Source organism: Ornithorhynchus anatinus, chromosome 6 (genome assembly GCF_004115215.2).
Source record: "Ornithorhynchus anatinus isolate Pmale09 chromosome 6, mOrnAna1.pri.v4, whole genome shotgun sequence".
In the NCBI taxonomy this organism is placed as follows: domain Eukaryota; kingdom Metazoa; phylum Chordata; class Mammalia; order Monotremata; family Ornithorhynchidae; genus Ornithorhynchus; species Ornithorhynchus anatinus.
In genome coordinates this window covers 1798801-1922846 of record NC_041733.1, presented here as the reverse complement: position 1 = coordinate 1922846, position 124046 = coordinate 1798801, and the positions used below count along the sequence as shown (strand labels likewise).

Below are 124046 nucleotides of genomic sequence, written 5' to 3'. Positions count from 1 at the left end.
GACCTCCCAGCCCCCAGCCTCCCGACCTCCCAGCGCCCAGCCTCCCGACCTCCCAGCCCCCCCAGCCCCCCAACTTCCCAGCCCCCCAGCCCCCCCAGCCCCCAGCCTCCCAGTGCCCCAGCCTCCCAGCCTCCCAGCCTCCCAGCCTCCCAGCCTCCCAGGCCCCCAGCCCCCCAATCCCCAACCTCCCAGTCCCCCAGCCCCCCAGCCTCCCAGCCTCTGGGAACCTGGCCCCACTGCAAACTGGACACTGTGAACTGGATTTAGGGATAGTTTCTGCTGGGGCCCTCGGGGTCTGCAGAGATGCTGGAGGGTGGGGAGGGCCTGGTGGAGGGGGGCTCGGAGGGCGGAGGGCTCCGAGGAGCCAGGAGAAGCCACTGGGCTGGAAAACACTCCCGGACCGTATACCTCGGACTCGGATTTACGTCACCTCCTCAGCAGCCGCCCAAAGTCCAGCGCGCAGAGGGAGACCCGGGAATATTGAAAGGGTTTGGGGGCGGGTGGGGGTGCTTCACGAATTAATAATCATAATAATGAATAATTATGGTATTTGTTAAGCATAGACTATATGCCGAGCACTGTTCTGAGTGCTGGGGTGGATGCAGGGTCTCACGTAGGGTTCACGGTCTTAATCCCCATTTTACAGATGAGGTAACTGAGGCTCAGAGAAGTCAAGTGGCTTGCCCAAGGTCACACAGCAGACGAGTGGCAGAACTGGGATTAGAACCCACATCCTCTGACTCCCAAGCCCGTGCTCTTTCCACTGATGATAATAATGTCGGTAGTTGTTACCCGCTTACTATGTGCAGAGCACTATTCTAAGTCCTGGGGTAGACACAGGGTCATCAGGTGGTCCCAGGTGAGGCTCACAGTCTTAATCCCCGTTTTACGGATGAGGTAACTGAGGCCCAGAGAAGTGAAGTGACTTGCCCACAGTCACACGGCTGGCAAGCGGCGGAGCCGGGATTCGAACCCATGACCTCCGACTCCCAAGCCCGGGCTCTTTCCACTGAGCCACGCTGCTTCTCATTTAAGCGTCTTGATTAGGCGCTTACTGTGTGCACAGCACTGTACTAAGGGCTTAGAACAAGGGGGAGACTCTGGGAATCCCCTCCCTTGGCTAGTGTTTTGCACCCCACTTTGAACTGGGGTTTGCCCCCAGGAATACTACAGCTATTTCTCTGTTCTTCCAATAATAAAAATAATCATACTTACTATGTGCCAAGCACTGTTTTAAGCACTGGGGTAGATAGATAGAGAAGCAGCGTGGTTTAATGGAAAGAACCCCGGCTTGGGACTCAGAGGCCGTGGGTTTTAATCCCGGCTCCGCCACTTGTCTGCTGTGTGACCTTGAGCAGGTCACTTAACTCATCCCCATTTTACAGATGAGGTGAATGAGGCCCAGAGAAGTGAAGTAATGTGCCCAAGGGCGCACAGCAGACGTGTGGTGGAGCTGGGATTAGAACCCAGATCCTTCTGACTTCCAGACCCGCACTCTCTCCACTAGGTCATGCTACAGCGTTCTGCACATAGTAAGTGCTCAGTAAATACCATCGATGATGATGATGAAGATGACTTTGGGGGTTGGGTGGGCAGGGGCGACACCCCCATAGATGCTTCCTCCGCTTGGGTGATGGCACTGGTTTGGAGGATATCGGGGGGCGCTCTCCAAGGCGCTCTGATCACCAAAGGTGAAAACCTATTCATTCATTCATTCGTTCGTTCGTTCATCCATCCATCCATCCATCCATCCATCCATTCATTCCCTTAGCTTAGAGAAGCAGCATGGCTCAGTGGAAAGAGCACGGGCTTTGGGGTCAGAGGTCATGGGTTCGAATCCCTGCTCCGCCACTTGTCAGCTGGGTGACCGTGGGCAAGTCACTTAACTTCTCTGGGCCTCAGTTACCTCATCTGTAAAATGGGGATTAAAACTGTGAGCCCCACGTGGGACAACCTGATTCCCTGGTGTCTACCCCAGCGCTTAGAACAGTGCTTTGCACATAGTAAGCGCTTAACAGATACCAACATTATTATTATTATTTCCGTGTGCAGAGCACTGTACTAAGGGCCTGGGAAATAATACAACACTAAACAGTGACATCCCCTGCCCATAGCGAGCTGACAGTCTATCCCTTCATTCATTCCGTCATATTTATTGAAGACTTACTGTGTGCAAAGCACTGTACTAAACACTTGGGAGTTTACTATGCAACAATAAGGACACATTCCCTGCCCATAACAAACAAAATCAATCGTATGTATACTGCTCCCCAAAGCTTAGTACAGTGCCATGTACGCAGTGACCAGTCGATCCATCAGTGGCCTTTACTATGTGCAGAGCACTGTACTAAGCGCTTGGGAGAGTACAGTACAACAGAATTAGCAGACATGTTTCCAGCCCATAATGAGCTTCCGGTCTAGGGGAGGAGGAGTAGAAATGCAGAGATAGGATCTGAGGGCTCACTACGGGCAGGGAAAGTGTTTATTGTTATATTGTACTCTCCCAAGGGCTTTGTACAGTGCTTTGCACACAGTAAACGCTCAATAAATATGATTGAAGGAGTGAAGGAATGAGGAGAGACGGTGATAGAGGTCTAATTCCTCCCTTCCTTCGGTGTGCTGTTTATTAAGATGAGCCTCAGACTGATCTTGGATACAATCGATATCGTGAAGTGGCAGAAGGTTCTTTAGTGAGTCCATTTGGGAAGGAAGTTCTAAGCAGCGGTAATGCTTAATAAAAACGATTGCTACTATTTATTGAGTACCTACTGATTGTCAAACGCAGTATTAGTGTGCTTAAAGTACCCTTGGGCTTGGGCGTGTACAACGAGAAGCAGTGTGGTGTAGTGGAGAGATCAAGGGCCCGGGAGTCAGAAGGTCATGGGTTCTAATCCCAGCTCCGCCACTTGCCTGCTGTGTGACCTTGGGCAGGTCACTTCACTTCTAAGTACCTCAGTTACCTCATCTGTAAAATGGGGATTGAGACTGTGAGCCCCATATGGGACAGGGGCTATGTCCAATCCAATTTGCTTGTATCCATCCCAGTGCTTAGTACAGTGCCTGGCACGTAGTGCTTAGGAAATACTATTATTATTATTACAATGGAAGCAAGACATATGGGAAAATTCCTGATGTAATCTCATAATCCCAAACTCATACATTCCCGAGAGCCTGGGGTTTGGGGAGGGGTGAGGGAAAGAAGAATATCTTCTCCCTCAAAAACTCTTCTGCTCTCAAGAGGAGAGTGTCTAGAGACTGTCCCTGCTAAGGATGGCGGTTGGACTGGCACAATGTTCTTGGAGTGTGGATGATGATGATGATTGTGGCATTTGTTAAACCTTACCCTGTGCCAGGCACTGTACTAAGCGCTGGGGTGGATGCAAGCAAATTGGGTTGGACACAGTCCCTGTCCCACGTGAGCCTCACGGTCTCAATCCCCATTTTCCAGATGAGGTAACCGAGGCCCAGAGAAGTGAAGTGACTCGCCCGAGGTCACACCGCAGACACGAGGTGGAGCTGGGATTAGAACCCATGACTTCTGACTCCCAAACCCCTGCTCTCTCCACTACATCATGCTGCTTCTCTAGATCTACACCTCCCTGAACCCTTGGGTACTTATCCCCCCATCCTCAGCTCTCCTGTACATGTCAAGCAATCGTATTTATTGAGCGCTGACTGTGCGCTGTGACTGCACTAAGCACTTGCAAAAGTACAATATAACGATAGAACAGACACATTCCCTGCCCACAGTGAGCTTACAGTTTAGACTGGGAGAAGGAGAACGTCTACCTACATCTACACAGTCAGTTGTTCAGTCAATTGTATTTACTGAGCCCTTACTCTGTGCAGAGCAATGTATTAACCTCTTGGGAGAATACAGTATACGATCCCTGCCCTCAAGGAGCTTAAAGACTAGAGAGGGAAGACAGACATTAAAATTAATTACGGGTGGATATGTACATAAATGTTGTGGGGATGGGAAGGGGGAATACCAAAATGTTGAAGGGATACCCTCCCAAGTAGCTAGGTGATACGGAAGGGAGGGCTAAGAGAGGAAAGTAAGGGTTTAGTCACAGTTCTATTTTCTGCTATTTCATCCTGACATTCATACTACCATCCGTAATACCCTTGTCCTACCTCCTGCCCTCGCTATTTGTAAATATTTGTGGATCTCCCCCGTTAGACTGTAAGCTCTTCAAGGACAAGGAATAAGTTCTCGCTTCTGGTATACTCTCCCAAGGGCTGCTTAGCACTCTGTAGATCCTCAGGAAATTCCACTGATCGATTGATCGATTGGTTACATATTTTGAGAGGTACTGACAGATCTGATTTGTTGACACTTTTGTTCTTCAGGTAGATTTCCATCTCCAATTTTTTTATGGTATTTGTTAAGCATTTACAACGTGCCAGGCACCGTACTAGACCCTGGGGAAGGTACAAGGTTGTCAGGTTACGCGGTCCCTGGTCCGCACGGGGCTCACGGTCTTAATCCCCGTTTTCCAGATGCGGTACCTGAGGCCCAGCGAAGTGAAGTGATTTGCCCAAGGCCACAGAGCAGACAAGTGGCAGAGCAGGGATTAGAACCCAGGTCCTTCTGACTCCCAGGCCCGAGCTCTATCGGTTAGGCCGCTGCTTCTCGTGTTTGCCCGCCGGCCCCCGCCTTGAGATTACGAACCCTTTCTGGGCCAGGGATCTGCCAGAGTTGATAGACACGTTTCCTGCCCATAAGGAGTTTACAGTCAAGATGGACGGACATTAAACTAAATGAAAAAAATTGTGGCTTGGTACAGTGCATTTTTCCAGAGGGAAATCAGCAAGTACTAATACTGTAAAAACAACTGGTGCCTACTACTCCTAATAATCATTTATACAGCTGACAATAAAGCCGGTGGGAAAAACACCAGTTTGGGGATTCTGCAAAAACTCTCCTCTCACCCAAACATTTATGCCGGAGGACAATCAACCTGGCTTATTCAAGACACGGGTTCAGCTGGGGAGCCCCCTCAGGAATTGGGGTTCAAATGTCTGCCGGGGAAACGGTGCAAAACAAACGATCCGATAACGGAGACCTGTGAAACCCTATACCCTGACCCGACTTGGATCGGAGTCTCGTGTGAGATAAGTAATCGCTGCCTACAAAGAGAACCGCCGGGTCTGACCCTGGAGAAGGCCCAGGGCTTGTCTAACATTACCCGGACGCCTTTCCAGAACTGGCCCGGTTGGGTAGGGAGTAAATACGGCTAATTAGCCACCAGATCGGTGGGCGTCACTAAAACCAGCTGAGGGACCACGTAGTTCTCTCTTTGATGGGGAGGAAGGGGCAGGGGTTCCCTGCTTAATTCACAACAACCCACACCCACTCTTGCCATTTATATGCTCCCTCTAATAATAATAATAATAATAATGTTGGTATCTGTTAAGCGCTTACTATGGGCAGAGCACTGTTCTAAGCGCTGGGAGAGATACGGGGTCATCAGGTTGTCCCACGTGAGGCTCACAGTTAATCCCCATTTGACGGATGAGGGAACTGAGAGAAGTGAAGTGACTTGCCCACAGTCACCCAGCTGACAAGTGGCAGAGCTGGGATTCGAACTCCTGACCTCTGACTCCCAAGCCCGGGTTCTTTCCACTGAGCCACGCTGCTTCTCTTTGGTGGTATTTGTTCAGCATTCACTATGTGCAAAGCACTGTTCTAAGCGCTGGGGGGATACAAGGTGATCAGGTTGTCGCACGTGGAGCTCCCAGTTTTAATCCCCATTTTACAGATGAGGGAACTGAGGCACAGAGAAGTGAAGTGACTTGCCCAAAGTCACACAGCTGACGAGTGGCGGAGCCGGGTTAGAACCCATGACCTTTGATTTCCAAGCCTGTGCTTTTTCCACTAAACCACGCTGCTTCTTGACATGTATGTCCATATGTACATATGGACATAAGTGCTATGGAGTTTGGGGGTGGGGCAAACACCCCAAATTTCCAAAGGTCACAGATCCAAGTGCATAGGTGGATGATGATAATAATAATAGTTTCTATTATTATTTTTATTATCTGGGCTGTTTCCTCCTGATCTGTTTGTCCTAGTCCTTCCTCTGGCCTTCACTCTCTGTGAACGATCTGGGGTCGCTGCTGCATTCTCCCAACCACCTAGCTCCCACACAAGGGGTGCCCAGTAAATGTCACTTTGTATGGTATTTATTAAGTGCCTACTATGTGTCAGCAGTCTTCAGAGTGCTGGGGTAGAGACAGGGTCATCAGGTTGGAAGCAGTCCCTGTCCCAGGTGGGGATCTCACAATCTAAATCCCCATTTCACAGATGAGATCACTGAGAGCCCGTCACTGGGCAGGGACTGTCTCTATCTGTTGCTGAATTGTACATTCCAAGTGCTTAGTACAGTGTCCTGCACATAGTAAGTGCTCAACAAATACTATTAAATGAATGAAGTGATGTGACCTGATAGGCTTGACCAAAAAGGCCAGGAGGGATTAGACCCGGAGGATGAACTGGTAAGAGAAAGCACGGCTTAGTGGAAAGAGCACGGGCTGCGGAGTCAGAGGTGGTGGGTTCTAATCCCAGTTCTGCCACTTTTCAGCTGTGTGACTTGGAGCAAGTCACTTCCCTTCTCGGTGCCTCAGTTACCTCATCTGTAAAATGGGGTCGAAGACTGTGAGCCCCACACGGGACAACCTCATAACCTTGTATCTCCCCCAGCGCTCAGAGTAGTGCTTGGCACAAAGTAAGCACGAAACTAATACCATCATTATTATTAGCAGCTGGGCTTCTGGAGCCAATATAATGATGTTAGTATTTCTTTGGTATTTGTTAAGCGCTTACTATGTGCCAAGCACTGTTCTAAGCGCTGGAGGAGATACAGGCTAATCGGGTTGTCCCACGTGAGGCTCACGGTCTTCATCCCCATTTTACAGCTGAGGTCACTGAGGTCCAGAGAAGTGAAGTGACTTGCCCAGAGTCACGCAGCTGCCAAGTGGCAGAGTCGGGATCCCATTCCGATCAATTCAGATGCGGGGGTGGGACTGAGATGGGGAAGTGTAAGGAGGGGAATATTTGCTCACAGCTACCCTGATCCACTCCGGAGTGGAGACTCGGGTTTTCTCCATCTCAGGTGAACGTCCTGAATTCACGGGCCAATCGGAGAGGTGGTCCTAGGAGGGATCGGTGGAGGAACTGGAGGGGAGGTTGAGGCCCGGGACAGAGTGGAGAGTCCTGGGATGGGAGCACTGAGATGTGGGGATGGAGCCCTGAGGCCCGGTGTGGAGTGTTGAGACCCGGGGGTCGGAGCACTGACATCTGAGCACGGAGTGTCGAGACCGCCCTAACCCAGTTCTCCTTCCCAACGCCCGCACCCGGCGAGGATCCTGGTGAGGCCGGGAATGACATCGGTGCGGCGCGCCCAAGATACGCCGGAGAAGGTACTATAACAGCCTGTGCGTTTCTGTGATCAGAGCTATTAATAGGGGACCGTGTGGCTGAAGGTGTCTAAGCAGCAACAGCATTCCAATTAAGAATTAAGCTGGAACACATTAGTTAATTAAGATGACATCTTCAGCATTCGTGTATGGTCCTTGTTTATTTCTCACATATTTCTCATGCTAACGATTCTTTAAAAAAAAAACAAAACAACAGATTCGGAAATGAGAGCTAAACTACTTGAGAATGAGAAGCAGCGTGGCTCAGTGGAAAGAGCCCGGGCTTGGGAGTCAGAGGTCGTGGCTTCGAATCCCGGCTCGGCCACTTGTCAGCTGGGTGACTGTGGGCAAGTCGCTTCACTTCTCGGTGCCTCAGTGACCTCATCTGTAAAATGGGGATTAAGACCGTGAGCCCCACGTGGGACAACCTGATTCCCCTCTGTCCACCCCAGCGCTTAGAACAGGGCTCGGCCCATAGTAAGCGCTTAACAAATACCAACATTATTACTATTATTACTCTTTTTGCAGGCAAATTGAATCGATCGACAGTATTTACTGAGCGCTTCTAGGTTGGAGAAGCAGCGTGGCGCAGTGGAAAGAGCACGGGCTTTGGAGTCAGGGCTCATGAGTTCGAATCCCAGCTCTGCCACTTGTCAGCTGTGTGACTGTGGGCGAGTCACTTAACTTCTCTGTGCCTCAGTTCCCTCATCTGTAAAATGGGGATTAAGACTGTAAGCCCCACGTGGGACAACCTGATTTCCCTGTGTTTACCCCAGCGCTTAGAACAGTGCTCGGCACATAGTAAGCGCTTAACAAATACCAACATTATTATTATTATTAGGTAGAGCGCTGTGCTAAGAGCTTAGGAGAGTACAGTAGGTTCCTACCCTCAAGGAGCTGACGATCGAGCCGGGGTTAAAATAATTTTCACGTCGGAGGAGGAAAGAGAGAGAGGATATGTACGGGAGTGAGTGCTGAGGTCTCTCTCTCTCTGTTACCGATTTGTCCATTCCAAGCGCTTAGTACAGTGCTCTGCACATAGTAAGCGCTCAATAAATACTATTGAATGAATAGGGTGGGGAGAAAAAGGGCTTGCCGGTGGTAGTTAATAATAACGTTGGTATTTGTTAAGCGCTTACTATGTGCCGAGCACTGTTCTAAGCGCGGGGGTAGACAAGGGGAATCAGGTCGTCCCACGTGGGGCTCCCAGTCTTCATCCCCATTTTACAGATGAGGGAACTGAGGCCCAGAGAAGTTAAGTGACCTGCCCACAGTCACCCAGCTGACAAGTGGCAGAGCAGGGTTTCGAACTCACGACCTCTGACTCCAAAGCCCAGGCTCTTTCCACGGAGCCACGCTGCTTCTCAGCGTGAATGCATATGTGGATAGTTGTGAATGCATATGTGGAGGGTGAGCTTATCATTCATTCATTTATTCAGTTGTATTTATTGAGCGCTTCTTAAGTGCAAAGCACTGTACTAAGCGCTGGGGAGAGTACAGTACAACATCGAACACATTCCCTGCCCACATCGAGCTCAGAAGGGCTGCCGGGTTGCTGTTGTGAATGATGGGCTTCGGGTGATAGTTGTGAGTGCTTAGTGGATGGTGAACGCAGGGGTTGTGAGTATGGTGTGCTCACGAGGGTTGCGGGTGGTCGGTTGGTGTGGGCAGGGATCGTCTCTCTTTTTATTGCTGTATTGTACGTCCCTAAGTGCTTAATACAGTGCTCTGCGCACAGAAAGCGCTCAATAAATATGATTGAACTGAGTGAATGAACAGGAGTAAGACTGGGGAGAGGAGAAATGAATCCAGGTTCCCACGGTCTTCGTGGACAGGATTAGGGCTGCTCAATCGTATTGAGCGCTGGCTGCGTGCAGAGCACTGTACTGAGCGTTTGGAACGTACCATTCGGTGACAGATAAAGACAGTCCCTGCCCAACGACGGGCTCGCAGTCTCTCCTCGCCCCAGAGAAGGACAAAGCTAGGCAGCCCGGGGCTTTGGGGGAGCCTAAGCACCGGTTGGTTGATTTTTACACTTCTGGAATAAGCACCTCAGAATCCCCTTTGGCTCGGCTGGGTGACTGTGGGCGAGTCACTTCACTTCTCCGTGCCTCAGTTGCTTCATCTGTAAAATGGGGGTGGAGACTGTGAGCCTTACGTGGGACAACCTGATGACCCTGTATCCACCCCAGCGCTTGGAACAGCGCTCTGCACATAGTAAGCATTTAGCAAATACAACATTATTATCAGGGTAACAACTGGAAGCAGTAGGGTTACTGGCAAGTGCCTGAGACCGAGAGTCAGAAGACCTGGGTTCTAATCCTGGTTCTGCCACTTGTCGGCTGGGTGACCTTGGGCAGGGCACTTCACTTCTCTGGACCTCAGTTACCTCATCTGTACAATGGGGATTAAGACTGTGAGCCCCAAGAGGGACAACCTGATGACCTGTATCTCCCCCAGCACTTAGAACAGTGCTTGGCACGTCGTAAGCGCGTGAGAAGCAGCGTGGCTCAGTGGAAAGAGCCCGGGCTTCGGAGTCAGAGGTCATGAGTTCGACTCCCAGCTCTGCCACTTGTCAGCTGTGGGACCGTGGGCAAGTCACTTCACTTCTCTGTGCCTCAGTTCCCTCATCTGTAAAATGGGGATTAAAAGTGTGTGAGCCCCACGTGGGACAACCTCATTACCCTGTATCTCCCCCAGCGCTTAGAACAGTGCTCGGCACCTAGTAAGCGCTTAACAAATACCAACATTATTATTAACAAATACCAACATTATTATTATTCTCTGGACTTCAGTTCTCTCACCTGTAAAGTGGGGATTAAGACTGTGAACGTTTTGTGGGACAGGGACCGTGTCCAACCTGGTCACCTTGTATCTAATCTAGTGCTTAGTACAGTACCTGCCACACAGTAAGCACTTAACTTCCTTTTTTTTTAAAAAAAAAGAAGGGGGGTAAGGGTGACATAGGAAGCAGGGGAAGAGGAAATGAGGGTTTAGGCAAGGATGGTCTCTTGGAGGAGATGGGAATTTTAAAAAGGTTTTGAAGGTGGGGAGGGTGACATGGGCAGTCAAGAGTTCAGAGCAGAGTGGCTGAGCCTGTGTAGTCATCCCGGCGGGAATCTGCACAATGAGAAAGATGGCGGCCATGGCCTACCAAGTGGTCTGAGCTTATAGGATGTACCCATTCATTCATTCAGTAGTATTTATTGAGCGCTTACTATGTGCAGAGCACTGTACTAAGCGCTTGGGATGAACAAGTCGGCAACAGATAGAGACGGTCCCGGCCGTTTGACGGGCTTACGGTCTAATCGACCCATTCGTGCTTCCTCTGAACTGTAAACTCGTTGTGGGCAGGGTCTATCTTCTCTCTTTTTGTTGCATTCTCCCCAGCGATTAGTACAGTGCTCTGCACACACGAATCGCTTTAATAAATACGATTGATGGGCTTCGTCCAATGAGTTCTCAGTCGGGCGAAGGCAGCGTGGCTCAGTGGAAAGAGCACGGGCTTAGGAGTCAGAGGTCATGGGTTCTAATCTCAACTCCGCTACCTGTCAGCTGGTGGCTCTGTGGAAAGAGCCTGGGCTTCGGAGTCGGAGGTCATGGGTTCGACTCCCGGCTCTGCCACTCGTCAGCTGTGTGACTGTGGGCGATTAACTGTGAGCCTCACGTGGGACGACCTGATGACCCTGTACCTACCCCAGCGCTTAGAACAGTGCTCTGCACATAGTAAGCGCTCAATAAATACCAACATTATTATTGTCACTTCACTTCTCGGTGCCTCATCGGGAAAATGGGGATGAAGACTGTGAGCCCTGTGTGGGGCAACCTGATTACCCTGTATCTACCCCAGCGCTCAGAACAGTGCTCGGCACATAGTAAGCGCTTAATAAACACCATTATTATTATTATATTGGAATGGATAAACAGCGCCCTCTACTGCAACGTCACTAGTACATTCCCAAAATGGAGGTGGGGAGGAGGACAGGGAGGATGGAATAAAGGACCACTGTATTCCTATGAAACTTCTGTTTTTATTCAAGATTTTTCTAGCAGACGAGTCATCCACTTCCTTAAAATAGGGCTTCTCAAACCTGTGATTTTGTTCCTGTGCACTCTAGCTGAAGACAGGAAAAAAAAAACCTAGAGGTGAAAAATAATTGGAAAATCACACTATTTGAATGGTCACCTTTCAGAGATGAAAGGACAAGGAATTGGTTAAATGCTAAGAAGGCAAGTCCTCAGATGGAGGTGAAAATTAGAGCAAACAGTAAAATCTGCTGCCTTAGGGGGACTGAACAGGGGATGGGCACTCTGTAGCGAAATGGCTCTTATTGGAATTCTCACTAGGGGGGCAAAACATAGCATTATAGGACCTCACGTTTGTCTGAGAGGGTGAACAAGAGACTTCAAAGCACCAACTCTTGTGATTCTCTCTCTTTTTCTATCTCATTCTTTCTTTCATTCCCTATCCCTCCTTTCTCCTTCTTTCCACCTCTCTCTCTCTCTCTCTCTCTCTCTCTCTGTATATGTATGTGTGTGTGTGTGTCTCTGTTTCTCCCCTAATCCGTAGAAGAGACTGGCAGAGACAAGCCATTTACAAATAGTGAGGGCAGGAGGAAGAACAAAGATGCAACAGACAAACCACTTCAAATGCAATCACCGTATAATCAATAAATGGTATTTATTGAGCACTTACCATGTGCAGAGCACTTTATTAAGAGCTTGGTAGAGTACAATTTAGCAGAGATAGTAGACTGCTCACTACCCATAAGAAAAAGAATTGCACTGTACAAAGAATCGAATCATTATTACGAAGCTACTGTAGACTCACCTGCCACAAAGTAGCGGCTGCCTGTTTTCAGAGATTAGACTAGAAGATTTTTCACCTTTCATTTTACGCATGTCAAATTCATAAGGCGACGAAAAAGAAAAGTGGTGATGTGTTTGGACTGTTTTAGCCACCCATGAAAAAACATCCTGCTGAATAAGACTTCTCGTACCAACTCTGTCATATTGTGCTCTCTCAAGTTTTAGTACAATGCTCTGCACACAGTAAGCACTCGGGAAATACTACGGATTGATTGAAGATTTGATGCATAAACTAGAATGTAAACCCCCTGTAGGCATGGAACGTTTCTACCAACTCAGTCGTACTCTCCCAAGTGTTCTGCACATATCGAGTGCCTAATAAATACCACTGATTGATATGTTTTAGTATAAAGACATCCAGGAAGCTTTCCCTGTTTCATTTCTCCCCTTCTAGACTGTAATTTCCTTGTGGGCAGGGAACGTGGCGACTAGCTCTCTTAAACTGTACTTTCCCAAGGGCTCAGAACAGTGTTCTGCACATGGTAAGTGCTCAAAAATGATTAATAATCCCGTGGATTTTCTAGGTCACCAGTGTGATACAGGAGCCGTGAAACAATTCTTGGAAAAGCTTCTTTCCCGCTGTACGTTTGCCTGCCTTTCTCCCCTGGATTGTTGTTTGCTCCTAGAAGGGGAGAGCCGTGCAAGGTCTTTAAAAAGTGTTCCTATTACCGGGGAACCAATAATAATAATAATAATAATGTTGGTATTTAAGTGCTTACTATGTGCAGAGCACTGTTCTAAGGGCTGAGGTAGATACAAGGTCATCAGGTTGTCCCACCTGAGGCTCACAGTCTTAATCTCCATTTTACAGATGAGGTAACTGAGGCAGAGAGCAGTTAAGTGACTTGCCCACAGTCACACAGCTGACAAGTGGCAGAGCGGGGATTTGAACCCATGACCTCTGACTTCCAAGCCCACTGCTTCCCATCGGTGCACCCCTGGCATTAAGTGAGCACTTGTCGAATGTGAGGACCTGCATCAAGTGTTTAGAACAGTGCCAGGCACATAGTAAGCACTCATGTGCTTGGGAGAGTACAGCAGCAGCGAGACGCACATTACCAGTTCCTCGATGTTTCCCATTTATAGACCGTTAAGGAGCTTTTATTTAATATCTTTCAACACAGACCTCTCTCCGTTTAGGGAGTCAGAGAATTCCTAGTTTGGGAAGTCTCACTGTGAGCCGGGCTTGGACTGAGAAGGTGGTGTGAAGTTGGGGTGGACATTGTGAAACTCCGGCTGCTGTAGTCAAGTCAGTCGGTGGTCTTGATTGAGAGCTTACTGTGTGCAGAGCACGGTACTAAGCGCTTGGGAGAGAACGTAGTGGATAAAGCACTGGCCTGGGAGTCAGAAGGTCATGGGTTCTAATCCTGGCTCCGCCACCTGTCTTAGGCAGGTTACTTCATTTCTCTCCGCCTCAGTTACCTCATCTGTAAAATGGGGATGAAGACTGTGAGCCCTATGCGGGACAGAGGCTCTGTGTTCAATACGATTTGCTAGTATCCACCCCAGCGCTTAATACAGTGCCCGGCACATAGTAAGTGCTTAATAAATACTGTAATTATAATTATAAACAATTTAACAATAAACAGACACATTCTCTGCCCACAGTGAGTTTACAGCCTAGCGGAGTGTGTGGGGGAGATCTGAATGAACTTCCTTTTTAATAATGATGATGATAATAGTGGTATTTGTTAAGCTCTTACTATATGCCAGGCACTGTACTAAGTACTCATCACCATAATATTAGTGATATCAGTTGGTATTTTTGTTAAGCGCTTCCTATGTGCCGAGCACCGTTCTAAGCGCTGGGGTAGACACAGGGGAATCAGGTTGTCCCACGAGGGGCTCACAGTCTTAATCCCCATTTTACAGATGAAGTAACTGAGGCACCGAGAAGTTAAGTGACTTGCCCAAAGTCACACAGCTGACAAGTGTTAGTGCTTCCTATGTGTCAAGCGCTGTACTAAGCGCTAGGGTAAATACAAGATAATCAGGAGGGAGAACGGGTATTAAATCTCCATTTCACAGATGAGGAAACTGACGCCTGGAGAAGTTAAGGGACTCGCCCAGGGTCGCACCTCAGGCAAGGGGCAGAGACTGGATCAGTCAATCAAGCAACTGTATTTTTGAGTGCTTACTATGTGCAGGGCACTGTAGTAAGGGCTTGGAAGAGTACAGCGTAACGGAGTTCCCTACCCACTATGACCTTACAGTCTAGAGGGAGCTGGGATTAGAACCCAGGCCCTCTCGGACTTCCAGGCCCGTGCTCTTTCCGTTAGGTCTCGCCGCTTCCTACGCTGCGTATTCAAACGTACGTACTGCTCAGTAAATACGATTGAATCACCTGGATCCTCCCCATTAGTTCTTTTTGACCCTGGCCACTTCCCGGCAAAACAGGGAAAACAGGAGCAGCGTGGGAGGACGGGGACAAGGAGCCAGAGAAACCTTACGCGGAACCCCCTCGGAGCACCGATGCACCCAGGCTCAGCACGTGTATAGCGATGTTTATTTGGCCGTACGTTCAGTCCTTATTTTGATTACCTTGGCTGTAAATAGTCCGTTAAGGTGTAAGCCCCTTGTGGGCAGTAGATAGGTCGCTTTGTCGCGTCGTACTCTCCAAGCGTCCAGTACAGTGCGGCGTAATAATAACGTTGGTATTTGTTAAGTGCTTACTCCGTGCAGAGCACTGTTCTAAGCACTGGGGTAGATACAGGGTAAACTGGTTGTCCCACGTTGAGGCTTACAGTTAATCCCCATTTTACGGATGAGGGAACTGAGGCACAGAGAAGTGAAGTGACTTGCCCACAGTCACAGTCGGTGCTCAGTATAGTCTCTCGCTGCCGCTACTAATTCTGAAACTGAATAAGGGACCCAACCTGAGGACCTTAACGGGCAGAGGGTTCGGAAAGTTCAGAAATGCCCATCAGACGCCTTGTTTTCCTGTTCTCTGTCCCTGCACTTGCCGGGCAGCGTGGCTCAGTGGAAAGAGCACGGGCTTGGGAGTCAGATGTCATGGGTTCGAATTCCGACTCTGCCACTTATCAGCTGGGTGACTGTGGGCAAGTCACTTCACTTCTCTGTGTCTCAGGCACTTCATCTGTAAAATGGGGATTAAGACTGTGAGCCTCATGTGGGACAACCTGTTTACCCTGTATCTATCCCAGCGCTTAGAACAGTGTTTTGCACGTAGTAAGCGCTTAACAAATACCGACATTATTATTGTTATTATTATTGTCATTATTACTCCCAGCTGGCCCAGGGGCACTTCCCGGCATCCCAGCTGAGTCTGGACCACTCCTGAAACTGCTTCGAGATTTCAATTTCCACAGCCCAATTCGTCACCCATTCTGACGCGCTGCCAGGTCTCCCTAATTAGGTTTTATATTACGTTCCTCTCTAATTAAGAAGGCAGGTTTTACGAACGCAGCTCAATTTTACTGATTCCTATTATCTCTTCCCTTCCAAATGCAGCAGTCTGGAGCTGAAAGCAAAATCTCTCCAGGCAAAGAGGCTTCTTTCCCCTTTTCTCAAACGCGCGCGCACCCTAACATCCTTCACCGTGGCTTTCTCTGACCTTTCGCCAAGCCCTGGGCCTCGCCTCTGCTCGTGTCTGTGGAAATTATGGGACGGGGGGGTTGCGCATTCCCAATTCCACAGTGTTTCCCTTAAATAAATCATCACAAAGACTTCAAGAGCCTTGCAGCTCTGACAGAGAGCGGATGAGTTTTGAAGACGTTAATTTGATCAAAAAATCAGACTTCAAATGGGATGATTTGCGGCACCTCTGCAGCAACATGTATATCTCACTAGACTTGGCAAGAAAGAGATGTTACTTCTACTCCAAAGAATGATAATCACGGGATGTGCTCGGGGCTTGCTAGAGCAGTGCTCTACTCACAGTAAGCCCTCAGTAAATACAATTGATTGATTTTTATTTTTTAAGGTATTCCTTATGCACTTACTACGTGCCGGGCACTGTACTAAACGCTAGGATAGATACAAGCCATTCAGTTTTGACATAACCCCTTGTGGCTCACAGTCTCAATCTCCATTTTACAGACGAGGTAACTGAGGCCCAGAGAATAATAATAATGGTACTTTTTAAACGCTTCCTGTGTGTCAAGCACTGATCTAAACACGGTCCCTGTCCCCCGAAGGGCTCACACACCCTTAATGCCCATTTAACGGATGAGGTGACAGAGGCCCAGAGAAGTAAAGTGATTTGCCCGAGGTCACACAGCAGACATGTGGCAGAGCTGGGATTGGAACCCATGACCTTCTGCCTCCCAGGCCCCTGCTCTACCCCCTAGGCTACACTCCTCCTCATGCTATGTGCCAGGGCCCATTCTAAGCTCTGGGTCAGATACAAGATAATCAGGCAGGACAGCAGTTCCACACGGGACTCAGAGTGTAAGAGGGAGGGAGAGCAGGGATCAGTCAATCGATCAATTTAAAATGAATATTCAATAAATAAAACTATTAATAAAATAGACACATTCCCTATCCACAACGAGCTTACGGTCTAGAGGGGGGAAATAAAAATATGACTAAAATAAAGAATTTATTTATTGAATTTATGGAATATTCATTTCTTTAGAGATCTGTTCTCCATTTTACAGGTGGGAGTGGTCCAGAGATTCCCAAGGGACTAAGTGATTTTTCCCATACACGCGCAGCAGCAGCAGGCCACTGGTGGAGCTGGCACTAGATTCTAGTTCCTCTCACTCCCCAAAAGGCTTTTCTTTCCATTAGGCCTTGCTGTGTCCCCACAGAAAATTGCAAACATACTAGGGATGGAGTGGGGAGAGTCGCGGGTGTTTGACAGTCCATGCTGGGTCACTGGGGAAGAGTCAAGGATGGAGAGGGGAGAGTCAGAGAGGGGAGAGATAGGGGGGTCGGATGGTCTGTGCTGGGTCACTGGAATGAGAGTCAGGGAGGGAGAAGATAATAATAATAATGTTGGTATGTGTGTCAAGCGCTTACTATGTGCCGAGCACCGTTCTAAGCGCTGGGGTCGATACAGGGTAATCAGGTTGTCCCACGTGAGGCTCACAGTCTTAATCCCCATTTTACAGACGAGGGAACTGAGAGAAGTGAAGTGACTTGCCCACAGTCACCCAGCTGACAAGGGGCAGAGCTGGGATTCGAACTCCTGACCTCTGACTCCCAAGCCTGGGCTCTTCCCACTGAGCCACGCTGCAATACTAAGGCCCAGAGAGGTTAAGTGGATTACCCAAAGCCACAGAGGAAGAGAAGGGTAAAGCCAAGACTAGGAAACAGTCCTCCTAGCTTCCGGTCCTGTGCTATTTCCACCAGACTAGGCTTCCTCCCCAATCAAACTTAACCAACAAAAAGTAAACCTTTGCTAACAGCTCCAGCTCCATGGGGGGGAAATCCATTTGATTCAATTATTCAATGACATATAAAAACCCTCTGGCCTCCCCTGAAACACTTTATATAAAATATTTGCTTTTAGCTTAATGTCACCGAAAGGAATTGTTAAGAAGCGAAAAGCTTAATTTCCAATCATCGAAATAAAAAATAGACATGCGTTGGTGAAACCGCCAGCCGTTAATTTGTCATTTTTAAGGCAGATTCTTTCCGGATATTCATTTAGTTGTGCGAGTCCCCAGCAGGTGCAGTGTTTGTGTGGAAAAGCTGAGGTGGAGAGGGGAGCCAACATCACTCCCAACAGACCACAGAGGAGCACAGAAACACGCAACTCATCATCCAGTTTAATTGCAGGGCTATTAATAAGCCAAAAAGACGCCAACCCAACAACTCATTCTTCCAAAACCCTGAGAGTCGCCACTGGCTCTCTTGAAGATATCAAGAAGCAGCGTGGCCTAGTGGCTAGTGCCCGGGCCTGGGAGTCAGAAGGACCCGGGTTCTAATGCCGGCTCCGCCACTTGTCTGCTGTGTGAACCTGGGCGAGTCACTTCACTTCTCTGGGCCTCCGTTCCCTCATCTGTAAAATGGGAATTCAGACTGTGAGCCCCATGTGAGACAGGGACTGTGCCCAACCTGATTAGTTTGTATCTCCCCCAGCACTCGGTACAGTGCCTGGCACATAATTTATACTGTTAAAAAAAAGAGCTCAAGACTCAGAGGAATTCACCCTTTGCTCACGGCCCAGGGGAAATCCAATAATGTTGGTATTTGTTAAGCGCTTACTATGTGCCGAGCACCGTTCTAAGCGCTGGGGGAGATACAGGGTGATCAGGTTGTCCCACGTGAGGCTCACAGTTAATCCCCATTTTACAGATGAGGGAACCGAGGCACAGAGAAGTGAAGTGACTTGCCCACAAGTGGCAGAGATGGGAGTCGAACCCACGACCTCTGACTCCGAAGCCCAGGCTCTTTCCACTGAGCCATGCTGCTTCCCGAGGAATCCGGTCCCGGCCTCTGTCGGTGATAACCGCAACAATATTCACAGTCCAGAACATTTCTCCCGGTTCCGGATCATTGGAAAGAGCCCGGGCCTGGGTGTCAGAGGACCTGGCTTCTAATGCAGGTTCTGTCACCTGCCTGCTGGGTCACCTTAGGCGAGTCACTTCACTTCTCCGTGCCTCAGTTATAAAATGGAGATTAAATACCTGTTCTCCCTCCTACTTGGAATGTGAGCCCCATGTAGGACAGGGATTGTGTCAATCTATCAATCAATGGTGTTTATTGAGCGTTTACTATGGCAGAGCGCTGTCCTAAGCCCTGGGGAGAGTACAGTACAACAGCCTCCGCCCCAGTCCATAGTACAGAGCTTGGCACATAGTAAGCATGGAACAAATAATAATAATAATAATGTTGGTATTTGTTAAGCGCTTACTATGTGCAGAGCACTGTTCTAAGCACTAGGGTAGATACAGGGTCATCAGGTTGGCCCCTATGAGGCTCACAGTCTTCATCCCCATTTTACAGATGAGGTAACTGAGCCACAGAGAAGTCAAGTGACTTGCCCACAGTCACAAAGCTGACAAGTGGCGGAGCCGGGATTCGAACCCATGACCTCCCACTCCCAAGCCCGGGCTCTTTTCACTGAGCCATGCTGCTTACCAATAGTATTATCAATAGTGACGGTATTGATTACGAATCTTAATACCGGTTATTATTACTAACTATGTTAATTGCTAATATTAATGTGATTAGTTATTGAGGATTGACATTATCGATTATATTATTAATATCGATGTCTATCTCCCCCTCTGGACTGTAAGCTCGTTGTGGGTAGGGAACGTGTCTATTATTATATCGTACCCTCCCAAACGCTTAGTACAGTGCTCTGCACACAGTAAGTGCAGCGTGGCTCAGTGGAAAGAGCACAGGCTTTGGAGTCAGAGGTCATGAGTTCGACTCCCGGCTCTGCCACTTGTCAGCTGTGTGACTGTGGGCAAGTCACTTCACTTCTCTGTGCCTCAGTGACCTCATCTGTAAAATGGGGATTAAGACGGTGAGCCCCACGTGGGACAACCTGATTCCCCTGTGTTTACCCCGGCGCTTAGAACGGTGCTCGGCACATAGTGAGCGCTTCACAAATACCAACGCTATTTTTAAGCGCTCAATAAATACGATTGAATGAGTCAAGAGCCCTCTGGCCCAGTCTTCTAGAATTTGGAAGCCCCTTTCTGAGTAACCCTAGGGTGGGGCTGAGGTACGGAATTTGCGCCTTTTGAGAGCGGAGGCCACACTTTCTAAGACCCTTTCCCTCTCCCAAGCGCTCAGCTGCAGCGGCGGTGTGTCCCTCAGCCTCCCGTTCAAAAAGCAGCGTGGCCTGGTGGAAAGAGCCCCGGCCTGGGAGTCAGAGGACCTGGGTTCTAATCCCAGCTCCGCCACTTGACACTTTTAGACTGGGAGCCCGTTGTTGGGCAGGGATTGTCTCTATCTGCTGCTGAATTGTAATAATAATAATAATGTTGGTATTTGTTAAGCGCTTACTATGTGCCGAGCACTGTTCTAAGAGCTGGGGTAGATACAAGGCAATCAGACTGTCCCACCTAGGGCTCACAGTCTTCATCCCCATTTTACAGATGAGGTGACGGGCACAGAGAAGTTAAGTGACTTGCCCAAGGTCACACAGCTGACAAGCGGCGGAGCCGGGATTAGAACCCACGACCTCTGACTCCCAAGCCCGGCCTCTTTCCACTAAGCCACGCTGCTTCTCAAGCGCTTAGTACAGTGCTCTGCATAGAGTAAACGCTCAATAAATACGATTGAGCGAATGAACTTGCCTGCGGTGTGACCTTGGGTAAGTCATTTCCCTTCCACTTCTATGGGCCTCAGTTACCTCCTCTTTAAAATAGGGAATAAATCCTACTCCCCCATATTTAGACTGTGAGCCCCATGTGGGACAGAGACTGTGTATCCCGCCAGATTAACCTGTATCCCTGCCAGCGCTTAGTACGGTCCTTGGCACATAATAAGTACCAGAATTATTCAACCAGACGTCTGAACAGAACCACCGAAAATGCCTTGCCGCCAACCCACCTGTCCTTCGCGTGTCTGCAGTGTCGTCGAGAGAACGCTTTCTCCACTGGCCTTTTAGTCAGTCAGTCGTATTTATTGAGCACTTACTGTGTGCGGAGCACTGTACTAAGCACTTGGGAGAGAAGAGTATAACAATAAACAGACACATTAGGACCCTCAGCACTGTGCTCATTTGTACATATTATTTATTGCCCTATTTATTTTGTTGATGAGCTGTACATCCCCTTGATTCTATTTATCGTGATAATGTTGTCTTGTTTTTGTTTTGTTCTGCTTTCTGTGTCCCCCGATTGATAATGTCGGTATTTGTTAAGCGCTTACTATGTGCCGAGCACTGTTCTAAGCGCTGGGGGAGATACAGGGTCATCAGGTCGTCCCACGTGCGGCTCACAGTCTTCATCCCCATTTTACAGATGAGGGAACTGAGGCTCAGAGAAGTAAAGTGACTCGCCCACAGCCACCCAGCTGGCAAGTGGCAGAGCCGGGATTCAAACCCATGACCTCTGACTCCCAAGCCCGGGCTCTTTCCACTGAGCCACGCTGCTTCTCAATAATGTTGGTATTTGTTAAGCGCTTACTATGTGCAGAGCACTGTTCTAAGCGTTGGGGTAGATACAGGTTGTCCTACATGAGGCTCACAGTCTTAATCCCCATTTTCCAGATGGGGGAACTGAGGCACAGAGAAGTGAAGTGACTCGCCCACAGTCACGCAGCTGCCAAGTGGCAGAGCTGGGATTTGAACCCATGACCTCTGACTCCCAAGCCCGGGCTCTTTCCTCTGAGCCACGCTGCTTAGACTGTGAGCCCGTCACTGGGCAGGGACGGTCTCCATCTGTGGCCGAATTGTCCATTCCAAGCGCTCAGTACGGTGCTCTGCACATAGTAAGCGCTCAATAAATAATAATAATAATGTCGGTATTTGTTAAGCGCTCACTATGTGCCGAGCACTGTTCTAAGCGCTGGGGGATACAAGGTGATCGGGTCGTCCCACGTGGGGCTCACGGTTTTCATCCCCATTTTACAGATGAGGTCACTGAGGCCCAAGAGAAGTGAAGTGACTTGCCCACAGTCGCACAGCCGACAAGCGGCGGAGCGGGGATTCGAACCCATGACCTCGGACTCCCAAGCCCGGGCTCTTTCCGCTGGGCCGCGCTGCCTCTCTTGAATAAATGAATTCCTTGCCCACAGTGGGTTTACAGTCTAGAGGGACACACAGTCTCGACGACATTGCTTGGAGTCTTCCCTAAGCGTAAACAACCAGTATACATTCATTCAATCGTATTTATTGAGCGCTTACTACGTGCAGAGCACTGGGCTAAGCGCTTGGAATGGACAATTGGGCAACAGTATATATAAAAGCAGCGTGGCCTAGTGGCAAGAGCCCGGGCTTGGGACTCGGTGTTCGTGGCTTGCCAGCTGTGTGACTTTGGGCAAGTCACTTCCCTTCTCTGGAGAAGCAGCGTGGCTCGGTGGAAAGAGCCCGGGCTTGGGAGTCAGAGGTCGTGGGTTCGAATCCCAGCTCTGCCACCTGTCAGCTGGGTGACTGTGGGCGAGTCACTTCACTTCTCCGTGCCTCATTTACCTCCTCTGTAAAATGGGGATTAAGACCGTGAGCCCCACGTGGGACAACCAGATTCCCCTGTGTCTACCCCGGCGCTTAGAACGGTGCTCTGCACATAGTAAGCGCTCAACAGATACCACCATTATTATTCTCTGGGCCTCAGTGACCTCAGCTGTAAAATGGGGATGAAGACTGTGAGCCCCACGTGGGACAACCTGATCACCTTGTATCCCCCCCGCCCCCCCAGAGCTTAGAACGGTGCTTTGCGCATAGTAAGCGCTTAACAACTACCACCGTTTATTTTTTATTTTTATAAACCTCTCTGGAGGTTTGCCAGGTGCGTATTTAAGTGGAGTTTTCATCTGGACAGGAGACGCTTCTTCATCCTAAGTATACGGCCGCCGTAACGCCGAAGGGCGTCCGGTGTGATTTTCCAAGGGCGGTAATGGGCTGGCTCTGTTCAAGGCTATTAAACGGGAAAACCTTTCAACGTGCTCAGGCAAAGCTGACTCCGCGAGTCTATTAAAATGGCGTTTGTTAGGCGGTTACTATGTAATAATAATAACGGCGGTATTTGTTAAGCGCTTACTATGTGCCGAGCACTGTTCTAAGCGCTGGGGGTGATACAGGGTCATCGGGTTGTCCCACGTGAGGCTCACAGTCAATCCCCCTTGTACGGATGAGGGAAATGAGGCACGGAGAAGTTAAATGACTCGCCCAAAGTCACAGAGCTGACAAGTGGCCGAGCGGGGATTCGAACTCATGACCTCGGACTCCCAAGCCCGGGCTCTTTCCGCTGAGCCACGCTGCTTAGGCGCCGTACTGAGAGCCGGGTAGATACAAGGTAATCAGGCTGGACCTCGTCCCTGTCCCACACGGGGCTCCCACTCTTAATCCCCATTTTACAGGCAAGATACCTGAGGCGCAGAGAAGTGACGTGACTTGCCCAAGGTCGAACAGCGGACAAGGGTCCGCTTGAAGCAGCATGGCTCAGTGGAAAGAGCCCGGGCTTGGGAGTCAGAGGTCATGGGTTCTAATCCCGGCTCCAGCGCCCGTCAGCTGCGTGACTTTGGGCCAGTCACTTCACTTCTCTGGGCCTCAGTGACCTCATCTGTAAAATGGGGATGGAGACTGTGAGCCTCACGTGGGACAATCTGATTACTCCGTATCTACCCCAGCGCTTAGAACGGTGCTCGGCACATAGTAAGCGCTTAACAAATACCAAAAAAAAAAAAAAGAGGCTCGGAGCTGGGATTAGAACTCGGGTCTTTCCGACTCCCAGGCCCGGGCTCTGTCCACTAGGCGACTGTTCGGCCTCAGAAGTCCTTGCTGGGCTTTACGATGGATTATACAGTCTCCTCGATGACTAGAGTGGCTATAATACCAGTTTTATCGTAATAATAACGCTGCCATTTGTTAAGCGCCTACTACGTGCCGAGCACTGTTCTATGCGCTGGTTTTCTGCTGGTTTATCTCCTGACAGTTACTGGAGAGAGGGAGCAGGAGAGGTGAGAAAAGATGTGCCCAAGGTTCTAGGGTGCCAACGGCAGCTACGGCAGCGTGGCTCAGCGAAAAGAGCCCGGGCTTGGGAGTCAGAGGTCGTGGGTTCGAATCCCGGCTCTGCCACTTGGCAGCTGTGTGACCTTGGGCAAGTCTCTTCACTTCTCTGGGCCTCAGCTACCGCATCTGTAAAATGTGAGCCTCACGTGGGACAACTTGATTACTCTGTCCACCCCAGCGCTTAGAACAGTGCTCTGCACATAGTAAGCGCTTAGCAAATACCCACATTATTATTATTACCCAATCAATCCAACAACAGTATTTATTGAGTGCTCATTGGGTGCAAAGTGCTGAACTAAGCGCAAGGGAAAGTACCATACGAGTGGGGAAACTGTGCGCCCGTCAAAGGGCGGGGACCGTCTCTGTTACCCATCTGTCCGTTCCAAGCGCTCAGTACAGTGCTCTGCACATAGTAAGCGCTCAATAAATACTATCGAATGGATGAAACACGATCTTTGCCCAAAAGGAGTTTGCAATCGAGTGGTTGTACACTCCACAAGGCCATCTTTGTTCATCTAGGACAGGAAATGACATCGTTCATTCGATCGTATTCATTGAGCGCTTACTCTGTGCAGAGCACCGTACTGAGCGCTTGGAAGGTACAGTTCGGCAACAGATAGAGACGATCCCTGCCCGATGACGGGCTCACGGTCTAAACATCTCCCTTCCGTCATCCGTTTGCCCAGGGTTCAGCTGACCTCTACCCCTTCCAGGGATTAGAACCCGGCTCCCTCTGACTCCCAGGCCCGTGCCAGTGCTCTATCCGCTAGGCCACGCTGCCTCTCATCAGCTGAAGGGTGCCTCTGTTCCAACTCCGCCGCCGATTCACAGGTTTGGGTTACTTTGGGCCTTTTTTAACGGTATTCGTTAAGCGCTTACTATGCGTCAAACACCGTCCTGAGTGCAAATTAATCGGGCCGGACACGTTCCGCTCCACGGAGGGGAAACACGGAGGTGCCCACAGTGGCGGAGAGTGAGCGGAGCCAGGTCTGGCCCTCCTGCACATCGATCGTCTTTGTTGCCTTCGGAGCCGGGACCCCGATCTGGCCATTGGTTCTAAAAGCCCCTTTCCGGAAGCGACGGGCGTCGGAAAGTCACACGTTGGGAGCCAGAGGGCCGAGACCCCTATTTAACTCTCAGATCTTTATTTATGAGATGTGCGAGAGGAGAAGCAGAGCTCGCTTAACCTGGCTCCGGGCTGGGCCGTGTAAATCACAGCGGGATCATCGACAGAAGAGCTGGAGCCGTGATCGATTCGCAGCCTAAGAAGGTCTGTCGCCTCAATCCGGAAACAGGCCGCTGGGGACGCGGACCTTGTAGCCAGAGATATCCGTTTGTTCAAGAAGGGTTTGGAGAAATTCCTAACTGGGGGTGGTCCACGGTGGGGTGCTGAGGAGGGACATCGAGGAAGAGGTGTGCAGTGGGAAGAGCAGGAGGCTGAGAGTAGGGAGACCCGGGTTCGAGAGCTACCATCCCACTGGAACTCCACACCTCCCCGTGGCTCCGATCTGTCTCTAGACCGTAAGCTCGCTGTGGGCAGAGAACGTGTGTGTTGACTGCTATATTGTAATCATAATAATAATGACGTTGGTATCTGTTAACGCTCACTATGTGCAGAGCACTGTTCTAAGCGTTGGGGTAGATACGGGGTGATCGGGTTGTCCCACGTGAGGCTCACAGTTAATCCCCACTTTACAGATAACTGAGGCACCCAGAAGTGAAGTGACCTGCCCACAGTCACCCAGCTGACAAGTGGCAGAGCTGGGATTCGAACCCATGACCTCTGCCTCCCAAGTCCGGGCTCTTTCCACTGAGCCACGCCGCTTCTCTCCCTATCGCTTAGCACAGTGCTTTGAATATGGTAAGCGCTCGATAAACACCCCTGAAGGAACGGTCGACCCCCTTCTAGGAGCCGCTCATTACAGTTCTACTGGGCAGTCCCTGAACCTCTCTGGGCCTCGGTCTCCTCCCCCGTCAAATAGGGATAATAATAATGATGATGATAACGACAGGGGTATTTTTAAAGCGCTTTGTATGTGCCAAGCACTGTAGTAAGCGCTGGAGTGGCTGCGACGTAATCAGGGCCCACATGGGACTCACAGCCTAAGTAGGAGGGAGAACAGATATTGAATGTGTCCGTTTACTGTTAGATTGTAGATACAAGGTAATCAGGTGGGGCTCCCGGTCTTCATCCCCATTTTACAGATGAGGGAACAGAGGCACGGAGAAGTGAAGTGACTCGCCCACGGTCACGCAGCGGACAAGTGGCAGAGCCGGGAGCCGAACCCACGACTTCTGACTCCGAAGCCCGGGCTCTTTCCACTGAGCCACGCCGCTTCCCCTAATAATAACAATGATAATGATAATGATGACAACAACAACACTGGTATTTTTAAAGTGCTTAGTATGTGCCAAGCACTGTAGGAAGCGCTGCAGTAGCTGCAAGGTGATCAGGGCCCACATGGGACTCACAGCCTAAGAAGGGGGGAGGACAGATGTTGAATGTGTCTGTTTATTGTTAGATTGTAGATACAAGGTAATCAGGTGGGGCTCCCGGTCTTCATCCCCATTTTACAGACGAGGTAACCGAGGCCCAGACAAGTTAAGCGACTGGCCCAAAGTCACACAGCCGATTAAGTGGCGGAGCCGGGATTAGAACCCACGACCTCTGACTCCCAAGCCCGCGCTCTTCCCACTAAGGCACGCCGCTTCTCTACTGGGATCAGAACTCCGGTTTCCTCTTCTGTGAAATGGGAAGAATATTATTCAGCTCCCCCAAGAGCCCAGGGATATAATAATGTTAATAATGTTAGTATTTGTTAAGCGCTTACTATGTGCAGAGCACCGTTCTAAGCGCTGGGGTAGACACAGGGGAATCAGGTCGTCCCACGTGGGGCTCACAGTCTCCAGCCCCATTTTACAGATGAGGGAACCGAGGCACCGAGAAGTGAAGTGAGCGGCCCAAAGTCACCCAGCTGCCTAGTGGCAGAGCCGGGATTCGAACCCATGATCTCTGACTCCAAAGCCCGTGCTCTTTCCACTGAGCCACGGGATATTGGGAGGGCAAAATGAAATTTGCAACGCGAAAGCACTTTGGAAAACTGACAGCGTCAGATTAATTCGAGAGAGCTTCCTCGTCATCATTATAATTGGATTTCGCATTCCACCTCGGAAAACGGAGGCGCTAAATATTCCTAATTGATATTACCGGGTGTCAGCTCGGAGCTGCGTTTACGCTGACGTCGTCCAAGGTCGCCGTCGCCTCGCTCGCTCGTCCTAAGTGAATTTAAACGAATAAAGCGATTCGCCTGGGGCCGCGGGAGGAGAGGGACACGCTGGGAGAAAGTCACTGGCTCACCACCATCTGCGTGGGTTTGGGAGATGGGAAACTGCCGAAATGCAAAATCCCTCGATTTAGCCCTGGATTTAGCATCGGTCGGTCGATCGACGGCGTTTACCGAACACTCACTGGGGTCAGAACACTGTACTAAACGCTTGGGAGAGGGCAACTCTAGATGGGCCTTTCCCCGCTTTTTTTTCTAACGGTATTTTTTTAAGCGCTCACCATGTGCCGAGCACCGCTGTAAGCCCCGGACTCTCACTGCTAATAATATCAATAATAAGGATAATAAGAGTAATCCTTAATATGGATTAATGCTATGGATCCTTAATAATAATAATAATGATAAGGATAATAAGGATGGCAGCCGCTTCACGCCCATTAGGCGCTGCGTACTCTGCCGAGCACTGGGGCGGCCCCACTGTGATCAGATCGGGTCCAGTCCCTGTCCCGGCCGGACTCCCAACCTAAGGAGGAGGGAGAACGGGTACAGAATCCCCGTTTTCCGGATGAGGAAACCGAAGCATCCAGAGATGAAAGTGACTTACCCGAGGTCACCCGCCGGGCAAGTGATGGAGCGGGATTAGAACCCGGATCTCCTGACTCCCCGCCGCGGGATCTTTCCTCGAGTCGGGCTGAGGGGCTCCTGCCATACCACCCTTCTCCCTGGTGGGATGGGCGTGAGGGTCCCGAGGCTGGGGCGGTAGTTAGGGGGTCTCTCTCTGCCTTCTCTCGTGTTTGGCAGAGATTTGGGGCCATTTGGCTGTGGGGAGGCAGGGTGGCCCGGTGGAAAGAGCGCGGGACTAAGCGTCAGGAAACCCAGGGACGGATCCCACCTCCGCCACTGCCCTGCCTGTCGGGGAACACAACACCCTTAGCCATAAATCCAGGCTGGCTGTGTGGCCTTGAACAGGACACTCAACCTCTCTGGGCCTCAGTATCCTGCGTTACTGGCAAGAGCCCGGGCTTGGGAGTCAGAGGTCGTGAGTTCCAATCCTGCATCCGCCCCTTGTCCGCTGTGTGGCCTTGAGCGAGTCACTCAAGCTCTCTGGGCCTCAGTGTCCTCTGCTAGTGGCAAGAACCCGGGCTTGGGAGTCAGAGGTCGTGGGTTCGAATCCCGGCTCCACCGATTGTCTGCTGTGTGACCGTGGGCAAGTCACTTCACTTCTCTGTGCCGCAGTGACCTCATCTGGAAAAATGGGGATGAAAAGAGGTGAGCCCCACGTGGGACGACATATCTGCCCCGGTGCTCAGAACGGTGCTCGGCACATAGTAAGGGCTTAACCGATGCCATAATAATTGTGATCTGTAAAAACGGGGATTAAAAAAATGTGAGCCCCGTGTGGGGTAATCTGATTACCCTGTGTCTATCCCAGCGCTTAGAACAGTGCTCCCCACATAGGAAGTGCTTAACAAATACCATACTTATTATTCTCATTAAAATTAACCTTGACCTTCCTCCTTTTTAGACTGTGATCTTTGTGTGTGTCTGATCTGATGACCTTGTTTTCATTCATTCATTCAATAGTATTTACTGAGCGCTTACTATGTGCGGAGCACTGGACTAGGCGCTTGGAATGAACGAGTCGGCAGCAGATAGAGACGGCCCCCGCCGTTCGACGGGCTCGCGGTCTAATCGGGGGAGACGGACGGACGGGAACGGTGGCGATGGATAGAGTCGAGGGGAAGGACGTCTCGTAAAAACGACGGCGACCGAATGGAATCGAGGCGATGGACATTCCACTGACAGAATAAATAGGGTGATGAAAATATATACAGTTATGGGCAGGGAACACGCTCTCCCAAGCACTTAAAACAGTGGTCTGTACATAGTAAGTGCTCAATAAATACCACTGATTGATTGATTATTACCTTTCCTGATTAAATCCTCTTTACCCCAGCTCCCTCTTTGTCCCACATCATCTACGTGTTTGATCTGTGACTTGGGGGCATTTGATTTTTGCCCCACTCTCCACCCCCCCCAGCACTTACGTATTTATCTTTAAATTACATATTACAAGTGATTTATTCATACTGATGGTTGTTTCGCCCTCTAGATCGTAAGCTCGTCGTGGACGGGGAATGTGTCTACCACCTCTGTTGTTCTGTATTCTCCCGAGTGCTTGCTATTTGTACCTCCTGCAGTGCTTAGTACAGTGCCTGGCACATAGTGAGCACCTAAGTGCCCAACGAAATATATCCAAGTAGCGAGGCTCTGTGGAAAGAGCCCGGGTTTGGGAGGCGGGCATCACAGGTTCTAACCCCGGCTCCGCCGCTTGCCAGCTGTGTGACCTTGGGCAAGTCACTTCACTTCTCTGGGCCTCACTGACCTCATCTGTAAAATGGGGATTAAAATCGTGAGCCCCGTGTGGGACGACCTGATCACCTTGTATCCCCCCGGCGCTTAGAACAGTGCTTTGCCCATAATAAGCCCTTAACGAAAATACCATTATTAAACAATCCTTTATTATGTGCCAAGCGCTGTTCTAAGCACTAGCGTGATAGATATCAATCAGGTTGGACCCAGTCCCCGTCTCAGATGGGGCTCACGCTCTTTATCCCCCTTTTCCAGATGAGGTAAATGAGGCTCAGAGAAGTGAAGTGACTTGCTCGGGGTCACAGAGCAGACACGGGGCGGAACCGGGATTAGAACCCAAGTCCTTCTGACTCCCGGGGTCTACTCGTCAGGCCGCTCTGCTTCTCACTGATGATATTACCCCTGTGTTTCACGGGGATGGCGAAAGGTCACCTGGGGCGTCGTCCTGGAGGAGGTGGGTCTTCCGGAGGGCTTCGAGGGACAACCCGATGACCCTGTATCTCCCCCCAGCGCTTAGAACAGCGCTCCGCACATAGTAAGCGCTTAACAAATAGCAACATTATTATTTGAGGATGGGGAAGACCACTCCCCTCCCGGTTCCTGTACCCCCCCGGGAGAAGGGATGGGGTAACCCCAACTCAGAGTCTGCTCACCGGTGGAGTGTCCCTGGGAAACACGGACAGATCCAACCCTTGGGCGAGTCACTTAACTTCTCTGTGCCCCAGTTACCTCAGCTGTAAAATGGGGATTGAGACTGGGAGCCCCACGTGGGACGACCTGATCGCCTTGTATCCCCCCAGCGCTTAGAACAGTGCTTTGCACATAGTAAGTGCTTAACAAATACCACCATTTATTTTTTTTATTTTTACAAGAGAATTAGCGGACACATTCCCTGCCCATAATGAGCAGCGGCGTGGCTCAGTGGAAAGAGCCCGGGCTCGGGAGTCGGAGGTCGTGGGTTCTAATCCCGGCACCGCCGCCTGCCAGCTGTGCGACTTGGGGCGAGTCACTTCACTTCTCCGTGCCTCAGTTCCCTCATCTGTAAAATGGGGATTAAGACGGTGAGCCCCACGTGGGACGACCCGATCACCTTGATTTCCCCCAGAGCTTAGAACGGTGCTTTGCGCATAGTAAGGGCTTAACAAATATCATCGTTATTATTATTATTATTAACGAGCTTACAGTCTAGAGAGTTACACGGTCTGGCCCTGAAGCATTCTCTCTCCCACGTACCCAGGATTTCATTCTCTGCTTTCTCCCACCCGGCAAAGGAGCGTGTGTCTCTTCCCCGACCTCCTTGACGACAAGGATCCGGACTTCCGTTGTCCTCTGCACCGTACTGTCCCGCACGCTCAGTACAGTGAGTGCCCTGACCGGTTCATTCGTTCACTCGTATTCGTGGAGCACTTACTGTGGGCAGAACACTGCACTGAGCACTTGGGAAAGTACGATACGACAATAAACAGACATAGTCCCTGCCCACAGTCGGCTTACAGTCTAGAGGGGAGGATGGCGCTCAGGACATAGTATCAAGTAGACGATCAACTGTAAAATGTAGACGATCAACTGTAAAACAAGTGCCTGACACATAGTAAGCGCTTAACTAATACCGTCATTATTATGAGGCAGCGTGGCGCAGTGGAAAGAGCCCGGGCTTCGGAGTCAGAGGTCATGGGTTCGAATCCCACCTCCGCCACTTGTCAGCTGTGGGACTGTGGGCAAGTCACTTCACTTCTCTGGGCCTCAGTTCCCTCAGCTGTAAAATGGGGATGAAGACTGTGAGCCTCACGTGGGACAACCTGATTACCCTATATTCGTTCAATAGTATTTACTGAGCGCTTACTATGTGCAGAGCACTGTACTAAGCGCTTGGAATGAACGAGTCGGCTATATCTACCCCGGCGCTTAGAACAGTGCTCTGCACATACTGAGCGCTTAACAAATACCAACATTATTATTATCATTATTATTTTTACCACTTATGGAGGTAGTGAGTTCCGCACCGCCACGTTGTCACGGGAGAGGGGAGTAAGCGGCGTGGCCTAGTGGATGGAGCCCGGGCCTGGGAGTCGGATGGTCATGGGTTCTAATCCCGGCTCCGCCACTTGTCTACTGGGTGACCTTGAGCGAGTCACTTCGCTTCTCTGGGCCTCAGTTACCTCAGCTGTACAATGGGGATTAAGAGTCTGAGCCCCATGTGGGACAGGAGTGCCAACCTGATTAATCTGTATCTTTGCCAGTGTTTAAAACAGTGCTTGGCACACGGGAAGCGCTTAACAAGCACCACTGTTATTATTATCATTCTCCAGGTTCATCTGGAATGGGGGAGGTCGAGTCGTCATCATCAGCCGCAGCATTTACTGAGTGTTTACTATGTGCAGAGCACGGTACTGAGCACTTGGGGAGTACGATAAACGGAGTCGGCAGTGGCATTTCCCGCCCCTAATGAGCTCACCGTCTGGAAGGGGAGACGGACGTTAATCGAACGAAAGGAATGACGGATGTGGACCTAAGTGCTGGGGGGCTGAGGGAGGGGGACAGCAAAGGGGGCAAATCCAAGCGAAACGGAGAGGCAGAAGGGGGTGGGAAAAGAGCTCCTGATTGATCCCGAGGTCCGGATCGTTAACGGAGCGGGTGCTCTGACACAGAGGCCGACGGTCAGAGGGCTCAGGGCGGTGTCGTGGCTCTGGGGAGGATGGAGAGGGAGGAGCTTGGAGGTCGGGGACCGTATCCTCCAACTCTAACCTCTTGTCCTCTCCCAAGGGCTTCCTTACAGGGCTTCCAGTAAGCGCTAAATAGATACCACTGACGGGAAAAAGAAATTGAGCAAATTGGCAAAATCAAGCCAACTGGCAGACCGGAGGCAGGGCTGGGTGCGGCCGGTGAGGAAACTGAGGCCCAGAGAGGTGAAGTGACTCACTCAAGGCCACACGAGAAGGTGCGGGAGAGTTAGAGATGGCCGAGGGGATGATGCAACTCGGGGTGCCGGGAAATGCGTTGGAAAACCTCAAACACGGGTGTCTGAGCCGTGTGCCCCTGAAATATTTCCCTCTCATTTAGGCCGTGAGCCCTCTGTGGGACATGGACTGTGGTCCATCTAATTAACTCGTACCCACCCCGGTGCTCAGAACGGCATCTGACACGTAGTAAGCGCTTAACAAATGGCATAAGAAGAGAAAAAGAATGGCGGGAGACCGGGAAAAGGTGTCCATCCGAAAATACGGTCTCTACGTCTCCGGGTACGCCGTTGAACCCTTTATAATCGAAATCGATGAATGAGGGGTATAGGGTCGGAGCGGGTGGGGCTTCCGTCCGGGGGTGATTTTGCCTGGAAAATCTCCCGAAGCCCAGAGCAGATGTCCGGCTCCTTCTCCGTCTCTCTGAATGAAACATCGTCTCCGGACGCGATGCTATTTTTAGCCGTCCTTTGTCCTTGGGCAGGAGCTGAAGCGTCGTCGCCCCAGATTTCAGAGCAGAGCGGCGCTGTCTCTGACAGAGAGGCTCCTTAACCCGATCCTGACGCCTCTGCCTCTCGCGGACCCTCCAAAGGGCGTCCTTGCCCAAACCTGGAGTCCGGCTGGCTGAAGGTAGAGCGGTCTAGTGGATAGAGCCTCGGGCCTGGGAGTCAGAAGAATAATAATAATAATAATAAATTGTCTCCCCTTCTAGACTGGGAGCTCACTGTGGGCAGGAATGTATCTGTTTGTTCTTATATTGTACTCTCCCAAGTGCTCAGTACAGTGCTCTGTACACAGTAAGCGCTCAATAAATATGATTGAATGAATGAATGGTATTTGACTTAGTCATTCATTCAATCGTAATGAATGAATGGTATTTGTTTAGCACTCGTTCATTCATTCGATTGTATTTATTGAGCGTTAACTATGCGCAGAGCACTGGACTAAGCAGTTGGAATGGACAATTCGGCAGCAGATAGAGACCGTCCCTGCCCAGTGACGGGCTCACAGGCTAAACGGGGGAGACAGACAAAGAAGGAAAACAGAACAAAACAAGCAGTCTGGCGTAGATATCAAGATAAAAAGAATCATAGAGTGGCTCACTATGTGCCGGGCACTGTACTAAGCGGTGGGGTGGATACAAGCAAATTGGGTCGAACACTATACCTGCCCCACCGTGGGGCTCACAGTCTTAATTTCCGTTTCAGAGATGAGGTAACCCAGGCACGGAGAAGCTTAATGACTTGCCCGGGGTCACACAGCAGGCAAGCGGCGGAGCCGGGAAGAGAACCGATGACCTTCTGACTCCCAGGCCCGGGCTCCATCCGCTACGCCATGCTGTTTCTCAAGACCCCAAGCAGGACTTGGGTTCTAATCCTGGCTCCGCCACCTGTCTGCTGGGCGACAATTGGACAAGTCATTCATTCAGTAGTATTTATAATAATAATAATAATAATGTCGGTATCTGTTAAGCGCTTACTATGTGCAGAGCACTGTTGTAAGCTCTGGGATGGATACAGGGTCATCAGGTTGTCCCACGTGGGGCTCACAGTCTTCATCCCCATTTTCCAGATGAGGGAACTGAGGCACAGAGAAGTTAAATGACTTGCCCACAGTCACACAGCTGGCAAGCGGCAGGGCCGGGATTCGAACTTATCATCGGCCTTCCCCTGGGCCAGCCAGTCGATCGATCGATCGATCGATCGATCGAAGCCAACGGACACTTTGACCCACTTAGTTGGTTATAACTTGTGGATAGACCCATCCGGCTCTAAAGCCGAGCGAGAAGCTGCGTGTCGGTAATGAGGAAATGGGGAGCAGAAGCACGGCCTAGTAGAAAGGGCATGGGCCTGGGAGTCAGAAGGTCATGGGTTCGAATCCAACTCTGCCGCTCGTCTGCTGTGTGACCTTCGGCAAGTCACTTCACTTCTCTGGGCCTCGGTGACCTCATCCGGAAAATGGGGATTAATAATAATAATGTTGGTATTTGTTAAGCGCTCACTATGTGCAGAGCACTGTTCTAAGCGCTGGGGGAGATACAGGGTCATCGGGTTGTCCCACGTGAGGCTCACAGTCTTCATCCTCATTTTACAGGTGAGGGAACCGAGGCACAGAGAAGCTAAAGATGCAGCGTGGCTCAGTGGAAAGAGCACGGCCTTGGGAGTCAGAGGTCACGGGTTCGAATCCCGGCTCTGCCACTCGTCAGCTGGGTGACTGTGGGCGAGTCACTTCACTTCTCTGGGCCTCAGGGACCTCCTCTGTAAAATGGGGATGAAGGCCGTGAGCCTCACGTGGGACCACCCGATGACCCCGTATCTACCCCAGCGCTTAGAACAGTGCTGTGCACATAGTAAGCGCTTAACAGATACGAACGTTAACCTGAGCGGTCTGCTGTGAGTCCTTGGGCAAGCCATTTAGCTTCTCTGTTTGCTCATCTGTGAAATGGGGATTAAATCCTAATCCCTCCTACTTAGACCGTGAGTCCACCGTGGGACAGGGACTGCACTCGACCTGATTATCCCGCATCCATCCCAGAGCTTCGAACGGCGCTCGACACACAGTAAGCGCTTAACAAGTTCCATTATTACTGTGGCAGTTATGGTTATTCTTATTACTTATTGGAAGAGGTCGACAGGGCTCGGGGTCGGCTGCAATTACAAGGACGGCCTGGCCTGGCGGACGGATCCCGGGCCTGGAAGTCAGAAGGACCTGGGTTCTAATACCGGCTCTGCCACTCGTCCGTTGCGTGATCTTGGGCAGGTCATTTCACTTCTGAGTGCCTCAGTTCCCTCATCTGCAAAATGGGGGTTAAGACTGTGAGCCCATGTAGGACATGGACAGTGTACAACCTGATCACCTTGTATCTACACTAGCGCTAGGGGATGAAGACTGTGAGCCTCATGTGGGACAACCTGATCACCCTGCAATTACCCCAGCACTTAGAACGGTGCTCAGCACATATATTTTATATATATATTTTTGTATATTTTATGTATGCATTTTTATTACCCTATTTATTTTGTTAATGAGATGTACATCCCCTCGATTCCATTTACTGCTATTGTTTTTGTCCGTCCGTCTCCCCCCGATTTGACTGTGAGCCCGTCAGTGGGCAGGGACGGTCTCTATCTGTTGCCGATTTGTCCATTCCAAGCGCTTAGTACAGTGCTCTGCACATAGTAAGCACTCAATAAATGCTATTGAATGAATGAATGAATGAATGAATGAACATAGTAAGCGCTTAACAAATACCAACATTATCATTATTGCCTTGCCCACAGTCACGCAGCTGACAAGTGGCAGATCCGGGAGTTGAACCTATGACCTCTGACTCCCCAGCCCGTGCTCTTCCCATTGAGCCACGCTGATTAATGATAATGTTAGTATTTGTTAAGCGCTGACTGTGTGCACAGCACTGTTCTAAGCGCTGGGGTAGACACAGGGTCATCAGGTCGTCCCACATGAGGCTCACAGTCTTAATCCCCATTTTACAGTTGAGGGAACTGAGGCCCAGAGAAGTGAAGTGACTTGCCCACAGTCACACAGCTGAGAAGTGACGGAGCCGCGATTCGAACCCATGACCTCCGGCTCCCAAGACCGGGGTGTTTCCAGTGAGCCACGCTGTTTCTCCAAGACTGTGAGCCCCATATGAATACGATTAAGACTGTGAGCCCTATATGGGACAGGGACTGTGTCCAACCTGATTAACTTGCATCTGTTGCGGCACTTAGAATGGTGCTTGGCACACAGTAATAACGTTGGCATTTGTTAAGCGCTTACTATGTGCAGAGCACACTTAACAAGTACCATAATCATTATAATTATTATTACTGCCTTGATAAGTACTTAACGAACACCATAAGAAAAGAAAAGGGAAGCAAAGAGAGACATAAACCGTGGAAGCAACTATATACTATTATTACTGTGGCATTTAAGCACTTACTATATGCCAGGCACCGTACTAAACGGCGGGGTGGATGTAAGCAAGTTGGGCGGGACTCAGTCCATGTTCTATGTGCAGCTCACCGTCCCAATCCCCATTTTACAGATGAGATAACTGAGGCACAGAGAAGTGAAGTGATTTACCCAGGTCACGCAGCACAGACAAGCGGCAGAGCAGGATTAGAACTCATACCTTCCGAGTCCCGGCCCACGCTCTAGCCGCTACACTATGCTGCTTCTCTGACGATCGTCTGCTCTGGGCAAGATAGAGGTCAGAGAACATTATTTATTGCTTCGGTTCTGGTCTTGGAGCAACCGGCCCCCGAAACCTCGCCTCCAGTCCCTGTCCCGCCACTGCTGCCGCCAGACTGACCCATCGTACCCTTTATTCATTTATTGTTGTATTTACTGAGCGCTTTCTATGTGCAGAGCACTGTGCTAAGCGCTTGGAGTGCACAATTGGGCAACAGATAGAGACCATCCCTGCCCGGCGACGGGCTCACAGGATCGGGAAGCCGAGGTCACCCGGGCGCTAGGACCGGAGGCTTGGGTCGCTCATTCATCCATTCATTCAATAGTATTTACTGAGCGCTTACTAGGTGCAGAGCACTGGACCAAGCGCTCGGAACGTACAGTTCGGCAACACATAGAGGCAATCCCTGCCCATCGACGGGCTCACGGTCTAAACAGGAAGAGTGACGTAGAGAGGTAGCGTGGCTCAGTGGAAAGAGTCCAGGCTTGGGAGTCAGAGGTCATGGGTTCGAATCCCCGCTCCGCCGCTTGCCAGCTGCGTGACTTTGGGCGAGTCACTTCACTTCGCTGGGCCTCAGTCGCCGCATCCGTCAAAGGGGGATGAAGACTGGGAGCCCCGCGTGGGACAGCCTGACTACCTTGCATCTTCTCCAGCGCTTACAACAGTGCTCTGCACATAGTAAGCGCTTAATAAATACTACTGAATGAATGACTGAATTGTCCAATGTCGCCCAGCAGACGGGTGGCGGAGCCAGGATTAGAACCCAAGTCCTGCTTGGGGTCTTGAGAAACAGCATGGCGTAGCGGATGGAGCCCGGGCCCGGGAGTCAGAAGGTCATCGGTTCTCGTCCCGGCTCCGCCACTTGCCTGCTGTGTGACCCCGGTCGCCTCGTATCCCCCCAGCGCTTAGAACGGTCCTTTGCGCCTAGTAAGCGCCTGACGAATGCCACCGTTCTTCTCATGAGGAGAAACAGAGGCTGCAGCCCCTCGGGACTTGGGTTTGGAAGCTTCAGGACCCGAGGAGAAAGGGCACGAAGCCGGGGTCACTGGGTGCCACAACAGGAAGTGTCGGTCACTCGGGTCCGGGGACCAGAAGCTGGGGTCACTGCGTTCCTCTCAAGCTTATCTACTCTTTCTCTTCTCCCCCACCTCGACCTTTTTGCTCACCACCCCCTTCCTGCCTGATAATACCAAAAAGAATACTGTGGTATTTGGCAAGCCCATGCTATGTGCCGAACACTGTACTGAGCACTGGGGTAGATAGGAGGTAGTCCGGGTCCACGTGGGGCTCACGTAAGAGGGAGGGCAGGAATGGAATCCCTATTTTGCAGATGAGGTCACTGAGGCACAGAGAAGTGAAGTGACTTGCCCACGGTCACGCGGCCGGCGAGGGCAGAGCTGGAATTAGAACCCAGACCCAGGTTCTTTCCACGAGGCCAAGCTGCCGCTCCTTCACTCTGCTGGAACTTCCTCCCCCTTCACCTCTGGAAGACCACTGCCTTCCCCCCCTTCGGAGCCTTTCTGAAACTCCCTCTCCTCCAGGCGGCCTTCCTTGATTACTCTTGCACCTCCTCACTCCTTCTCCCTCCTCGGCGCTTTGCTGCGGTCTAACCGCTTCCTCCTCTCCGTAATTGGTTTCGGTCTCTTCCTCTCCGACCGCGGGGGTCCGTGTCGACTTATCCCGCTCCACCCTCCCGAGCATTTAGGTTTGGACAGATACGATCCGTCGATTTGCTTCCCAGGACCGCAGTTTGGCTTCAGACCAGAGCGTGACCCAGCTGGCGCGATCTTCGCGGCACGCTTTCAGTCGGTCCTGGGTATTTATTGGACACCTCCCGTGGGTTCAGTCAGGAACTAAGCGCTTGGGAACACTCAATAAAAAGAGGAAGACCCGGTCCCTGCCCCGAGGAACTTGTTTAGCAGTTTTTATTAGCCTTATGAACGCTTCGGACATCCACTGGCAACAATCATAATGCATGCGTGCATTCATTCAATAGTATTTATTCATTATTATATATTTATTAAATAATATTTAATAATATAGCATTATTAAATACTAAATGCTATTTAGTACTTATTATTAAATAAATAATAGCATCTATTAGTACAGAGCACTATGCTAAGCTCTTGGAATGTACAGATCGGCAACAGATAGAGACAGTCCCTGCCCACTGACGGGCTTGCGGTCTAATCGGGGGGAGACGGACAGACGAGAGCCATAGCGATAAATAGGATCGAGGGGATGTACGTCTCATTAAAACAATAGCAATAAATAGAAGCAAGGTGATGTACATCTCGTTAACAAAATAAATAGGGTGATAAAAAATATATACAGATGAGCGGACGAGGAGAGTGCTGAGCATTTACAGTGCTCACCGCTGAGCATTTACTGAGCACTTATTGAATACAATGCACTGTAGTCTCCTCCCTCTTGATTGTAATAATAATAATGTTGGTATTTGTTAAGCGCTTACTATGTGCCGAGCACTGTTCTAAGCGCTGGGGTAGACACAGGGGAATCAGGTCGTCCCACGTGGGGCTCACGGTCTTCATCCCCATTTTTTACAGATGAGGGAACTGAGGCACAGAGAAGTAAAGTGACTCGCCCACAGTCACACAGCTGACAAGTGGCAGAGCCGGGATTCGAACCCACGAGCCCCGACTCCAAAGCCCGTGCTCTTTCCACCGCGCCACGCTGCTTCTCTAATCTCCTTCTGAGCAGGGAACATTTCTTTGATTATGGTATTTGTGAAGTGTTTGGTTTTTTTAATGGTATTTTTTAGGCGCTCACTCTGTCTTCTATGCACTGGGGAAGATACAAGATAATCTGGTCAGACACAGTCCCTGCCTCACTCAGGGCTCACCATCTAAGAAGGAAGGAGATGGGTTTTGAAAGTGAGGAAACTGAGGCATAGAGCAGTCAAGTGACTTTCATTCATTCAGTGGTATTTATTGAGCGCTTACTATAATAATAATGTTGGTATTTGTTCAGCGCTTACTGTGTACAGAGCACTGTTCTAAACACTGGGGTAGATACAGGGTAATCAGGTTGTCCCACGTGAGGCTCACAGTTAATCCCCATTTGACAGATGAGGTCACTGAGGCGCAGAGAAGTGAAGTGACTTGCCCACAATCACACAGCTGACAAGTGGCATGTGCAGAGCACTGTACTGAGCGCTTGGAATACACAGTAGCGCTTGGAATATCCAAGGTCATGTTCAAAATGGACTATACAAGGACTTGCTCGAGGTCACGTAGTAAGCAGTTGGCAGAGGTGGGATTCGAAGCCAGGTCCTCTGACTCCAAGGCCCGTGCTTTTTCCACAGGGGCCTGCTGCTTCTCGCGATGACGCTGTTTCTCAGAATGTGTCTACCCCATCTGTTATACCGAACTCTCCCAAGGGCTTGGCGCAGTAATAATAATAATAATAATGTTGGTATTTGTTAAGCGCTTACTATGTGCAGAGCACCGTTCTAAGCGCTGGGGGAGATACAGGGTCATCAGGTCGTCCCACGTGAGGCTCACGGTTAATCCCCATTTTACAGATGAGGCAACTGAGGCACCGAGAAGTGAAGTGACTCGCCCACGGTCACACAGCTGACAAGTGGCAGAGCGCTCTGCATGCAGTAAGTGCTCAATAGGTACTTTCGATTGATTGATTGACTGATTGTATCGAGCACTTGGGAAGCAGAACAGAAGCCCCAGCCATGTTCCCTACCCACGGGGAGCTTGCACCCGAGTGAGGGAGATGAACTAATAAATATCCGCGACTGTGGAATCAGTGAGCCTGTTATTGGGCAGCGACTGTCTCTGTTGCCGAATTGTAATAATAATAATAATGATGGTGGTATTTGTTAAGCGCTTACTACGCGCTAAGCGCTGGGGGGTTACAAGGTGATCAGGCTGCCCCACGTGGGGCTCACAGTCTTCATTCCCATTTGACAGATGAGGTAACTGAGGCACAGAGAAATTAAGTGACTCGCCCAAAGTCACACGGTCGGCAAGAGGCGAAGCCGGGTCTCGAACCCCTAAGCGCTTGGAATTGTACACTCCGAGCGTTAAGTACAGCGCTCTGCACGTAGTCAGCGCGCAATAAGTCCTATTGAATGAATGAATGATCAGTGGTATTTATTGAGTGCTTATTCATTCACTCAATGGGACTTATTGCGCGCTGACTACGTGCAGAGCACTGTACTAAGCGCTGGGAGTGTACAATTCGGCACCAGATAGAGACAACCCCCGCCCACTGACGGGCTTATTGTGTGCTGCCCACTGTACTAATCGGGAGAGAGAGCGCAATCCAACAGAATTAGCGGACACATTCCCCGCCTTTGACGGGTTTACGGTCTAGAGGGAAAGAGAGACGGAGTTCCCGCCAGTTACGCGTCGTCCTGCTCCGGCTACCGTGAGCACTAACCCGGGATTTCGCTGGCCGCTCCTCACCAGACCCGACGGCCCGTCGCTGTGACAGGACACAGAGCCCCGCCATCTCCCTGTCTGTGGCGAAGGCAGCCCGATCTCTGGGGGTGGAAGCTAGAAACTAATTTTACATTCCTCGTTTTAGAAATCTTATTTTTAGTCGTCTACGAGCCCAGATTGGCAAGATCACTGGAGAGCTCCAGGAATGTTCAAATAGTAGTAAGGCAACTGTATCCCGGGGAACTCGAAATCCAGGCTCGCACATAGTTGCTCGCACCCACGTATTCACGCGCGCTAGCCACCCACGGACCCCGCTCCCTCCCAGTCTCTTCTGCGGTGGCCGTGGCTCGTAACGTAGCCGTACTCCGTATGCCGCGGTCACTTGGACGGGCTTCCGTCGTGCGAACCTCCAGGAAACGAAGCGGAGAAGTCAGCGCTCGGAACGGTGCCCGGCACGTAGTGAACGCTTAACAAATACCGTGGCTCGGTGGAAAGGGCCCGGGCTTTGGGGTCAGAGGTCGTGAATTCGAATCCCAGCTCTGCCACGCGTCAGCCGTGTGACTGTGGGCAAGTCACTTCACTGGGCCTCAGTTCCCTCATCTGGAAAGTGGGGATGAAGACTGGGAGCCCCACGTGGGACGACCTGATTCCCCTGTGTCTCCCCCAGCGCTCAGAACAGGGCTCTGCACATAGTAAGCGCTTAACAAATACCAACATTATTATTATTATCTGCGACGATGATGATGGAGGCTGTGACTGACCTCTCGCTCACGTCCTCCCTCCGGCCTGGAATTCCCTCTCCCTTCATATCCGGTGGTCCACCGCTCTCCCCATAATAGGAATAATAATGGTATTTATTAAGCGCTTACTATGTGCAGAGCACTGTTCTAAGCGCCGGGGGAGATACGGGGTCATCGGGTCGTCCCACGTGAGGCTCACGGTCTTCATCCCCATTTGACAGATGAGGTCACTGAGACCCAGAGAAGTGAAGTGACTTGCCCGCCGTCACCCAGCTGACGAGGGGCAGAGCCGGGATTCAAACCCAAGACCTCTGCCTCCCAAGCCCGGGCTCTTTCCACTGAGCCACGCTGCTCCCCGTCTTCAAGGTCTTATTCAAATTACATCCCCTAGAGGTTTTCCCCAATTAAGCCCTCATTTTCCTCTATTCCCTCTCCCTTCTCTGTCATCCGTACACTTGGATCCGTACCCTTTAAGCACTTGACGTTTACTCCACAGCCCTCGGGTACATGACTGCGATTAATCTCGATGTCCGTCTTCCTCTCCAGACTGGAAGCTACAACCGGGGAGAATGGGTCCGCCAACTCTGCCGTGCTCTTCCAAGCGCTTAGTACAGTGCTCCGCACACAGAAAACGCTCAGTAAGTACCATCCATTGGTTGTCTGATGGGGAAGCAACGCGGCCCAGTGGAAAGAGCACGGGTCTGGAAGCCAGAGGACCCGAGTTCTAGTTTCTTGTCTGTTGTGTGATCTGAGCAAGTCATTTGATTTTTTTCTGTGCCTCAGTTACCTCCCCTATAAAATAGGAATTAAGACGCTGAGCCCTTAAAGAAAGAGAAAGAGCATTCCTTCTCTCCCTTCTTCCTCTCCCTCCTTCTTCTCCTATGTTACAGCGTTCTGTCCATAATTAGTCTACAGCTCAGGGTGGGCCACAGGGGATGAAGAAAGTTTACTTGGTTGCCTGACAAATGAAGACCTTTTTTTTATAAAAAAATTGATATTTATTAAGCGCTTTGCCAGGCACTGTACTAAGCACTGGGGTAGATACAAGGTAATCAGGTTGGACACAGTCCATGTCCCAGGTGGGGCTCACGGTTTTTAATCCCTATTTTACAGATGAGGTGACTGAGGCACGGAGAAGTGAGGTGACTTGCCCGAGGTCACACAGCCGACCAGCGGTGGAGCCGGGATGAGAAGGCAGGTCTTCAGAGAAGCAGCGTGGCTCAGTGGAAAGAGCACGGGCTTTGGAGTCAGAGGTCAGGGGTTCGAATCCCGGCCCGGCCGCTTGTCAGCTGTGTGACCGTGGGCAAGTCGCTTCACTTCTCGGGGCCTCAGTTCCCTCATCTGTAAAATGGGGATTAAGACTGCGAGCCCCACGTGGGACGACCTGATGACCCTGTGTCTACCCCGGCGCTTAGAACGGTGCTCGGCACATAGTAAGCGCTTAACAAATACCAACATTATTATTATTTTGACGCCCAGGCCCACGTTCTGTCCACTAGGCCACACTGCTTCTCAAGTCTCCCTTCTCACAGGGGGGTTTGTTAGTTTGTTTCTAAGAATGAAAGCGCCCAATGCCATGGCTCCCCCACTTCCACCTCTTCCACCACTGCCCGTCCGCCTATCTCCCCGAAGAGACCCAAGCCTAGGTCAGGGAGAAGCAGCGGGGCTCAGTGGGAAGAGCACGGGCTTGGGAGTCAGAGGTCATGGGTTCGAATCCCGGCTCGGCCGTTTGTCAGCTGTGTGACTTTGGGCAAGTCACTTCACTTCTCGGTGCCTCAGTTACCTCATCTGTAAAATGGGGATGAAGACTGTGAGCCCCACGTGGGACACCCTGATTCCCTTGTGTCTACCCCGGCGCTTAGAACAGTGCTCGGCACATAGTAAGCGCTTAACAAATACCAACATTAAAAAGAAATCCCCCAATTTGCTGCTCCTTGAAACCCCGGGACCCAGGAGACGTCGCAGTGTGAGAAACCCGTCTAGGTGGGATTTCCCCAACCTCCCACGGGACCCGGAACCGCGCTCTTACCCTTCGAATTGCAGGATGCTGACTAGAAATCCACACTCCTACCCGGGAGGAAAGGGGAGACTTTTAAAGCCCACAGAGAAAGCGGTAAAGCAAAGAGAAGCAGCGTGGCTCAGTGGAAAGAGCCCGGGCTTGGGAGTCAGAGGTCATGAGTTCGAATCCCGGCTCTGCCACTTGTCAGCGGGTGACTGTGGGCGAGTCACTTCACTTCTCCGGGCCTCAGTGACCTCATCTGTGAAATGGGGGTTAACTGTGAGCCTCACGTGCGACAACCTGATTACCCTGTAATGTTGGTATCTGTTAAGCGCCTCCTATGTGCCGAGCACTGTTCTAAGCGCTGGGGTAGACACAGGGGAATCAGGTTGTCCCACGTGGGGCTCCCAGTCTTAATCTACCCCTGGCTACCCCTAGCGCTGGGGTAGATACCCCCGTATCTACCCCCGTATCTACCCCAGCGCTTAGAACGGTGCTCGGCACATAGGAAGCGCTTAACAGGTAGCAACGTTATCATTAAAGGCTCACGGCCACGGTTCAGTTGAAACCATTTCATCCTCGTCCCTGACCCCCGGAACCCGCCGGAAGACAGACGGGGCTTGGCAGATGAGCCTGAATCTCAGAGAGCGGCCGAGAGAGGGGACCTTGCTACCGGCCACTCCACGACGATCGAGTTATTCTGGGGCCTTCGGGAGGAAAAGATAGAAGGAATTAAAAATACCACCTTCCGAAGGCCCGGGTGATTAATAGCGTTCTTGCTTCTGGGGCAAGTCGGGTGTATGACGCTTGGCAAAGGCCCTGGCGATTAGTTGGGAACTGGGGGCGGTGAGGAGAGCAGCAGTGGAGGTACAGAGAGTTGAGGAAGAAGCAGGAGGGAGCGGAGGGAGCTCTGGCAGTAGCCGTCATATTTAATTGGGGTAATTCGTTCGTTCATCAGATAGTATTTATTGAGCGCTTACTATTCATTCATTCAATTCATTCAATAGTATTTATTGAGCGCTTACTATGGGCAGAGCACTGGACTAAGCGCTTGGAATGGACAATTCGGCCACAGACAGTGGCCGAGTGACGGGCTCACAGTCTAATCGGGGGAGACGGATGGACAAAATAAGACAACATAATCCCGACAGATAGAATCGAGGGGATGGACACCTCATTGACAAAAGAAATAGGGGAGTAAAAATCTATCCAAATGAGCACAGTGCTGAGGGGAGGGGAAGGGAGAGGGGAGGAGTAGAGGGAAAGGGGGCTTAGCTGAGGGGAGGTGAAGGGGGGAAGGGGGAGGGAGCAGAGGGAGCGGAGGGAAAAGGGGAAGCTCAGTGTGGGAAGGCCTCTTGGAGGAGGTGAGCTCTCAGTAGGGCTTTGAAGAGGGGAAGAGAGTCAGTTTGGTGGAGGTGAGGAGGGAGGGCATTGGCAGAGCACTGTACTAAGCGCTTGGAATGTACAATTCATTCAATAGTATTCATTGAGCGCTTACTATGTGCAGAGCACCGGACCAAGCGGTTGGAATGAACGAGTCGGCAACAGATAGAGACGGTCCCTGCCGTTCGACGGGCTCGCGGTCTGATCGGGGGAGACGGGCGGACGAGCACGATGGCGATGAATAGAGTCGAGGGGAAGGACGTCTCGTAAAAACGATGGCGACTAAATAGAATCGAGGCGCTGTGCATTTCATTAACAGAATAAATAGGTGATGAAAATATATACGGTCGAGCGGACGAGTACGGTGCCGAGGGGATGGGAAGGGAGGGGGGGAGGAGCGGAGGGAGATGGGGGGAAAAGAGGGTTAAGCTGCGGAGCGGTGAAGGGGGGGCGGGAGAGGGAGTAGAGGGAGAAGGGGAGCTCAGGCTGGGAAGGCCTCTTGGAGGAGGTGAGTTTTAAGTAGGGTTTTAATTCGGCAACAGAGACAATCCCTGCCCAATGATGGGCTCCCAGACTAAACTCTCCTTAAGCTCTACGTCCCAGATATCGTTGTAAGCACTGGGGTAGATAGAAGCTAATCAGGTTGGACACAGTCCGTGTCCCACAGAAGGCTCACGGTCTTAATCCCCATTTTACAGTGAGGGAACTGAGGCCCAGAGAAGTGAAGTGACTTGCCCAAGATCATACAACGGGCAAGTGGCAAAGCCGGTATTAGAACCCAGGCCTTTCTGACTCGCGGGCTCGAGATCCGTCCATTAGGCCACGCTGCTTCTCTAGGAGGGGGAACAGGTATCGAATCCCCATTTTACAAACGAGGGAACTGAGGCAATGGATGAATGAAGATCACTGGATTTAGGTAGATTCAGATCAGGCCGAGCCCAAGGGGCAGACTCACTCACTGAGGAACCAGAAAATCCTGCCGAGACGTCAATGAACTTTGTTTCTTGCCAAGGAAAGCTCCTCACCCACTACTGGGAAGAAGCTAATAATGTTGGTATTTGTTAAGCGCCTACTATGTGCCGAGCACTGTTCTCAGCGCTGGGGTAGACACGGGGGAATCAGGTTGTCCCACGTGGGGCTCACAGTCAATCCCCATTTTACAGATGAGGTCACTGAGGCCCAGAGAAGTGAAGTGACTTGCCCACAGTCACCCAGCTGACAAGTGGCAGAGCTGGGATTCGAACTCATGACCTCTGACTCCAAAGCCCGGGCTCTTTCCACTACCAAGAAGCAGCGTGGCTCAGTGGTAAGAGCCCGGGCTTTGGAGTCAGAGGTCGTGGGTTCTCATCCCGGCTCCGCCGCTTGCCAGCTGTGTGACTTTGGGCAAGCCACTTCACTTCTCTGGGCCTCAGTTCCCTCATCTGTAAAATGAGGATGAAAACTGTGAGCCCCACATGGGATGACCCGATCACCTCGTATCCCCACCCCCCCCAGCGCTTAGAAGAGTGCTTTGCACATCGTAAGCGCTTAACAAATACCACCATTTAGTTTATTTTTCACTGGCCTAGTCGGAAGGTGACAAAAATGAACATCGGTTGGAAGGAAAGACCCCCTTAGCCCCTTGGAGGACCACGAGGCTTTTCCTCCATGCAAGGAATGGAGCTCGGCAACAATCATTCCAACCCAATCACTTATTCACGCGGTTTTATGAGTGTGTTGAAAGCACGGGTGCCCACGTGAGCATGCCGTCACCTACCCACCGCCCCAACAACAACAACATAATAATAATGTTGGTATTTGTTAAGCGCTTACTATGTTCGGAGCACTGTTCTAAGCACTGGGGTAGAGACAGGGTCATCAGGTTGTCCCACGTGAGGCTCACGGTTAATCCCCATTTGACAGATGAGCGAACCGAGAGAAGTGACTTGCCCACAGTCACCCAGCTGACAAGGGGCAGAGCAGGAATTCGAACCCATGACCTCCGACTCCCAAGCCCGGGCTCTTTCCACCGAGCCACGCTGCACTCTCACCCCGTTACCAGGTCCCAGGGCATCCAAGAGGGGTGGGGGGATCTTCCCCGATTAGACTGCGAGCCGGACGTTGGGCAGGGATTGTCTCTATCTGTTGCCGAATTGTCCATTCCAAGCGCTTAGTACAGTGCTCTGCACGTAGTAAGCGCTCAATAAATACTATTGAATGAATGAGTGTGGGAGCGTTAGAGCACCGGAGTTCTCCCGTCGCCACTTTCATTTGTATTTCGTTGATTCAATCATCGCGTTTATTGTGTGCTTACTGTGTGCAGAACACTGTACTGAGTACTTGAGAAATACAGTTCAGGGGAGGCGAGATTGATTGCGCGCTCGCTGTGTGCCAAGCATTCGTTCAGTCGTATTTATTGAGCGCTTACTGTGTGCGGAGCACTGTACCGAGCGTTTGGGAGGGGACGACATAACACAGAACAGAGGGATTCCCTGCCCGCGAGGAGATACTAGATTCTAGACTGTGAGGACGTTGTGGGCAGGGATGGTCTCTCTTTATTGCTCTGTTGCACTTTCCCGAGCGCTTATCACAACGCTCTGCACCTCAGGAAGCATTCGCTGAAGCAGTGTGGCTCGGTGGGAGAGCCCGGGCTTAGGAGTCAGGGGTTATGGGTTCTAATCCCGGCTCCGCCACCTGTCAGCTGCGTGACTTTGGGCAAGTCACTTCTCTTCTCGGGGCCTCGGTGACCTCATCTGTAAAATGGGGATGAAAACTGGGAGCCTCACGGGGGAACCACCTGATGACCCTGTCTCTCCTCCAGCGCTTAGAACAGTGCTCTGCACATAGCCTGAATGAATAATAATGAAGGCATTTAAGCGCTCACTCTGCACCAAACACTGGTCTGATGAGCGCACTGTCTGGAGGGCTTGATTTCGTGACTGTGGGCAAGTCACTTCACTTCTCTGTGCCTCAGTTCCCTCATCTGTAAAATGGGGATGGAGACTGTGAGCCTCACGGGGGACAACCTGATGACCCTGTATCTCCCCCAGCGCTTAGAACAGTGCTCTGCACATAGGAAGCACTTAAATACCAACATGATTATTTGCGGGGCCTCAGTTCCCTCATCTGTAAAATGGGGATGGAGACTGGGAGCCTCATGAGAGGCAACCCGATGACCCTCAGCGCTTAGAACAGTGCTCTGCACATGGTAAGCGCTTAACAAATGTCAACATGATTATTCTCGGGGCCTCAGTGCCCTCATCTGTAAAATGGGGATGGAGACTGGGAGCCTCATGAGAGGCAACCCGATGACCCTCAGCGCTTAGAACAGTGTTCTGCACATAGAAGCGCTTAACAAATGCCAACATGATTATTCTCGGGGCCTCAGTGCCCTCATCTGTAAAATGGGGATGGAGACTGGGCGCCTCATGAGAGACAACCCGATGACCCTCAGCGCTTAGAACAGTGCTCTGCGCATAGGAAGCGCTTAACAAATGCCAACATGATTATTCTCGGGGCCTCAGTGCCCTCATCTGTAAAATGGGGATGGAGACCGGGAGCCTCATGAGAGGCAACCTTCTCGGGGCCTCAGTTCCCTCATCTGTAAAATGGGGATGGAGACTGGGAGCCTCATGAGAGTCAACCCGATGACCCTCAGCGCTTAGAACAGTGTTCTGCACATAGAAGCGCTTAACAAATGCCAACATGATTATTCTCGGGGCCTCAGTGCCCTCATCTGTAAAATGGGGATGGAGACTGGGCGCCTCATGAGAGACAACCCGATGACCCTCAGCGCTTAGAACAGTGCTCTGCGCATAGGAAGCGCTTAACAAATGCCAACATGATTATTCTCGGGGCCTCAGTGCCCTCATCTGTAAAATGGGGATGGAGACCGGGAGCCTCATGAGAGGCAACCTTCTCGGGGTCTCGGGGCCTCAGTGCCCTCATCTGTAAAATGGGGATGGAGCCTGGGAGCCTCACGGGGGGGACCACCCGATGACCCTCAGCGCTCAGCCCAGTGCTCCGCACCCGAAGAAATGACCTCGCGGTTCTGCTCCTTCTTAGTGATCTCCCCCGGTGGGGCGGGGGCCGCCCGGGGTCACGTGCCCCGCCCCTCCCCCCTCCCCCCCCGGGCCGGTCCCAGGACTGTCCGGAGCTGATCTCGGGCTCCCATTGGCCGCTGTCTGGCGTGACGTCACGATCATGAGGAGAATTGATGATCGGACAGGCTGATTTCATTGTGCGAGGCGGCGGCGGAGCCGGGGACACCCCCTCCCCCCCCCCCCCCCCCGGATGCGGCCGGGCCTCGGCCTTGGCCCAAGGGGGGCCCTCCCGGCATCCTCCGCGCCGCCTGAGGTAAGCCAAGCCCGGCCCGACCAGCCCCAGCGGCGCGAGGCGGGGAGGCCGCGCCGCCACCGGCCGCCGCCATGGAGGCCTAAGTGTGCGTGGGGGGGGGGAGGGAGGCCAGGCCGCGACGGCTCCCTCCCCCCCCCCCGACCCCCTTCCGGGCCGGGGGCGGCGGAGAGGAGCCCCCCGGGAGGGACGGGGACGCCGCGGGGAAGGGCAGGAGGGCTGCCGGCCACGGGCGGCCGGCGAGGGACTTCTCCCCCGAGCCGAGGGCGCCGCGCCTGCGCAGTCCCACCCGCGCTGGGGGGGGGGGGGCCGGGGGAGGGAGCGCCGTTGCCCCGGGAACGGGGGGGGGGCGGGCGCGCAGGCGCACTCCGCCCGCTGCTGGGGCTACCGCGCATGCCCGGTGCGGCCGGGTGGGGGCGGGGCTGAGGAGGGAGGGGTTCCCACGCCTGCCAGGGCGGGGGCCGGGGCGGGTCATCATCATCGTCATGGTGGTGTTTGTTAAGCGCTTCCTGTGTGCAGAGCACTGTTCTAAGCGCTGGGGGAGAGACGGGGTCATCAGGTTGCACTGTTCTGCTAATAATAATAATGATGTTGGTGTCTGTTAAGCGCTTCCTGTGTGCAGAGCACTGTTCTAAGCGCTGGGGGAGAGACGGGGTCATCAGGTTGCACTGTTCTGATAATAATAATGATGTTGGTGTCTGTTAAGCGCTTACTATGTGCAGAGCACTGTTCTAAGCGCTGGGGGAGAGACGGGGTCATCAGGTTGCACTGTTCTGATAATAATAATAATGATGTTGGTGTCTGTTAAGCGCTTCCTGTGTGCAGAGCACTGTTCTAAGCGCTGGGGGAGAGACGGGGTCATCAGGTTGCACTGTTCTGATAATAATAATAATGATGTTGGTGTCTGTTAAGCGCTTCCTGTGTGCCGAGCACTGTTCTAAGCGCTGGGGGAGAGACGGGGTCATCAGGTTGCACTGTTCTGATAATAATAATAATGTTGGTGTCTGTTAAGCGCTTACTATGTGCAGAGCACTGTTCTAAGCGCTGGGGGAGAGACGGGGTCATCAGGTTGCACTGTTCTGATAATAATAATAATGTTGGTGTCTGTTAAGCGCTTACTATGTGCAGAGCACTGTTCTAAGCGCTGGGGGAGAGACGGGGTCATCAGGTTGCACTGTTCTGATAATAATAATAATGTTGGTGTCTGTTAAGCGCTTACTATGTGCAGAGCACTGTTCTAAGCGCTGGGGGAGAGACGGGGTCATCAGGTTGCACTGTTCTGATAATAATAATAATGTTGGTGTCTGTTAAGCGCTTACTATGTGCAGAGCGCTGTTCTAATGATATTAATAATGTTGGTGTTTAAGCCCTTACTATGTGCAGTAGCGCTGTTCTAATGATAATAATAATGTCGGTGTTTGTTAAGCCCTTACTATGTGCAGAGCACTGTTCTAAGCGCTGGAGTAGATATAGGGTCATCAGGTTTCACTGTTCTGATAATAATAGTAATGTTGGTGTTTGCTAAGCACTTACTATGTGCAGAGCACTGTTCTAATGATAATAATGTTGGTGTTTAAGCACTTATTATGTGCAGAGCACTGTTCTAATAATAATAATAATAACGTTGGTGTTAAGCACTTACTATGTGCAGAGCACTGTTCTAAGCGCTGGGGGAGATTCAGGGTCATCAGGTTGCACTGTTCTGATAATCATAATAATAATGTTGCTGTTTGTATGTACTGAGCACCGTTCTAGGCAATGGAGTAGATACAGGGTCATCAGGTTGCACTGTCCTAATAATAACAATGATGTTGGTATTTGTTAAGTGCTTGCAGAGCACTGTTCTAAGCGCTGGGGGAGATACAGGGTAATCACGTTGTCCCACGTGGGACTCACAGTCTTCATCCCCATTTTACAGATGAGGTCACTGAGGCACAGAGAAGTGAAGCGACTTGCCCAAAACCACACAGCTGACAAGCAGCGGATCCGGGATTAGAACCCGTGACCTCTGATTCCCAAGCCCGGGCGGGCTCTTTCCACTGAGCCATGCTGCTTCTCATATTTATTTCTAGTAATGTCTATAATAATAAATCATGTTGGTATTTGTAAATCGCTCAGTATGCTTACTAGAGAAGCAGGGCGGCTCAGTTGAAAGAGCCCGGGCTTGGGAGTCAGAGGTCATGGGTTCGAATCCCGGCCCTGCCACTTCTCAGTTGTGTGACTTTTGGCAAGTCACTTCACTTCTCTGGGCCTCAGTGACTTCATCTGTAAAATGGGGATGAAGACTGTGAGCTCCTTGTGGGACAACCTGATTACCTTGTGTCTATCCCAGTGCTGAGAACAGTGCTTGGCACATAGTAAGCGCTTAACAGATACCATCATCATCATCATCATTATTATTATTATTACCTTGTATTCACCCCAGCACTTAGAGTAGTGCTTGACACTTAGTAAGCGCTTGACAAGTACCATCATTATTATTATTATTATTATTATGGCTAATAATAATAATCAGGATTAGAACCTGCACCCTCTGACTCCCAAGCCCTTGTTCTTTCCACTAAACCGTCCTGCATACATACAATAACATTAGCAGACGTGGATCCCTGCCCTCAGGGAGTTTCCAATCTGGCAGATTGTAAATGGGGTGTATTTCAGTGGTTTAATGAATGCTCCTGCCTCATTTTCTGGTTTAAAGGGCGAGGGAATTGAGGAGTCTGCCCTGCAAAAGACTGCGCCATTTAAAATATTTGCCTGGTAAAGTAGTAGTGGAGTCTAATCCCAGTATACTTCAGAAGAAGTAAAGGGTGAAATCACATAAGATGTCATTAGGAAGGTTCAGTGTTCAGTTCTAAGTGAAAGAGTCTTTCAGACATTTCTAAAAGCCCCCAAGCAATCCTTCACGAGGAAAACTACATTTTAAAATACATTAGAACTCAACCTCCATTAGGAAACTTCTGTTTCTCAACCCACTGCCAGGCAGGGAATATGCGAGAGTGGAATTCAATTTTACGTAAAAAAGTACACAAAGAATACACGGTAGTTAGCCCTGCTCCTCAACTTTTTTGACTTGAGAGTGAATCCGTGACTAGAATTCAGTATTTACCTTGCTAGACTGTAAGTTTCTTGAGGGCAGGGATCGTGTCTACTCGATTAATCCCCGGTTTAAACGTCTTTTTCCCAGCTCGCTCTCCCCTTCTGTGTCAGATAGGCACCTGGATCTGTGACCTTTGGACATGTGATGTTCATCCCACGCCTGACCCCTCAGCACTTACGTGCATGGCTTTAAATTAGACATTATCAATTATTCATAGTACAGTGGTCTGCACATAGTGAGTGCTCAATAAATACTGTTGAATGAATGAATGAAATGTCTGGCTCTCCCTCTAGACTATGATCTTGTTATGGGGAGGGTGCGTGTCTGCAAATTCTGTTGTATTGTACCCTCCCAAGCGCTTCGTAGAGTGCTCTGCACGTAGTAAGCGCTCAATAAATGCCACGGATTGATAGTCATTCTTGTGTAGTCTTCCAAGTGCTCAGTACAGTGTCCTGCCCACAGTGGTGCTCAAGAAATACTGTTGACTGATTGGTTCCCAGGGTGTTTTCTAATCCACTTCAACCTAGATTATAATTGTTCCCTGTGACTCCAGAGAAAAGTGAATAAATGCTCTGCGATAGGGTTGGCGTGATTGAACTTTCACCCATCACGGTATCTAGAGTTTATACGATCACCGGGCGCTTATTGATCATGAGACGTGGGGTCACTTTCCAGACAGGTGCTGCGCCTGGAAGTGTCCTGAATGGCATGTACTGAGCATCCGCTGAGGGCAGAGCACGGTACTAAACCCTTGGGAGGGTAGGTCAGAAACAAGATGGACGTGCTCTGCTCTCGAGGACCCTCAATCAAGTGGGTGAGGGAGGCAGAAATGGCTTAGGTGGGGTGGGACAGGAGGAGGATTGGGGGTCTGGCAGCCCAAAAAGTAGCATTTCTGGTTTGCCGTGGTGGGAGCGATAAACATGCAGCCCCCTCAGTCCTTGTGGGCAAATGGTCGAGAGACGGCAGGTTGGCGGGCTGCGTGGCCAGATGGAAAGACGACGGGCCTGGGATCCTGAGGACCTGGGTTCTCATCCTGGTTCTGGTTCTCGTTTTACAAATGAGGAAACTGAGACAAAGAGAAGTGAAATGACCCGCCCAAGATCACACAAAGCAAGGGACTTGTGTGATCTTGGGCGGGTCATTTCGCTTCTCTTTGCCTCAGTTACCGCATTTGTAAAATGGGGATTCAATACCTGTTCCCCCTCCTACTCAGTGGAAAGAGCCCGGGCTTTGGAGTCAGAGGTCATGGGTTCCAATCCCAGCTCTGCCGCTTGTCAGCTGTGTGACTGTGGGCAAGTCACTTAACTTCTCTGTGCCTCAGTTCCCTCATCTGTAAAATGGGGATTAAGACGGTGAGCCCCATGTGGGACAACCTGATTCCCCCGTGTCTACCCCAGCGCTTAGAACAGTGCTCTGCACATGGTAAGCGCTTAACAAATACCAACATTATTACTTAGAGAAGCAGGGTGGCCTAGTGGACAGAGCCCGGGCCTGGGAGTCAGAAGGACCTGCGTTCCAATCCCGGCTTCACCGCTTGTCTGCTGTGCGACCTTGGGCAAGTCTCTTCACTTCTCTGTTCCTCAGTTCCCTCATCTGTAACCGTGTCCAACCCGATTAGCTTGTATCCACCCCAGTGCTCAGAACTGTGTTTGGCGCATTCATTCGTTCAGTCGTATTGAGCGCTTACTCTGTGCAGAGCCCTGTGCTAAGCACTTAGCATTGGCACACAGTAAGCACCTGACAAACACCATAGTGATTACTAATGATTATTAGACCGTGAGCTCTGTTTTGGACCAGGACCCTGTCCGACCTGATTATCTTGTATGTTCCTTAGAACAGCGCTTGGCTCGTAATGAGTCCTTAACAGATACCACTTAGAACAGTCCTTAGCATAGTAAGTGCTTACAAATACTGTAATTATTATTATTAGGGTGGTGATAATTCATTCAATAGTATTTACTGAGCGCTTACTATGTGCAGAGCACTGTACCGAGCGCTCGGAAAGTACAAATCGGCAACAGATAGAGACAGTCCCTGCCCGTTGATGGGCGTAGTTCACCGCCCTCCCTCCGGCGACGGGAAAAACGGACTCAACCAGTCCCAGCCCGCCCCAGAGGGGCCGAAGGGTCTCGGGGCGGGCCAGGGCGCAATCCAGTCTGGTCCAGAAGGCCTCCAGAGGAACACCAAATCCAGGCCAGCCTTGCTGTCTCCTCAGTGTCCGGGAGGCTTTCCAGACTAGGAATGGCTCCCACCGGGGCCTTGGACCGGGCCCCCGCCCGTCTCCCGTCCTGGGGGAGCGTGAGGAGTTCTTCGCCCTGAAGGAGGGCCGGACTCGGACGGGGGTCCCTCCCAGCCCCTTCCTTCGAGGCCAGGCCCGTCGTGAGGAGAGAGGCCCCGGCTCTGCCCGCTGCCGCTCTGAACAGAAGCCGCCCGTGCCGACCGGCTGCCTCCGCTCCCCCCGGCCGACCCTTGCTTCAACGGCATCTACGGGAAAGACCCTCCCCGGCCCCTTGGGGATCCTGTGCTCCCGGGGAGGGAGCTTGGAGGGCAGAGCTGGGGTGTAAATCAGAGTTTTGAGCATCTTCTGGAAGTTGACCCGTCCTCCGCGTCCTCTTTGAGCCATTATCACAGATCTCCCCCCATCCCTCCCTCTGTGCCCCAGCCCCAAACCCCCAACAACCCCAAACCGGCAGTTGAGGGGGGGGGGGCCGTCGGGTCTCTTGCCTCCCTGCTGCCGGCTCAAACCTGGCAGGATCCTTCCTTGATCCTCACCCAGCCCCTGGATCAGCTGAGGTAGAAACCGGCGGGCTCAATCACCTCACTCCCTCCTACCTCACCTCGCTACTCTCCCGCTACAACCCGGCCCGTACACTTCTCTCCCCTAATGCCAACCTTCTCACTATACCTCCATCTCATCTGTATCACTGTATCGATATCTGTATCACGCTGAGAAGCAGCGTGGCTTAGTGGGAAGACCCTGGGCTTTGGAGTCAGCGGTCATGGGTTCGAATCCCGACTCCGCTACTTGACCGTGGACAAGTCACTTAACTTCTCGGTGCCTCGGTTACCTCATCCGTAAAATGGGGGTTAACGGTGAGCCTCATGTGGGACAACCTGATTACTCCGTATCTCCCCCAGCGCTCAGAACAGTGCTCTGCACATAGTAAGCGCTTAACAGGTACCAACGTTATTATTATCACCGCCAACGTCTCGCCCACGTCCTGCCTCTGGCCTGGAGCATCCTCCTCCCTCAAATCCCACAGACGACGGCTCTCCCCTCCGTCAAAGCTTTATTGAAGGCCCACCTCCTCCGAGAGGCCTTCCCCGACTAAGCCCTCCCTTCCTCCCTTCTGCGTCGCCCCGACTTGCTCCCTTTATTCATCCCCCTCCACCCCGCGACCCCCCGGCACAGATGTCCGTATCTGTAATCGATTTATTTCTACCAATATCCACACCCCGCTCTAGACCGTAAACCCGTCGCGGGTAAGGGATGCGTCTGCTCATTGTTCTGTCGTACTCTCCCAAGCGCTTAGTACAGTGCTCTGCCCACGGTAAGCGCTCAATACATACGATCGACCGAGTAACCCGCAGGGGCCGGCCCAGCTCTAGAAGATCGGGCTCGCGGGTAAGTTGAAAGGGGTCTCACGCGAGGAGCCGGCTCCAGGCCCGCTGTCGGGCTCGGATGTTTCCTCACCCTCTGGCGAGGAGGGATGTGGCCACTGAGGTGGAGTGTGGGGCCTGGACCGTCCTGCTTTCGTTGACCTTGGTCTCTGTGGATTTTCTTCTCTCCTCTCTCTCTCTGAACTTCCAGCTGTCAGGCTCAGGGAGAAAGGGGCCGTCTTATTTTCTGCTCCCAGCAGAGATGAACCATCGTACAGGAGGAGCGACCGGTTCGGGAGAGGAGGGTTCATCCTCGGTGTCGGGGGATTGCTGCCATGTTGACGTCTAAGCTAAGTGACCTCGCCCCGGGGGCGGACAGGCTGAACCATGAAAACCCTTACGCTGCCAAGTACGAGGCCAAGGTGAGCGCTCGGGGCGGGGAAGGGGACGGCGGGGGGGCTGGCGGGCCCAGTGGGTGAGTTGCCAGCGCGTCGCCTCCACACCGGTCGATCCGTCGGTCAACCCCGAGTCTCTGTCCCGGGCCCTCGGGCAGGCGCAAGGAAATGGGTCAGGCCTGGGTCCCCGCAGCTTCCGCCCCGCTCGAGGGATAAGCAGCTAGAGAGAGCATGCCACCCGTCCCTCTGCCTTTGCAAATGTGACTGCCAACTGTGAGCTCGTTGCGGGCAGGGATTGTCACCGTTTACTGTTGTATTGTTCTTTCCCACACGCTTAGTACAGTGCTCTGCACACATTAAGCGCTTAATAAATACGATCCGGTAAATGCGATCTAATTGAGCAGTCGGCTTCATCACCAAGTAAAGGCGAGAAGCCGGGCCCCAGGGCGATGGCCGGGTTTGTTCATCGCTTCAGGCTCAGAGGCTCTTGCTTCCTTCGGTCCCTTGTGCTGGGGCATTGTAGGAGCAGGGTCCCAACCATTGGCTTTTTGAGAGCGCCTCACAGACAGCACACTCCCTCCCGGCCAAGTGGTTATCGGTGAAAATAATAATAAAAAAGGGATGATGATGTTGGGGTTTATTCAGCACTTTCTAGGTGCCGAGCACTGGCAGATAAGAAGATAATCAGAGCAGGCTCCGTCCCTGCCTTCCCGGAGGGCTCACAGCCTAAGCAGGAGAGAGAAAAATCAATCAATCGGTCGTGTTAATTGAGTGCTTACTGTGTGCAGAGAGCACTCTACTAAGCGCTGGGGATAGATACCAGCTAATCAAGCCGGCCACAGTCCCTGTCCCACATGGGGCTCAGGGTCATCTTAATCCCCATTTCACAGACGAGGTAACTGAGGCACACAGAAGCGAAGAGACCTGCCCGAGGTCACACAGCCGACAAGTGGCGGAGCCGGGATTAGGATCCGCCGTGTAAAAAATAAAATAAATGGTGGTATTTGTTAAGCGCTTACTGTGCGCAAAGCACTGTTCTAAGTGCAGGGGGATAAGTGAGAGCCCCACTTTTCGTCGCATGCAGATCGATTGCAGTCGGATCGAATCTCAGTCTCCGTGTTAGGAGCAGGGTCAGGAGAGTGGTGCTGAGGCGGTGGCATGATGCCCTGCGTGGCTTCCATGACTTCACCTAAGAGATCAGGTGCCATGGATTGTGGACAGCCCAGCTGGGCTAGCGTAACAAATCCTTTGCGCAATCAATGTGCTCTTCCTGCGAGAATGATAATAGTAATTCTGGTACTTGTTGAGCGCTTACTATGTGCCGAGCACCGTTCTAAGCGCTGCGGTTGATACAAGTTAGTCAGGTCGGACACAGTCCCTGTTGTCCCACTTGGGGCTCACAGTCTCAATGCCCATTTTACAGATGAGGTAACTGAAGCCCAGTGAATTGAAGTGACTGGTTCAAGGTCACACAGCAGACACATGGCGGAGCCGGGATTAGAACCCATGACCTAATGACTCCCAGGCTCTTTCCACTACACCATGCTGCCTCTCAATGTAGAATATATGTGTATATATATATGTTGGTATTTAAGCGCTTACTATGTGCCAAGCACTGTTCTAAGCGCTGGGGTAGACACAGGGGAATCAGGTTGTCCCACGTGGGGCTCACAGTCTTAATCCCCATTTTACAGATGAGGAAACTGAGGCACAGAGAAGTGAAGTGACTTGCCCACAGTCACACAGCCGACAAGTGGCAGAGCTGGGATTCGAACTCATGAGCCCTGACTCCAAAGCCCACGCTCTTTCCACTGAGCCACGCAGAATAAAGTTGTGGGGTCTCAGGGGCGCCGAGGGGCCATCGCCAGCTCCTCGGGGAGCAGGGTCTCTCCCCACTGGGCCCCCCTGAGACCTGCATTCTCCCTTTCCACACAGAAGCTGCCTTCACAGGGCAGTGGGGAGCTGTGTGCTTGAAGCAGTCCTTCATTGTCCAGCGTGGCCTTGCTAGAGATGCGCGGGCTGGGAAGAAAGAATAGAAAGATCGCAGGACGAACAGTTTCCCCCCAAAAGATCGTGCCGCTATCCTTTTTTTAAAAAACACCCAGTGGAGAAATCAAGGATTTGTGGGAAAGTGGAGGGAAAAAAGTTTTCCTCACTTTCCTACAAATTCCTGATTTTTATTATTATATTTTATTCATAAGAATAATATGATAGTGGTATTTGTTAAGCCAGGCAGTCCGCTAAGCACTGAGGTAGATACTCGGTAATTGGGTCGGACAGAGTCCCTGTCCCACATAGGGCTTACAGTCTTAATCCCCCTTTTCCAGATGAGGGAATTGAGCGACAGAGAAGTGAAATGGCTTGCCCGAGATCCCACAGCAGACAAGTGGCAGAGTCGGGATCAGAACGCAGGTCCTTCTGACTCCAATCCCTGGCTCTATCCAGTGAGCCGCGCTGCTTCTCATTTTATTTATCGTTAGCGCTATCATTATTGTTATTACTATTATTTTCAAACGATGAACCGACCGCTGTTTAAAGCAAGCGAGGTTTTCCGAGGTTGTTACGGCTGCCTTTCTTGCTCCAAAAGATGTGAAGCTCATCAAGAAATACATCCAAGGCATTTTCTCTCAGATGGTTCACAATAGTGGAAATTGCCAGTTGCCCATAACCCTCTGGGAACCTTGAGCAGATCTCAAACTCCGAGGACACTTATGTCCCCGGAGGACACTGCTCTCTCTATGACAAAACGGATGGGCGCCGAGGGAGAAAGGAGATCGAGGAGGTTGATGCCTTCTTGCTTATCTTCCTTGGGTGCTTCATCCTGGTCCCTGGTGACTCTTTTTTTTATGGTATTTGTTAAACACTATGTGCCAGGCATTGCAGCAAGCGCTAGTGTAGATACAAGGTGATCAGGTTGTACACTGTCCATGTCCTACATGGGCTCACAGTCTTAACCCCCATTTTGCAGATGAGGGAACTGAGGCACTCAGAAGTGAAATGACCTGCCCAAGATCACGCAACGGACGAGTGGCAGAGCCGGTATTAGAACCCAGGTCCTTCTGACTTCCAGGCCCGGGATCCGTCCGCCAGGCCAGGCCGTCCTTGTAATTGCAGCCGACCCCGAGCCCTGTCGACCTCTTCCAATAAGTAATAAGAATAACCATAACTGCCGCAGTAATAATGGAACTTGTTAAGCGCTTACTGTGTGTCGAGCGCCGTTCGAAGCTCTGGGATGGATGCGGGATAATCAGGTCGAGTGCAGTCCCTGTCCCACGGTGGACTCACGGTCTAAGTAGGAGGGATTAGGATTTAATCCCCATTTCACAGATGAGCAAACAGAGAAGCTAAATGGCTTGCCCAAGGACTCACAGCAGACCGCTCAGGTTAACGTTCGTATCTGTTAAGCGCTTACTATGTGCACAGCACTGTTCTAAGCGCAGGGGTAGATACGGGGTCATCGGGTTGTCCCACGTGAGGCTCACGGCCTTCATCCCCATTTTACAGAGGTCACTGAGGCCCAGAGAAGTGAAGTGACTCGCCCACAGTCACCCAGCTGACGAGTGGCAGAGCCGGGATTCGAACCTGTGACCTCTGACTCCCAAGCCCCGGCTCTTTCCACTGAGCCACGCTGTTAGAACCCAGGTCGTCTGACTCCCAGGCCCGTGCTCTTTCCACCAGGCCAAGCTGCTTACGTAAGAAAAGTGCATCTTATAGTTTACATTTCCACTTTTGCATTTCATAAAGAGTCCAAGCATTGCAATTTTGCTAAGTAAATCTGCCTTAATGTTATATTCCTAATCCATCGGATAAATTAAACCACGATCAGCTAATGTGTTACGTATTGAGTATTTAAATATTGTCCTACCTTCCTTTCTCCCTTTTTCCCCCCAGAAGAAAAAAACGTGGGGGAAGAGACAGGGATTTCATCAGTGACTTCAGAATTTCTGAAATTTTCCATCATCTCTGGGCAGGTATTATTAACACAGCTACTTCTTCCTACCTACAGCTAACAGAAAAAAAAAGATCCCTAATCTTCTTTAAAAGCCACGTTGGGCTTATTTCCGTACTCTCTACTGTTTCATCTTCAACTTATCCTTCTAAAGGGAGGAAATAGAATTATGTCATGAAGAAACGTATGGCCTAAATAGATCATCCCTGAAGGAGTCATTACCCATTTACCGTGTGGATGGGAGAAACCAGCGATCAATACTGTACATATCTGAGAAATTTGCATTTTGTTTCTGTGAAAGCCTCTTTTGTGTGACTGGCTTGTTTCCGTAGCCTTTGGTTTTCATCCCACCCTCAGCCCCGCAGAACCGGAGTTCATATCCGTAATTTATTTATTTCTATTCAGTATCTGATTCTCCCTCTAGGCCGTATGTTTGTTGTGGGCAGGGAATGTGTCCAGCCACCTTGTTGTACTCTCCCGAGGGCTTAGTACGGTGCTCTGCACACGGTAAGCGCTCAATAAATACCATTCGTCAACTGATCGGTGATGGTGATGATGGTAGGAGGAGTAGAAGAATTGCCCTTCGGTTCAAAGATGTTGCCCACGCAGCTCGGCGGCAGTGGACGTTGAATTTCTTTGCATTTTCCGTGAAAAGGAGTATTAATTTGCACGAAGGTAGAGTACAGACCACCGTTCCTAAACAGTCATAAGGCGATGTGGGGAAAAAAAGCGTCCTTCCATTTCAGGTTTCCGTCTTAGTGATAGAGGCCAATTGTACTACTAAAAGGGAAGATAAAAGCGCCCACAAAACATTTTCGGTAACCATAAATAAATAGTGACGGTCCTTTTGCAAGAGCCGAGTACGTTGTGTACCCGTTGCAGGAGTTGGTGCTCGAAGCTGCTGAAATTTAATGAAGGCATTTTTTTCTGCTCGTGCATCTTCCGGAAAGTTCATCGAAAAGCAAATTAGAGGGAAAGATAACTTTGAAATTTAAAGGAGGGGGCCAGAATAACAAATGCTGAGAGCTGGTTGGCGGCGGCGATTTGTGCACCCACGTGAAGGGTCCGTTCTGAAGTAAGCGTGACTCCTTTGCTGTCCACAGCGCCGATTACTTTTTAGGGGGAAAAGTTACTAAGTTTAAAACGTCATCTTACCTTGCACCGAGCGGAAAACGCAGATCGTCATCAAGTTCTGCGGGAGCATTTATGCGCACGCTAATTAGCGGAGAAGTGGGGTTCACTGGGGCTGGATTGGGCTTTTGTAGCTTCTTTCACCCATTGTTTTCGAACTGACAGCCAGTGGGATTGGGATTGATAAACCCCTTTACAACTGGCAACTCGTAGTAGACCGGACTTCCGTCCTTCCTCCTTTTCCATTTCCGGAGACGGTCTCGGGGAGCCTGAATTATTCCCGGAGGGCTTTGCAAAACGTAGATTTGGGGCCGAGCTCCTTGATTTGTGTGGAAGACCCCAAAGGAAATGTGAAGAGCTCAGTGGTTCTCCAGCCTTTGTGGCTGAGAGGAACTCTGAGACTTAGTCAGAGATACAAAACCGAAAATCAAAGACTTTTTAAGGACTCTGACCTTAATTTGAACACAGTCTCTCTTGGCTCAGGCTTTGCTGGGTTGGGGGTCTTGGGGAGCAGATTTATTCGTTGGTGTATGACCAGAGAGAGCCTCGTAATGGCTTGGTATTTGCCCCTGGAGTTTGGTCATTGTGGTGATGCTTTTTTATTTTAATCATATTTTGTATCGTTCGGAGTTCTGCGTACTACTGTTATTTATTCACTGCAGGTCAGATGAGGGAGGTCCAAAGCCAACGCGATTTCAAGTCACTGCAATATGTAGTGTCCCCATTGGTGACATTTATCTTTAATAAATCCAGATGGGACAAGGGCAGTGACCTACTTGTCCAGTGATCTGCCAGTATTGAGCCCCACGAATCTGGCATGTCTTTCTCACTTTGGAGTCAGGGCAGAAAGCTCCTTACCATGTGCGGAGCACTGTGCTGAGTTCTTGAGAGGGTCCAGTGCAAAAGAGTTGGTATATACGATCCACAAGGAGCTGACGATTTAATGGGGAACTGAAAGCAGTGTGTCTTTGTGGACGGAACATGGGCTGGGAGAGGACTTGAGTTCTAATTCCAGCCCCACCGAGTACCCGCTCCGTGACCTTGGGCACATCACTTTGCTTCTCTGCGTCTCGGTACCTCATCTGTAAAATGGGGGTGCGGTTCCTGTGTTTTCTTCTACTTAGGTTGTGTGCCCTGTGTGGGACAGGGAGGGGGTCTGACCCGATCATCCTGATCTTCCCTAGCGCCTAGTACAGTGCGTGAAACATAATAAGCACTTAACAAATACCACCGATTAGAGTAACTGAAGGTCACCTCAGGTATATAAAGATTATTACCATCATATCTACTGACAGTTGGTAATGGCACTGGTCAGTCGCCGTTGTGCAGAGTGGAAACTGACATTTGGCTCATTAAGCTATTACTAGCCTAATAATAATAATAATTATGGTATTTGTTAAGCGCTTACTTTGTGCTTACTACGTGCTGATATCATAATGTCCGCTCTTCGGAAACCATCATCACCATACAGGCTGAAGATAATTTTATTCTGACTTTGTTCCCAGTTACTACCCAGAATATTCGGGTCACAAAATGGGACTTTAATAGGTCTTTGCTAGGAAAACAAGGGTAGATGAGGAAAAAAAAAATTGCCTAAAGTCAAATAGCGGTGTCCTCATTCTAAATTTCATGTCAGATGAAAACTGGCTCAGGGCCCTAAACCTTTCTATAGAGGTTAAGTCATTTGCTGAGTGTCCCAGAAGAAGCCATTTTTGCTGTACACAGATGTCACGCAGGAGGTGGGGAGTGAGAAAATGAGGGTAAGAACGTGGTCAAAGCCTTAAAAATCTTACAGGCATTAGGAGCGAAACAAAGATCAGTCAGTCAGTAGTACTTATTGAGAAATTCCTGTGTGTGCTCTGCTAGAGTGCGCTAGAAGTAGGAGCCGTAATTCCTGCCCTTAAGAAACTTACCATCTATTGATTTTTGAGCTCAAAGACCCGAGTTCTAATCCTCGCTCTGCCGCTTGTCTGCTCTGTGAACGTGGGCAAGTCACGTCACTCCATCTGTAGAATGGGGATTAAGACTGTGAGCCTCACGAGGGACAACCTGATGACCCTGTATCTACCCCAGCGCCTAGGACAGTGCTCTGCACATAGTAAACGCTTAACGAATACCAACATTATTATTGCTATTCTCCGGCCCACAGTGACCTCGTATGTGAAATGGACTGTGTCCAACCTGATTAACCGGCACCTTACCCCAGCCCTTAAGAGAAGCAGCGTGGTTCAGTGGAAAGAGCCCGGACTTTGGAGTCAGAGGTCATGAGTTCGAATCCCAGCTCTGCCACTTGTCAGCTGTGGGACTGTGGGCAAGTCACTTCACTTCTCTGTGCCTCAGTTACCTCATCTGTAAAATGGGGATGAAGACTGTGAGCCCCACCTGGGACATCCTGATTCCCCTGTGTCTACCCCAGCGCTTAGAACAGTGCTCGGCACACAGTAAGTGCCTAACAAATACCAACATTATTATTATTATTATTAAGAGATGTGCCTGTCTCATAATAACATAAAAACAGTTTAGTCAGTCAAGTCAGTGGTATTTAAATTCAACATAAAATTAAAGTATGTTTCAATTAAATTATTCATTTAAATTGATTTAAATTTAAATTCATTTAATTGAAATTATCAGATTCATTTTGAAAAAATCTACTCTCTAACACTGCCGATTCAAGCAACAATCACTCTTGATTTGAATTCGGGTTAAACCAAAAGGTGCTTTTGGGCCGATATTTTCAGAAGGGATTGGATCAAATACCAATTATTGAGCACCCATGGAGTGCAATGCAATGTAATCAATTAATAAACGGTTTTCATTGAGCACTTACTGTGTGTCGAGCACCGTAGTGGGTACTCGGGAGAATATAAAGCAAGCAAGTGACACATTCCCTGCCCATGAGGGTAGGAGCTTAATATATTATAAATTATTCAATCATATTAATGTTTTTCTCCCCCTCTAGACTGTAAGTTTGCTGAGGGGAGGGAACCTGTCCATCAACTCTGTGTTTTACTCTCTCGAGTGCTTAGTACGGTGCTCTGCACACAATAAGTGCTGAATAAATACCATTGATTGATAAATAGTATTTTTATTTCTATTAGTGTAGCATCCCAGGCTATTTAGGAGCTAGGAAAGGTGAAAATATGAATGCTTGTACTTTCAACTAAGTAAAAAATCACCAGAAAGCGTGAATAAAAATGAACGCGCAACAAAAATAGAAGAAAAATGATAGTTTTTCCGTTCTTGGCACATTACCCCGTGGGCTCGTCTGTCTGTGCTCTCTGTCCCGCTGGCTGATTTGTGCTCTGCGCAGTTTTAATACCGTGTAATTCTGTGTGATTTGTTTAAAGAAATCAGCCCGGCCCAGGATCACCTGGCGGGTGACAGCCGAGCCAGACTAAAATCCACTGCTCCGTGTCCCCCTGCTTTCCTTCCCATCAGTCATCTCTGTCAGGGTCCGCTTAGCCGGGGACCAGCGAGCCAAAGGACCACATCAGGTAGTTAGGCAGAGTCAGGGAAAATGGCAAAGCGTGGCCTAGTGGGAAGACCCTCGGCCCGAGAGTCGGAAGACCCGGGTTCTAATCCCGGCTCCACCACTTGCCTGCTCTGTGACCGTGGGTAAGTCACCAGACTTCCCTGGGCCTCCGTTACCTCATCTGTAAAATGGGAATTCGATACCTGCTCCCGCTTCTGCTTAGACCGTGAGCCCCATGGGGGACCTGATTATCTTGTATCTAGCCCGGTGCATACTTGAGTGCTTGGCACATAGTAAGGGCTTAACAAGTAGTACAGTTTTTATTATTATTATATACGAGGTGGGCTGTTTTTTTCCCCCTCACATTATAATGACTACATTCCTGTCAGGTGCCCCTTCCCTCTGTCCACAGAGCCAAACCCCAGGGCATGATGATAGGCCCATTGCCACGATGGACTCATTTCTGGTCAGAACTCCGGTTGATTCAACTCAAGGGGAGCCGGAAAACCTCTTCACTTACCTTAGGAAAAGGAAAAGGCGTGGTGGCCCACAGCCCTTCTTCGCATCTGATTTCCCAAGAGGAGCGGATCGGAAAACGCTAATAAAGATTTTAGAAAACGATCGGACAGGTAGAGCAGTCGTCGGCAGTGCTTTTGTGAAGCGGCGACTCGGACTTGGCACTGGGAATACAGGGCGGGGATTCGGCAAGGCAGATTCCAAGTGAGAAGGGTGCCCAGGGGGACGGTCAGCGAGGGCAGTGGGCTCCTTTGAAGGAAAGGGAGGTGGCAGAAACGAGATAAAGAGTTCACCCAGCCACCTAGTTCAGGGAGTAAGCCAATTGGCATCACAAGGACGGCAAAGGTGGAAAAGAAAGAGCAGTCCTTGGCTCCTGAGGGGAGAAGAAGACTTTTGGAGCAAGAAAATGAGGATGGAGACAACTGGGAAGGCAGAGTTGGAGGGAAAGAGAGCTAAGGGAGGGCGAGGAGGCAAAAGAAGTCAGTTGCCTTGGCCAAACCCGTCAACCATGGGCAGGGTGAGTCTCTCAGTGGTGTTTACTGAGCTCTTTCTGTGTGCAGAGCACTGGACTAAGCACCTGGGAGAGTATCATACAACCGAGTTGATAGGCACGTTCTCTGCCCACAAGGAGCTTCCAGGGGAGTCAGGCATTAATATGAAAATATCAATTACGGCTATGGACGCAAGTGCTGTAGGGCGGAGGGTGGGATGAATATCAAGTGAGAAGCAGAGCGGCCTAGTGGAGAGAACAAGGGCCTGGAACTCAGGAGGACCTGCGTTCTAATCCCAGCTCTGCCAATTGCTTGCTGTGTGACTTTGGGCAAGTCACTTCACTTCTCTGTACTTCAGTTGCCTCAACTGTAAAATGGTGATACCTGTTCTTCCTCCAACATAGACTGTGCGCCCCATACGGGACAGGCTCTGCCTCCTACCTAAATAACTTGTACCACCGCAGTGCTTAGAACAGTGTTTGACACGTAGTAAGTGCTTAGCAAATAGTGGGTAGAGCACAGACCTGAGAGTCAGTAGGACCTGGGTTCTAATCCTGGCTCTGCCACCCGTTTGCTGTGAGACCCCGGTAAGTCACTCCACTTCTCTGGGCCTCAGTTACCTCATCTGTTAAAATGGGGACTAGGACTGTGGGTCCCATGTGGGACAGGGGGACTGTGGCCGACCCCAGTGCTTAGTACAGTGTCTGGTACAGAGAAAGTGCTTAACAAGCACCACTGTTAGTATTAGCATTATTATTAATACTATTATTCCTTCTAGAGTGTAAGCTTGTTGTGAGCGGGAAATATGTCTTGGCGTAGTGGATAGAGCACGGGCCTGGGATTCAGAAGGTCATGGGTTCTAATCCTGGCTCTGCCACTTGTCTGCTGTGTGGCCTTGGGCAAGTCGCTTCACTTCTGTGTGCCTCAGTTCCCTCATCTGTAAATGGGGATTGAGACTGTTGAGCCCCGTGTGGGACAGGGACTGTGTCCAACCCGTTTTACTTATACCCACTCCAGGGCTTAATACAGGGTCTGGCACATGATAAGCGCTTAACAAATGCCACTATTATTATTAGTGTTTTATTGTACTCTCCCAAGTGATGAGTACAGTGCTCTGCTCACAGTAAGTGCTCAATAAATACTGACTGCAGGGTCCCTCCAGTGCCCCCAGCAGATCCCTGGAATGGCGGCCTCGTCAGGCCCATAGCCGACGGAAGGGCCCCGCCCCGCCTGGGCCCACCGGCTGGGTCACCCCTGCCGGAGGCTGGAAGTGGGCCAGACCTTCCGGGGTGGGAGAGGTCGGCAGGCTGCGGAGATGGGAGCCCTGGACAGCTGCTTTCCAAGGCTGGTGGGTTGCTTGAAATCTTTCACAAGAGGGAGAAAAAAACAACCCATCGGGTCGCTCCTCGTCCTTGCAGGATTGTGTGTGTTTGTGTGTGTGTATGCCTTAGCGATTTGGGGATAAGAGTGTGAGCCCCACTATGGGACGGGGACTTTGCCCGACCTGATTAACTTGCATCCACCCCAGTGCTTGACACATAGTAAGTGCTTAACAAGTACCATTATCATAATTATAATTACTATTATCATTATTAAACATCCCTTCATTCAAGGAAGCTTTGCTCTGATTGGAAAGGAGCGCTCTTAAAAATTGAAGGCGTGACATTATAAGCAGTTTCATAAAACAACTCTGTCACTGTACCAGTCTAATACCAAGATTCTTCTGAAATACCTGAGTAAAATGCTTCTTTGTAAGCGAGATCCATCCAAATCTCCTGAAATTAACGAATGAAGCATCTTGCTAATTGGCTGGAAGGCAGAAGTGCTACACACACACACAGGCACCCAGTCACATTCATACACACACATGAGCGTGATGTAAATCAGTCCCTATAGGGATGATTATTTTCAGTGGCCCCACCTTTGAGTGTGCAGATTTGGCGAATTTTGAATTGTGTACTAAATAGGGATCAAAATAACGGCAGCTGCTCGTTCTGCCTTCGCCTTCTGTCAGTTTACTTTCCCATGTCTCCACAAAATTTCCCAAAAGAGGAAGCCGGAAAAAAAAAAATTCATCCCAGACTACCTCGGACAAGTCTTAAACCCAGAAGCAACAGTTGAAAGTGGATCAGGAAGCAGGACCCCCCCCGCTCCCAAGTGCCCACGGAGAGGCGAATCCGATCAATCAAGTTTGGGGCGGGAATTCCTTGGGGCGAGACCTGAAGTTTCCTTTTTCCCAGATGGTTACAGTAATTGTACCCTGGGCAGCAGGGCTTGGCGGAAGGAGCATGGATTTAGGAGTCAGAGGAGGTGGGTTCTAATCCCCGCTCCGCCACTTGTCAGCTGTGTGACTTTGGGCCAGTCGCTCAGCTTCTCTGTACCTCAGTTACCTCCTCTGTAAAATGGGGATTAAGACCGTGAGCTCCAAGTGGGACAACCTGATTACCTTATATCTACCCCAGCGCTTAGAACGGTCCTTAGCACACAGTAAGCACTTAAATACCATCATTATTATTATTTCATCGGCGAGAACCACTGTGTGCCCGAAAGTGTAAATTCTGTGCCCTCAGCAATCCATCAGTCGATTAATGGGGTTTCTTAAGGGCCTCTGGTGTGCAGAGCAAGGTACGGAGAGTTCGGGAAAATACAAATCAATATCGTCGGGGGACGCGATCCCTGCCCACAAGGAGCTTACAGTCTACGGAGGGGAGAGACAGACATTAAAATCAGTTTCCCCGGCAGCCTGGTGGTGAGGAAACCGTACAGAACGAGGAAAACCAGCCCACTCCACACGTATTTTTGATTCCGGTTCTTTCCGAATGATTCCAATTTTCAGGGTATCTTCTTTTATTTTTAGATGAATCTGCGTTCTGTATTTACTGTAGAACAACAAAGGATTTTACAGCGTTATTATGAACATGGAATGACAAATCAAAGTAAAAATTGCTTTCAGCTCATATTACAGTGTGCCCAGGAAACTCAGCTGGACTTCAGTGTAGTCAGGGTAAGTACGGAGGTCACGCCATTGGGGTGCCCATCTTTTGGACCAGTAAACATTTGTGTCGCCTGAAACTGGAGCGGGGTGAGGTGCCCGACAAGATTTCCCTGATGCCTATAACCCGGGCTGGGTTTTATGAGCGTTAGTGCTTTATGTAGTTTGTGCGTGTAGTTCCGTCAGCGATCTGGTACCGTGAAAATGCCAGGAGTGGTCTCTGTCTCTCAGTGAACAAATGGATTCCTCTAATTAGCTAGACCTTCGTAGAGTTATTTGCTGATTCCTGGGCGCTTTTAAATCTTCTCTTGGCTTTGAAAGTCACAGGGACCTTGTTTTCCGTAAAAGATTCCATGGCATTTATAGGACGCTCGTTTTTTCCCAAGCGCTTTTGCATCTGTCATCTCATCTGTCCGTTCCTCTCCCCACAGCCAGACTTCCCCACCCCTCCCCACCGCCCCAGTCCCAGAGGAGTAGGGAGGGACAGGACCAGAACCTCCATTTTCCAGAGACCCAGAGGGATTTGACTTGCCCAAGGAGGCTTTGCCAGTTGAGGCCAGTTGCCAGGCCAGACCCAATCTCTACTCTTATTAATAGTAATAATAATAATGGTATTTATTAAAGCGCTTACTACGTGCCAGGCACCGTGCTAAGCACTGAGGTGGATAGAAGCAAATCAGGTTGGAGACGGTCCCTGTCCCACATGGGGCACGCAGTCTTAATCCCCATTTTTCAGATGACGGAACAGAGGCCCAACTTTCCCAGGGTCACAGAGCAGACAAGTGGTTGAGCCGGAATTAGAATAATAATAACGTTGGTATTTGTTAAGCACTTACTATGTGCAAAGCGCTGTTCTAAGCGCTGGGGGGTACAAGGTGATCAGGTTGTCCCTCGTGGGGCTCACAGTTTTAATCCCGCTTTTACAGATGAGGTAACAGGCCCAGAGAAGTGAAGTGACTTGCCCAAAGTCACACAGCTGGCAAGCGGCAGAGCTGGGATTAGAACCCAGGTCCTTCTGACTCCCAGGCCCGGGCTCTGCTTCTCTCTAACCCCCCGGTCTCTCTCCCTAGCGCCACGTCACATGCGGGCCTTTCAATCCCTCACAGGGATCAGGTCCCCTACACCCTGGACACTGCTGGATTTCTCATCAGGAATTCCCCTTCTTTTGGTATTTGCTAAGCGCTTACCATGTACCCGGCACTGTACTAAGCCCCGGGGTAGATACAAGCTAGTCAGATTGGACCCAATCCGTGTCCCGTCTGGGGCTCGTAGTCTTAATGCCCATTTTACAGATGAGGGAACTGAGGCACAGAGAAGTGAAGGGATTTGCCCAAGGTCACACATCAACAGACAAGTGGCAGAGTTGGGATTAGAACCCATGTCCTCCGACTCCCAGGCCCCTGCTCTACCCACTAGGCTACGCTGCTTCTGCCGTTAGCAGTAGCTCTTAGGGGCACCTGCTTTCCACAGAGGATTGGGGGCGAGGGGTTTTTTTCTGGAATTCGGGAATTCCAGTGGGAGTGACCTGTCCCTGTTAAACCTGGGGCAGACCCACTGTGCCTGTAGGGGAAGACTCCCCACTCTGTGCAAGGGCAAGGAGAGAAGTTCACTCTCAACCTCCCGTTGAACGGTTTTATAAAACCCTTTGAAACCTGCTTCGACGTGGCCGATCGTTCAGATCAAGACCCTCCAATGTCGGGAACGGCCCTTTCTCCTGACCGCAGCCCTCTCAGGCTGCGCGGGTAAGGAGGCGGCAGGTCCCTTTTCCAAGTTGACAGTGGAAACGCCTCTGGGAGTCTGAATCCTCCCGGCAGTAGGGAAGACCTCGGGAAGACTTTCCGCAAAACCGAGGACATTGTTCCCTGTCAAATAAGGCCACCTCTTCCTCCGTCCCCAATCACCCCTCCAGTCACCCCACCAATCTTGGAAACCAGGCAAGGACATTTTTTCTCTAGTGGTTGAGTCCAAATGGACCCAAATGGCTTTTCTGCAGAAAGGCCAGGGAATACATTTCCGAGGAAACTCCTGGCTTTCGTTGGACTTCATATTTTTACCAAGCTCTCTGGAAATGGAAAAAAAAAAACCCCAAAAACCCCACGTGGAAGTTTTCGTGGGGGAATCTCCTACTACTTGGATTTGTGGTTTTTCCTTTTTTCTAAAGGTGGTCCGCGTAGCAGCGCAGACAGTTGAGAGCCCAATAATAATTTTGTGGTATTTGGTAAGCAGTTATTATGTGCCAGGCACTGTACTAAGCGCTGGGGTGGTTACGAGCAAATCAGGTCAAACACAGTCCCTGTCCCACATGGAGCTTACGGTCTCAACCCCCGTTTTACAGATTAGGTAACTGAGGCACAGTTAAGTGACTTGCCCAAAGCCACACAGCAGACAGGTGTTAAAGCCAGGATTAGAACCCATGACCTCTTGACTCCCGGGCCTGTGCTTCGTCCACTGTGCCACTGGGTCCCATCAAGGGTTTCCGTGATGGCACAGTTTTGTGCTGCAGCTTGCTGATATTTAAACTTGAAAAAGTCACCTCAGAGGTTATATGAAGAAAGCCCAATCTTCCGTATTTTCAGTTCAGTTCTGATTGTAATTTTCCTCTAATAACTTCAGTGATTTTGTGCCTGTAGAAACTGTGTGTAGTTGTAGAGCAGAAGCTTGTAACTGTGCTGTGAGGTTTTTTATTTTTAGTGGTGTTTGTTAAGCGCTCACTATGTGCCAGGCACTGTACTAAGTGCTGGAGTAGATACAAGCTAATCAGATTGGACACAACCCTTGTCTCACACAGGAGTCACAGTCTTAATCCCCATTTTTCAGCTGAGGTACCTGAGGCGCTGACAAGTGAAGTGACTGGCCCAAGGTCACACAGCCGACAAGTGGCGGAGCCAGGATTGGATCTCAGGTCCTTCCGACTCCTAGGCCCGGGCTCTATCAGCTTGCTTCTCTAGGCCACGCAAGTCTCGGTAAAATAGGAAACAGCAAGCAAATGTTTGACAACAAGCACTTAAATGCAGTCGTTACGATTATAGATGAAAATAAACTTTAGGCGGTTTTCTAAGGAAGTTATTCCTTTTGTTTTTATATTCCAGTAGAGGGAGATAGATGGAAGGAATTGGTGCTTCCTTAATATGCCCCGGTTAGACCTACAACAGAATCATGTTCTTTTTGGCAGGTTGTGGAGACTTTTCTCCACAAAGGGTTAGAGAAGAGCGGGGGAGAGATTCGAGGTGAGTCAGTGGGTGGAGTGCAGAGAGGTGGCAGGAATCGGGGTCACTTAGCCCGGCCAAGAGATTCTTAATCACTGTTTTTCAGGATCAGTCGGGCCCTTGGGAGGAAGTGGCCTGGTCAAGGCCCACGCGGCCTAACACGAAGGCAGAAGCGATTTATGTTGGCTAAGGAAGAATTCCTTTCTCCGGCTCCCTTCAGCATCGCCCTTCCACTTGGATTTTCGCCCTTTATTCACCTCGCCCTCAGCCCCGCAGCACTTACGCACGTGTCCGTAATTTATTCACTTATATTGCCGCCTGTCTGCCCCTCTAGACTGTAAGCGGGCAGGGAACGTGTGTACAGACTGTTCTATTGCACTCTCCGAACACCTAATACAGTGCTCTGCACAGAGAAAGCACTCGGTGAATACGATTGACTGATTGATCAGGATGAGCTTGTTGTGAGCAGAGAATGTGTCTGTTTATTGTTATAGTATACTCTCCCAAGCGCTCAGTACAGTGCTCTGCACACAGTAAGTGTTGAATAAATATGACTGAATGAATGAGTGGGAAAAAACTGGGATAGGACACTGAGGGAGGTGGAGTTCTTGCTGGAAAAATAAGCCGTTATCTGTCCTTTACCTTTCTGCGGGCAGGGAGTTGGTCTAGACTCCCTAAATCCATCTTGCCAAAATCCTCTTTCTTTTCAGGGGTAGGTTGAAGGCCGGGGTGGACCATCCCTGACCTCTCCCATGCCTTGATGTGTGCGTGCCCCAGCCCGGGAAGGCCTGGTTATTTTACCCAGATGTTCGATGGTTTGTTTAGCTTTATGGAACGTCTGAAATTAGAAAACAGCGGGAGCAGTGTGGGAAAGCGCCAGGATCCACCAAGGAGAGGAGGGACCAAGGGGCCACCGGCCCCGGTGGGAGGGAGGAGGGATGGAGCTGAGTTTGGGTGGCGCGTGTGGTTGAGTGGGGAGTTCCCGCTCCGGTGTCTGGTAGCCTCATCTGCCCGTTTCCACAGATGCGTTGCTTATTCAAGTGCCCCTCTGCTGTTCTGCGCCCTTTTAGTCTTAGGAAAACTCAGCGGGGCAAAGCAGAGGGCATGCTACAAAAAAAAAAAAAAATAAGCCCGCCCGCTTCTGTCTCCTCCCTGATTAAACCACCCCCGACACCAACTCACCCCTTCCCTTTTGTCACGAAGGTGATCTCCAGAGTAGCCGACGGCAAAATCGCGCTGGAATTGGTGACGTTTGACGAGCGTATTCCCCAGTTGAGTTCCTCAGGATGATTTGGCGGGACGGATGTTCTTTTCTCGGAAGCCCGGCCCGGCACCGTCTCTGGGACGGCTTTTGGAAGTGAAAGCCGAATCCGATTAAGCAGTTTACCTCGGTAGGGGAGGGCAATGCTGAGTGACTTGCCCGAGGTCATGCAGCAGACAGGTGGCAGAGCTGGGATTGGAACTCAGATCCTTCCGAATCCCACTCCTGTGCTCTCTTTCGGGGAGACCAAGGAGTAGCCTGAATTTTTATCGGAAGGCGGAAGGGCCCAAGCATCCTCGCCAACGTTTCTTTTGAATCAGTCAATCAATTCCATTTTTTGAGTGCTTATTACGTGCAGAGCACTGTACTAAGCGCTTTGGAGAGTACAAAACCAGCTTGAAAAATTCCTCTCTAGCCCAGTAGAGTTTCTTGGCTTTTTTTTTTAAATGGGATTTGTTAAGCGCTCATTGTGTGTCAAGCAAGCACTGTTCTAAGCCCTGAGTAAAGACAAGTTAATCAGGCCAGATACAGTCCCTGACTCAGGTGGGGCTCACGGTCTAAATAGGAGGGAGGACAGGTGTCGAATCCCCATTTTGCAGTTGAGGAAACTGAGGCACAGAGAGGTTGTGTGACCGGTCGCACAGCAAGCAAATGGCAGAACCAGGATTAGTCACACAGCAGGCAAGTGGTGGAGCCGGGATTAAAACCCAGGTCCTCTGGCTCCAGGCCGGCGCTCTCTCTATCTTAGAGGAAGAAAACGGAGCCGGTGGAAGGAGCCCAGGGCTGGAAATAGGGGGACCTGGGTTGTAATCCCGGCGCCGTCACTTGTGCTCTGAGTGCCCTTGGGCAAGTCACTTCACTTTTGCGCACCTCCGTTACCTCATCCGAAAAACGGGGATTGAGACGTGAGCGTCACGTGGAACGGGGACCCCAAGTCAACCGCGTAGCCGTCCCCTTGGTCACATTCTGCTCCGCGTGCCCTCTGGGCCTTGGCCCTCTGCCTCCCTTCTTCCGCCCACCTCCCCACCCGTGTTGGCTGGAGAGCGGACGGGGACACCCGGCCGAGCCGAGAGCAGATCCACCCGTTTGGTCTCTGTCTGTTTTTTGTCCCCGCAGACTTGGGTCGGCAACAAAAGAAGGAAAATGAGCAGCAAAACGGCCGAGTCCGGGGCGACTCCTCCCGGGCCGGCATCCGGCACCCCCCCGACGCCGCCGGACCTCGCCACCCGGAACGTGGCGGGCGCGACCCGGCCCCCGGGCCAGCAGCCCCCGTGGACCCCTTCCAACAGCGACGTCATAGTGACGGGCATCTACGGCCCGGCCGGCTCCTCGGGCAGGCCGGGGGTCGCCAAGCCGGCCGGCCCCCACCCGACGGAGATCCACAAGCTCCCCGTCCAGAGGACCCCCGGGAAGGCCGACCCGGACCTCGGGGCCCACGTCCCCGTGCCCCGGCAGGTGGCCCACTGCAAGAACGCCTCGCTGCTTCTGGGCGAGAAGACCATCATCTTGTCGAGGCAGACCAGCGTGCTGAACGCCGCCAACTCCGTGTACAGCCACCACGCCAAGAAAAGCTACGGGGGCCTCCCGGCCCCGGCGCCCGAGGTGGTAGCGGCCCCTCAGAAGCCCAGCGGGGCCGGCCACCGGCCTTGCAAAGCGGAGCCGGCCGGGGGGCTGAGGTCCCACAAGGCCGAGTACCCTAGCCTCGCCGCCCACGGCCCCGCCAGGGACGCCGCCTGCAGCACCCAGAACCTGGAAATCCGGGAGGTGTTTTCGCTGGCCGTGAGCGACTGCCCGCAGAGGATCCTCGGAGGAAACGCGGCCCAGAGGCCCAGCTCCCGGGAAGGGAGCTGCCTGTCCATCGCGATGGAGACGGGCGACGTCGACGATGAGTACGCCCGGGAGGAGGAGCTGGCTTCCATGGGGGCGCAGCTCCAGAACTACTCGAGGTTTTGCGAGGGCGGCAGCGGCCCGCGCGTCGAGCACCAAAGTCCGCAGTGTCTGCCCGGCCCGGGCCGAGGCACCGGCTGCGCTTCGCTGCTGGGGACCGCCAGAGACTTACCCGACAGCGCCCTGTACCCTCAGCGGGACTACCATTTGCCCCCACGGACCTCACTGCACAGCACACCCAGCACGATGTACAGCGGCTCGCACGCGGCCCGCACCAGTTTTTCCCCTCACTTCGCCCCGTCGAACCAACTGAGGCTGACGCCAAACCAAAATAACTATCAGGTAATCGGTATAAACCTGTCCACGCGGCCCGCGTTTCCGGGCGGCGCCGCGAGATGGGCGAACCCCGCCAGCTTGGGGGCCGTCTCGCGTTTCTGCCCCCCCCCCCCCGGGGCCGATCGGCGGGAAACTCCAGTCCGTCCCCCTCCCTCCCGTTGCCGTCGTCCATCGGCGGTGCCTCGGGGTGGTGGGATGAGACGTGTGCCCAATAGATCCGTCCCCGGACTGATTCTGTCCCACTTTTTTGAAGCGGCGTAGCCGCCTAATGGCTAGAGCACCGGCCCGGGAGTCAGAAGGGCTTGGGTTCTAATGCCGGCTCCGCCCACTCTGCCGCGTGACCTTGGGCCAGTCGTTTAACTTCTCTGTGCCTCGGTTCCCTCATCTGTAAATTGGGGATTAAGACTTTGAGTCCCGTGCGAGACATGGGCTGTGACCGACCTGATGATCTAGTATCTGCCTCAGCGCTTAGTACAGTGCCTGGCACATAGTAAGCCCTTACTGAATGCCATTAAAAAAATAAAGAAGGGAAGGTGGGCTCATCCGTTCGGCAGAGGTAGTACCAAATCGGTCAGCTTGGGAGGCCCGAATAAAACGAATCAGGTGCAGCTTGGCAAAATTAAAGAAGGTGACCCCTGTGACTTTTTATCCTCAATTGGCTGGATCCAGTGAAAGTCAAATCACAAAGCAGCGAGTGCTGGGTGGGCCTAGCTTGGAAAAGGCAGCAGATTCAGTGGGAAAAGGGCCCGGCTCCTTGGCAGATCACAAGCCTGATGTTCTTCGTCATTGAGGGCAATCCGGACGTAGAATAGCCGAGCCAGAGCCTGAAAATCTACCCTCGGCAAGTCGGAGCCTCGTCAGAGCAGGGTGTCCGACTGTGGTCATCGTACTAGGAAAAGGTGGCGGAAAAAATAGAGAGGGTCCGATGAATTAGAACGGGAAGGATTAAAGGGAGGAAAATTGGTCCTCTGAAGAAAGGCTAAAGGAGTTGGAATCGTTGCCCCTGGAGAAGAGAAGGTCTGGGGCTGGCTTAATAACTGCATTTATGTCTCCGAAGGGTTTTAAGGAGGAAGAAGAGGCGGACCCGTTGTTAAACAGGAAGGGATGGGCAGAAAATGCAGCCGAAGTTGAGTCGGTTAGACAATAGGCAGGACTTCCCGAAAGCCAGGGGACAAAACTCTGGAACCAACTGTGGAGGGGGCTTCAATCAATCAATCAGTGGTATTTAATCGAGCACTTACGTATGCAGAGCACTGTACTAAGTGCTTGGGAGAGTCCAAAAGAACAGAGTTGGTAGACCCCTTCCCCGCTGTGGACTTCCTGTACATGAGATTGGACACTGCTTCGGGTGGATGATTGTCAGACACCCGCCTGCCTGGAAATGGGTCTGGAACCGATGACTTCATGAGGTTCTTGCGGCTCTGGGATTCAGGAATCGGCAGCCCCTGTTTCCCGGGCCACTCAGTGGCAACCCGGTGTTAGGGGTGCTTTTTGATCCATGGACCACAGCTTGGAATTCTAGTGGAAAGCCTCCTCCCTTCTCCCTCCCTCCTCCCTCCTTCTCTCCCTCCCTCTCTCTCTCTCTTTCCCTCCCCCCTCTTTCCTACAGTTTCTCTCCTACCATCTTTCTTTCCCTCTCCCTTTATCTCTTTCTCCCCACCGCCTCCCTTCTCTCCCCCTCTCTTCTTCTCTCCCTTTCTCTTTCTCATCCTCTCTTTCTCTCCCTCTCTCATCTGTCCCTCTTTCCCCCACTGTCTCCTTTCTCTCTCCTTTTCCCCCTCTTCTTCTCTCCCTCTCTCCTTCTCTCCCTCCCTTTCTCCTTCTCTCCCACTCTTTCGCCTCTTCCCCTCCCTCCTTCTCTCCCTCTTTCCCCCACTGTCTCCCTTCTCTCTCCTTTTCCCCCTTTCTTCTTCTCTCCCTTTGTCCTTCTCTCCCTCCCTTTCTCCTTCTCCCCCTCCCTTTCTCCTTCTCCCCCACTCTGTCTCCTCTCCCTCTCCATCTTTCGCTCTTTTTCCCCCAATGTCTCCTTTCCTTTTCCCCTCTCTCCTTCTCTCCCTCCCTTTCTCCTTGTCTCCACTGTTTCTCCTTCTCTCCCTCTCTTTCTCCTTCTCTCTCTCCTTCTCTCCCTCTTTTTGACCAGTTAAGCTCTCAGTCCTAATAAACTTCCCCAAGGACTCGTTCTAGACCACTGAAGAGATGGAATTAAAGGAAGGACGTAAAGACTATACCACCAAGTGAGTAGAATGAGGGAATCTGGATGAAAGTGAGGTGAAGGCTTTGCTTTTGCTTTTTCAGTTAATTTTTCAGGTACCGTTCCTAGAGTGTCCAGTATCATTTATTTGATCTACAAATTGTTCATGAATGGAGTCTGTTCCAAAGTATGAGATGATGTGACATGGGGCCAAAAAGGATAAGTTATGAGAATAACAGGAAGAAGGGAAGGGGAAAGGGCAGGAAGTAAAATGGGAATTCTGGCAAATCCCTTGCTTGAATGCAGCGTCTCCTGCCATTAAGAGGCCTACTTGGGCTAAGCCAGGCCAGAGACCAGTCTAAGCTGATAAAAAAGCCAAGCTGGTCTGATGTGAACCCGATTCATTCACTCATTCATTCATTCAGTTGTATTTATTGAGTGCTTACTGTATCCTGAGCACCGTACTGAGTGCTTGGGAGAATACAAAAGAACAATAAACAGATACATCTCCTGCCCGGGGCAAGTTTGTAGTCTAGCTACCGCCCGATATTGCCCCAGAACAATCTATCAGTCAATCAGTGGTATTTCTTGAGTGCTCACTCTGGACAGGGCACTGGACTGAGCGCTTGGGAAAGTGTGTGACAACAGAGTTGATAAACGCGATCCTTGCCCATAAAGAGCTTCCAGGCTACAGTCCACCCAACCTCCCGGAGGCCCGTCCTGCACGCGCGTAGTTTTCTCTTGGGCTTCTGGTACTACAGGTTCCGGAAGCTCCTGAGACGACCTGACCTGCTCAGCCGGGGATTCCTGGCCCATCCAAACCCGAACCTTCCCCGGTCTTCCACCTCGGGCCCGATCAGATGGGAGAACAGTTGCCCCCGCCCCATGGTAACCCCCGGGGGCAGCCCGGGCAGAGACACCTCGCCCGCCTCCTTTGGCTCTTTGGCAGCAGCTCAGCCATGGTTCCTGACCTGGCCGATAAGAGGCCAGAGGAGGCGAACGAGCAGTGTCCTAAAAAGTGCCCGGTTCCATCTTTCTCCTGGCCGAGCATTCCCCGGCGAACTTTCGTGCCAAGGACACGGAAAGGAGCTGACCGAGAAGGAGCGCCTGCCGGTTTCGACGTCGACGCACCTTATCCCCCCGGCCTCCGTGACGAATCTCGGTAGGGCGTTAGCTGAAACCAGCCGGCATTTCAGATAACCAGGTGCATTTTCGCAAGGCAAAAGTCCATAGAATGATCCGGTCGCTTCGCCTGAGGCGTGTGTTTACCCACCGAGCAGTTTGGGTTTTTTTCCATAGCAGGCCTGAAATGTCTACAAGATCCTCTCATTATTTTAATGTGCAGATTTGGGGCTCTCCAGTCGGTTGACTTGCAGGGAGATAATGGAAGCTTTCCTTGCGGTGGGCAGTAGAATGCTACCCACCAGGGCGTTGAAAGTCTCCCCCGGAATCTGGGGCGACCCGTAGCATTTAAATGCGGAGCGTGGTGGCCCTCTAATTCGAGGTATTAGCTTTCACCAGGGGGAAATTGGGACGTGCGGACCGCGCCGAGCGGAGTTCCCCGGGATTCGGGACGAAGTCGTCGGGCCGTGGGGAAAAGGACTGACCCCTAGGCTGTGGGCAGGGATCGGGTCTACAACTCTCTCGTGTGGTACTCCGCCCAACTTTCAGTTCAGTGCTCTGCACATCCACTCAGTAAATACCATCGATTGATGGAGTGTCCCGCACGGGAAGAGCAAAGGAATAAATAAAACGACAGATACGTACCTGAGTGCTTTGGGGTTGCGGGGTCGGGGGGAAGAGCAAAGGAAGCAAGTCAAGGCGACCCAGAAGGGAGTGGGAGATGAGGAAAAGAGGCGCTTAGTATGGGAAGTAACAGGACACTGTCCCACGCGCACTTCCCCTTTGCTTCCTGTGTTTCGGGCCCTGGCCCGGTTCATCTACCACCGGAAGATCATTTTGGTGTGACTGCCTTGGTCAGGTCGGGGTGCTAGACTCTGCAGGCGAAAAGGGCCTGTAGACCGTGAGCTCATCGTGGGCAAGGGATGGATCCGTTTGTTGTCGTATTGTACACTCCCAGGCGCTTAGTACAGTGCTTTGCATACGGCAAGCGCTCAATAAGTACAACTGAATGACCGAACGAAAGAGCCCATTCCCCGGGACAATCGATGCCCCGTTTGGCTTTGGAGATGTTGCGGGGAGCCCCGATTCCCCTCCCGTAATGTTCCCCCAGAAGAGCTGACCGTGCCGTCCGCCCCCCCCCCCGCCGGTTAAGAAGCAGCACGGTCTAGTGGGTAGAGCACGGGCCCTGGGTGTCAGAAGGATCTGGGTTCTAATGTCGGCTTCCCCACGTGTCTGCTGCCTGACTTTGGGACAGATCACTTCTCTGCACCTCAGTTACCTCATCTGAGAAATGGGGATTAAGACCGAAAGCCCCCGTGTGGGACAGGGGGTGTGATCAGTCCGATTTGCTTGTATCCACCCCAGCTCTCAGAACAGTGCCTGGCTCATAGTAAGTGCTTAAATGCTATTATTTATTATTATTATTATTAGTTGCAGGTCCTCTCAAAGCAGGTGTGTCTCGTGTCAGTTGTCCCCCAAAACCACGGTTGATCGAGTCTCCGGAAGCAACATGGCCCAGTGGATGGAGCACAGGCCTGCGAGTCAGAGGAGCTGGGTTCTAATTCCTGCTCCGCCACTTTTACTTTATTGCGTGTCTTTGGGCAAGTCACTTCACTTCTCTGGGCCTCTCTTACTTCATCTGGAAAATGGGGATTTAGACCATGTGGGACGTGGACTGTGTCCAACTTGATTAGGTGGCATTTATCCCGGCACTTAGTACGGTTGGTTCGCTCAATCCTATTTATTCATTCAGTCGTATTTATTGAGTGCTTACTGTGTGCAAAGCACTGTACCAGAAGCAGCGTGGCTCAGTGGAAAGAGCACGGGCTTTGGAGTCAGAGTTCGTGGGTTCGGATCCCGGCTCGGCCACTTGTCAGCTGGGTGACTGTGGGCAGGTCACTTCACTTCTCGGTGCCTCAGTCGCCTCATCTGTAAAATGGGGATTAAGACCGTGAGCCCCACGTGGGACAACCTGATTCCCCTGTGTCTACCCCAGCGCTTAGAACAGTGCTCGGCACATAGTAAGCGCTTAACAAATACCAACATTATTATTATTACAGTCTAACAATAAACAGACCCACAAAGAGCTGCACTTACGTAAGCACTTGGGAGAGTACAGTCTAATAATAAATAACACAGTGCATGGCGCATAGTAAGCACTCAACAGATACCGGGTGTTTTTTTTTTTTTAAAAAAAAGTAAAATAAAAAGTCTCCCGGCGGTACCGATGTATGCCTGACTGAGAATCCGTTTGTTGTTTCCACAGATTTCAGGAAACCTTACTGTGCCTTGGATTACAGGGTGTTCTAGAAAGAGAGCAGTAAGTAATTTTTCATTTAAGCAGAAAGCGGGTCATTCCTTCCAGGTCGCTGGCAGGAATGCCTTTTAGAAAATTGGGCCGGTGGGGGGGTCGGGCCGGGGGAACGCGAAACCCACGGAGCCTAGATGGCCTCGTCCAGGGTGGCCGCGTCGATACGTTTACGAGTCGTGCCACGTAAGGAAGCAGCGTGGCCGAGCAGAAAGGGTCCAGGCCTGGGAGTCGGGGGACCCGGGTTCTAATCCGGGCTCCTGCGCTTACCTGCTGTGTGGCTTTGGGCAAGTCACTTCACAGCTCTGGGCCTCACGTCCCTCATCTGCAGAAAGGGGATCTGTTCTTCCTCGTACTTAGACCGTGAACCCCAAGTGGGACCCGGATTGTATTTGACCCGATTAACTCGCGTCTACCCCGGCGCTAATGTAACGTTTGGACGTTGTAAACACCTAAATGTTATTGTTATTATTTTTATGATTGTCGTCATCTATAAAATGCAGCAATCAGCATCCTTAGCAACTGGTAGCCAGTTGTTGTTTCCTTTGAGAGTTACCAAGGTCGACCTCCTAAGCACTCCCGGACGCGCTTTCAACAGTCAGTGACGCAGATGGGTGGTGATGCCCCGTGGCTCAGAACCAGAAGAAATCCTGAAATGGATTTCCCCAGTTTTCAAGTTAAATTTAGGTCTAAGCCCTCGGGTGGTGGGGCCGTCCAGCTAGAACGCGAGCACCGTCTCCCCCAGGGAGGCAGCGTGGCTCAGTGGAAAGAGCCCGGGCTTGGGAGTCAGAGGTCGTGGGTTCGGATCGCGGCTCTGCCACTTGTCAGCCGTGTGACTGTGGGCAAGTCACTTCGCTTCTCTGGGCCTCAGTTCCCACATCTATAAAATGGGGATTAGCTGTGAGCCTCACGTGGGACAACCTGATTCCCCTGTATCTCCCCCAGCGCTTAGAACAGTGCTCTGCACATAGTAAGCACTTAACAAATGCAAACATTATTATTATTATTAAAATCTTGCTTCATCTACCAGAGTAGCTGCTTTCTGTAGGGAGCCTGATAGATCAAGCATTTAGTCATGGGGGCGGTGCTTGGCCTCTGCGAGCGTTTGAACGTAGGTGAATTCTGGGGGGTTTTTTTGGCTCTCTGTCTCTCACCCAGTCACCGTCCCCTATCCCTTCCTCCCTTTAGATCCCAGCTGAGAGTCAGTCTCTTCCAGGAAGCCCTCCCACCAGCGCAGCCGGCCACTCCCTTCTCCCCCAACTCCGACCTCGGGGTCTGCCCTAACAGTTCACAAGCCAGCTCCTCGGGGGCAGCGGCCAGTCCTTTAGCATTTACCTTGAGGACTCGGGACGCTCGTTACGTACTTCCTTGACTCAGCCGAGGCCGTTGAAAACGGACCGGTGTCGCTTCCTGTGAATTGCAGTCCGAAGTGTTTGGCACAGACGCGAGGAAGAGAGATGGGGTTGGGGGGTTCAGCAAAGAGCGAGCTCGCAGAACCCTGAGGGGCCTGGATGGGGGAGCGGAGAGAGTTGCTATAATAAAGCCAGATTTGACGGGTTCAAATCTGTTCTCCATTCCTCTCTCTCCCCTCCCAAATTCATTTATTCATTCGTATTTATTGAGCGCTTACCGTGTGCAGAGCGCTGTAGTAAGCACTTGGGAAAGTACATCATAACAATAAGCAGACACATTCCCTGCCCACAGTGAGCTAGGACTACCCCTTTCTTGTAACCCAGGTGTCGAAGGGTACGATAAAGTGAAATCATCTTGGGTCGATCTTTCACTCCAAGAGCGCAACGTATGACCTTTTCATGAGAGAGTTGTGGAATCCTTCCCCATTATGCGCTTTTTCTCTCTTGGATGTCAGTGAAGTTCCGATTACAGGGCTGAGCGTAACGGCGTGTCTATTTCGCGGTTAGAGAAAAGGCAGCCACGTAAGCAGCGTGGCGTGGTGGATAGAGCACGGGCCTGGGAGTCAGGAGGTCATGGGTTCTAATCCCAGCCCCGCCACTTGTCTGCTGTGGGACCGTGGGCGAGTCCCTTCATTTCACTTCTCTGTGACACGGTTACTTCATCTGTAAAAGGGGGATTGAGACTGTGAGCCTCAGAAGGGACAGGGACTGTGTCCAACTCGATTTGCAGCGCTTAGTACAGTGCCTGATGCAAAGTAAGCACCTAAAGATACCATCATCGTTATTATTATTAATAGGACCACCCGGGCCCTTGGGGTCCTCACAGGCCGGGCTCTCGCCCTCTCCCCATGTCAGGGGCAGCCGCGTCCCCCACATCAGGCATCGGGCACCGTACCGAACGCTGGGGTAGGGAAAAACGTTGGGAAAAACAGCGGGCGACCCCTGTCCTCGAGACCCGTTTCCTCTCCGGCGTTGCTCGCATTCCTGTGTCGGGACTTGGTTTGAACCCTTTGCTAACCACCGCTTCGGTGCCTTTTTCCCATAAATGATAATTCTGCGGTACATTCTTCTCTGTTGCAAGTCAAAACAATTTGCAAACAGTGTAAATGTCAGAAGGGTAAATTATAGCTTTATAGAGGCACACTATAGTTAGGATCCGGAGGGGAATTCCATTTTAAACCCTTATTTTCGTATGTTAATAACCGAATTCCTTCCGACGGAAATTTTCTCTGCCCGCCTCCGGTTCCAGAGTGGACCCGAAAAGTGTCCCGAAGCTGTCCAGTTTCATTCCCCCCCCCCCCCCCCCCCCGCCCGCTATTTGAATGGCGGGAAGCCCATTCCGATTTGGGTTTTCACCCGACCGATTCTGCATTTTCCTTTGGAGCGAAGTCCTGCCTCTGCACCGAGGTGATGGAAGATTCATCTGGCTTTCGTATAGACACATCTACATTCGTATAGCTATGGAAATTAAAAACGGGCAGGAAAAGAGATATAACGCCCGGTACCCATCTTTCAGACTTTTTTAAGGCCTCTCTGAGTATGGATGGATCAGTCGGCCGTATCTGTTGAGCGCTTACTGTGTGCAGAGTACTGTACTAAGCACTTGGGAGAGCGCAGTGTAACAGAGTAAATGGATGAGATGAGTTTTGGGGGATGTGGGATTTGATTGACAGGTTCAACATGAGGTTTCCCCACACTGCCAGTGACTGGAAATTCCAGTCACGCCCCCATTTTGGGGGGGGGGCTCTCCTCAGAGCTGCCCCATCTACCCCAGGCCATCGGGGGGCTTTAGTTTGAACCTTTCCCAACCCGGTTTTATCCTTTGAAATCGATCCATCCGGACAGGGGTCACGGTGGGAAAGGGAAGGTGTAGGGAGTGGAAGAAGTCACGTATTCCCCCTCGTGGAATCTGCCCTGGGACACCCGGACCCCTCTTCCCCCCCGCCGTACCAGGGACCCCCCCCCGGCCCTCATCCAGCAGCTCAGGGGACTCGGGGGGGCGGGGAGCAGGTGGTCACGGGGTGAACCCGATTCTGTAAACTACAGCCTCACTGCCCAGGAGGGGCCTCGTGTCCATATCTGTAATTTATCTCTATCAACGTCTGCGTCCCCCCCGCACGGTAAGATTGTGGGCAGGGAATGAGTCCGTTAAATTGTTGGGTCGTACTCTCCCAAGCGCTTAGTACAGTGTTCTGCACACAGTAAGCGCGCAATAAATAGGATTAGAGAAGCAGCACGGCTTAGTGGAAACTGCACGGGCTTGGGCCTCATGTCCATATCTGTAATTTATTTATCTCTATCAACGTCTGCGTCCCCCTCTGCACCGTAAGATTGTGGGCAGGGGATGAGTCCGTTAAATTGTTGGGTCGTACTCTCCCAAGCGCTTAGTACAGTGTTCTGCACACAGTAAGCGCTCAATAAATAGGGAAACAGCACGGCTTAGTAGAAACTGCACAGGCTTGGGAGTCAGAGGTCATGGGTCCTAATCCCGGCTCCGCCACTTATCGGCTGTGTGACTTCGGGCAAGTCGCTTCACTTCTCTGTGCTTCAGTTACCGCATCTGTAAAATGGGGATTAAGACTGTGAGCCCCACATAGGACAACCTGATTACCTCGTATCAACTTCAGCGCTTAGAACAGTGCTTAACAAATGCCATAATTAATTAGGATTGACTGACCGACAACCCCGACCGCTGGTTCCAGCTGACCCACTCACCCCAGTCACTTCATTCGTTGTCGTATTTATTGAGCGCTTACTGTGTGCAGAGCACTGTACTCAGCACTGGGGGAAGTACAACACAACAAAAAACAGTGACATTCCCTGCCCACAGAGAGCTTACAGTCTGTCTATCAGTCGGCAGACCCCGATCCTCAACTGTAAAAAAAAAAAAAATTGTGGTATTAAGTGCTTACTATGCGCAAAACACCGTTCTAAGCGCTGGGGGATACAAGGTGATCAGGTTGTCCCATGTGGGGCTCACAGTTTTAATCCCCATTTGACAGATGAGGTAACTGAGGCATAGAGAAGTTAAGCGACTTGCCCAAGGTCACACAGCTGACTAGCGACGGAGCGGGATTAGAACCCGCGACCTCTGACTCCCAAGCCCGCGCTCTTTCCACTGAGCCACGCTGCTTCTCTGTAAGCTCGTTGTGGGCAGGGATCACGTCTCCCAACACTTTTCCGTTGTTCTCTCCCAAGCGCCGAGTCCGGTTCTGTGCACGTAGTAAGCGCTCCGTCAATTCCATCGATCGATGGATGGATCGATCCACGCGGGGCCCGCATGGCCTCACCGCCCTTTCGCTCCTCCAGAGAGTGCAGACTTTTTGCCCGAGCCTGACGGTCACGTGCAGTTCATCCAGTTCACTTGCCAGCCCAGGGTGAGCTCGGAACTGCCATACGTTGGCTCTGAAGTCGGGGCCAAACCACTTGATGGTCTTGGTGGCCACTTGGATGCCTGGCTTGCGTGGGGTCCGGCTGGCATTGGGCCGCTTCTCCGTAGGGACGGGGTCACCCTGCTGCTTTCTCAGCGGGGCAGCCTCGTCCCACCACGTCAGCATCAGTCGGTCGGCGCCTTCTGAGGCCAAAGCACTGCACCCAGCTCTGGGGGCAGTAATAATAATAATCACGGTACTCGTTAAGCGCTTACTATGTGCCGGGCACTCTTCTGAGCGCAGGGGTAGATACAAGGTCACCAGGTTGGACACGGTCCCCGTCTCACGTGCGGCTCACGGTCTTAATTCGCATTTTACACGAGGGAACCGAGGCCAGAGAAGTGAGGTGACTTGCCCAGGGTCACACGGCAGAGAGCAGACACAGCCGTAGAATACCTCAGAAGCAAAACACCTCCTTTCCTCCGTCCTCCAGATCCTTACCCCTATGGGCAGGGGACGTCTCTACCGACTCTGTTATATTGTACTCCCTTGAGCGCTTAGCGTGGTGCTCTGCACGCAGTGAGCGGGAGTGGAGAGAATCCAGGCCCGGGAGTCAGAAGGATCTGGGTTCTAATCTCGGCTCCACCACTTGTCTGCTTTGTGACCTCGAGCAAGTCACTTCTCTGAGCCTCACTTACCTCATCTTTAAAACGGGGACTAAGACCGTGAGCCCCATGTGGGACGTGGACCGTGTCCAATTTCATTAGCTTGTATCTACCCTAGCGCACGTAGTGAGTGCTTAACATTTAAAAAATACCTTTGATTTGATTGACTGAGTACAGTCGCACGGAGAAGATTGTGCAAATCATGGGAGCGGGCAATGGAAAGAATGTTCCGGGATGAAATTTCAGCATAAATTATTTAACGTGTAATTGAATGTGCATACCTACATATGTGCCAGGGCAGGGTATGGATACTCAAATGAAACATGATCTTTTTGCACACCCTATTTGAGCTATTCATTCTCGAGGCAGAAAAATATTGTCATCCTTTTGTGCTAGAAAATGTTTCTGCCCGAAAAGAGCCTCTCTTTCGATGGCCGTGCGCCATTCTGGTCTACCGGAATCCCGGTTTTCAGCCGGGATAAAACCTTATCTGAGGTTCAGTTTCACTGTGTCCCCAAAACCTTCACGTCTGTCTTCCCCACTGTGGCTTTCCCAGTTTCAACTCACCATAAAGCAGCTGCTTGAGTAGCTTTCTGCCATTCTCTTCAAAGGGCTGGCCGGCCGGGCCGGGCCGGGCTGAGCAGAACTTTACTGTTAGGAAGCTGGTTTCATTTCAGGATTTCAGCTTTTGCCATTTCTTTTTTTTTTTACGGTATTCCTTAAGCATTTACTATGTGCCCACCACTGTACTAAGCACTGGTCTACTCCTTTAAATGAAGCGTGCTTCCCAAGTTAAAAACCGATTCCTTTACAGGATAGCACTGACCCAGACGTGATCCGATGCCATACAGAATGCTAGTGATTTGTTCTTTGAAGTTTTGACCGAGTTCTGACCGATCGTTACGGAGTGTTTGGGGCTACCAGAGTCGGTGGGCCCTTTGGTTCCCCTGTTCCAGATGCCTGACAAGTATATTGCCGACCGGTTAGGAAATGGTCATTGACCGGACTGACAAAATAGCCCGTCGGACAGAAGGTTTCACATTAATGACCCACCTCGACTGGTGTTAGGCAAAAACTTCCTTCCACTGAACACTGATTCATTTCAGGGAGTCAGTACCGTTTCTCTCGATGACCTGATGTGGAGCTACGTAAACTGTTCGAACAAAATCCAGCCTCGAATCAAATCCGGCACTGCCTTTCCCACTAGGGACAGGAAAGGATTTAGGGAAACCCAGCTTGGAGTTTGGAGAGAGAGAGGTGGTATTTGAGCATTTTCTGGTCTTACCCATCAGTCGATTAGAGGTATTAATTGAACGCTCACCATGTGCTTAGTACTGTGCCTGGCACCTAGAAAGTGCTAAAAAATACCTTAAATATTGTTATTATTATTTCTAAGTACTTGGGAGACTACAATACAACATCTCCCGCCCTCTCCTTCTGTCTTCATCCCACTTCTGCTCTCTACCTAGGTTGTCCTGTCCCCATCCGGTCCTTTTCTGACACCCCCCTCAGGGTAAACCTCCCATAGCAGTTGCCCCGCGACAGCTTCCAGCCCCCCGAAAGGAGATGGAGCATGTCAGCGAGGAGAGGAATGTGTCCGGGCTAGGAGCCAGGATAGCCTCATGACGGGTACGCAGAGAGCTGAGAAAAGTGAATGGAGGATCCGAATTTAGGGTGAGTTCATGAGCCTGGTGTTATCTTAATTTCAGAGCAAAATCATAGCGAATGCCATTGCCTGTGGTTCAGAAGTGTGTTACGCCGAGCGCTCTGTGGTTATTGAGAATTTTCTGGGTGCCGAGCACTGTACTGAGTTCTCGGGAGAGTACAGTACATTAGGTATGTATTTGCACATACCCCATTTTGAATCTTTTTCGACTGCTCCGGGAGGAATAACTTCAGGAAGGTCGAGATTTCGGAAGGAAAGCCAGGAGGGACAGGGGATTCACTCAGATACCAACTGTTCTTCCCGATGGGCAGGCCGGGCCGATATGGAGGTGCTTGGGCTCTCGCTGAAGCCACCACAGGGCAACTCCAGTCCTTCCCCAAGACAACGGGGCTATGGCATTTCTGCCCCCTCGCGCTGCTCCTTCTGCCTCCTGTGAAGCCTGAGAAACAACATGGCCTAGTGGAAAGAGCCCGAGCCTAAGAGGTGAAGGACCTGGGTTCTAATCCCGGCTCCTCCTCTTGTCTGCCACTGTGTCACCTTGGACAAATCGCTTTACTTCTCTGGGCCTCAGTTTCCTCATCTGTGACATGGGGATTTGATACCCTCTCTTCTACTTAGCCTGTGAACTCATGTGGGACAGGAACTGGATCTGAACTCTTGATCTTGTATCTACACCGGTTCTGACTACAGTGAGGAGCAGCGTGGTGTAGTGGATAGAACACGGGCCTGGGAGTCAGAAGGTCATGGGTTCTAATCCCAGCTCCACCACTTGTCCGCTGTGCGGCCGTAGGCAAGTCACTTCACTTCTCTGGGACTCAGTTGCCTCATCTGTAACATGGGGATTGAGTCCGTGAGCCCCACCTGAATCAAGGGATTGTGTCCGACCCAATTTGCTTGTGCCCACTCCAGCGCTTAGTACAATGTCTGACACACAGTAAGCGCTTAACCATCATCATTATTCTCATTACAGTGCTTGACACATAATAAGCACTTCAAAAGTAGTGTTACTATTATTATCATTATCATTAAACACTCCTTGCCCCCTGAGGAGTGTCCTGCCAGGAGTTCCTGAGATTCGTGGAGGTGCTGGGGGAGTCACATATTTTCACTCCCGTATTTTCAGGCGCTCAGTACAGCGCACTGTCCTCATTAGGCACTCAGTGAACACCAAAACTGCTCTCCTTCTCTAGCTTAATTTTCAAGACGTAGATCCTGTCGGTTTTGTCTCAGAATTTTTCTGGTCTCGTAGTTAGGCAAAAATGAATTTGGTGAGATGCACTCTGATTTATTTTTTTACCCAGGAACAGAGACTTAAATCTAATAAGGGAATCACGTGGGGGGAAGAACTTTTATCCCTTTTTCCCCACACAACGATTGATCTCAAGCTTATTAAAGACTAACTGTATAAAGGGCATTATGCAAAGAATGGCAGATAACTTCTTTTTTTCTTTTCGGCGAAATAAGTTCGGCCGGGGACCCGAAACTTCGTGGTGCAACATATGGCCTCATTAGCCGGGGTGAATTCATTGAAAAGAAATCTATTCAAGTCACCACTCAGGAAGCCTCATTTTAATCCTTGCTTGGGCCGCAAATTGCATCCCTTGGCTATGACCATGCTAGGTGTTAATCACCACTTGGGGATGGCGGTCGCTTTTCCTTCCCTGCCCGCCCGATGTGGTTTAAAGCAGTGATTTATTTAGATTTGGGGAGCAGGGCATTGATTTTACCTTTCCTGAATTCTGCTTAGCGAATTTGTCAGTGAATTTCAGAGTAGGAGGAAGTTGAACCTTTGGGAAAGAACCTAGTTCCCAAGCTTCCCAGGCCCCTCCTAAGCCCAGCAGAACTCCACATGCTGGACTTGGAGTCTGTCCACCTAATATCCTGCCTAATATCTCTGCTCCCTTCACCCGCTCCTCCCAAGCCCACCCTCCAACTCTACCTCTTCGGGCCCCGTCCCCTCGCTCACACTGTTCCCTCGGCTTAAGGTGCCTTCCCCACCCCACCTCCCGTATTCAAAGCGCTCCCGAGAGCCCACCCCACCCCCGGAGCCATCCCCGATTTACTCCCCTGTGTCCCGAGTCATAGAAACCCCTCGACCATCTCTGGCACATAAGTTTCCACTCATCCTTCATCCTCAGCACTTGCGCAGTTGTGTCTGTTCAACCACCCCGCGGCACTTAGGGCCGTATCCGTAATTTATTGATTGATATTAATGTCTGTCTCCCCCTCTCGACCGAGAGCTCCTCGTGGGCGGGGAATGCCTCTGCCAACTCTGTTGCGTCGTGCTCTCCCAAGCGCTTAGTACAGTGTTCCGCACACCGTAAGCGCATAGTAAATACAGTCGATTGACTCGTTCACTTAATGATTTATTTTGATTACTCTGGAAAAGGAGGATTTTATCTTCCCAGGTTCTGTTTCACCCCAGAGAGTGCTCAGTAAGTACTAGTATTTTTTCCAGGCTTTCGTGAAGGCCAAGAGATTCCATCTTTTGCGTAGACTAAACAACTCACGTATTTGTAACTTTGTTTTACAGTAAACACGGTTACATCTCTGTGGATTTAAAGAGCGAGGTGTCCTTAGCCAGTCCTACTCCACCCCTTAACAATCGCCTCCTTGGGATATCCCTCTTCTCCCAAGAGGCCTTCTTGATTCTTTTCTCTTCTCCCCAAGCCACAACCTCTGCACTTTGGCACTCGTACCTTCTCTCTGCACATCTACGTCTGTTGTTTTACCAGTTCTCCGATTTGACCCTTTGTCCTCCTTTGGGTAAATTATTTTTTGTGCCCGTCTTCTCTTAGCTTGTCAGCTTCCTGAGGTCAGGGATCATTCATTCATTCACTCATAATAATTATGGTATTTTTTAAGCGCTTCCTATGTGCACATTGTCCCACTTGGGGCTCACGTTTTTTTAATCCCCATTTTGACGGATGAGGTAACTGAGGCCCAGAGAAGTTAAGTGACTTGCCCAAGGTAATAATGTTGGTATTTGTTAAGCGCTTACTATGTGCAGAGCACTGTTCTAAGCGCTGGGGTAGATACAGGGTCATCAGGTTGTCCCACATGAGGCTCACAGTCTTAATCCCCATTTTCCAGATGAGGGAACTGAGGCACAGAGAAGTTAAGTGACTTGCCCACAGTCACCCAGCTGACAAGTGGCAGAGCTGGGATTAGAACCCACGACCTCTGACTCCCAAGCCCGTGCTCTTTCCACTGAGCCACGCTGCTTCTCGTATTTATTGAGCTCTTACTGTGTGCGAAGCACTGTACTAAGCGCTTGGGAGAGTACACTATAACAACAAACAGATTCCCTTTATTGGGGATGGAAGAGAGGATGAATGAAGGGAGCAAGTCAGGGCAATGCAGAAGGGAGTGGGAGAAGAGGAGAGGAGGATTTAGGGAGGGATTCTTGGAAGAGATATGCCTTCAATAAGGCTTTGAATAATAATAATGATGGTATTTGTTAAGTGCTTACTATGTGCCAAGCACTGTTCCAAGCGCTGGGGGGGATACAAGGTGATCAGGTTGTCCCACTTGGGGCTTACAGTCTTAATCCCCATTTTCCAGATGAGGTAACTGAGGCCCAGAGAAGTGAAGTGATTGGCCCAAAGTCACACAGCTGACAAGTGGCTGAGCTGGGATTAGAACCCATGACCTCTGACTCCCAAGCCCGGGCTCTTTCCACTGAGCTACGCTGCTTTGAAGTGGGGGAGAGCAATTATCCGTCTGTTATGAGGAGGGAGGGTGGACCAGACCAGAGGTAAGATGTGGGCGAGAGGTTGGCGGCGAGCTAGACAAAATGGAGGTACAGTGAGAAGTTTGGCATTAGAGGAACGAAGTCTGCGGGCTGGGTTGGAGTAGGAGAGTAGGGAGAGGAGGTGGGAGGGGGCAAGTGATTGCTTTAAAGCAATGGTGAGGAGTTTTTGTTTAATGCTGAGGTGGATGGGCAACCGCTGGAGTTTCTTGAGGAGTGAGGAAAATTTTGAAGGGAAATGATCCAGGCAGCAGAAAGGAGTATGTACTGAAGAGGGGAAAGGCAGGAGACAAGGAGGTAAGCAAGGAGGCTGAGACAATACTCAAGGCAGGATAAGAGGTAAGTGGGTAAGAGGTAGCGGTTTGGACGGAGAGGAAGGGGCAGATTTTGACCATGTTGTGAAGGTAGAACTGACAGGATTTAGTGATGGCTTGAATATGTAGGTTGAAGGAGAGGGAGGCGTCAAGGATCATGCCAGGATTACGGGTGTGTGAGACAGGAAGGGTGGTGGTGTCATAAACAGTGTTGGGAAAGTGAGCGGGAGGACAGGGTCTAGGTGGGAAGATAAGATGTTCCGTTTTAGCCATATTAAGTTTGAGGTGATGAAAAGACATCCAAGTAGAGATGCCGTCCTCTCCCGAGTGCTTAGTACAGTGTCCTGCACACAGTAGACTGTCAGCTCCCAGAGGGCAGGGATTGAGTCTCCTACCTCTGCTGTCCTCTCCTGAGCACTCAGGAGAATAATATTAATAATAATAGCATTTGTTAAGTACTTACTATGTGACAAGCACTGTACTAAGCACTGGGATAGATACAAGCTAATCAGGTCCCACATGCGGCTCACATTCTAAGTAGGAGGAAGAACACAGGTACTGAATCCCCCTTTGGCAGATTAGGGAAGTTGAGTGACTTGTCCAAGGTCACCTAGCAGGTAGATGGTGGAGCCAGGATTAGAGCCCCGGTCCTCAATCTAATAATCATTTCACTTAAGAGTCACGCAGCAGAGGAAGGTAGGGACTTGACTGTGGGTAAACAAACTCAGGACGACAGAAGAGCTGAAGGATGTCAAGTCTAACCGCAGCCTGTTATCTTTCATCTCTTGGATTTGCCGTTAACAAGGATGTTGTCTCTGGAGATTCCAATCCAGTTTTGAATCACAGAGATGCTTAATTAGGACTTCGAGGCTGTCTCACTGAAGAGATGACTTTCTTTCATCTCTCTCTCTATCATCGGTACGGAATTGGAGAAGCCAAGAACCCCGAAAAACCACTGGACTCCTGATCCCGTGGCCCAGTCTGACCGATTTCTCCTAGTCGATAAATCAGTCAGTCAGAGGCATTTGTCTAGACCGAAGTCTCCTTGTGAGTGGGGAATGTGTCTGCCAACTCCGTTTTATTGTCTTCTCACAAGTAGCTCTGCACACAACGTCTATCGATTGATTGCTTGCTTTTCATTGGCATCCCTGTGGATGCTTTTCATTTTCCTCTTGCCTTTGTGTAATTTGAGAGAAGACCTAATTTTAAAGAGCAGAAAAAAAAATTCAAGTAATTCTTCCCAGACAAGAGAGTACTTCTTGTTCTTAATAAATCCCAAAGGAGGAAACATCCCAACTTCCCTCGGTAGCCTGTCACAGGATTAGACGTCCCTGTCGTTTCTGGGTTTTTATTGAGGTCTCAAGTCTCGCCTTCGGACTGCAGCCTAAACCGTGATTTTTCTCCTTCTGTCCTCAAAGGCGGCGGAGGAGAACATTCGGTCCCCGCCTCCCACCTAATAACCCTTCGCGAGAACCCTTCAAGGCGATCCTCATCAGCTCCCCCCAGTCTTCTTTCCCGCAGACGTTATCATTCAGTCGGCCTTGACTTTTCCTCAGCGGTTCTCTTCATGTGTCACCTTTTCTCTGAAACACGTGCCTGAGACGAAAGGGAGGAGACTGTGCTACTGATCAGACAGCGGAGGTTCTGAATAGGGCCATGCCATGCCTGCACGGGTCGGCGTGCACAAATTATCAGATATTCACAGCAAAATCCTCTTTGGTTCAGTCACCCACTCGTTTTAGTTTTTGTGTTTTTAAAGCCTGTGCAAAAACGTGATTTTTTGTGGTATTTGTTAATAATAATAATTATGGTACATGCAAAGCACTTACTATGTGCCAAGTACTGTTCAAAGCACTGGGGTAGATACAGGTTAATCAGGCTGGACACAGTCCCTGTCCCACATGAGCTCACACTCTTAATCCCCATTTTACAGATGAGGTAATTGAGGGCCAGAGAAGTTAAGTGACTTGCCCAAGGTCACACAGCAGACCTTTGGCGAAGCCAGGATTAGAACCCATGTCTTTCTGACTCCCAGGCCCATGCTCTATCCACTAAGCCACACTGCTTCTCTTTTAAGCACTTACTACGTGCCGGGGACTGAACTAAACTCTGGGGCAGATACAAGAGCTAATCAGATTGGACATGTTCCATGTCCCACATGGGGTTCACAGTCTTAATCCCCATTTTACAGATGCGGTAACTAAGGCTCAGAGAAGTTAAGTGACTTACTCGAGGTATCTGCAGAATTTGTGTGGGAAGCCATAACTTGTAAATATATATATATAAAATAAAATATGGTATTTTGTGATGGGCTTACTAAGCGTCATATTAAGTGCTGGGGTAGGTACAAGATTATCGGTTCCCACATGGGGTTTATAGTCTAAGCGGGAGGGAGAACAGATATTGAATCCCCATTTTGTAGATGAGGGAACTGAGTCACAGAAGTTAATCAAGTCGGACACAGTCCGTGTTCCACGTGGGCCTTGCAGTCTTAATCCCCGGTTTACAAATGTGGTAACTGAGGCACAGAGAAGCAAAGTGACTTGCCCTCAGTCACACAGCAGACAAATGGGGAGCTGGGATTAGAACCCAGGTCCTGTGACGCCCCTGCACCTGCTCTTTCCACTAGGCTGTGAGAGAATCAGAATCAGAATCCAGTCTTCCCAAGCCACTGACCTTTACTGATCCTTCCTTAGAAACCTTAATGTGTGTGTGCGTCTAGACCTCAGCCCACCTACCTTTTTCTATTTGTTAAACTCTTACTACATACTGGGCACTGTACTGAGCTCTGGGACAGATAGAAGCTAATCAGGTTGGACCCAGTCCGTTCTCCACACGGGCCTCACGGCCTTATTCCTTGTTACAGATGAGGTAACCGAGGCACAGAGAAATGAAGCGACTTGCCCAAGGTCACACAGCAGACAAGTGGCGGAGCCGGGATTAGAGGCTAGAGGCTTAAAAGCGGTGACCGTTTTGCAGTTGACTGTGCCTTTATGTGAATTTGGAGCGTAGTGAGCCCTGAGACTCACGGGGAGTGACGGGAAAAGCATTACCTTAGTAATAACTAATAATATCTGTGGCTTTTGTTAAGCGTTTGCTCCGTGTCAAGCACTCAGGCACTCATGCTCATTATGGACAAGGAACATATCTACAATCTCTGTTGTACTGTACTCTCCCAAGTGCTCGGAACAGTGCTCTGCACACAGTAAGTGTTCAAAAAAATCCATCAGTGGCATTTATTGAGCGCAGACCACTGTACTGAACCTCTGGAAAGTTCTAGGTGGCCTGGGAGTTGGTGGTCTATGTTTCCTGTCCATTTGCAGCTCACTCGTAACTTCATCATAGAGCCTGGTCACTCGAGCTTTCTCTGCCTTGTTCCTTGGCCGTAATATACTTCACACCCATCTCGGTCTCAGGTGGGTCAAGAATTTGAGGAATTACCGAGAAGCGTAAAAGGCTGTCGCCTTCGGAGAAACAGTCATAGCATAATTGCAGGGTTTGGGGGAAGGCTATTGAAAGAGATAATGATAATGATAATTGTGATAATTGTTAAGTGCTTACTATGTGCCAGGCACTGTATTAAGTGCCGGGGTGCACACAGCCAAATCAGATTGGATGCAATCCCTGTCCCACCATGGGGCTCACAGTCTCAATCCCCATTTTACAGATGAGGTAACTGAGGCACAGAAAAGTGAAGTGACTTGACCAAGGCCACACGGCAGACAAGTAGGGGAGCCAGGATTAGATCCCATGACCTTCTGGCTACCAGGACCGTGCTCCATCTACTCTGCCGTGCTGTTTCTTAGCATGAATTAGAAAAATAGTGACAGGAAATAAGCCGTAAGTAGGCCCAAAGCCATCCGGCCGAACTTACCCCAGCAAAAGTAAGCGGTCACTTTCCTAATGGAAGCCGACACGGCAAAGCAAGGTAATGGTGTTGCCGTCCGCCTCAGGGCCCGCAGAGTTGGGGAGGTGGTCTCAGGCTCCCCGCCCATTTGCGATGGTCTGCGGGCGCTCTCTCCAGTGGAGTCCAGGGCGAAACGCTTCTCTGTCCGGCAGCTCCAGGACCGCACCCAGTTCAGCGACCGAGACCTGGCCATCCTCAAAAAATACTGGGACAACGGCATGACCAGCCTGGGCTCCGTGTGCCGAGAGAAGATCGAAGCCGTGGCGGCTGAGCTGAACGTGGACTGTGAGATCGTGCGGGTGAGGACGCGGCGGCGGGCCAGGGGGTGGGGACGGGAAGGTCACCCTCACGGTGGCCACGTGGCCACCGGGCCTGAAGGAGGCGGGGTCAGAGGGCCCAGCTGGCATGTGAGGAACGTATGCCCCGTGGAAGAGCGGAATAGTGGCTGGATCCCGGGCCTGGGAGTCAGAATGACCTGGGATCTAATCCCAGCTCCGCCACTTGTCTGCTGGGTGACTTTGGGCAAGTCACTTCACTTCTCTGGGCCTCGGTTACCTCATCTGAAAAATATAGATTAAGACTGTGAGCCCCATGTGGGACAGGGACCATGTCCAACCTGATTAGTTTGTATCTACACCAGGGCTTATTACAGTACCTTTAACATAATAAGCGCTTCACAAATACCATAAAAAAGAGAGGAAAAGCATTGTTCGTACATATTCATTTGAGCATCTGCTCGGAAGAGCGGAGGATCGCCAGAGCCAAGCCAGGCTACTGCTTTTGCTCCATGACCTAGTCAAATAAAAACAGTAATCACGGCACTCGTTAAGCGCTTACTGTGTTTCAAGCACTGCTCTAAGCACTGGGGAAGATACAAGCTAATCAGGTCAGGTGCAGTCCCTGTCCCACATAGGGCTCACAATCCAAGTAGGAGGGAGAAAGGGTATTGAATCTCTGTTTTCATTCATTCATTCAATAGTATTTATTGAGCGCTTACTATGTGCAGAGCACTGTACTAAGCGCTTGGGATGAACAAGTCGGCAACAGATAGAGACGGTCCCTGCCGTTTGACGGGCTTACGGTCTAATCGGGGGAGACGGACAGACGAGAACAATGGCGATAAATAGAGTCGAGGGAAAGAACATCTCGTAAAAACAGTGGCAACTAAATACAATCAAGGCGATGTACAATTGATTTGTAGGTGAGGGAACAGAAGCCCAGAGAAGTGAAGTGTCTTGCCTGAGGTCATACAGCAGATGAGTGGCAGAGCCAGGATTAGAACCCAGGTCCTCTGCATCCCAGGCCCGGGCTCTTTCCACTAGACCCCACTGCTCCTCACCCACCCAACTCCTTTTCCAAGCCACCATGGAGCATTAAGGTCATTATGTATTTTGCCAGTGGAAGCAGAGAGAGCCTAGCACATTTCTCTGCATTCTGAAAAACTGTAGTCAACCTAAAGGCTGCTGGAATTCAGAGGTGATTCTTTATTGGTCCAGAGGTGCGAATTATCCCAAAGCCCTTTTCCACCTGGGGATCTTTTTCATAACTGCTGCTTGTGTCACTGAATTAGCTTCTCTCTTCCGCCGTCCGATTCACCCTCTTTTTTTTTTTAGGTATTTCTTAAACCCTTACTATGTGCCAGGCATTGCAGTAAGCACTGAGGTAGATACAAGCTAATCAGGTCGGACCCAGTCCCTGCCGCATATGGGACTCACAGTCTTAATCCCCATTTTACAGAGGGGGACGCAGGCCCAGAAAAGTGAAGTGATTTGCCCAAGGTCACCCAGCAGACAAGCTGGGATTAGAACCCAGGTCCTTCTGACTCCCAGGCCCGGACTCAAATGGCAATCGGAGAGACTGCTGGATGGCTGGGAAGTAGGTCTCGAGCTAATTGAGGAGGTGCGGCCCCTTCTAATAATGTTGGTATTTGTTAAGCGCTTACTATGTGCAGAGCACCGTTCTAAGCGCTGGGGTAGATACAGGGTCATCAGGTTGCCCCACGTGAGGCTCACAGATAATCCCCATTTTACAGATGAGGTAACTGAGGCACCGAGAAATTAAGTGACTCGCCCACGGTCACACAGCTGACAAGTGGCAGAGCCGGGAGTTGAACCCGTGACCTCTGACTCCCAAGCCCGGGTTCTTTCCACTGACCCAAGGGCTAGTTGGAAAAGATGCCCGGAGCTGCCTCCTTGGGGAATAGAACAATCTGTTTTCCTCTGAAAGATGTGGCGGATCATCTCCCCCCGGCCAAAAAAAACACAATGGGCTTCATATTGCTTGAACATCTGGATGCTTGGGATAAATATGGTCTTTCTGTGGTTGCGATGTTTTGAAAGGAAAATGCAGCCATCCTGTCGGTGACGCCGCGAATCTCGGAGAAGTAAATGGTCTCCTTGTGTCCGTTTGGCCGCTGCTCTCTGTAGCATCCCGGCCTCGCTCTCCGCGGTGGCTTCCACCCCCTCTGCCCGGCCCAGCTTTGTGTCTCCGGGTGCGTTCAAGGCTTCCTTCTGTCTTTCTCTCCCAAAGACTTGGATTGGGAACCGAAGAAGAAAATACCGCTTAATGGGGATTGAAGTCCCGCCCCCGAGAGGTGGCCCCGCCGACTTTTCCGAGCAGCCCGAGCCCGGGCCGAAGCCCGCCCTGACCCCCGGGGAGGAAGCGGGGCCGGACCACGGGGAAGATAACGACCGGAACGACGAGGTGTCCATCTGCCTGTCGGAAGGAAGCTCTCAAGGTGAGGGGCCCCTTGCCGTCGGTCTGCAGCCTGGGTTCCCCAGGGGGCCCGGTCCTCCCGAGAGGCGTGAGCCGTATTTGCAGGCGGGCCCCGGATCTCACCCGTCTAATAATAATAAGAGTAATAGCAATAATGATAATTGTGGTATTTATAAAGCACTATGTGTCAGGAACTATACTAAGCTCTGGGGTCGATAGAAGGTAATCGGTTTGGACACGTAGGGCCCACAGTCTTAATCCCCATTTTACAGATGGGGTAACTGAGGCACGGGGAAGTGAAGTGACTTACCCGAGATCACACAGCAGACACATGGCGGAGCCGGGATTAGAACCGAGGGCCTCGTGACTCCCAGGCCCGGGCCCTATCCATTAAGCCACGCTGCCTCTTCCTTGGTTCATTCAGTCGTGAACCCTGTCCGGAACATCCCCAGCTCCGGTTAAGGTGCCAGAACTCGACGGAGCCAGGAGGCGCCACCCGGAGAGGTATTTTTCTCCAAAAAGACAAATCTCTTGAGCGTTGTGTAGTTAGAAGGCTCTGCGGGGAGGGTGACTCAGTCTCCGAGGAGCAGACCTTTGGAATCTCCGGGGATTGAGCCGCAAGAGGAACAGTCATCGGCAGAATAATTATAGGGCTTTTGAATCTATGGGACCCACACAGAATTCTCCTAGCAACAAAGGAGCGGGAGATATTTATATGCCAACTTAGAGAATGTTTCTCGCCCAGACTTATTTTCCAATCTAGGACCGTGAGATGAGGCGCGTTCATTCTAATGAGAACCTATTTATAACTCGAAAGGTACACGTGGCTTTGGAGGAGCGATAAACCACCCCAGACCAAGTGTCCGAAGTCCAACTGTGCATCAGGTGCGCTCCCTGACATGGCCAACAGTCGAAATCACTCTATCAACAGCTTCAAACTTCCAGTAGACGCTGTTAGAACTGGAGCTGGTTTGGGAAGGTAGGGTGGGCGGCAGTTTGGGAGTCTAGGACGGTCACCTCCGGCTCCTGTAAGATCGGCTGAATTCGGGAAAAGCGACGTGGCTTAGTTTAAAGAACGTGGGCTTTGGCGTCGGAGGTCATGGGGTCTAATCCCGCCTCTGCCACTTGTCAGCTGTGTGAGTTCGGGCAAGTCGCTTAATTTCTCTCTGCCTCAGTTACCTCATCTTTAAAATGGGGGTTAAAGACTGTGAGCCCCACGCGGGTCAACCTGATTACCTTGTATCCACCACAGTGCTTGAAATAGTGCTTGGCACATCGTAAGCGCTTAACAAATGCCATCATTCAACCACCTAGTTGTTTGACTTTCAGAGATTTTTTTATGGCTTTGCATTTGTTTTTTTGTTTGTTTGTGTTAATGGTATTTGTTGAGTGCTTACTATGTGCCAGACACCGTACTAAGCACCGGGATAGATACGTGATAATCAGGTTGGATACAGCCAATGTACCACCTGGGGCTTACAATCTGAATCTGCCTTTTACAGATGAAGTCACTAAGGCACAGAGAAGTGAAGTTAAAGCCCTACCGAGAGCTCACCTCCTCCAAGAGGCCTTCCCAGACTGAGCTTCCCCTTTTTCCTCTGCTCCCTCTGCTCCCTCCCCTCTTCCCCCCTTCACCTCCCCTCAGCTAAGCCCCCTTTCCCCCCTTTCCCTCTGCTCCTTCCCCTCCCCTCAGCACTCTGCTCATTTGTATACATTTTTATTACCCTGTTTACTTTGTTAATGAGGGGTCCATCCCCTTGATTCTCTTTATCGTGATAATGTTGTCTTGTTTTGTCCGTCTCTCTCCCCCGATTAGACTGTAAGACCGTCACTGGGCAGGGATTGTCTCTATCGGTTGCCGGATTGTACGTTCCAAGCGCGTAGTACAGTGCTCTGCACATAGTAAGAGCTCAATAAATACTATTGAATGAATGAATAAATTTGCCTAAGGTAACACAGCAGACAGGTAGTGGAGCCAGGATTAGAACCGAGGTCCTCTGACCCCCCAGGCCCGTGCTCTTTCCACTAGGCCACGCTGCTTCCAGTTCAGGTTCCGCTGGATCAATATAGAATCCGGCTACCTGTGTTCAATATTCCTATCCTGTACTACTAAGAATGCCTGGTCCAGATTACCGAGAGTTTAGGTCAGCGAGCCGGCGTGGGTTCTCCGTAATTCCCGAGACCAGCCACGAGCCGCAGGTTGAAAAGGTGAAGGCCAGAGTCGGGCCAGGATGGTTCAGCCATTGCCAGTCCGTCATGGACCCCGTTGTCAGCTGGCCTTAGCGTCAAAACCATGAAGGCGAATTGAACACGATCTCTATGAGAACTGAAGTCAGCCAGCCAGACTCTCCGCAGTTTCTCTCTGCGGTTCTTTAAAGCCTCATCAGAAAATGAAACAGAAGCACGTTCGATGTTCTCCTTGGGGTGAAAAGAACCCCCGTTCAGAAAGCTCCCCCAGAGCTCCTCTAGATGGAAAGCTCATTATGGGCAAAGGAACGTATCCACCAACTCGGTTACAGTCTATTCATTCGTTTATTCATTCAGTACTATTTGACTTGTATCTACCCCAGCACTTAGAACAGTGCTTTGCACATAGTAAGTGCGAAACAAGTACTGTAATTATTATTCTGTTCTGTTGGGGTTTTTTTTTTTAATACCATTAGAGAAGAAGAGGGAAGAGTCGTCATAAACCTGTAAAGTACTTGCCATGTGCCGATCGCAGGGGTGGTACAAAGATGATTAGACTGCAAGCCCATCAGTGGGCAGGGACTGTCTCTATCTGTGGCCGCTTAGTACATTCCAAGCGCTTAGTACAGTGCTCTGCACATAGTAAGCGCTCAATAAATACTATTGAATGAATGAATTTATTGAGCGCTTACTATGTGCAGAACACTGTACTAAGTACTTGGAATGTACAATTTGGTAACAGATAGAGACAATCCCTGCCCAGTGACGGGCTCGCAGTCTAATCGGGGGAGACAGATGGCAGAGCAAAACAGAACGAAATAAAAGCAAGGCAACATTATCACGATAGAGAGAATCAAGGGGATGTACACCTCATTAACAAAATAAATAGGGTAATAATATATACAAATGAGCACAGTGCTGAGGGAGTGTGCTCTCCCTTGCGTTTAGTACAGTGCCCTGTGCACAGCAAGCACTCGATAAATGCCACCGATTGATTCTGAACCTTTTGTCCTTCAGTCATCCAATCCAATAATCTTTGGGTTGAAAGTGTGTTGCAGTTCTGGGTCCGGACCGGAGTAATACCATCTAATCAAAGCGATCGCAGACCGTTCTTGCCCTGGACTCGCGCAGAGATTTCAGCAGCAAAGATGTGGCTTGGCGGATCCCGGCCGCCCAAAATGCAGGCCGTCGGCCCAGTTGGGATTCAAAGGCTGCAGCCTCCTCTAGACTGTAAGCTCCTTGTGGGCAGGGAACGTGTCCACCAACTCTGGTAGATTGTACTCTCCCAAGTGCTCAGTCCAGTGTTCTGCACTCCGTAAACGCTCGATAAAGACCATGGATTGATTGCAGGACTTGAAATTAAGTCAGAACAGTTAAGGAAGGGGGTGTCCCAGGGCAGACGTCTTCAAAGCCAAGTGCTCTTTGAGGCCATTTCTATCCACGGATACTGGAAGGATCGGAGAAAACCTGGCCAGAAAGTTGGGATGGGGCGGGGAGGGGGGAGAAGCAGCAGAAGCAAGTGAACATGATTCATCACTGGCGTCTCTAATAGCAGGCATCTGGCAAGAGTCCTCGTCCTTGTAGGCGGGAGCTTTGATGGCCCGAGGCTTGCTCGCTTTCAGTGACCCGGCTGTCACGAGAAGTCAAGCGCTCAGAGAATCGGACTGGTGAGCAGCTAGGATGAAATAGAGCAAAACGCACCCATCGTGCCCAGGGAAACTGCCTTTGACCTCTCCGTACTGGGTAGGTAGAGGCAGGGAAGGCGCGACTTAATTGTCGAGTGGGAGAATTGACGTTGAAGGAGGGCGACCCGGTGTTTCAGGAAGAGGTGACTAAGCATCCCTATTAGTTTATTTTCTATTTCAATAGCCAACTGTGGGCACGAAGAGGTGCACGTTTGCTTTTTGATGATATTATGATTAAGCTAAAACCTGGAGACGGGGCGGCTGGGAGAGGATATCATTTGCTTTCTTTAATTTATGGACCCTTAAAAAGCTGATGTTCAACCTTCCAATCCATCAGCTCGAGCCCGAAACACTACAGTTGGAAAATAAGGGGGGGAACAGTCGTTCATTCGATCGTATTTATTGAGCGCTTACTGTGTGCAGAGCACCGTACTAGCGTTTGGGAGGGCACAATATAAAAATATAACGCTAACCTTACCTCTGTGCCTCGATCTCCTCTGTCTCGCCGCCGACCCCTTGCCCACAACCTGCCTCTGGCCTGGAACGCCCTCCCTTCTCAAATCCGACAGAATGACTCTTCCCTGCTTCAAAGCCTTACTGAAGGCACATCTCCAAGAGGCCTTCCCTGACTTAACCCCCTTTTTCCTCTTCTTCAACTCCCTTCTGCGTCGTTCTGACTTGCCCCCTTTATTCATTCCCCGCTCCCAGCCGCACAGCACTTACGTTCAGATCTGTCATTTATTTATATCTATTAATGTCTGTCTCCCCCTCTAGACCGTAAGCTTATTATAGGCAGGGAGTGCGTCTGCTTATTGTTGTATTGTCCCTCCCGAGTGCCGAGTACAGTGCTCTGTTCACAATAAGTGCTCAATAAATACAGTTGAATGAATGACAGATTCCCTGTCCACAGTGAGCTTACAGTCTAGAGGAACAGATAGTGTACAGTGCTGAGAGCAGGAGGATTGCCTGAGATCACGAGCCCTGAGCCGTAACCGTTGAGGATCGTCGTTCCTCAGTCAAATTTGCTACCTCCGGCCGGGCGACCCCCTCACCTCACCGTAGAAGCAGTGACGGCGAGGAATAGGTGGGCGTCCGCCGGGGCCGAGCCATTGAGCGGTGGGGAGGTTTCTGACCGAGGGGCCCCCCGGGGTGTCCCAAGAGGTGGGTGGGACCAGCAGGAAACCTGAGAACAGCCGGGCCCCGTGGGCACCGAAAGCGGGCAAGGTGACAACTGCCGGGCCGTGGCACCGCGGCCCAGCTTCGCCTCCGGGCAGGGGTCGCCTCGACCCGTCCGCAACCTCGCTCGCTTCACCTGGCCGCGGCCCGGCCCGGCACGTCTCCTTGCTAGTTGGCTCCCCTTACCTCGACGGGCACCCGACGGGCAGAGGGAGAGAGCAGGAGCAGCACCACACAAAACACCAGCTCTCTAACCACCCCCAGGCAGTTTCCTGGCCCCAAAACCTTCCTGTTATCCACCGAGGCGGATTCGGCGTTCATAGGCCAGGGAGGGGACGCCATCGTGTGGGCAATGAAATGGCCTTTTGAGGAAGCCGAAGGACGTGGGCTTTCCCTTCATTTTCCCGCCTGTCTTGGATCTGCTTGTGTCAGTTCACCAGCCACGAAGGTAGCCACTCTCCAACACTCCTTCAGGCCACTAAAAGCCTTCATAGCCACGAGGGAGCTGGGGGAGCTGGTTCCAAATGGGTTGAAACACTCAGGGGCTGGAGACTCTTTCGATGCTACTTCCTGAGGTGATTCACGCTGAAGAGAAGCAGCGTGGCTGAGTGGAAGGAGCCCGGGCTCGGACGTCAGAGGACGTGACTTCTAATCCCGACTCTGCCACTCGGCTGCTCGGTGACCTGGGGCAAGTCGCTTCACTTCTCCGAGCCTCAGTTTCCTCATCTCTAAAATGGGGATTAAGTGCCCGTTCTCCCGCCTACATAGACGGTGAGCCCCTTGTGGGACAGACACCCTGTCCATCCGAATTGTCTCGTATCTATCCCGGATCTAAGTACAGTGCTTATCACATAGTATGCATTTAGCAAATACACAATTATCATCATTATTATCATTATTAATAATATAATTATAATAGATACTGATTATATTTATGTTAATATAAAGTTTTCGTTATAACCATAATGATAATGCTGATAGTAATAATAGCAATAATAATCATGTGGGCCTGAAATAGCCTGGTGAATAAAATGCAGAAAGATTTGAGTTGATACAGTGTGGCTTAGTGGAAAGATCACGGGCTTGGGAGTCAGAGGCCGTGGGTTCCGATCCTGGCTCCGCCACCTATCTGCTGTGTGTGTGACCTTGGGCAAGCCACGTAACTTCTCTCTGCTTCAGTTAACTCATCTTTAAAATGGGGATGAAGACTGTGAGCCCCACATGGGACAACCTGATTACCTTGTATGTACCCCAGCACTTAGAACAGTGCTTGGCCCACAGTAAGGGTTTAACAAATATTTTCTAGACTGTAAGCCCGGTGTGGGCAGGGATTGTCTCTCTTTATTGTGTAACCTTACTTTCCAAATGCTTAGTACAATGCTCTGCGCACAGTAAGGGCTCAATAAGTACGATCGAATGAATGAATGATAACAACAAGTGGCTTTTTTCTCTCTGCAGAAGAAACCAACGACGCTATTGCACACGAAGAAGGCAGGCATAAGGGGGGGGAAGGCCACCCCGCAGCAACCTCCGACAACGTGGTACGTAGATCTTCTCAAACCACCGACGCTCCACTTTTCATTCGGTCGCATTTATTGAGCGCTTACCCTGCGCAGAGCACCGTACTAAACGCTTGTTTATAACAATAAGCAGACACATTCCTTGAGCCGCTCTCCGTTAGGGACCCGTTCGGGGTTGAGCCCACTGCCATCCTGGCGGCTTCCTTGCTCCCTTTACCCCGGCTTCCGCTGACCTTTCCCCGGAACGCTTAGTACGGTGCATTTCACTCATTCGGTGCTCAGTAAATACCCCGACTCCTGCTGCCGCTACCAGCAGCCCAGAGAAGGCTTTGCGGAGAAACTGTAGCTCCTCCGTGGTTTCGGAGGAAGATGAAAAGTTTAATTTTGCGGTTGCATTGGTTGTGAGACGAAATGAGCAAGGATCAGTAGAAAATGCTTGGACTCCTCCAGTTTCCCACCAAGCAGGGCACTGATCCGGGACCCCTTCTGAAAGGAGCCGCATTGTCTTCCCGGGACAGACAATCTCGGGAAAAATTGTTCCTGAGCCTCGCCAGTAATGGATAAAAGGAACTCCCTTCCAATGGAATGATTGAATGACCGATCCTCAGGGTTCTTGGTTCTGTCTTCAGAGGACACCAGTCCATTTTGTCTGTGAGGTCAGTCAGTCAATCAGTTGATCGTACTTATTAAGCGCTTACTGCTTGCGGACAATTACCCTCCCCCCCTTCAAAGCCTTATTGAAGGCACGTCTCCTCCAAGAGGCCTTCCCTGCGTAAGCCATCATTTCCTTTTCTTCAACTCCTTTCTGCGTCCCCCGACTTGTTCCCTTTATTCATCCCCCTGCCCAGCCCCATATCACTTATGTACATATGTGTAATTGGACTCCCCTTCAGCAGGGCTTGCTTCCCTCATCCCCAAGGACGCTCTCGAGCTGAGGCTTCTCCCTCCCTAGGGTCTCGCGGAGGCCTGTCTTGGGCCCCAGGTGGGGACGGCCCGCTCCGTCCCCTCCCGGGTGGCCTCAGACCCTCGGACGTCACGTAAGATGGCTTCGACCTGGAAATCTCCTCAGCATCGTCGTGGACCGGATCTCTCAGCCCCAGACTGGCGGCATCCCCTATCTGGGGCAGATCCTTCTTCCCCGATACCCCAGCCCATGGTTTAGCCCACCCCTCTCCTTGCCCTCCTCACCCCTAAATTCACCCCTCACCCCTGTTCCTGTTTCATCCATACCCTTTTACCCTAAACCTCTGCTCCAGTTGGTCTTCACTCAATTCTCCCGCACTCACCCAGTCCGTCTTCTGAGACTACTCGAAATTCCCAGCCCGCTCCCTACCTCTGCTCCCTCTCAGCTTCCACTCAGGCAGTAAGTCAGTCATATTTACTCTGTGCCAGCCCCCCCTCCCCCCCCCGCTGCCCCCATTGCCGCGGACTCCCATCCATTTCCCATCCAGCCACTGCCCGGACCCCGGATTTCTCCGGTGCCCGGGAGTTGTGGTTTGATTTTGATTCAGCCTGAAGCTTGCTTTTCGGCAGATGGGCTGCATGTAAATCAGCCTAAGGCAGGAGGTGAACTTTCTCACCAGTAATTTTAAAGGAAACGTCGGCAGTATCCGAGAGTATACGGAAGTAGTCGGATGAATCGAGCAGCCGCTGGGGCTGGGCACTGTCCCGGACGCTTGGGAGGAACGGAATGCAATAGTGCCCTGGCCCCTTCATTCATTCATTCGATTGTATTTATTGAGCATTTACTGTATGCAAAGCACTGTACTAAGCGCTTGGGAGGGAGCCTCCACCACCACACAGGTGTGCAGAAAGTTTCTGCCCTCATTTTCCATGGCTGTTTTTTGGCAGATAGCAGCAAGAACCCTCAAAGCCTTATCCCCCCCATTCAAAGCCTTATTGAAAGTGCATCTCCTCCAAGAAGCCTTCCCTGACTAAGCCCTCCACTCCTCTTCTCTCACTCCCTTCTGTGTCTCCCTGACTTGCTCCCTTCATTCATCCTCCCTCCCAGCCCCACAGCACTCACGTCTATATCTGTTATTTATTTCCTTATTTACTTATGTCTCTTAATGTCCGTCTCCCCTTCTAGACTGTAAGCTCGCTGCGGGCAGGGAATGTGTCTGCACTATTGTTATATTGTACTCTCCCAAGTGCTTAGTTCAGTGCTTTGCACGCAGTAAGTGCTCAATAATATTAATAATAATGGTATTTGTTGAGCACTTATTATTTTGCCAGGCACTGTACTAAATGCTGGGGTAGATACGGGCAAATCAGGTTGCCTGTCTACATGGGGTTCACGGAGTCATTACCCGTTTTACAGATGAGGTAACTGAGGCATAGAGAAGTGAAGTAGCTTGCTCAAGGTCGCCCAGACGACGAGGGGCGGAGCCGGGATTAGAACCCATGAGCTTCTGACTCCCGGGCCCGAGCTCCGTCCATCAGGCCATGCAGTAAATACGATTGAATGAATAAATGAGGTGCTGGCCGCCACTGGCACGTTACCTCAGTTACCTCATCTGACAAATGGGGATGAAGACTGTGACAAACGGGACAGGGACTGTTTGCAACCTGATTACCTTATAGCTACCCCCGGGCTTAGAACAGTGCTTGGCACATAGTAAGCGCTTAACAAATATTATAATTATTATTATCACTATTATTAAACTGCGTCCGTGGTATCTCGGCAGCAACAGCCAGGGATTCATTCATTCAGTCGTATCTATTGAGTGCTTTACTGTGTACCGAGCGCTGTACTAAGCACCGCACCGAGCCGTCCACGGTCGCCCAGCCCAACCCTCTGAATGACATCCCCTCTCTTGCAGAAAATAGAAATTATCGACGACGAAGAAAGCGACATGATCAGCAATTCCGAAGTGGAACAGATGAACTCCCTTCTGGATTATAAGGTAAAATGCGTGAGCCCGTCTCGGCCCCTCCCGATGGTAAAACGTGAACCGACCTGACTCCCGGGATCTCTAGGGCGCCGCGAGCCAGACGCGGGCCGGCTCGCTGCCCTCCTAAGGAAGCCCTGTGGATTCATTCATTCATTCAGTAGTATTTATTGAGCCCTTACTATGTGCAGAGCACTGTACTAAGCGCTTGGAATGTCCAATTAGGCAACAGATAGAGACAATCCCTGCCCAATGACGGGCTTACAGTCAAACTGGGGGAGACAGACAAAAACAAGACGACATAATCACGATAAATAGAATCGAGGGGATTCAATGACAAAATCAATAGGGTAATAAAAATCTATCCAAATGAGCACAGTGCTGAGGGGAGGGGAAGAGAGAGGGGGAGGAGCAGAGGGAAAGGGGGCTTAGCTGAGGGGAGGTGAAGGGGGGAGGGAACAGAGGGCGGAGGGGGAGCAGAGAGGGAGCAGAGGAAAAAAGGGAAGCTCAGTCTGGGAAGCCCCTTGGAGGAGATGAGCTCTCCGTAGGGCCTCGAAGAGAGGATTCCACCCCGGTGCCGGGGAGGGCCCCGTCCACATCGACCCGGCCCTCGGGAATCCGCCTACTGCCCCTCGTCGTCCCCCCGGCCGGGCGGGGGCCGGGTCTGCCGTCGAGCAGACTCCAGAGGGTCCCAGGATGCCCGCGCGGACACGTTTCTGGGACCAGGAACCCGAGCAAACGTTCCCTCAGATGCACTGCGGCCGGGCCGGCCGGTCTAGCGGACGGGCCCTAGATCGGGGTTGTAGTCCCGGCTCTGTCCCAGTCTGCCCCGTGACCTCGGCCAAGTCTCTGGGCCACAGTTTCCTCTTCTGGAAAACGGGGAAAAGATCGATTGTGAGCCCAGGTGGGACAGGGATTGTATCTGATCTGATGGCTTAGACTTTGGAAGCACTTAATAGATGCTTCTTAGTGAAACAGCGTGGCTCAGTGGAAAGAGCACAGGCTTGGGAGTCAAAAGTCGTGGGTTCTACTCCTGGCTCCACCACTTCTCAGCTGTGTGACTTCAGGCAGATCACTTAACTTCTCTGTGCCTCAGTTACCTCATCTGGAAAATGGGGGTAAAGACTTAACAGTGGGGATTACTGGGAGCACCATGTGGGACAGCCTGATTACCTTGTATCTACCCAGCGCTTAGAACGGTGCTTGGTACATAGTGCTTAACAAACACCAAAATTATTAATAACAATAATAATAATAATAATAAATACCGTTATTATTATAATTAATTTCCTCAAGTCTGTAAGATCCTCAAGGGCATGGATCATGTGTATCTACTTTATTGATTGTACTCTTTCAAGCGCTTTTTTTTTTTTTATTTTATTGGTATTTGTTAAGCAGCTACTATGTTCCAAGTACTGTTCTAATCCCTGGGCTAGGTACAGATCAGTCAGTTTGGGCACAGTCCCTGTTCCACATGGGATTCACAGTCTTAATCCCTATTTTACAGATGAGGTAACTGAGGCCCAGAGAAGTGAAGTGACTTGCCCAAGGTCACACAACAGACAACCGGCGGAGCCGGGATTAGAACCCAGGTCCTTAGTTCATTCAGTGTTCTGCACACAGTAAGTGCCCAGTCAATGACAATCAATCAGTGGTATTCACTGAACGCTTACTCTACTCAGCGCCTGGGGAGTCAGTAATAAAGAGCTAGAAGACACGTTCCCTGCCCACAATGATACCACCGATTGACGGCATCTAGACGGTGAGGTCCTTGTGGGCTGGGAACCTGTCTACGCGCTCTGTAATAGTGTACTCTCCCTTAGCGCTTAGTACAGTGTAAGCTCATTCGTTCAGTCAGTCGTATTTATTGAGCGCTGAAGTTCGTCGCGGTCAGGGAATATGCCTCTTCATCGTTATGTCGTACTCTCCCGGCCGTTTAGTATAGTGCTCTGCGCACAGTAAGCGCTCGATAAATACCATTAAACCGCCGTAGCCCTTATGAAATAATGAGCCATGCATAAATACTTGCTCGGAAATAAAATGTTAAACTTTAAGAACCTCTACTCTCAAATATGTGCTAATGCAGAAGTTCCATAGCCAAAGAGCAAATACACGCATAAATAGAATCTGTAATAGCATAACGAAAAAGCATAAAAATACTTGCAAGCAGCAAATGGCAAATTGCTAGGAGACCTGCAAATAGCAATAGAATAAATGCCAAGGCAAACAAAGAACGTAGTCACTGCAAATGCACACACAAGTGGAGAGCAATCCATTCTGCGCATCAGAAGGCGCACGTGCGTGCAAGGGGCCGGTGGGCTCCGCGGCCGGGGTCAGCTCGACGGACCCTCGTCGACCACGGCCGGAGCAGCCACCCCGGCGGCTGACTCTCCACTTCCCCCTCTAGACTGTAAGCTCGTTGCGGGCAGGGAACGTCTCTGCTTATTTTGGCATTGTACTCTCCCAAGCGCTTAGTACCGTGCTCTGCATCCAGTAATCGCTCCGTAAATCCGACCGACTGAGGGTATCCACAGCTCCCATTCGGTTCGAAACCGTAGTCCAGACTCAGGGCGCCGCTCAACCGAGGAGCACCGTGGCCTTGCGGACAGAGTCCGGGCCTGGGAATCGGAAGGACCTGGGTTCTAGTCCCGGCTCTGCCACTTGATGATGATGATGATGATGATGATGTTGGTATTTGTTAAGCGCTTACTATGTGCCGAGCACTGTTCTAAGCGCTGGGGTAGACATAGGGGAATCAGGTTGTCCCACGTGGGGCTCACAGTCTTAATCCCCATTTCACTTGTCTGCTGGGTGACCTTGGGCGAGTCACTTCATTTCTCTGGACCTCCGTTACCCCACCTGGAAAATGGGGATTACGACTGGTAAAGGGACCGTGTCCAACCTGATTAGCTTGTGTCTACCCCAACGCTTAGAAGAGGGCCTGGCACATAGTAAGCGCTTAACAAATACCATTTTTAAAAAAGTGTCAAATGCGTAGCATTCTGCACCTAATAGTAGTAATAAATAAGATGGATTTAGACAGGTAATTGCTCTCCCCCACTTCAAAACCTTACTGAAGGCACATCTTTTCCTAGAAGCCTTCCCTGACTAAGCCGTCTTTTCTTTTTCTGCAACTGCTTTCTGCTCTTACTACTTGCTCGTTCATTCATCCTCCCTCCCAGCCCCACAACACATATGTATGTATCTGTAGTTTATATTATTGTCTGTTTCCCCATCTAGACTATGAGCTCATCTGGGCAGGAATGTGCCTGTTTGTTGTTATATTGTACTCTCCCAAGTGCTTAGTACAGTGCTCTCCACAGAGTAAGCACTCAATAAATATGATTGAATGAATGAATGATGGATGGACAGATGGATGGGCAGACATGGATTAGACTGTAAAACTCCTTATGGCAGGGAATGTGTCCGTCCATTGTCGTATTGAACTCTTCCAAGCGCTTAGTACAGTGGTCTGCACACGGTAAGCACTCATTAAATAGTATGGACTGACTGGGATGGATGGATGGATGGATGGAAGGAAGGAAGGAAGGAAGGAAGGAAGGAAGGAAGGAAGGAAGGAAGGAAGGAAGGAAGGAAGGAAGGAAGGAAGGAAGGAAGGAAGGAAGGAAGGAAGGAAGGAAGGAAGGAAGGAAGGAAGGAAGGAAGGAAGGAAGGAAGGAAGGAAGGAAGGAAGGAAGGAAGGAAGGAAGGAAGGAAGGAAGGAAGGAATAGGTGGATGGATAGCAGAGGAAAAGATAGCTATGGCCGAGTTGAAGGATAAATGGATGGGCAGATGGTTATGAATTGATGCATGAATGGATGGATGGATATGGACAAGTGGATGGAGGGATAGATGGATCCAGATTATATGGTTGTTAAAAGTTTACAGTTCAGAGGGGGAGTAATTGTCTGTAATCCGACAAACGATTACTCACCGCCCCTTCGTTGTTAGAGTTTACAATCGAGAGGGGGAGTAACTGTCTGTAAACTGACAGACAATTACTCACCCCGCTTTCAAAACCTTATTGAAAGCACATCTCCTCCAAGAGGCTCTAGACTGTGAGCTTGTTGTGGGCAGGAATGTGTTTGTTGTTATATTGTACTCTCCCAAGAGCTTAGCACAGTAAGAGCTCAATAAATACAGTTGAATGAATGAATGAAGAGGTCTTCCCTGACTAAGCCCTCCTTTCCTCTTCTCCCGCTTTCTTCTGCGTCTTGCCGGCTCTCTCCCTTTATTCATCCCCCTTCCCAGCCCACAGCACTCCTATCCATATCTGTAATTTATTTCTATCAATGTCCGTCTCCCCCTAGACGATAAGGTCACTGTGGGTAAGGAATGTGTCTGTTTATTGTTCTCTTGCACTCTCCCAGGCTCTTAGTAGAGTGCTCCACATATAGTAAGTGCTCAATAAATGTGATCGACCAGTGGACTGAAACAGACATTAGCATAAATAGATTACAGATATGTCCATAAGTGCTGTGGGGCCGAGGGAAAGGTGAATAAAAGGTGCGAGTCCAAGAACAGAGGTGACGCAGAAGAGAGTGGAGGAAGCGTTTGTGTCAAAACCCTCCGGATACCACGGATATGAATTATATGGACGGCAGGTCCACCAAGGCTCAAATCTGTAGGCGGTGCTAACTCGTGAAGTGAACTGGCTCTATAGAGATCTGAGTTCTGGTGGTTTCTGCATCTCCTAGGGTGCGATCACTCAATCAATCTGTATTTATTGAGCGCTTACTGAGTGCAGAGCACTGTACTCTAAACCGTCAGTTCGTTGTGGGCAGGGAATGTGTCTGTCTGTTGTTGTATTGTACTCTTCCCGGCACTTAGTACAGTGCTTTGCACAGTAAACACTCAATAAATACAGTTGAATGAATGAATGAATGAATGAATGAATGAATGAATGAATGAAGGTACAAAGAGCATGGGAGAGTACAGTATAAGAGAGTTGGTACACATGGTGAAACACTAAATGGGGGCGGAAGGGGGTGATTCTCCACCCTTCAAAATGGGTCCAGTGTTTTCAGACCAGAACCTAAATGAAGGCTCTGCCTCGTTTTCACTCCACAAAAGACGGAAAGCAGATTTTTCCACAGCCCAGCCCCAACTGCACATTGGAGAGCAGTTGTTATTATTATTATTATAGTATTTGTTAAGTGCTTACTGTGTGCCAAGCACTATTCCAAGCTCTGAGGTAGATGCAGGGTAATCAGGTTGTCCCACACTAATTTCAAAGAGATAAATTCTTCTGAGAAGCAAGGAGAGGGCAGGGGAAATCCGCAAGGGCTTTTCGAGTCTGCGTCAGGAAAAATCTAAGTGACTCTGGCTAGTCCGAGCTAAAGCCTGGGCTGCTTCCCTTCGTCAGTCAGTAAGCGTTAAAGAAATACCATAATAATCATTATTATTATCTGTAACTTAATCGGGTCTCTTAATATCTGTCGTCCTCCCCCCGACCGTAAGCTCGTTGTGGTCAGGGAATGGATTTTACCAACTCTGTTATATTGTTCTCTCCCTAGCGCTTAATACAGAGTTCTGAATGCAGTAAGCACACAGTAAGCACTCAATAAATATGATTGATTGATTTGATTGAGACACATGGTTCGACACGTGGGTCATCTGACCCGACTCAGGCAGGTCGCTTTCTGGGCCTACCGTGTGTTAGCTGTAGGGACTGGTCATGGCACCCCCAAAAGTCGTTTCCCCTGAGCCTGGTCACCCTTCAAAGCACAACCTGGGCATCGCAGGCCGGACCAATGGTACAACGTGCCATTTGAAAGGAAAACCACAGCAGCTGTCTTCTCTGAGAAATCTTCTCAGTTTTTCCCTCATTTGCCAGTTATGTCACAGAACATATTTTGCTTTGTAGACTTTGTGATCTATCAGGTTTTCCACACTAAAAAGGAAACTATAAAATACAGATCCCCCCTTGAAAGTTGTGTGCCCGAGAGGTCGAGGAAAGGAGGGCAACGGGAGGACGCTCTCAACCATAGTCTGACTCTGGATTTGCAAACTGGCAGAATTAATCAGTCCATCCATCGTTGATCGATGATTGTTTGATATTAGCGGCAAGAGCACGGGTCTGGGAGTCAGAGGACGTGGCTTCTAATCCCGTCTCCGCCACTTCTCTGCTGTGTGACCTTGGGGACCGGTTATCCATATCATCGTCCGGAGAGCTGATTCCCCAAATCTTGGTTGTCTGAGAGACCAGCTACCCAACCCGAGATTAATATGGAGAATCAGTAACCAGTTTGGATCTCGCCAAACGATACCGGCCTGTTGGAGACGAACTAAATCCTGCTCTTTCAGCTAGAGAAGTGGCTCCGACCCCAGTTCATCACGGTAATGGTATTTTTTTAGCGCCTATTATATGCTGAGCATAGTGGCGAGTGCTGGGGTAGCGACAGGGTAATCAGATTGGACACTAGCAATCACCTGTGCTTCCGTTTCCTCATCTGTAAAGTGAGGATTAAGGCCGTGAGCCCCATGTAGGACATAATAATAATAATAATGTTGGTATTTGTTAAGCGCTTACTATGTGCAGACCACTGTTCTAAGCCCTGGGGTAGACACAGGGGAATCAGGTTGTCCCACGTGGGGCAGAGAAGCCGCGTGGCTCACTGGAAAGAGCACGGGCTTTGGAGTGAGAGGTCATGGGTTCGAACCCCGGCTCTGCCACTTGCCAGCTGTGTGACTTTGGGCAAGTCACTTAACTTCTCGGTGCCTCAGTTCCCTCATCTGTAAAATGGGGATTAAGACTGTGAGCCCCACGTGGGACAACCTGATCCCCCTGTGTCTACCCCAGCGCTTAGAACAGTGCTCGGCACATAGTAAGCGCTTAACAAATACCCACATTATTATTAATCCCCATTTTACAGATGAGGGAACTGAGGCACCGAGAAGTTAAGTGACTTGCCCACGGTCACACAGCTGATCCCCGCTCGGCCAGTTGTCAGCTGTGTGACTTTGGGCAAGTCACTTAACTTCTCGGTGCCTCAGTTCCCTCATCTGTAAAATGGGGATTAAGACTGTGAGCCCCAAGTGGGACAACCTGATTCCCCTGTGTCTACCCCAGCGCTTAGAACAGTGCTCGGCACATAGTAAGCGCTTAACAGATACCAACATTATTAAGTGGCAGAGCTGGGATTCCAACTCATGAGCCCTGACTCCAAAGCCCGTGCTCTTTCCACTGCGTCACGCTGCTTCTCTGACATGGACCACGTCCAACCTGATTAGTTTGTATTTAACCCAGCGCTTAAGTTTGGTACATAGTGAGCACTTAAGTACCATTTTTTTTAAATGGTATTCATTGAGTGATTACTTTTTTTATATTAATGTCTGTCTCCTCCTCTACCAGACTGTGAGCTCGTTGTGAGCAGGAATGTGTCTGTTGTTATATATTGTACTCTCCCAAGCACTTAGAACAGTACTTTGCACACACTAAGTGCTCAATAAGTATGATTGAGTGAATGAATGAATGCTCCGAGCACTGTACTAAGAGCTTAGGAAAGCACAATGTAATAGAATTATTAATACTACTATTATGGTATTTATTAAGTATTTATTATTACTGTGTGCCAAGCACTGTTCTGAGCACTGGGGTAGATACACGGTAGCCAGGTTGGACACAGTCCCTGTCCCGCAAGGGGCTCCCCATTTTACAGATGAAGTAACTGAGACAGGTTAAGTGACTGGCCCAAGGTCACACTGCAGGCATGTGACAGAGGCAGGATTAGAACCCGTGACCTTCCCACTTCCAAGCCCGTGCTCTATCGGTTATGCCATACTGCTTCTAATGATGATGATGATAGTATTTGTTAAGCGCTTACTCTGGGATGTATACAAGAAAACCAAGTTGGCATGATCCCTGCCCCCAAGAAGGTTAGAGCCTACAGAGGAAGACAGGTATTAAAATATGTTGTAGACACAGTCGGTGCCCCACTTAGACCTCACAGTCTGAGGAGGAGGGAGAACGAATACTTAACCCCTGTGTTTCAGATAAGGATACCGAGGCACCGAGAGGCTAAAGTGCCCAAAGTCCCGCGGCAGGCAACTGGTGGAGCCGGGACTGGGACCGGATTGCCTGACTCCCAAGCCCGTGCTCCATCCACTAGACTGCACCGCTTCCTAAGATTGAACCCTGTAATTCACTCTCCTCTGAGCGGCAGCGAGGCTTGTTAGCGGCAGGTGCCCTCGGTGTCCAAGTGGAGCGATGCCCTGCTGGATTTTTGTTTTTTAACAGTACCTTTTAAGGACTTACTAGGTACCAGGCACCGTTCTAAGCGCTGGGACAGATTCATCCGGTTGGACACCGTCCCTGTCCCACATGGGGCTCACAGTCTTAATCCCCATTTTACGGTTGAGGCCCCGAGAAGAGAAGTACCTCCTCCCAGGTCACACAGCGGACAAGTGACGGAGCCAGGATTAGGACCCAGGCCTTTCTGACTCCCAGGCCCATTTCTTAACCGCTAAGCCACAGTGCTTCTCTCCGAATGGTCTGTGAAGAGGTCATTCGTGGTGGTTGTGGCCGGGCTGTGGCCCGCTCTCTCTCTCTCTCTCCGGTCAGTCCCCTGCTCCGGTGATGGAGCAGTTTTGTCCACTGTTGAGCAGAGCTGTGGATCTCCTCTCCAAAGATGAGGATCGTATCTGGGCTAGGGTTCCATCCAGCCTTCCCCGGGACAGGGGAGTGGACCGTAGATGTTTCCACGTGCGTTCCTTTCCCTGGAGATGTGGCGGCCCTGAGGACGGCGAACCAAAGGGGCCCTGCTCCGGTGGAGCGTCAGGGATCACATTCCTCTGGGTGCAAAATTGGTGGTCCCAGCCTCCCCCTGGCAAGGGGTGTCGTGGGTTTGCATGGGGGCCGGGAGGGCGCGGGGTCCCGAGAGCCCCGACGACCCCAGAGCAGGGGGCGACCTCACCGTGCCGTCATTTCCCTCCCCCGGCAGAACGAAGAGGTCAGGTTCATCGAAAACGAACTAGAGAATCAAAAGCAAAAATACTTCGAACTTCAGACTTTTGCCCGAAGCTTGATCCTCGCCGTCAAGTCAGACGACAAAGAGCAACAGCAGGTAGGCCACCGGGCGGGGTGGGGCGGGGGGGAGGACCGTGATGGACCTGCTGGCCGGACACAGCGGTCTCGGTGGACTTTGCCCCTCGGGCGCGTGATTTCCGTCGGCCCGGAGGGGGGTCCCCTGGGCGGGCACCTGGAGCCGGATCCTCCCAAAAACTTCTGCGCCTCTGGGAGGTTTCGATACCTTCGTTCATTCAGTTGTATTTATTGAGCACTTACCGCGTACGGAGCACTGAACTGAGCACTGGGGGAGTACGATACAACAATCAACAGATACATTCCCTGCCCACAACGAGCTCCCGGGGCCACCCAGCAGAGGAAGGAGGGCTGAGAGGTGGGCCTGGGTGGGCTTCCCTCCCTTCACCACCCTCACAGCCCTCACAAAACACCAGGCAGGAGAGTAGATGTTTGGGGATCCTTTGTAAACTTCACCCGGAGGGATACCTGGCATGCGCGTTGTTGTGTGTGTGTGGGCATGAGTACATGCATTCATAGGTGCATGCCCGTGCGTATACTTGCATGAGGGTGCCTGTGTTCCTCCACGTGTATGCGTGCGGACGTGTGTGTGCTGCTCACCGAGGCAGCTTTCGGCCGTATTTATTGAGCGCTCACTGTATGCAAAGCACTGTACTAAGCGCTTGGGAGAGTACAGTATAACAACAAACACACACATTCCTGCCCTCGACGAGCTCACTTTCCAGAGGCGTTGGTGGAGAGCTTTCAGGACCCAGATGTATCGTCAGTCCTCTTTCAGGAGGACATACTAGCTTGCTCCAGTTGGAAAATCAGACTCATCCTCCCTCTCTCGCCCTCTCTCTCACACACACACGTGCACACACAAGATACATCCCTCCTGCTGAAGCCGTATGAATGATCCCAAGGCTTCTTTCCCACCTTCCATTTTCACTGTGAAATCTGAAGGCATTTGGAGGAGAGTCATGTTTCCCTTCTAATAAGTCACTGCTCTCGCAAGGGTGACCGGAAGGAAAGGTCCCGCCTCGTCCCAAGTTGAGGCCTATCCTGGCTGGAATATGGCGCGTTACCTCCCTTCTCCCCTCCTCTCCCTCCCCCCGCTTCACCCCCATTCAGGAAAAGCAGAGCAGAGCAACGTGGCCTAGTGGATAAAATACAGTCCTGGAAGCCAGAGGATCTGGGATGCCTGCTTGGGACTTGGGACGGGTCACTTCAGTTCTCTGTGTCTCAGTTGCCTCATCTGCAGAACGGGGATTCCGTACCTGTTCTCCCTCCTACTTAGACTGTGAGCCCCATGTGGGATCTGATCGTCTTGTAGCTACCCCAGCACTTAGTACAGTACTCGACACTTAGTAATTCCTTAATAAATACCTGCAAGAGCAGAGCGGACTGCGGGCACCTCGCAGCGGAGGGCCGAAGTAACAGTTCCTGTCCACCCGTTCCCCTGGCTTCCTTCCCTGCCCCCTTCTGTTCCTCAATGGTCTTTGTTAAGCGTTTACTATGTGCCAAGCACTGTTTTAAACACTGGGATAATCAGATTGGATACAGACTCTGTTCTGCGTGGGCCTCAGTGTAGATAGGAGGGAGTAGCATTTGACCCCCATTTTACTGATGGGGAAACAGAAGCACAGAGACGTTCATTCACTCGGTCGTATCTATCGAGCGTTTTCTGCATGCAGAGCACTGTATAAGCGCTTGGGAGAGTACGGTATAACAGTAAGCAGACGTATCCCCTGACCACAGCGAACATGTCGCTACGGTCTAGAAGTGATTTGTCCAAGGTCTCACCACAGCCAAGTCGCGGAGCCAGGATTAGAACCCGGGTCCTCTGACTCCCAGGCCCGTGCTCTATCCGGTAGGCCGCACTGCTTCTTACCCTCTCCGGCCCTTTCCCCTCTCCCCTGCCCCGGCTTTCATCCGTACGGCGGAGAGCGGCCCCCGTCCTCTCTCTCCTTCCCAGCTCCTTCCACCCCGCGTGGAACCTAAGGGGGATGGACCCCGCTCCTCTCCCTAGAGGAAGAAAGGAAATTCCCCCGGGGAGATCTGACGGCGGTGACAGTTACTCGAGGACGGTGGCAGGTGGGAGGCCGAGCGGAGGCTGGCCCCGTGCCGATCAGGGCCGGCGGGACTCCCGTCCCCAGGGCCTTCGGAGTCGGCCCTCTCGCGCTCTCAGCTCTTCACGTCGGGGACAACCCCTCCCCACCCCTCCACCCGCATCTCTCGGTCACCGGCCGTGCCGTCCCCGTTCTGGTAGGCCAGGGATTTCGGCAAGCCCCTCGATGCTGTGAGAAGCAGCGTGGCCTAGTAGATAGAGCCCGGGCCTGGGGGTCGCTTGTCACTGGGACTCTGCCGCTTGTCTGCTCTGTGACCTGGGGCAAGTCGTTTCGCTTCTCTGTGCCTCAGTTCCTTCATCTATTAAATGGGTAGGAAGACCGTGAGCTCCGTGTGGGACGGAGAACTGTGTCCACCCCAATCTGCTTATATCCCCCCCACCGCTTAGACAGTGCCTGACAGGTACTTAGTGCTTAATGAAAACCACAGTTATCATTATTAGTATTATTATTATTACCAGACTGTAGACTAACTCTAAAGTCTACCCCCCTCTAGACTGTATTCTCGTGGTGGGCAGGGAAAGTGTCTACCAGCTCTGTTCTCTTGGACTCCTCCCAGGTGCACAGCACACTCTAAGTGCTCAATAAATACAACCGATGGGTGATTGATCGGTGAAGAATCCTTTCGGTGAGCCACTCCGACCGGAAAGCCGGGTGCTCGTGGACTAACCCGAAACTGACCGATTTGTCTCCCTAGGCCCTGCTGTCCGACTTACCTCCGGAATTAGAAGAGATGGATTTCGGTCAAGCCTCTCCAGAGGCCGGTGATACCTCATTCAGTTTGTCTTCTCTGTCGGAGAAGTGACGCTTCCGACCGGCTGATCGCGCGACCGCGGGGTGTGGGGGAGAGGGCCGGGGGGCCGCCGGACGGGGCCGCGCCGCAGAGACTCGGGGGTCGCCGGTCCAGTCGAAGGGGGAACCCCAAGGAGAAGAGAGCCACGGCTTTCAAGGAGGGAAACGAGGGCTGCTCGAAGCGTTGGGTCCGGGTTTGGGGCGGGAGCGGGGGCCTCCCTGGAGGATAAGGTTCGTTTGCATTTTTAACTCGAACCGCGCGGCGTCAGAAGTCTGAAGGGGTGGGGAGGGGACGACCCGTCCGACAGACTGATCCGTCTCCCGAGTGGCAGCCGGAATCGGGGGCCCAAGAGTGGAAGGGCCACGGACCGTCCGGTCGGGCCGCCCGGGGTCCAGGCCGGAAGCCCGTGGGGACCAGGGCGGCTCCGTGAACCCCCTCTTCGTCTCCGTGGCTCCTCCTGGCCCCCCAACCCATTTTACTCAGGAAAGTGGACTGAACCGTGGACCGAGCAAATGAAGAAACGGGCACGGCCCTGGCCGGCCGCGGGGAGACTGGAAGAATCCGAGGGCCGCCGTGGAACCGGAGAAGTGCTTCATGAAGCGTGTGACTGTAAATTGTTGATATCCTTCCATTACCGTACCAAAATGTCTCGAAAAAACACTGTGGAAGACCAAGTGGATTCCCTTAAGTCCAGTAAATTATTCGTGTACAGAAACGAAAGCGTAAATGTTGTAAAGGCCCAGACCCTGCCCGGGAACTCGTGAGCGCCACGAATGACGTACGTCGGCCAGGCCGCCGTCCCCCATCGCGGTTCCGACCCGTCGCTCGCCCGGAGGCTCCGTCGCTCGGCCGCCCTCTCTGGGGCCCGGGTGGGCCCCGGGCGTGGCCCCCGGACCAGTCGCCCGGCGGGGGCGGCCCCTCTGCTCGCTCTCTGACAGCTCCGCCCGCTTTGTCTGTCACACTCCCCCTCCCCCACGGCAGCGTGGCCGAGACCAGCGGACAGTCGGGCTCCCGGGTTCGCCGCTTCTCCCCTGGGCCACGGGGGATCGGGTGTCTCCCGGCACCGAGGAGCGGGACGGCGCCGACGATAGGGCTTCCGGCCTCCCGAGCCGCCCTGCGGCTCAGCCCGGGATCGGCCGGGGGCGTCCCCGGGGTCGGAATCCGTCCGCACCCGAGCGAGCTCGAGACTTGGGATTCAGCGTTGACGGTGCCCGTTGCGAAACGCCTTCTGCCGAGTGACCCGGGATCGGCGGCCTGCGGTTAGACGCTGTCCGATGCGTGAGGGCACGAGCCGACGGTCCAGACCCACCGGGCGACGGGCACGAGGGCGGAAACCGATGGTCCAGATGGGCGGAGGATGCGAGGGCAGAATCCTGGAACTTTGGGAAACTGACAACACTGGTCTCGACTTCTTCCCTTCAGCCACCGCTGAGTTTTGTCAAATCGTCTGATCTTCTTTCCCCTTGAGCCCCAACTAGCCTCTCTTTGGACATCCAGGTGGTGGGTCGACGGACGACCTGCCGGTTTGCCTCGGCTCAGATGCGCTTCGCTCCTCGTCCTCGGTCTACCCTCGCCGGCCTTTGCCTCGCCAACCCTCCGAGGGGCTTCCGAGGCGGCGTCCTTCCGGGGGCGTGAAGATCTCGCCCACCGACCCCCTCGGCCCCGGGTCCGCCTTCAGCTCCACCCCGGCTCAGCGTCGTCCAAGCGGAAGAGAAGACGGCCGCCGCCTCGGGGCTCTAAGGAAGGAGGACCCTGGCCCTCGGGAAACGGGAAAGGAGCGTCAGGATGCTCTCCTCGTTGCCCCCTCAGTCACGTCGGTGTTGACCAAGCGGAACTGAGAGTCCGACCGGAGCACAAGACCCACGTCCCTGCTCGCGAGGAGCTCCCGCTCGGCGCTTCCGTAGACTCGAGCACCGCCAACGGCGACGGCATTTGGCTCAGCGGGTGAAGACCTCGCACGCTTTGGCAGCCGGAATAGCTCCGCCCCCGTCTCCGAGGGGCTTCTCCCAGTCTGTGGCGTCCGGAGCGGGCCCGGGGGGATGGTTGGATCCGCGTGGCTGGCGACGGTCAGAGCGGCGAGATCCGCCCTCCCGCAGCTGGGCCGGCGGGGGCGGGCCGGGGGTTGGGGAGGGCGGAAGAGGACCGGACCCAGGGGGGCCTCTGGCCGCCCGGCGGACACGCAGAGCCGGACCGTGTGGCCGCAGCGGAGAGGAGACGAGCCCCCGCCACCGGTTCCGCGGGGGCGGCTCCCCCATCGCCTCCGGTCCCCTCTCCGCTCCGTCGTTCCCGCAGTGAGCCCCCCGCCTTTCCACTCGCCTTCCGGCCCTCCCGGCCGCCGACCGTCACCCGGCAAACGCTGGCTCTGCGGGACGGCGGCCGTCTCGCCCTGCGGAAGGAGCGTCCGTTGGCTGTTTTTCGAACGCCCGATAGGTCGTCTCGAGGCTAAAGGTCTGGTCGCCGGGAGGCATCGGTGCCACCCTGCGTTGATCAACCTATCCGGGTTCTCCCAACCCTCCCGAGTCCGAGGGAAGGGCCCCCTCGGCCGACAGCGCTGTACACGCCGGCCCGAGAACGAGGCTCCCTAAGAGCCCGGGCACGGGTGGAAGCCACCTGGTTGGCAGAGAAAAATAACAGACCCACCCGAGGCAAGAGTAGCAGAATCTTCCCACTGCGGAGCGAGGCCGGGGCTGGAGGTGGGGGGGGTCTCTGCGCCTGTCGCCGCCGCCCCCCTCTCCGTTGGGGCTTCCGTAGCTTTGACTGTTGTGTTGTTGTGGTCTGTGAATAATCCCCCACCTCCCACTCTCCACGTACCTACCTCTGAAACACACCACCACCTTAAGCCAGACCAGACTGTAATGTGAACTTTTGTAGGGTTTTTATTTAAAGTTTTTATAGGCAATAAAACGATTTCCAACAAAGAGGCATCTCTCTCTCGCCTGTGATTCTCATCCGTGCCGAGCCCCGAGGTTTAGCCCGAGACAGGATCTCGCTCTTTCCCGTCCTGGGTTTCCTCCAAGACCGAACCCATTTCCGATCCAGAAGGAAAGGGGGCAGGGAACACCACCGGAGAGGGAAGGAACTCTTCGGGGGTTGGGAGAATCGGGGGTTGGCGGGTGCGGGGAGGGAGAGGGGGAGAGAGATGAAAATGAATGTGTGTGTGTGTGTGCGTGCGTGCCTGCCTGCCCTCGGTTTGGCGTTAATATTCATTCAATAGTATTTATTGAGCGTTTGCTATGTGCAGAGCACTGTCCTAAGCGCTTGAAACGTACAGTTCGGCAACAGATAGAGACCATCCCTGCCCAATGACGGGCTCACA

General features: G+C 51.3%; 1 protein-coding gene across 4 annotated transcripts; it reads left to right on the top strand.

Annotated features, from left to right (window-relative positions):
- Nucleotides 1–49492: 49492 nt before the first annotated feature.
- HDX (highly divergent homeobox) lies at nucleotides 49493–123654 on the top strand. 4 transcript variants are annotated; one of them, XM_029067469.1, is made up of 11 exons: nucleotides 49493–49574; nucleotides 56480–56690; nucleotides 69080–69226; nucleotides 74798–75910; nucleotides 81484–81537; nucleotides 96764–96910; nucleotides 99141–99348; nucleotides 105833–105915; nucleotides 108717–108800; nucleotides 117729–117851; nucleotides 120635–123654. In XM_029067469.1, exons 2-11 carry the CDS (start codon nucleotides 56604–56606, stop codon nucleotides 120740–120742), a joined length of 2154 nt encoding a protein of 717 aa, XP_028923302.1. In that variant the 5' UTR covers nucleotides 49493–49574; nucleotides 56480–56603; the 3' UTR covers nucleotides 120743–123654. The 4 variants fall into 4 exon arrangements, with proteins under 4 accessions (XP_028923302.1, XP_039768275.1, XP_039768276.1 ...); XM_029067468.2 differs by lacking the exon at nucleotides 49493–49574 and adding an exon at nucleotides 56034–56293; XM_039912341.1 differs by lacking the exon at nucleotides 69080–69226.
- Nucleotides 123655–124046: the final 392 nt, after the last annotated feature.

What these genes read in the sequence shown, in the direction of transcription:
- HDX (XM_029067469.1), top strand. Translation starts at nt 56,604, where the DNA reads ATGTTGACGTCTAAGCTAAGTGACCTCGCCCCGGGGGCGGACAGGCTG. An exon ending in TGGACTTCAGTGTAGTCAGG is followed by an intron (nt 69,227 to 74,797) that starts GTAAGTACGGAG and finishes TTGTCCCCGCAG; the next exon opens with ACTTGGGTCGGCAACAAAAG. An exon ending in GGTGTTCTAGAAAGAGAGCA is followed by an intron (nt 81,538 to 96,763) that starts GTAAGTAATTTT and finishes TCTGTCCGGCAG; the next exon opens with CTCCAGGACCGCACCCAGTT.